Below are 120,990 nucleotides of genomic sequence, written 5' to 3'. Positions count from 1 at the left end.
TACTTCAATTATACATTAGATGATGTTCATAGGCTTAGTGGGGTTTATATCTCCAATAGGTAATTAAAAATCCTGTGATCTTAGGACGATATTTGAGAATTTGTTATCCTGGAATGCATAAGCCCAAGTGGCCCTAGCATTTTAATAGCAAGAGGCTGTATTAGTTTCCAAGGAACCCACTTAGTGACCCAATAGATTTCACAGGGTATTAATTTCCACTAAGTTTGAGGTCTGAGGACCTGACATAACTTAGTTTCTATTTAATACTTCACAAGATGCAATAGGGTATTAATTTCCACTAAATTTGTGGTCCGAGGACCTGACATAACTTAGTTTCTGTTTAATACTTCAATAGATGTCATAGGGCATTAATTTCCACTAAGTTTGTGGTCCGAGGACCTGACATAACTTAGTTTCTGTTTAATACTTCAATAGATGTCATTAGGTGTGGAAATACAAGATGCATGATCAGCATAAATTAAAGGAAAAACCCAAACTCGACTACTTTTATTAATAATAATACCTCTTGAGATTATTTACATTCTAAGGATGGAGTACAACTTTTTCATCTAGGTATTCCAGATAATAGACTCCTATTTCGGCTACTTAAGTAATCTGATAAGGCCTTTTCCAATTAAGCCCTAATTTTCCCCAAGCTGGATTCTTGGTGGTTCCCAGAACTTTCCTCAGCACCAGATCTCCTACGGCTAACGGTTTTAGCTTCACATTAATATCATAGCCTTGCTTAAATTTATGCTGGTAGTAAACTAATTGGACCATTGCATTCTCCCTTCGCTCTTCGATCAAATCTAAACTTTTTTCCAACATCCCATCATTACTGTCCGAGGAAAATGTACTAGTCTTTAACGTTGGGAATCCAGTTTCCAGAGGGATAACGGCCTCGGCTCCATAGGTCATGGAAAAAGGAGTCTCTCATGTTGATCGTCGAGGCGTTGTTCGATAGGTCCAAAAAACATGTGGCAATTCTTCCACCTATTTTCCTTTTGCATCATCTAGCCTCTTCTTAAGTCCACTGACTATTACTTTATTAACAACTTCAGCTTGCCCATTCCTTTGAGGATAGGCCGGAGTGGAATATCTATTCTTTATACCTAAGTTTGAACAGTATTGCCTGAAGGCCTTACTATCAAATTGAAGGCCGTTATTTGAGACAAGAGTGCGCGGAGTTCCAAATCGCATGACAATATTCTTCCAGATAAACCTCTTAACATCTACGTCTCTGATGTTAGCCAAAGGTTCAGCTTCGACCCATTTAGTGAAATAATCCGTGTTGACCAGCAGATACTTTTTGTTTCCTAAGGCTTTAGGAAAAGGGCCGACAATATCCAGCCTCCATTGAGCAAAAGGCCAAGGGCTGGACAGAGGGTTAAGAATTTCTCCAGGCTGGTGGATGTTTGGAGGGAACCTTTGACACTGGTCACATTTTCTAACAAACTCCTGCGCTTCCTTCTGCATATTTGGCCACCAATATCCTTGAGTAATGGCTTAGTGTGATAGGGACCTTCCCCCTGTATGACTTTCACAAATGCCTTCATGCAGCTCCTCTAGGAGTGACTCTGATATCTTGGGATGTACACAAAGTAGGTACGGCCCAGAGAAGGACCGTTTGTATAACTTTTTGTTATCGGATAACCAAAATCGAGGAGCTTTCCTTCGTATTTTCTCAGCTTCTATTTTCTCTTCGGGCAAGATGTGACTTTCGAGGAATTTCAATATGGGATCCATCTAGCTCGGCGCTAGATTAACTTGATGAACCTGACATACATCCTTTTCTAGTGGGGTGGGGGTATACAAATCTTCGATGATTATCACTCGAGGAAAACTTTGTGTTGAAGAGGTGGCAAGGGTTGTTAGGGAATTGGCATGGGTATTTTCACCTCGGGGGATATGTGACAAGTCGAAAGATTCAAATTTCGTTTGCATACGCCTAACTTGACACAAATATCCTTGCATTCTTGGATCTCGGGCTTCCAGTTCTCTCTTCACTTGGCCGACTACCAATCTTGAATCCGAGAATAATTCTGCTACCTTTCCACCCATTTTCTGGACCATACTCATTCCCATCAAATAAGCTTTGTATTCTGCTTCATTGTTAGTAGCTGAGAATCCCAACCTCAAGGACTTCTCAATGATGATCTCTTTAGGGGAGATCAAAACTAGCCCCAATCCTGCCCCCCGTTGGTTTGCTGCTTCGTCCACATATACTCTCCAGGAGAGATCACCTTGTGTGGAGATCAGACCAACCGATTTTTCATCCATGTCATTTTGCTTCATGTTAGCTTCTTCTGGGCACTCGGCGAACTCAGCTACCAGATCGGTAAGGACTTGGCCTTTCACAGAGGTGCAAAGCATATATTTGATATCGAAAGCACCTAGGATTGTGCCCCACTTAGCAATTCTCCTAATGTAATCTGCACTTCTAAGTATGGATTTGAGAGGTAGCTGAGTTAAAACAACCACAGTATGGGCCTAAAAGTAATGTGGAAGTTTGCGTGTTGCATGGACCACCGCCAAGATGGCCTTTTCCAATGATAAGTATCTCACCTCGGCTTCATGAAGGGACTTACTTACGTAATAAACTAGTCTTTGGACGCCGTTGTCCTCTCGTATTAAGACAAAACTAACTGCATGAGGGGCAATTGCCAGATAAGCAAACAGCACCTCATCCACCTCAGGACTAGACATGATAGGCGGCCTGGACAGGTACTCCTTTAACTGCTGAAACGCCACAGCACACTCCTTGGTCCATTCAAATCCTTTCCACTTATGCAATAGAAGGAAAAAGGGATGACACCTCTCGGCCGACCTGGATATAAATCGGTTCAAAGCAGCAGTCATTCCAGTCAGTTTCTGCACCTCTTTTGGATTCCGAGGTGCTTGTAAATCGTTGATGGCCTTAATCTGATCTGGGTTCACTTCAATTCCTCTATGAGTCACCATGTACCCCAAGAACCTCCCGGAGCCTACACCAAAGGAACACTTTGAAGCATTCAGGCGTAGCTTATGCTTTCTCAGTATTCCAAAGATGTTCGTGAGATCTTCCACATGCTCGGACACCACCTTACTCTTCACTACCATGTCATCAATATAGACTTCAATGTTTCTGCCTAGTTGCGGTTCGAACATTTTAGTCATCATCCGTTGATAGGTAGATCCTGCATTTTTCAAATCAAATGGCATCACTTTATAATGATAGTTTCCAATAGGGGTGACAAAAGCCGTTTTCTCTTGATCGTCCAATGCTAACGGTATTTGGTGATATCCTTGAAAGACATCCAAAAAACTCATCCGGGGATGACCAACGGTTGCATCCACCAACTGGTCTATCTTCGGCATGAGGAAAGGATCCTTGGGACAAGCCTTATTGAGGTCCGTGAAGTCCACGCACACTTGCCATTTTCCTGTCTTCTTCTTTACCACCACCGTATTGGCTAACCATTGTGGGTAAAAAACTTCTTTGATAGCCCTAACTTGCTTGAGCTTGGCCACCTCACTTCTGACAGCTTCAACGTGTTCTTTTGATGGTCGCCGAGGTGGTTGCCTTTTGGGAATAACGGAAGGATTCACGTTGAGTCGATGACAAATGAAATTCGGATCTACACTTGGGGTTTCATATGGGCTCCATGTGAACACATCTACATTTGCTTTGAGGAATTCCAGCAATCGCTCATTCTCTTGCAAAGGCAGTTTAGCCCCAACCTGGAAGAATCTTTCTGGATCATTAGCAACAATTACCCTTTCCAAATCTTCATACTTTACCTCGTCGGCTGGTCCATCTATGGGTAATTTTGGGGGTTTTAATTACTATAATCCATTATCGGCGGTAGCTGAGGTCTCTGTCTCTAGCCGATGTTGTATAGCCGCTACCAGGCATTGCCGAGCTGCAACTTGGCTTCCTACTATCTCCAATACTTAGCCCCCAGATGGGTACTTCACTTTCTGATGTAGAGTAGATGAGACTGCTCTCAGGGTATGAAGCCAAGGTCTGCCCATAATAGCCGTGTATAGAGAGAAAACATCTACAACAATGAAGTCCACCTCCACCACATTCATACCGGTTTGCACAGGTAGTCTGATCTGTCCTTTTGGAACGACCATTCTTCCCTCAAAGCTCACCAGAGGGGAACTGTAGGCTGTTAAGTCCTCAGGTTTCAAACCTAACCCCTTATACAAATCTGGGTACATTATATCAATAGCGCTACCTTGATCAATCATAACCCTTTTTACATCGTACCCACCAATTCTTAGTGTGACCACCAGAACATCATTATGGGGCTGTATGGTTCCAACCTTGTTCTCATCCGAAAAGCCTAAAATCAGGGGGACGTCCACCCTGGCTCTCTTCGATGCTTGGCAATGATCCTCGGCCGGAGGTTGGGACACCGACAGTACCCTAGAAGGACAAGATCCATTCCTCCCTAGGGCGGCAAAAATAACGTTTATCATACCAAGGGGGAGTCTTGAAGAAGTGTCCCCACGAATTTCTGAGCCTGCCTGGCCTACCCTACCACTGGAATGATGCAAGAGTTGCTTCAATTTCCCCTCTCGGACCAACTGCTCCAAATAGCCCCATAAATTCCTGTAATTCTCCGTCGTGTGCCCATGATCCTGATGATAGTGGCAATAAAGGTTCGAGTTGTGTCTCTTAGGCTCTCCTGCCATCTTGTTTGGCCATTTAAAAAAGGGCTCATTCTTTATCTTCTCCAATACCTGCTACACCGGCTCTTGAAACACTGCATTAACCACCTGGGTGTCAGCAGAACTTGATTGTCCAACGAAGTCTTTCCGAGGTCGGTTACTATTGTAACGGTCCGACCTGAAATCCCTCCTCTCCTGAGGGATTACCTTAGCTTTTCCTTTTCCCTGAAGTTGGTCTTCTTCTTCTCTTCTGTACTTATCAATCCTATCCATCAATTGGTGTACACTGGTAACAGGTTTACCAGTTAGAGATTTCCTTAAATCATGCTCGGCTGGAAGGCCAGTCTTGAAAGTACTTATGGCCACATCATCATGCTCTCCCTCTATTTTATTAAACATTTTCCAGTATCTATCTGAATAAGTTTTGAGAGTCTCGCTCTCTTGCATGGACATAGACAGCAAGGATCCCAAAGGCCGAGGAACCCTACTGCAAGTGATAAAGCGAGCGCCAAAAGCCCGGGTAAGCTTTTTGAAGGACTCAATAGAGTTTTGGCCCTTAAACCATTAAACCATCTCATCACCACCGGTCCCAAACTTGATGGAAAGACCTTGCACATCAAGGTCTCATCCCTGGAGTAGATAGCCATCTTTTGGCTAAAATGGCTAACGTGTTCTATTGGGTTTGACCGGCCATCATATAAGGTGAATGTAGGCTGGTGGAATCGCCGAGGAAAAATCGCATCTTCTATATTCCTTGTGAAGGGCGATTTGGAGACATGGCTTAACGTTTTGTTCATGGCGTTGTTCCCCAAGCCTTTGCTAGGCGGGCTTTTGTACCTATGTCGATGGCTGTGCTCCTCTTCATAGGAAAAAGTCTCACTAGGCGAAGTTCTGGATCTCCACCTATAACTAGCTCCATCCATCTCCTCGGATGATGGTTCGGAGCAAGGTGGGGAACGTTCTAGCCTGGCATGGCACAACTCTCTTTTCAACTCGTCAATTTCACGTTGCAGGTTCCTGTCATTTTTTGCATGGGAAACATGACTCTTCCCACGAGAGCGACTTTTGGTGGTATGAGTTGTGCACACACTCCCCTCATGACCTTCTCTTTGTTCGGGACTCCGGTGCGGATTACCACGCTGGGAGCCCCTTGACTCTGCTTGGTGTGGGTTGGCATCTACCTGATGTGGTCCTGTTGCGTAGCGATGCGAACCTGCTTCCTCCATCATGAACGTTGAACCGGATTTCTTTTAAGTTAGATCAAGCTCTTCTCACAGACGACACAAATTATAAGGACTCAATTTATAACGATCCCAAATTCGTATTGGGTTCGAACGCTAAAGGCCTAAACAATAAATTTATAGAGTGTGGATATCAAAGAACTAGATTAACTCCAAAAGAAAAATGATTAAACTTAACATTTATAGATGGATTAACACAAATATAACGATCAATTTCTCCTTGAAACAAGTTAAGTTCTTTATTTCATAAGGTTTTCTTCTAAGTACTACTCGTTTAGAAGTTCCGATCTTCTCTCTCAATGCATTCTTCCATGTTATATAATGCCCTTTTGGTGTCATCTTCACCACACATGTGTAGGTTGGGTTCGGAGGATCCTTTCCTGTCCCATCCAACACCTTCTGGAACCTCCAACCAGCAGCTGTAAGGCTGTTTCTTCACTGTTCAGGCATCACCTCCACATTAATATGACCAGAGAGTTGGTTGAGAGGCAATTAATGCGGAGGTAGCTGTTGTTAAAGATATTTGTTTATCTTTTCTTTGTTACCCTAGGTCCTATGTCCCACCTTTTGTGGCAATACAACTTCGAAGTGTGTTTGTGACAATGCGGCGTTTAGATCATCCTCGGACACATATTGCCGAGATGGATTTTGTCCTCGGACGCATATTGGACCCATCTCATGTGATATCTACTTCTCTTTTCATTTGGTTCCCCTTATAATCTTATATGGGCATTCTCGGATGGTTTAACGTCCCCAGATGGACCACAGGCCCAGTTAATATGGTTTTAATAGTTATTGATTAATCGGCCCCCACAATATTATTAGCAATACATAACTATATTATAAAATAGTTGTATTTTATTTATTTATTTTTGACTTAAGTGTATTTTATTTTATTGAGTCAAGGAGTTAGTCTCCTAAAACATATGATGAGTTCTTTTACAATCACAACTCGAGCATCACAATTTTCACTACAATTCTAACGTGATAGACAATAGTTAGCCACCTCAAAGTTGTGAAAAAAATTGTGGCACAAAACTTGTGTCTATAAATTTTCATTTATTAATCTCTAAGATGAGTTCCTTAAAAAAGTATAAACTAATTAAGATAACTTCAGTCCTTTTGTACCACACATTTAATACAATTTCTTTTTTGGAGAGTTTCAACTTAGTTATGGCGTCTGCTCCTGATGATAGCTCTTTATCATCAGACTAATATACCAACTGATTTTTGGTGTAGGGGGGATTGAACCCCAGATTTCTTATTCAACCATTAGAGAATTTCTAAGATGTACTTCGGTTGAAGGACGAAACAATGAAGACCAGAAATAAATTAACTAACCCAAAATCTGTCAAACAACAAAAGTAATTGACCTAAGCACATCATCCTCATCCATTTAGTATTATTACAATTGGCATCATGAGTTTCACGACCTTGCTTCTATTCGTCTTTTAAGTTTCACCTCCACTTCTTCTAGATGAAACTAGCACTTTCTTTCTGTGATTTACTTAGTAAAAAAATTTCATATATATTAAAAACTATTTTAATAGTAATTGAAATTGAAATATAAAATCGATCATAAAAAAATAAATTAACAAAAGTTAGTTGATGTAATGAAAGTTGATAGGCCAAAAATGTATTGACCCCTTATGATGAATTAACCAATTAATTAGCCAATTTAATTAATTAATTCAATTTGCATGCAATAAGTGTGTTAGCACAAACAAATCTCCAACTAAGTTAAAATGTAGTAGAAAATAAATTGACATGGTGATTTGTTTACGAATGGGGAAAACCTATACGGCAAAAACCCCACCAAGTGATTTTAAGGCTATCACTTCCGAGAATTCACTATTATCACAACAAGCAGTTACAAGTAAAGGAATCTCAGTACCTTATACCAACCTACAATTTAACCCTTACTCCAATATCCAATTGGATTTGTTCTGTAATGGCAATCTCTCATTTCAATGCATAGCTCTCAGTACATGACTAACCAATTTGATGTGCGGATCCCAGTACGCGGCTTACTCACCAACTTGAGAAAGATGTTGGCTGCAAAGTTCTTTAGTTCATCAACACGATGAAGATCACAAAGTTCCTTGGTTACAAAACCCTACGGTGTACAAACACAGCAGCTTCTTCAATAGAAAGATGAACTAGAGCATATGTCTCTGGTTCACAATATGCTTGTGAAAAACTTTTGCATTAAGTTGCATCTGATGTGATGGCCCTTAAAACAATCCTTACATATGTTTAGGGCTGTGAGAAAAGAAAGCCCAAACATCTATTCACGGATTGAAGTGAAATTAGCTCTGAAAAACTGATTTTTATAAACCTCGACAGATAACCTATCTATTGAGAAGCTGTCGAGCATCGGGCTGAAACAGCTTTTTAAACCTTGATAGATACTAGCTGTCGAGTTTTAAAATCCAGTACTTCTTCACTTGATTATTAGACAAACTTGCATCGTTTTAACACTTAAACTTGAAACCTTGTTCCTTAAAGTATTAAACACATCCTAGATTTACCCAATTACAAGTAAAATGCGTTTTGTCAAAGAATTAGCCAATACTATATCGACATATGTTCCTAACAATGATTCACATATGTCCTAACAATTTCCCTCATTGGCAATCCGTGACAAAACCACAACAAACAAATGAACATATGAGAGAAATCATAAATCACTCAACTTATATTTACTTGTTGAATATAATAAAATTTATCCTAACACAAACTCTTGAAGAACTTTGTAAGAAGAGAGTTTATGGCAAGAAGACTTTGACAACCTGTATTTTTAAAATACTTTAAACAAAACTCATCAAGGCATCTTAGTGTGAAATGGAAATAAAAGATTGGATACAATATATAAGAATCATGTGCATAAAAAGAGAAAAGAAACAACACATGTAAAGATAGGTGAAAGAACTATAATAACAACCTCAACATATATATAACATCATAAGTACAAGGTTTGCTATCACAATGTAAGAACAATGTATCTCTAAAAGAAAAGAAAAAAATGCATAAGTCCTCACTACATCCCTCAAAATATAAACACTCCCCCTAACAAAAATCTCCTATGCTAACTCTCCCCTTATGTATATGACTACTCTTATATCAAAACTACTCTCCCTTTTTGTCACGAGTGACAAAGGGTAAGTAAATCAAGTAGACATCTCATCATCATTAGGCAAGCTAGTACCATCGTCCTCATCAGCATCATCATTGTCAGAGCCATCATCACTCTCATCCTCTGAAGCCGATGGAGATGGAGAAGTATAAGCAGTGAAACCACCCATGGCAGCCTGTCGTCGTGCAATACGACCAACACGGGTGTTCATCTAACACAACTCATTATTGAGTGTGTCAAGGCGAGCATCCATGTGCACAAGCTGTGCCATGATGGCCTTAAGAGTCACTTCACCTACAGAAGACTAAAGAGAAGAGGTGGAAGGAGCGGAAGAAGCTGGAGGAGTCGCCGTCTTGGTCTGTGGCCGCTTCAATCGAAGCTGGGCCTCGCTCCGTCGAATGGTAGCAGCGTCTATGACACACATAACGGAAAAGTGTGTAGACTTTAGATAGGAGATAGAAAAATGGTGAAGGATCCGCATGATAGCCGAAGGAAAAATGAGCTTATCACGGGTCGTCATATCCATATAGAAATCTATAAAGGATAGAATGAAGTGAGAAGGGAAGTTAATAGAAATGTCCTCTAAGAGGGATAACAAAAATCGAGTATAAGGCTCTGTGATAGAGTTATAGTGAGACAATGGATGAAGAATGAATGTCATCACCATGTTAAGGAATCTTGGACCTTTTGCAAAGCCCGAGCAAGGGGTGTTTTGACGGTTATCCCAAGATGAAGGTGTCTCATAGAAAAGAGACGAGAGTTCGTCTTTGGACACAGTCCTCAGAAGATCACAACTGGGGTAGTCAGGATGCGCTACCCTCGGTACATGTAGTACCTCGGATATAAGATTCGAAGTAACTACAATGCGCGTTCCTTGAACGCGAGTGATAAACTGAGGTACTGAAGTATCGAATCTATGCATGTTGGAGTTAAACTCTTGTATGATTACAGAGGGACAAGTGTTTGGGATGCCACACAATGACTCCAAACCCCTACCATAGATGATAGTGGGAAGGTCAATATCGGAAAAGTCTAATAAAACGACTTGGCGTTTTGAATGAATGCCTCATTGTGAGAAGTTCTCCAAAAAGTCCTTTCAGGCTTTATCATCACGGAACCGAACAGAAGAAGGAGTAGAATTAACGAGGGAAGAAGAAGAAGCCCCAGAATGAAGAGGGTTTTGGGACGGAGTGGATTTTCGTTTAGGTGCCATAGAGCAACTAACTGTGAGAGAGAGAGAGAGAGAGAGAGAGAGAGAGACGCAGAAAAGCACCAACACAAATCAATATCAAAATAAAGATAAATGAAGGTACGTATGTATGAAAAATGTATGAACATGCGACATGCAAACTTAAAAAACATCATGGGCTCGCCCAATCCAAACCTACTAGCACACACCATTGCAACAAAGTAATCACACATCTAAAATGCATGAAATATTATTATAATGCAGATGTGATGCAATGCATGAACATTTTGGGTCATTTAAACAGAAACCATCCCAAAAATTTCACAAATACTTCATCAATTTTGAAAAACCCAAAAATTTTCAAAAACCCCAAAAGTTAGGTTGGAATGCATGAAATGTATGATAAAAAGATAGGAAGAAGATCATACCAGAGTAAAAAAAAAGATCTCTAGGTCGAAAAGCTTCTGGTATTGAGGTTTAGAGAGAGAGAGAAATGAGTTTGGGAAGGAGAGGAGATAAGATCTGTCGAGAGAGATTGGGGAGAAATGAGAGAAAATCGCGTTGAAGCATATATATAGAAAATCAGAAAGCTCGATGGATCGAGAGGTATCAAGCTTTAAAAATGCGAGAAATAGCTATCAAAGAGCTATCGAGGATCTGTCGAGGGGTGTCCACAGCAAAAGGGCCTCGATGGATTGAGAAGCTATTGAGCATCTATCAAGCATCCAAAACGTTCCTCGATGGATCAAGTAGCTATCGAGAAGCTATCGAGAATGCAATTAAAAGAAGCTGAAAGGTCTCGATAGATAACCTTGCTGTTGAGAGGTGTCCAGCAGCTGTCGAGATTGTTTAAAAATAGTTTTTCAAGAAGAGAAAAATACAGATATGAATGCAATCAAGCATGCTACACAACCAAAGATCTAAACAAAATTTTAAGCTCTCAAAATCATCTCTCAACAAGAAAAATGTCAAGCACATAGATCCAAAACACACACACACACACACACAAAATAAGTCTAACCAATTTTATATTTCAAAAACAAGTTAAGATAGTTTAGTGAGCATATATTAACATATGTATTCCTTGTGATGGACAAATCACATTGTACCTGCACATGTATCAAGAGTAGTAAAGAATCTTGCGTGTTGTGTGTGAAAAATTTCGTAAGATTGCATAAGTGTTTACATGTTATGATGATTTGAGATATGAGAAAATCACTTTAACTCACACACAATCATAACTATTTGATAGAGACTATCACCTTCGAGTTACATCCTATAACTCTCACATCTTCTAGAAGACACGCTTGCAATCATATATAAAACATTTTGATTCTTTTTACTTTTTATTTTTCTTTTAAGTAAACCATGCATGGACATACAAGAGATAGAAAAGAAATACCCAATTATGTTAAGTTTTTGACATTGCACTTTTACTATGCCGAAGCATACAGATGTCCTTTTATGATTGATGGGCAACAGTAGTAAGATGGTTATTTATGTTTTTCTCTTAGGATTTTTTAGTCTTTCTAGTCAAAAAGAGTGATACAAGTGTTAAGTACAAGAGATTACTTAATTTTACTAATCACAAACACCTATCACAAAGCTCACTTGCTTACTTATGCATAGAGATGTTCATCTAAGTTACAAAAGATATAAAATTTAGAAAACTTTGTTTCAATGGTCATCCAAGGTATACAAGTACCAATGTACACAAACACACACTGTTTTTGTATTTTTCTGATTTTTTTTTTTTAATTTTTATCAAAAACAAACATAAAGAAAAATTGAAAAATAAACAAACAAAAACATGTTAAATAAGGCAAAGCATTAAACTAGACTGACTTAAAACATGAAAGCAAAACACACAAGTAATGCAAAACAAAAACAAGAAGGGGGAGAGAGAGAGAGAAAATGACTAAATCACTTGGAGCCTTTTTCCTTCCACATCTTGAAAAAACCTTTTCGTTTTGCAAATACTTGATCCGACGGTGAGGGAGAAGAATTGAAACCGTTCAAGTTCGAAAGGAACATGAGGGTTTTGAGTAGATCTCCAAGAGGAGCAAAGGAGTATGGAAATTGATTCTGGTTTCCCGATGAGATCATATTGTTGCTCTGTTGAGTGGCTAACCACTTGTAGCAATTAGGTCGAGTATGTCTAGCTGCTCCACAGTGATGACAAAGATGCTGCTTCTTCTGTTTAGACTTTTGAGAATTTCCCTTCTTAGCCCCAGGGTTTTTAGTCTCCTTCTTATCCTGCTTAGGGTGTTTTCCTAAGATAGATTTTTCCTTGTCTATGTTCTCACTAGCTAACACATTTTCACATCATTGTTCTCAGATTCAACATTATTAGTAGGAGAAACAAAAACAGTAGTACTAGGAGAAACAATACTAGAAGAAGAGAAATCATACCCTAAACCAGTTCGATCGGAAGCAAATTTCTAAAGACTGAGCATCATCATTCTTTGCACTTGAAGTCATTTCCAACTGAGCTTTGACTTGGAACAATTTTGCCTCAAGCTTCTTGGTCTTCTCAGCCAAGAAATTATTCTCAAATCTCAGTGCTCTAATGGTTTGATTGGCTTCATCAAAATTTGTGGAAATTTTTTCTCGTTCAAGCTCCACTTCATTGAGCTTCTTGGTGGCCAACCTATACAACTTCTCATGTTTTTCCTAGACCTTGTATAATTTTGCATAGGCTGTGTAAATGTCAACTTGTTCATCCATCTTCTCAAATTTAGGCTTCACCAAATCTTCTTCTTCATCCACATCTTCAACAATCCCTTCAGTAGGATTTACAGTGGCAGTGAAGGCATTTAGGATTCCATCATCCTCATTGTCGGAATCGTCTTCAGGCTCGGTGTCGCTCAAGGTAGCAGTAAGTGCCTTGCTCTTTCCAATGGTCTTGAGGTATATAGGGCACTCTTATTTCATGTGTCCGAAGCCTTGACATTCAAAGCATTTTGGTCCTGAGTGAACAGTGTATTGACCACCATCCCTAGCATCATTCTTTGCTTTGTCCTGGTTCTTGAACTAAGACGAGCTAGACTGCTTGCGGTCTTTGTCAAATCCTTCAGCATTGGCATTCTTCATAAACTTTTTGAATTGCCAAGTGATATAGGATTTTATCTTAGAATCTTCATCGTCTGAAGACTCATCAATGTCACTACTCTTGGCCTTTAATGCCATGCTCTTTCCCTTGCTAGATTTCCCTATCCTTGTCAAACCCAACTCATAGGTCTGCAGATTGCCAATCAACTCTGTCAAAGGAATTTTGTCAATATCTTTCGATTCCTCAATGCGGTGATCTTGGCATGAAAACTCTCGGGTAGAGATCTAAGCACCTTTCTAACAATCTTGGGTTCGAGAATGGTTTCCCCAAGATTAAAGGCTGAGTTCACTATGTCATTGAGTTTGGCATAGAACTCATCAAATGACTTATCCTCCTCCATCTTAATCTCTTCAAAGCTCGTGGTAAGCCTCTGAAGTTTTGAATCCTTGATAGCTTTGGTTCCTTCATAGGTTGTCTGGAGGATGGTTTATGCTTCCTTAGCAGTTTCAATAAAGGATATCTTCTTGAACTCCTCATTTGTGATTGCACTAAATAAAGCATTCAATGCCCTGCTATTGAAGTTAGCCGTCTTGATCTTAGCATCATCCCAATCAGTCGGTGCTTCCTTAAGCTTGGTCCAGCCTATCTCCATAGCTTGCCACACTTTTTCATCTAGAGACTACAAGAAAGCTCTTATGCGTACTTTCTAGTATGCATAGTTAGTGTCATCAAATAAAAGAGGTATAATAAGAGACTGTCCTCTATATATGGCAAACAGGGGTTAATGGATCACACAGCACAAATTAAAACCTAATCAGAGTGTGCCTAGTCTGATACCACTTAATAGGCTGAGAATGTATTGACCCATTGTGATGAATTAACCAATTAATTGGCCAAGTTAATTAATTAATTCAATTTGCATGTAATAAGCATGGTAGCACAAACAAATCACCAATTAAGTTAAAATGCAGCGAAAAATAAATTGACACAGTGATTTGTTTACGAATGGGGAAAACCTACAAGGCAAAAACCCCATCGGGTGATTTTAAGGTTATCACTCTCGAGAATTCACTATTATCACAACAAGCGGTTACAAGTAAAAGCATCCTAGTACCTTATACCAACCTACAGTTGAATCTTTACCCCAATACCCAATTGGACTTGTTCTATAGTGACAATTTCTCTTTTCAATGCACGGCTCCCAGTACGTGACTAACTAATTTGATGCACGGATCCTAGTATGCGCCTCGAGAATTCACTATTATCATAACAAGTGGTTACAAGTAAAAGTATCCTAGTACCTTATACCAATTTACAGTTGAATCCTTACCCCAATACCCAATTGGATTTGTTCTGTAGTGACAATTTCTCTTTTCAATGCACGGCTTTCAGTACGTGACTAACTAATTTGATGCACGGATCCCAGTATGCGGCTTACTTACCAACTTGAGAAAGATGTTGGATGCAAAGTTCTTCAGTTCATCAACATGATGAAGATCACAAAGCTCCTTGGTTACAAAACATTATAGTGTACAAACACAGCAGCTTCTTGAATAGAAAGATGAACTAGAGCATATGTCTCCGATTCACAATATGCTTGTGAAAAACTTTTGCATTGAGTTGTATCAGCGATGACGGCCCTTAAAACAATCCTTACATATGTTTAGGGTTGTGAGAAAAGAAAGCCCAAACATCTATTCACGGATTGAAGTGAAATTAGCTCTAAAAAACTGATTTTCATAAACCTCGATAGATAATCTATCTATCGAGAAGCTATCGAGTATCAGGCTAAAACAGCTTTTTAAATCTCGATAGATACTAGCTGTTGAGTTTTAAAATCCAGCACTTCTTCACTTGATTTTTGGACAGACTTGCATGGCTTTAACACTTGAACTTGAAACCTTATTCCTTGAAGCATTAAACACATTCTAGATCTACCCAATTACAAGTAAAGTGTGTTTTGTCAAAGGATTAGCCAATACTATATTGACATATAACAATGATTCACATATGTCCTAACAAAAGCACATCACTTGAGGTCAAATTTTTGGCAATTTTTTCAATGATTGAGTTTTAATTAGAATGATATTTTAATATTATTGAAATATTAACAGCTGAGCTTAATTTTGAGTAAACTATTATAATAATAATTATATTAACGTATTATACACCACACAATGAAAACAGATAATAGGATATACATTTACATTGAGTCGCATCACACTTGATATTAGCCAAAAGGCCAAGAAAGGTGAGTCGCATCACACAAATTGACAAAAACAGTGTGTGAGACTAGGACCCATCTTGTACTATTAAAATAATAAATTATACTCTCTAAAAAAATAATAAATTATGATATCATATGATAGATAATTATAATATACTTTAACATATATAAATAATCTTGTGGGTGACATCACTTCCGGCCCTCACCATGCTGTTGTTGGGAAATTAGAGCATGGAAAATTTGCATTTGAAGGGGTGGTTCATCATAATTCTTATAAAATAATAAGTCATACATAACCATACTATTTAATATATTTATTAATTTGTAACTTTTTTTTTGGGAGTGCTTTATTTATATTAATTTTTTTTTTTTTTTTTGTATAAATGTTAATGACTCTTAAGCATATGACTAATATGTGTTAGTAGTCTGCGGCCACTCTATGGCTCTATCCACACAAACCCAATAATTACCCCCCCCCCCCCTTTTTTTCCCTTTTCTTGAAGTGTACCTGATTGAAGTATGACACAACAGATTCTCTATATAAAAAAAAAAAAAAAATGCTAAACAACAAAGAAATTAGATTATCTCAAAATCAATCAAACTAAGAAGTAAGAACAATGGGAATGGAATTATATATCCACAAGTGGTAATGTATTATGAGTTCATAAATCATGACCTTATCTGCTAAGTTTTTATGTTATCACCAAGGTTGTCAAAATCAGAATCCTACGTAGGATTGTGGTGATAGGCCAAGAATGTATTGACCCATTGTGATAAATTAACCAATTAATTAGCTAAGTTAATTAATTAATTCAATTAACATGTGTGGGGCCCGGCCCAAAAATAATGGGCTAGTCTAAATTCAGGCCCGTCCGAGGAGCGTCCTGTCCGAGGAGAAGTCACAGATAAAGCATTATTCAGGCCCAATTACGATAAAAGAAACCTGTCCGAGGAGTAACTCCTCCTCGGACATTACGAAGTCCGATCAAAGACCACGCCCCTACCATTGCAGTTCATCCTCCCAGCATATAAAAAGAATAAAACCCAAAATATCTTATGGAAAGTTGCCACCACCACATTAAATGTGCCACAACCACCCTCTTGGCCGCAGTAATGAGGAAAAGACCCCTGAACAGTACTACCTTGGCCACTGCAACTCACAAGGGAGTGATAGGGGTGTCTGATGGGACAGGTGCTCAAGTGGAGGCTTAGATGATCAACAAGTGTAAGGTTCAGATAAGAAAGAGAGAGCTATATAATGTAGTAAAACCCCTCAAAGAAGGGGACAGAGAAATGTATTGAGAACTGAAGAAATAAAATCTTCTATTAGATATCCATCCTTGTGTTCTTGTTCCTGCAACAATATTGTCCATGTATCAGACCGAGCAAGCTCACTGAGGCTAAGTTCTTTGACCCATCCTCTACAAAGTATTTATTGTGGGTTGCGTCTTGGGCCAAGGCCTGATCAAAAGGGTTTGGGCCAGGAAAATCGTGCAACTACAATTGGCGCCGTCTGTGGGAAGAACTAAGGCATCAGCTAGTGCAACGGTCGAGCATGGCAGAACTAGGTCCACACCAGGAGGATCCTCACCAAGCTAACTCCCAACAGACACAACCCGCCGAGTCCCAGAGGCAAAATAACCTAACCAACCCAAGCGGCAGGGGGAATCGTGAGGGAAGTGTACATACTATCTGGACGAGCCAGAGTCACACTCAGATAGGTAGTCACGTGTCCCAGAGGCGAAATAGTCACCAGGCCATGCAGCGAGAGATAGACGACCTGAAAAGGAAGTTACGACATGTGCAGCGAAAACGATCTCCCTCTGACTCAGGCGAATCTTCTAATGCGGAGGATGCGAGTTACCGACGGAGGTCAAGGACCCCCCCAAGTGAAACCTTTTCCTACGAAAGGGAACCACGCTCTGTACGGAAGTATGAGAGCCCATCCAGCAAGGGCTCGGGGAACGATGCTATGAAGAAGGCGCTGGACCAGGTTTCACGGTCACCCTTCACGTATAGAATTGAAGGGGCTAAGCTGCCTAGACGCTTCAACCAACCAGTGTTCGCCATTTATAACGGCCGAGCAGACCCGGTAGAGCACGTGAGTCAGTTTAACCAAAAAATGGCAATCTACTCACAAAATGAAGCCCTAATGTGCAAAATCTTCCCATCCAGCTTGGGATCAATGGCGATGAGGTGGTTCAATAGCCTGAAGACAAATTCCATAAGCTCCTATAAGCAGTTCACTCAGGCTTTCTGCTCCCGCTTTATCACAAACACCAGAGTTCCTTGACCCCTCAGTTCGCTGTTGTCCTTGTCCATGCACGAAGGAGAAACCCTAAAAGCCTACTCGGATAGATATTGGGAGGTGTATAATGACTTAGATGACAACCATGATGATGTTGCTATCAGCACGTTCAAAAGCGGTCTCCCCACCGAGCATGGCTTGAGGAAATCCCTCACTGGTAAACCAGTTACCGACGTTCATCAGTTGATGGATAGGATCGACAAGTACAAAAGGGTGGAGGAAGATCAGCTGCAAGGAAGGGGAAAGGAGAAGGCCATCCCCCCCAAAGTAAGTGATTTTAGGTCGGAACGGTATAACCCTAGCCAGCCGAGGAGAGATATTTTTTTGACAGGCTGGACAGAGCAGCCCGCAGACAGTGAACGCCGTATTTAGGGAGCCAGTACAACAGGTGCTGGAGAAAGTAAGGAATGAGCCCTATTTCAGGTGGCCGGGAAAGATGGCTGGGGACCCTTCCAAACGTAACCAGAACCTGTACTGCCACTATCATCAAGACCATGGGCATACCACTGAGGATTGCAGGAATCTGTGGAATCATTTAGATCAGTTGGTCCGAGAAGGGAAGTTGCGTCACCTTCTGCACCCCTCGAGCGGCCACCCCGGTCAAGCAATGCAAGAATCTCAAAAGGATGTGTCCTTAAGACCCCCCACCGGAATGATACATGTCATCCTCGTCGCACCAGGAAGAACTGGGCCACCCATCCCCAGGGTGCTAGCTGTTGATCGACTCCCCTCCGAGGGCAGGCAAAGGGGACCCAAAAGGTCAAAAAAGGGAAGCTCTTTGATACTAGGATTCTCGGACGAGGATAAGAGAGGAACTGTTCAACCCCACGACGATGCCTTGGTGGTTATGTTGAGAATTGGGGGCTTTGATGTAAAAAGGGTGTTAGTAGACTCGGGAAGTGCGGTAGAGATAATGTACCCTGACCTATACAAGGGGCTGAACTTGAAGCCGGAAGATTTGGCAGCTTATGATTCCCCCCTTCTCAGCTTCGAAAGGAAGATTGTTACGCCGAAGGGGCAGATCCGACTACCCATACAGACTGGGTCGGAGGTGGTGGAGGTGAATTTTATCGTGGTCGACGCTTACTCACCCTACACCGCAATAGTTGCCAGGCCATGGATCCACGCTCTAGAAGCCGTAACCTCCACACTTCTCCAAAAAGTAAAATACCCATCCAGAGGACAAGTAGAAGAGATCCGAGGAGATCAGGCCGTGGCCAGGAAGTGTATGGTGGCCGCCATTTTACATCGGCCCCTAGTCGAGTCCTCGGCCTAGGAGAGCTTATAGCAACCAGCCACCTCGGCAAGGCAAGGCGATGGGCTGGCCGAGGAGATAAGATGCGAAAGTTTAGATAAGATCGCTGTCAACAACAACCCTGAGAAGTTCTTTCAGGTCGGCTTTGAGTTGCCTTCTAGAGAAAAAGAGAAACTGGTAAGATTTCTCAGAGAAAATGTCGATGTGTTTGCATGGGACGCCTACGACGCCCCGGGAGTTGATCCTAGCCTTATTTGTCACCACCTGAACGTCAACCCCTCTTCCACACCGAAGAAGCAGCCATCCCGACGCCCTTCAAAGGAACATGCTAGTGCAGTGAGAGACGAAGTGGCAAAACTGAAAAAAGCAGGGGCTATCAAAGAGGTCTTTTACCCCGAATGGTTGGCAAACACGGTGGTGGTAAGGAAGAAGACAGGGAAGTGGAGGGTCTGCGTGGACTTCATGGACCTGAACAAGGCGTGCCCAAAGGACCCATTCCCCCTACCCCGAATTGACCGATTGGTGGACGCAACCGTCGGACACCCTTGAATGAGTTTCCTGGACGCCTTCCAGGGCTATCATTAGATACCCCTTGCGCTAGAAGACCAAGAGAAGACGGCTTTCATGACTCCCATCGGAAATTATCACTATAAGGTGATGCCGTTTGGGCTGAAGAACGCAGGCTCAACTTACCAAAGGATGATGACCCGGATGTTCGAGCCACAACTGGGCAAGATCATTGAGGTATACATAGACGATATGGTTGTGAAGAGTAAGAGGGTGTCCGAGCACGTGAAAGACCTCGAAATAATCTTCGCCATCTTAAGGGAGCACCGGTTGCGGCTGAATGCTTCCAAATGTTCGTTCGGGGTCGGGTCTGGGAAATTTCTAGGGTACATGGTGACCCACAGGGGAATAGAAGTAAGCCCCGACCAAATCAAAGCAATCAACAGCTTACAGGCTCCTCGGAACCCGAAGGAAGTGCAGAAGCTCATTGGTATGATTGCAGCATTAAACCGGTTCATATCGCGATCAGCGGATCGATGCCGAACTTTTTACCTCCTAATAAACAAGTGGAAAGGGTTTGAATGGTCGGAGGATTGTGCTCGGGCTTTCCAGCAGCTAAAGGACTACCTGTCCCGACCACCCATTATGTCCAGCCCTGAGGCAGACGAGGTGCTGTTTGCGTATGTAGCTGTAGCTCCCCATGCTGTAAGCCTGGTACTGATACGGGATGATAATGGGGTGCAGCGACCGGTCTACTATGTGAGCAAATCATTACATGAGGCTGAGGTGCGATACCTACCTTTAGAAAAGGCAATTCTGGCGATAGTGCATGCCACTCGGAAGCTTCCTCATTACTTTCAGGCGCATACGGTCATCGTTCTAACTCAGCTTCCCCTTCGAGCGGTGCTTCGAAGCGTTGACTACACAGGAAGGATCGCCATGTGGAGCGCACTTTTGGGGGCCTTTGATATCAAATATATGCCCAGATCCTCCATCAAAGGACAGGTCCTTGCAGACTTGGTAGCGGAGTTTGCTGAGCCCTCTATAGAAACGATAACCGAGAAGAAAGACATGGATGGAAAATCGGTTAGTGCAATTTCAGCAGGGGGGACCTTGCATTGGAAGGTCTACGTGGATGGCACGGCCAACCAGAGAGGATCTGGAGTTGGGATAGTTTTAATATCGCCAAACGGTGCTGCCATTGAAAAATCACTGAGGCTCGGATTCTCGGCTACGAACAATGAAGCCGAATACGAAGCCTTACTTCAAGGGATGACGATGGTTCAAAGATTGGGCGGAAGAATAATAGAAGCATTCTCGGACTCCAGATTGGTTGTCGGACAAGTGATGGGTGAGCTGGAAGCCAGAGATGCTAGAATGCAAGAGTATCTGGGACAAGTCAAACGGCTACAGACGAGTTTTGAATCCTTCAAACTAACGCACATTTCCAGAAGTATAAACACCCATGCAGACTCGCTGGCCACGTCCTCGGCGCGTAATCTGCCGCGAATGATCCTTGTTGAAGATCTAGTCCAGGCAAGTCCCATCCGCAGAAACCCGGCACAAGTCCATCAGATCAGAAAAAGTCCCAGCTGGATGGACCCCATAAAGGACTTCCTCCAAAACGACATCTTACCGGAGGAAAAACTGGAAGCCGAGAAGATACGCAGGAATGCTCCTCGGTTCTGGCTATCAGAGGACCACAAATTGTATCGGCGCTCTTACTCTGGACCGTACCTACTTTACGTACGTCCAGAAGAATCCGAGTCTCTACTTGAGGAGTTACACGAGGGGATTTGTGGAAGCCACACCGGAGGAAGGTCGCTGGCGCACAGGGCACTCACCCAAGGGTACTGGTGGCCGAACATGCAAAGAGAGGCCCAAGAATACGCTAAGAAGTGCAACCAGTGCCAAAGATTCGTCCCGAATATCCACCAACTTGGAGGGGTTCTCAACCCCCTCTCTAGCCCATGGCCGTTCGCACAATGGGGCCTTGATATTGTCGGACCTTTCCCCAAAGCTGCGGGGAACAAGCGATACATAATAGTCGGAACTGATTACTTCACTAAATGGGTGGAGGCTGAACCCTTGGCCAACATTAGGGACGTGGACGCCCAAAAATTCATCTGGAAGAACATCATCACCCGCTTCGGAACTCCACGTACACTCATTTCCGACAATGGTCTTTAGTTCAACAGTAAGAACTTTAGGGAGTATTGCCGCGAGTTTGGAATCATTAACCGATATTCCACCCCCGCCTACCCTCAGGGAAATGGGCAAGTCGAAGCCGTGAACAAGGTCATAGTGAATGGACTGAAGAAAAGACTGGATGAGGCAAAAGGGAGATGGGTAGAAGAACTCCCGCACGTCTTATGGACCTATCGGACAACGCCGCGACGGTCAACCGGTGAGACCCCCTTTTCGATGACTTATGGGGCTGAGGCCGTGCTCCCAATCGAGAACAACTTTCCCACACTAAGGTCTAAATCATTTACCCCAAACGGTAACGACGAGTTATTGGGAAGGAGTCTAGACCAAGCCGAGGAAAGAAGGGAAAAAGCAATGATTCATATGGCCTATTATCACCAGAAGCTGAGACAGGGGTATGATGCTAACGTTAAACTGCGGCCTCTAGGTCCAGGTGATCTCGTGATGAGGAAGATTCTCGGCAGCGCAAAAAACCCCTCTTGGGGCAAGTTGGGGCCCAATTGGGAGGGACCATACCGTGTCACATCCGTGGCCGGAATAGACGCCTACTGCCTAGAAGATTTGGATGAAAAAACTGTACCTCGACCATGGAATGTAAATAACCTCAGAAGATATTGTTATTAATGAAAATGGCTTTGTCCACGTTTTGTTTCATGACTATCCTCTGCCTACTGGTCTACTTGCAGTTATTCATAAGTTTTAAACAAAACCTAAGTCCTGCATGGCTCCTCGGACCACAGACTTAGAGGAAATTATTACTCATGATAATTTATACAAATTTTAAACAGAACCTAAGTCCTGCATGGCTCCTCGGACCACAGCCTGAAGGGAAATTATTACTTACGGCAGTTATTCATAGTTTTAAACAGAACCTAAATCCTGCATGGATCCTCGGACCACAGACTTAGGGGAAATTATTACTCATGATAATTTATACAAGTTTTAAACAAAACCTAAGTCCTGCATGGCTCCTCGGACCACAGCCTTAGGGGAAATTATTACTTACGGCAGTTATTCATAGTTTTAAATAGAACCTAAGTCCTGCATGGATCCTCGGACCACAGACTTAGGGGAAATTATTACTCATGATAATTTATACAAGTTTTAAACAGAACCTAAGTCTTGCATGGCTCCTCGGACCACAGCCTTAGGGGAAATTATTACTTACAGCAGTTATTCATAGTTTTAAACAGAACCTAAGTCCTGCATGGATCCTCGGACCACAGACTTAGGGGAAATTATTACTCATGATAATTTATACAAGTTTTAAACAGAACCTAAGTCCTGCATGGCTCCTCGGGCCACAGCCTTAGGGGAAATTATTACTTACGGCAGTTATTCATAGTTTTAAACAGAACCTAAGTCCTGCATGGATCCTCGGACCACAGATTTAGGGGAAATTATTACTCATGATAATTTATACAAGTTTTAAACAGAACCTAAGTCCTGCATGGCTCCTTGGACCACAGCCTTAGGGGAAATTATTACTTACAGCAGTTATTCATAGTTTTAAACAGAACTTAAGTCCTGCATGGATCCTCGGACCACAGATTTAGGGGAAATTATTACTCATGATAATTTATACAAGTTTTAAACAGAACCTAAGTCCTGCATGGCTCCTCGGACCACAGCCTTAGGGGAAATTATTACTTACAGCAGTTATTCATAGTTTTAAACAGAACCTAAGTCCTGCATGGATCCTCGGACCACAGATTTAGGGGAAATTATTACTCATGATAATTTATACAAGTTTTAAACAGAACCTAAGTCCTGCACGGCTCCTCGGACCACAGACTTAGGGGAAATTATTACTTATGACAGATTGAGAGATTATTACTTAAGGGAAATCATTTTAAGGCGTGCGCACAGTCTAGCACCATTGCAACCCTCATTCAAATTCGCTGCCCAACAACCCTTTTTGTCGTGAGCGTTTTACATTTATCTATGTCGCTGCAAATATTTATAAAAAAAAAAAGAGAAAGAAGAAAGCGGTACTAGCATACATCCATGGAAAGCAAAGCAAACATTCTATATTAATATTCCGAGGATAACACAAAGAGAGGTCCTTACAAAAGAGCGCAAAAACAGGACGACTCTTATTCAAAAAAGAAAAAAAGGAAATACAAAAATTGAAAGCCTAAGAGCTAAGCCTCAGCAAGAGGATCTTCTTTTTGCTCGGGCTGAAGAGGAGGAACCTCGATGGTAGGGTCCGTGGCGGGATCCTTCGCCTTATCAGGCACAGGGACGGCATCAGGCACCGCCAAATCCTGCTCTGAAGCCACTTGGACGCCATCAGGATTCTCTCGAATCTCCTCAGGATAGAAAATGTTCTCGGGCAGTCTTAGCACCGAATCTGCAGGAACTCCTGCAGCATCAAGGGCATGAGCCCATGAGATGCTGCAGTAGTCCCTGCACACCTCAGGAATCCCCTCGGATAGCCTGGCCTCCGTTTCTTGGGCCCTGAGCTGGCGAGAAGCACTCTTTTCAGCCTCTGTGGCCTCTCGGATCAACTGAGCCTCCTCTTTGACCCGTCGCAGCTCATCCTCGACTTTTTGCATAGCAATCTTGAGATCCAGCACTGCCTGCTTCTCGGTGGCAAGGTTGATCTGGGTCGAGTACAGCTCTTTGCGCTGATCCTCAGCCTGGGTCTCAGCATTTTTCAAACCGGACTCTGCGCTCTTGCGCCGTCTTTCCGACTCCTTGAACTTCTCCGTGAGTTCAAGGTGGTCGTGCTTGAGGGACCCTACAGTTTTCTCCATCTCCGTCCGAGACTGGGTCTCAGCCTCAGCCCGGCTGCGATTATCACGACAAAATTCCTCAGCCACAAATACCTGCTGAGTAATCTGTGAACGAAACAAGGGTGGTTTAAAAATTTAACAGGGTTAAATAAATTAATAAAACAGTAAAAGAATTACTTACCATCGCGAGATCCCTTTTGAGGGATAAGAAGATCTCGGGCTGAGAGAACCGCCTATAGGCCTCCATATCCCGAGGAAGGAGTAGGGGTTGCTCTAAGGCATCAGCCACGTACCCTGCCCGGCCTCGGTTATACTCTTGGACCGACGCATTGTAGGGGATGGCAACCCCATCCAGCTCTAACTTGGGGTTCCACGTACGCGAGGTAGCGCGCACCTCAGCAAGGTTCTCTTCATCCCTGCTTTTCGAGGAGTTACCCCTTCTGCTCCTTGGCGCCCGAGTGGTTTTTTGTTACTTGGTCGGCTGGGCAACCACCTCACCCTCCTCAGGAGTGTCAACCGGCCTTTTCTTCTTCAGGTCCGGATTAACCTTAAGGCCAAGGTCCGAGGTGTCCTGAGGGACCAAAGGAGGAAGGGTTTGGACCTGTGACTGAGTCGGTCCCTTCGATGACTGACCTTTTGATGACTGACCTTTCCCTCGGGAGGCCATCAACTCCCTTAAAGTTTTTCCCTTCCCTGCCATGGGCTCTATCTCTTCGTCCGAGGGATCGTCCGAGCAGATGATAATTGAGGGAACACCAATTGCGGAATGTTGGTCCTGCTCTCCTTCAGGATCAGAAAGCTCAACCAAGGGGGTTTGCTGAACCTCCTCCTCAAAATAAAACTCGTCTATCTCTTCCTCAAGGGAAAGACGAGATGATTCGGCTTCCTCTTTAGCCGGAACAGCAACGCCAGGCTCGTTTGGCGGAGGTAGCTGCTCTGCTAAGTAGGGATCTCTAACGCCGTGTAACACGACTGGTGGTAGATCACGTTGAGCTAGGTACCCGTTCTTAGATACGTCAATCCTAGCCAACCTCGGACTGCCGGCCCTTATGGCGTGACCGATAGCTTGGAAAGAGCGGCTCAGAGGTTGATAGCCCAGAACCAGATGGGCCGCACGCAACTGTCCGTCCTCAGTAACGTAAATCTCCGACCTAAGAAGGTAGTTCAACGCTGGCACGTTCACGAAGTTTATTCGAGGAGCGACGTGAACTTTATCTGCAAACGACCAAGAAAAGTGGGGTTAGTTCATGAAATTTTCCAATTGCAGAGAAAGCGAGAAAAATAACCCCCCAATACTAAATCCTTTCCCAAAAAGGATTAGCCCTAAAGACGCCGCACCTGGGGTTCCTGCCCGAGTTGGACAATGAATACCATCGAACCATTCCCTTGAAGCAATAAGGAAGTCATTCTTCACGGTCTTATTGGATATTGGGAGACAAGAGATCAACCTAACGACCTCGGATCGGGATTTAAGATAATACCCTCCACTCTCGAGGTGGTGACACTCGTACAGATAAGCCACATCGTGCCAAGTAAGGCCTAGGTTCATCCGCTCGTCTAAGACATCTACACAGCCTAGTATCTTGAACATATTTGGGGCGCACTGATGCGGCGTCAACCTATGGTTGGACAGGTATTCCCTTGTAATCCTACGCATGGGAAGTGTCATCCCTCCCTCTATGAAAGCAATCATGGGGATAACAACTTCTCCCTCACCTCTATCTGTCAATACTCCTTCAAGAGGACAGTACTGCAGCCCCATCCCCAGGGGAATGTGGTATTTTGCCTTAAAGGCCTCCATAGCGGCCAGAGTTTTTACTAATTTTTCGAATCTACCCATTTGAGCTGAACTAGAGGAATGAAAGTAAAGACTGAGAAGAAAAGTAGAGTCCGAGGAGGGAATTGAAACGGCGAAATGAACGAAATTTACTGGTACCTTCACAAAACGCTCAATGGGACGCTTGGAAATCTCTCTTGGAGGAAACGTTTCACGAAGAACGGCTACGGTGGCTTAGAGGACACAAATATTCGTAGATCTCTGGGGTTCGATGGAGTTCTCTGGAATCCTCTGAGGTTTATGAAATGCAGATAAAAAGAAAACACTGAACCCCTCTGATGTCTTATATAGCCGGGAGGAGAGAGAAAAGATCGCTCCTGCCTAAAAATACGAGAAAGAACGATGGTCGTCCGATCCACGCCACACCGTTGGATGAAGGGGATACAAAGCCTCTAGAAGTAAATGGCCGCGCCTCGTAAATTGTAGCGCGTCCAAAGTAACTGTCCGCACGCGCGCCCCAAGCTCTCCTTACTTCCATCCTCTCACTAACATCAAAACCCCGCTTTTCTCCTCTGAAGGAGATAAAAACCGAAGTTTTGAGGGGCTATTGTGGGGCCCAGCCCAAAAATAATGGGCTAGTCTAAATTCAGGCCCGTTCGAGGAGCGTCCTGTCCGAGGAGAAGTCACAGATAAAGCATTATTCAGGCCCAAGTACGATAAAAGAAACCTGTCCGAGGAGTAACTCCTCCTCGAACATTACGAAATCCGATCAAAGACCACGCCCCTACCATTGCAATTCATCCTCCCAGCATATAAAAAGAATAAAACCCAAAATATCTTATGGAAAGCTGCCACCACCACATTAAATGTGCCACAACCACCCTCTTGGCCGCATTAATGAGGAAAAGACCCCTGAACAGTACTACCTTGGCCACTGCAACTCACAAGGGAGTGATAGGGGTGTCTGATGGGACAGGTGCTCAAGTGGAGGCTTAGATGATCAACAAGTGTAAGGTTCAGATAAGAAAGAGAGAGCTATATAATGTAGTAAAACCCCTCAAAGAAGGGGACAGAGAAATGTATTGAGAATTGAAGAAATAAAATCTTCTATTAGATATCCATCCTTGTGTTCTTGTTCCTGCAACAATATTGTCCATGTATCAGACCGAGCAAGCTCACTGAGGCTAAGTTCTTTGACCCATCCTCTACAAAGTATTTATTGTGGGTTGCGTCTTGGGCCAAAGCCTGATCAAAAGGGTTTAGGCCAGGAAAATTGTGCAACTACAACATGCAATACTTGTGGTATCACAAACAAATCACCAACTAAGTTTATATGCAACAGAAAATAAAGTTGAGTCGGTAATTTATTTACGAATGGAGAAAACCTCCAAGGCAAAACCCCATCGGGTGATTTTAAGGTTACCACTCCTGAGAATCCACTATTATCACAACAAACAGTTACAAGTAAATGAATCTCAGTATCTTATACCAACCTACAGTTGAACCTTTACCCCAATACCCAATTGGATTTGTTCTGTAGTGACAATCTATCATTTTCAATACACGGCTCTCAGTATTTGACTAACCAATCGATGCACGAATCCAAGTACGTGACTAACCACCAACTTGAAAAGGATGTTGGCTACAAAGTTTTTCAGTTCATCAACACAATGAAGATCATGAAACTCCTTGGTTACAAAACCCTACGGCGTACAAACGCAGTAGCTTCTTCAAGAGAAAGATGAACTAGGACATATGTTTTCGGTAACAATATGCTTGTGAAAAACTTTTGTATTAAGTTGCATCCTCTTGCATCAGTTGTGACAACCTTTAAAATAATCCTTATATATGTTTAGGGTTGTGAGAAAAGAAAGCCTAAACAAATATACATGGATTGGTCGAGCTAGCCATCGAGTTTTAAAATCCAGCACTTCTTTACTTGTTTCTTGGATAGATTTGCATGGCTTTAACACATGGATTTGAACTCTTGTTCTTTGAAGCATTAAACACATTCTAGATCTACCCAATTACAAGTAAAGTGCGTTTTGTCATAGGATTAACCAATTCTAAATGACATATATTCCTAATATTATTCACATATGTCCTAACACGTGGGAAGTAGGTGGGATCGTGAATTGTAGGATCGGATCGTGGATCATAGGACTGGATTGTGGATCATAAGATCCTACATTATTTGAGAAAAAAACAAAAAATACGCATTGGTATTTTAAATAATCACATAAATTATACATTTATTGATATAATTACCATACATCACTACATTCATTTGTAAGCATCATTTAAAGAGGCCAAAATCTCAAAACATGACACTCCGTTAGGATATTTTTTATTTGGATTCAATTGACACTCTCTCTACATAAAAATGGAAAAACTTAGTCTTTTGGGATTTTATTTTTCATTTGGATCCAACTGAGCCTTCTGTCAAGTTAAAGAAGATTACAATAAGTCTAGGTCGTTTGGGATCGTTAGAATCGTAGGATTCTACCGATCTTGAATGATTGCAAAGATCCTTGAAAGACCCGGATTGTTTTGGGTAGGTGGGATCATAAAATCGTAGGATCATAAGATCCAAATCGGGATTTTGACAACCATGGTTATCACCTCCTCCTCTTCTTCTAGTTAAACTAAGTATCACTATGTGCAATATTAATTAATACAAATTTATACATATTACAAATTAAATTTCATGCCTTAAAAAATGTTTCAATTTAAACCATAAATCCATATCACCTATCACTTATGCATGAAACTATTAATGGGTTGAAGTGTACCTATAATATTCATATATAATAGGCACACATGTTAAAATAATAATAAAATGTTGTTTTGTTTGTGGTGTCCAAGTAAACAAGCTATCCCCATGAACTTAGCTTCTCAAGGGGAGGATTAGATTGCTTGGGCCTTCACTAATGATGGTGACTTCTCTCTTCGGACCACCTACAATGCAGCAAAAGGTTTAAATGCTTTGAACTCGACCACTTCCTCTCTCTCTTGGATATGGAAACTCAAAGTTCCTCCAAAGCTCGTTCTATTTATCTGGCTTTGCTCTTATAATAGCATCCTTGTTAAAGAAGTTTTGGGTTCAAGGGGTTTAAGCCTGGATCAGTGCTGTTCCATCTGTAAATCTCACATCGAGTCCATAAGCCACATGCTTAGAGAATGCCCCTACTCTGTCAGATTTTGGAATCAACTCGACCCTCCTTTAGGACTATACAACTCATTCAGCCTCCCCTTATCAGATTGGATGCATGTCAATTGCTCCTTTGTTCTGGTCCCTCGGCACCACGACATTCCATGGTCCACTCTCTTTCTTTTTGGTCTTTGGTCCCTCTGGACTAACAGAAACTGTGTCATTTACCAAGCAAAACATCCAAACCAGCAGCTCCTAAAAGAGTGTGTTGCAAAAACTTTGGAGTACCATTTCCTCACGGCTTCGACCAAAATCCCCAGTGCAAGGCCTCGACTCAATGCCAAATGGGACAAACCCCCACCGGGCTGGCATAAGCTGAATACTGACGCCTCCATCATCAATGGCCAAGCTGGTACTGGTGGCCTTCTCCGAGACTTGAATGGGAATTGGGTCCAAGGATTCTTAAAACCTTTAGGCACTGCAACGGTCCTAATGGCTGAACTATGGGCCTTGCATGAAGGGCTCCGCATGGCAAGACAACTTAATATATATAATCTTATGGTAAATGTGGATTCCTCTGATGTTGTCAAGCTCATAACCTCCTTATCTTCCACTAATAGACTAACTTGGCCATTGGTGACTGAATGTAGGGACATTCTCCAAGCTTCCCATTAGGTCTAGCTCATCCATTGCTATAGAGAGGCCAACCAAGCAGCTGACTTACTTGCCAAAATGGGTAGTTCACAACGAGAGGATTTTGTTTACCATGTTACTTCTCCCTTGACTTTGTTGGATGTTTTATTTTTTGATAGCGCTAGTGGCAGCGCACCTAATGTAACTATTACATCTGAAACTTTTGTATCTTTTGATACCTGCTTCCTTGCGGGTTAGTTTGCAATAGACTCCTTGTTTAACCAAAAAAAAAAAAAAAAACAAGTTGATGGTTTTGAAATATGACTTGAAACACTTTTTGAAATATTTGATAGTAATAATAAAAAGGGTGATTTAAACCCTAAGTATACAATTTTGTAAAAATTTTCTTTGAAACTTTAGAAAATGAGATTTATTTAATTTGAAAAACTAGCTCTAATTAACTATGGGATTTAAGATGGAATTTGCCCTTGCCTCTTTTTTTTTTTTTTCATTATCATAATTTTTTCTTCTTATCCTTCTGTAAGGAAGAGTATTTCCATGTTCACATGCACTTGTGAAATGTCCATACCAAGGTTGTCAAAATTGGAATCTTACGCAGGATCATGAGAGGTAGGTGGGATCGTGGATCGTAGGAGGTAGGTGGAATCATGGATCGTAGGATTGGATTATGGATTGTAAGATCCTACATATTTTCAAATTTAAAGCCAAAAACACATTGATAATGACTTTGTATGTTGAACAATCACGTAAATTGTGAATTTATCCATAAAAAACAAAGATTTGCATCATATGATGTAATTTGCATGTCTTACATCGCTACTTTTATAATAACGAAACAAATATAATTAAGTTTTGACCCAATGTATCTAAAAAGTTCAATAAATGTTTAATTAGCAACCAAATACCAAAATATTTATCAACACATATGGAAATATTTTCCAAGTTTTAAGTTCCAAGTTTAAAAACCAAAATAAGTTATCAAATAGAAACTAGCTAACTAAAATATGAAATCCAAAAGCACGATTCATATTAAGGTGAAGTGAACATTTTTAATTATTTCCATTTTTGGGTTCTTATAACCATTGTCCTAATCATTATCATCTGTAAGGACCAGATTTATAACCCAAGCCCAAGATGTATGGGATCTCGGCCCAATAAGCCCAGTACAATAAAATTTGTAGAGAGTGGGTCAAAGAACTTGACCCTAACGAGTTGGACAACGGCTAATACTAAATTGAATGACAATCAAACACAAATAATATCAATAGACTTTCAGTCTGAGAAGATAACCTAGTATAAATTGATCACAATTGGATATGAAGACAATTTAGATTACAACAGTGTTCTCTCTTTTCATTTCCGATCCTTTTCTCATGGAGGGTCTATCACATTATATAGTTTCATTTGAATCATCTTGATCCTACACTTGTTGATCGATTAAACCCTTACTTGAGTACCTATCCCATTAGACACCCTTTTAGGCTCTCTGTGAGTCGTGATAGCCAAGACAACACTGTTCTGAGGTCTTCTCCACATAAATGTGGTCAGAAAAGTAGCCGCAGCTCATTTAATGTGGTGGTAGCAGTTTTTCCTTAAATATTTTTGGGTTTTCTTCTTTCCCGTATGTTTATGCGGCAAGTCCCTATCATTGGAGCTTTCTGGAGGATCACTCTAATTGCTGGAATAGATATTTGAGCTGCATTCATCATATCCGAGGAGGAGTTCCTCCTCGGACCATTCTCCATTCGTTCCTTCTTTATGAGACTTTGGATTGGAAACCCTAATGACTATTTGGCCCTTCTCGGACCATTCAACGTCCTCGGACTAAGCCCAAGGCCCAACATATGATCCTGGGCCCTTATCCCTACATCATCCATTTCATCATCTATGTAGACATTGTATATTTATATATTAGAGCTACAAAAGATATTAAGATATAATTTCACACTCAACTATTCAAGTTATACCACTTAGCAACAAATTACAGAGCATGATAAAAAAAAAAATCAATCAATCAATATATAAATACAAGCATACTAATAAAATTATATATAAGAAATTTTTTTTAGTAATATTATAACACAAATTAGTATATTGATCAAACAAATTTAACAACATTATAACTTAAAATGTAGTAAAGCCAATATAAATTCTTCATTTAGAAATGATGAAGCATTCCTTCATCATTTTGATTACAAGTGAAGTAGAAATTAGAAAACATTTGCTTAGGTTAATATAATTTTATAAATAAAAAATAAAAAGTCATACCATCAGAACATAGAAAAATAAAAACCCTTAAAACTTCATCAAAACCAAAAATTTATCCCATAAAAAAAAAAAAAAAAAACTAATGTTTTGGTAGGATTGTATAGGATCCTACCGATTCTACCGATCCTACCAAAACATTAGGATACGATCCTACAATCTTATATGATCCTACATACGATCCTAGTGCGATCCTAAACGTTTTGGTGAGGTGAGATCACAAAATTGTGTGATCCTACGATCTAGATTGTGATTTTGACAACCATGGTCCATACTCAAACCTAATGCAATAATTAGCATCAATCACTAATATACACACACACATGTTCTTAAGGTAGTACGTGTAAACAATTGTCCATCATTTTTGTCACTTTAAGCCAAATTTCCAAAGCTAAGTCTTCCTTTTTTGGCTACCTCAATTAATTGAATGTAGCATTCTAGATTCAAAGCAAATGTTTAAGTCAAGACGGTATTTCCTAACTTCGTTGCATTATTTCCATTTTGTTAGGTAATATATGAGTAATGTTACAAATACAAATCATTTTATAATATTTTTACAAACTACTAATGTGACTTTAACATTTTCTAAATAATTATTGATAAACATAAATGTGATGTTAGTGGTAACATTTTCTTCTTCTTTTTGTTAGGCAATTGTAAAGGAAACAAATTAAAGATACAAACATCAGGCAAAGTCTAAATCAAAATTAAATTTTCAAAAGGGAATGAAGACCCCTCTCTTCCCAAAACAACAAAAAACTTGACATCAAAAATCAATGATAAGATGTGGTTATCCCCAATCGTTTCTTGAAATCTTTTCTCATTTCTGTGGAAATAAATTAGGTATGGATGACAAATATATACCCTTTTAACTATGCATGATTGATATGTTTCATCAACCCACTAATACCATAGTGTAGAAATGATTTTCTGTGAATCTGGGGAAACTAAAGAGTCAACCTGATGCTAGTGTACTGGTCCTACTGGATCGAATATGAGTTTCTTCTAGGACAGTGACAACTGACAACAGCCATTACTTTTTTTGGCTCCAAAATGAGTTTCTAGAACGTTTACAAGGCAAAGAATCGACCAACCATTGCTACAATATTTTCTCCAAAATGAGGTTTTAGAAAGTTTGAGGCCCATTTCTATTAATAAGTTCACATAATGTATTTTGTTTTTTTAGATAATTTTAATATATGGCATCCAATCTTGATAATATTTTTTTATTATCATTAGTTAGTTCAATAATGTATTAATTTATCAAAATTTTAATAACAAATAGTATAATAGATGAGTAGAAAATATCTCCCAAAAAAAAAAAAAAAAAAAGGCATACTTGTTTTTTCAAAGTAATTGGTTAATAGTCTTTCAAAGGTAATATATATATATATTTTGAGGGGATTCAAAGTTAATAGTTAAATTAACTAATGTACATGTTGTTTGATCAAGGTTAAGGTTTTTTCTTGAGGTTGTACTTCAATGTTATTTTAAAAATGGACAAAATTTAGCTACAAAATTAGTTGTAACCTTAGACTATAAATTTACTTAATATCTTTTTATTGGAGGTGAATTTTGACAAATCCACCATTAGATTACGTTTTTTTCTTATATCCTCCACGCTTGCAAAATTTCAAGAAAATTAAAGATCAATTGCTACGTTATCAATAATTTTTTTAAATTGCAAGTTTTTGTAATTTAAAATTATGTACAAAATATAAGCTTATAGATCATATAATAAATAATATTTGATTGACACAAAATTTAAGATGTGTATTAAGAGCGTAAAGAACATGCAATTCAACAGTTAGATTTTCAAAATATATTGTAATATTTATTTTATTGAGTAAGTTTGTAACTTTAAGTTATAACCAATTTTGTAACTAAACTTTGTCTTTTAAGAAATTAAAAAAAAAAAAAAAATTTGATTTAGGGTTCTATTCAAATTTTAACAGTTATGACTAACACGTAAATATGATCAAGGTTTTTTTTTTTGGTAAACCTATATGATCAAGTTTGACTCGTAAGTTACCAAATTTGAGGCCCCTGTCACGTCACGTGTCCCTAGAGTTAGCAAATATTAACATTTCTTATAAACTCATAGAATTTTCTTTAATTAAAATTTGGCTAAGCTGGCTAAGCTAGCTAAGCTGAGCCAATTTCACATCTTTGAATCTTGTAGAGCTGAGGGGTCAGGAATGAAAAATGCATGACTATTATTTATTACTTAGGTCCCTCTCTTTGTTTTTTTGTTATGGTCTCTGCCTCTCTGGCCAGTATTTATAATATAATACAAATATGTAAAGGAAAAGATCAACAACCATTTGGAGCATAACCTCACAAGCACCTTGTCACTTTCCTATACTTCTCTCTTATCATTTGGGGCATAAACTGATTCGATCATCTTCATCAAAGTTATGGGGATTGTAAGGACGGAGCAGAGCAGGAAGTTGGAGTTGGAGGAGCTCCGCCGCATGTTGGTGGCGTGTGCCGGCATACAGAGGAGGAAAGACCAAGAAGAGTTTAAAGGGGTTCGAGTGTCATCCAAAGAAAACAAAGATGATATACTAGAGAAGTTGGTATGTGTCACTAGTGGTGTTTCTTATTTAGGCCTTGCTATTGTGAACAAGCTCTTGCTTCGTGGCTACTCAGTTCGGATCATTGTGGAAAATGAAGGTAATTTTTGTTGTCAAACTTAAAGTTGGTTTTCCATTGTCTAATCAGAGTGTATCTTAATATAGTAATACAGACATGTCGTATGATACAACAACAATCAAGTCTTAATTCCAAAATTTCGAACTCAGTTATAAATCTTCACCATGTCTCTTTTGTTTTTGTCATTCCAATATATCATCACAAACTTGCAAATGATGTATAAAAATAAAAAATAGAAATGTTGAATGATGGGTTTAGATTCTTTGGCATGCATAGACCCATCCCAAAAGAATGAGTGTACTATTTGTTTCTTCAAACACTGCTTGGGCTTTTTTTTTGGGCCAAGTTTGATGGCAAGGCAAAGATATTATGGAATCAAATCCAAAGTGGTTTGTTCGTTTAGTTTTTGTTTTTTGTTTTTTTGTTTTCATGTTATCCCGGCAGGCTAAAACAGCATGATCTAATATAAAATTCGATTCTGTCCTTTGAGGAATTATCTGCAGATTTTAGAGTAACATTTAAAAAAATATATATAATATGCTTTTTTTGATGAATTCCTTTTGTTTTTTTGTTTTGTTTTTTTTTTTTTGTTTATTTGATCTTTTTAGTATTGTTCATTTGTTCTTTACTGCATACCATAGAGTCATGGCTCCTGTAGAGTCGAGGCTCAATTTTCTTTTTCTGGATTGCCACTTTGCCAGAGGAATCAAATAATATTAAAAAAATACATATATAGATATATTTTTTTAATAAAGAGAATTTGTTTAGTAAAGCTTACATATTCGATTGGCTAAAAAATGCAGAAGATATAAATATGTTAAGAGAAATGGAAACGTCAGGAGAGATGAGGACAATTAGCAACAATGTATCAGCAGTAATGGCAAAGTTGACTGAGGTTGAAAGCTTAGCAGAAGCATTCCAAGGCTGTCGTGGCGTTTTTCACACCTCTTCCTTTACCGACCCTGCTGGCCTTTCTGGCTATTCAGTGAGCCTAGCTACTCTTATTTATTCTTCAGTTCTCTCTCTCTCTCCTAGTACTTTCTCATTGCATTTAATAGTTGATATGGTCTTGGGTGCACCTAACAATCAAATTAGATTTTTTTTTTTTTTGAAAGAGTTTCAACCTATTGCCCGCTCCTGACTCTTTATCATTAGATTAAAACACCAATGTGTTTTGATCGCTTTTTAGTGTAGCGGGAATTGGATCTTAAATTTTTTATTCAATCGTTAGAGATTTAACCATTAGAATTTGGTAGTCATTATCATTACTTGCACTATTGATCATAAATGAATGTCAATGGTGTCCATTTTCAAGTTCATCGGATAAGAGGAGTAGGTGCATAATGTGCATTGCTTTGACATGATGTTACGCTCAAAATAAAGTAACTCATTATCAGATATATGTATCTTTCAGCCGCGATGTTCTTGTATTAATTACATGGACCTCCACTTAGAGGTGCCAATAATCAAGGGCCTTTTAGCGGCTTACCCTACATTAGCTGAACTGAAAATGATTCTACAACCTGATCATGCTATTTTTCTTAATTAGCATTTATACTGCAACAACAAGAACGGTCGCCCACTCTTGATGTGCTTCATACGTCTATTATCGACATAGAAGATTTCAATGGCTCTGCCCAAAAAATTTGCAGTATGGATGTCTCAATTAGGCCCATAAATTTGTATCAGTGGTAATAACTCACCACGACACCGACCATCTTGAATTTGTGTCTATTTTGGACCCAACGCAACCTCCAAGGGACCACGCAATTATTATTGCTTTATGTCAATTATAATTGCTCACAACCTATACAATATCAAGTTGCATATACAAATATTTTTCTTTATATTTTTACAATTGAAAAAAAAAAGTTGTAGTAAGTTTCAATTAACTCTTGGTAAAATTTTTGATGATTGAATAAGAGATCTAGTTCAGCAAATCCCTATTTTGATCTCCAAAACTAAAATAATGTTAGGTCAAAAAGTAATTTTGCACATGCAAATACATTAGTATTTTATAGTAATTATGTGATTTAGGTAATCTATTGAGTTGTTCTTCACTACCTACTTATGGGTTCTGACATGCTTTTTATATGTAGAAATCCATGGCTGAAATAGAAGTGAAGGCCAATGAGAATGTGATGAATGCATGTGCAAGAACACCGTCAGTAAGGAAATGCGTGCTCACATCCTCACTTGTTGCATGCTTGTGGCGTGACAACGCCCAAAATGATGTCTCCTCTGTTATCAACCATGACTGCTGGAGTGATGAAACACTATGCACTGACAAAAAGGTAATACATTTGGCATGAATGATCAAACCCAATTACGTTTTCTGGGCGATCCAAGCAATAATTGTACCGAAGTATTGCACTAGACATAGCTTAGGACAAAATTTAGATACAATTTCTTAGTTACAGTATTTTAGTTTCCCAATTAAATTCAAACACAAAGCTGAAAATGTACAGAAGTATTGCGCTAGACAACATAATTTTGATTTTCTTAAACATGACAGCTATGGTATGCCTTGGGCAAGCTGAGGGCAGAGAAGGTTGCATGGACAATAGCCAAGGAGAACGGGTTAAAACTGGCCACCTTATGTCCAGGACTCATTACAGGTCCCAATTTTTGTCGAAGAAATCCAACAGCAACAATTGCTTATCTTAAAGGTATTGTTTTCATTCTTCATCCATTGAAAAAACTCATTAATAGATTTATTTACCACACTTCTTTTGTTGGAGCAAAACACACCCTTTTAACTAGGTTGTCGATGTCAAAACAGGAGCTCAAGAGATGTATTCAAATGGAATACTAGCAATTGTTGATGTTGACAGATTGGCTGGGGCACAAGTATGTGTTTTTGAGGAAATGGACAAGAATGCACATGGCAGATACCTTTGCTTTGACAATGTTATTGGGAGGGATGAAGCTGAGAACATAGCAAGGGAAACAGGAATGCCTATAAACAAGATTTGTGGAAATGGGGACATTGAAGCTCGGTTTGAGTTGTCTAATAAGAAGCTTTGTTGTCTTATGTCAAGAACACTCCGGAGTTGTTACAGTGAATGTTAAAGAATTTTATTAGACCGCGTATTATATGCTCCTTTTGAGTTAGATTATACATAATATTGGACGGCATGTTCAATTAGAGAAAATGAAAGTAGAGGAAAGTTTCCGGAGAAAGTTGCTCTCAGTTTATGTTTTGATAAAATTAGTCTTTCCATTTGAGTTTCAATGATCTTAAAATTCAGTTTATATTTAAGCATACCTTTTAGTCTCCTGGTAAACGACTCCACTGCAATAAAAACGAATTACGGACAATCAATTTTGCCAAACAAACTATAGGAAATGACTCATTTTCATTTCAAAACCAATATTTTAAATAAATAAAAGGGTAAACTACATATTTAATCCTTTACCTTTGGATTGAATATCAATTTGGTTCCTAACCTTTTAAATGTGTCAATTGACTCAATTTAGTTCTTAACTTTTTGGTATTATGTCAAAATAATCATTGTCATTAAGTGATGGATAGAAAATGTTGTGGGGCTAATGGCTAAAATAAAATATTTTTTTTATACACTTAAGATGCCACATGTACAAAGACAAAAAAAATATATATATATATATATATAAAAACAAAAAAGAAACAAAACCAACCAGGAAGAGCATAAAGAAGGTTTGAAAAAAAAAAAGATTCAACAAAAATAATACAAATTTCTATATACATATTCAACGCATTCAACAAAAAATATATAATTTCTATACATAGATCATCAAAATGAAAATTTCTACCTTGGTCAACTTAGATGGACATGTCTCCTCTTAGATCATCTTCTCCATCTATCAAATCATCGTCAACGGCCGCCCTCCTCTCCTGCAACCAAATTCATACCCAACCCAACAACCCCTTTGACACTCTCATCGGATATGTAGTTTCATTTAAACATGAGCCATTAGACAAAGGGTTCAAACTTGAGAATAATTTCTCAAAAATAGTTGAACTCAATGTCATGGATGATGGAACTACTTGATGAGGACATTTACTTTTTGTGAGATATGTGAGAAAGGGTTCAAGTGAGATGCGAATCTAAGCAAAATAATTTTAGAGCAGGTGCAGTTTTTTTCCCCCTAAAAATCCCTTCATTTTTTATTTTCTTACTTCAATTTGGAAATTGGAAAGAACTACAGTGGTAGATTGATATAAGTCTTACCAAATTCGATTTGTATTTTTAATTGAACTTTAAGTTTTTTATTTTTTAGGTTATGTGGCAGTATACATGCCATCTTAGGTGATGTGAAAATAATTTTTTATTTTGATCGTTAGTCAGGTTAAAATTTTTCATTAGGGACCAAATTAACATTTGGCCTAAAGGTTAAGGATTGCTCTCCAAGTCCAAATATACTTTTTTTTTCTCATAACAAGAACTTTTATTCTCATCCCATAATGCAGTCCAAACAAAAAATGGAACTTGCCGAAGGGCCTTAACTTTCTAAATATTTGTCCAAGAAAAGGTGAAGGAAAATGAGCCTCTCAACTCATTATAAAATGAACGATTTCAAAATTTTCATTCTCCATCAACTTCCAATCTCATACAATCCTCACTTAAATCCATTTAAGGTGTATTGGATTCCAAGATAAGATGAAAATCCACCACTAAATCCAAGCCCCTGGTTGTTGGGTCATTTCAATTGAGATGATATTTTATGGTAACAAGAACTCTTTTTTCCCTGATTCAGTAATTAAAAGGCCAGGACTCTCATGCATCAGTCCTTTCAATTTATTCCATTAATAACGTAAGCAATCGATTTCTTGGAATACACAAAATAGTTTTGCTCTTTATCCTTCAATGTCAATTCCTAAAGAAATTTGCACTAGAATGGAATATTGAACCATAATATAATGTTGTTGGGTCATTTTCAATTGTGATGATAGATACTCATTTTGAATACTAGAATTAGCCTCTCATTTCATTGCACAAAACCTATTATTCTAAGAGGTAAATACATGTCCAAGAAAAGGTGAAGGAAAATGAGCCTCTCAACTCATTATAAAATGAATGATGTCAAAATTTTCATTCTCCATCAACTTCCATCTCATACAATCCCCACTTAAATCCATTTAAGGTGTATTGGATTCCAAGATATGATGAAAATCCACCACTGGTTGTTGGGTCATTTCAATTGAGATGATCTTTTCTTGTAATAACAACTCTTTTTTCCCTAGTTCAGTAATTAAAAGGTCAAGACTCTTATGCATCAGTTCTTTCAATTTATTCCATTAATAACATAAGCAATCGATTTCTTGGAAGACACAAAATAGTTTAGCTCTTTATCCTTCAATGTCAATTCCTAAAGAAATTTGCACTAGAATGGAATATTGAACCATAATATAATGTTGTTGGGTCATTTTCAATTGTGATGATAGATACCCATTTTGAATACTAGAATTAGCCTCTCATTTCATTGCACAAAACCTATTCTTCTAAGAGGTAATATACACTCAACATACCTATTCTTCTAAGAGGTAATATTCCATTATATTATGGAATATTGAACCATAATATAATGTTGTTGGGTCATTTTCAATTGTGATGATAGATACCCATTTTGAATACTAGAATTAGCCTCTCATTTCATTGCACAAAACCTATTCTTCTAAGAGGTAATATACACGCTTTCAAAAAAAAAAAAAAAAAAAAAAAGAGGTAATATACACTCAACATCTACGAACACAGGTACCATACATAAGTATTAAAAAAAGAAATAAGAGAGAACATTCTAGGGAGCATCTCAAATTAAACCTCTTAAAATTTCGTTAGTTACAAATTAATCCTTATAAATGAAAGGATGGTCTCAAACTAAACTTTTCAATCTATTTCAATACAAGCTTTTAACTTTTAGATTAGTTCCAAATGTTTGTATTGAAACCCATTTAAAAATTCAAATTTTAATTTGTAACCAAGGAAACCCATTGGATTAATTTGAAACCCCATTAATTATAAAGAGTAAAATTCAATTTTCCCTCAAAATGTTAGGGAAAAGTTTGTTCTTTCAATCAAATCCCAGCAAACAATTTAAGCATGAATCATAAGAATAGAGACAATCAAATACAGCTTAGGAAATTATTGCAGGAAACAAAACCATGTCCAAACACAGATCTAGGTTAAACAGTTTAATTAACAAACCCAAAAAAAAAAAGCATAAAAGCAGAAAGGGTGGGGGCTCAGAATGTTGCTGTCTCTGCTCAAGGAAGAGCTTATTGAATAAGCTCATCTCATACAAGAGGTGTCAGAACTCATGCAATCATCATCTTTGCCCATTTCATATCCATACACAAATTGAAACTCTCTCACAAAACAAAAACACGCACAGAGACGCACAAAACAAAAACACAGAAGGAGAGAGAGGCAACCTACGGCTGAAGTAGGGTTTAGATATGCGTTTCTGAGAAGGAGAGGTTGTAGTATTTATAGAATTTTTGTTTATGGGCTTTTTCAATCGAAGCTAATTGAACCCTAATGAGCCCATATCTAAGTGGACTGATATTACCTTATTTTGAAAGACTATTTAATTGAGAAAGCCCAATTAGCCCCCAAAAGACAAGTGCAGGGAGGGTTTCTTTTGTCATGTACAATCTATAGGCCCAATGCACCTATAATTTCAAAAAATAAAACAAAATTAGCTGATTTACATATATTAATCTTACATTTGTTCTTCTAAAAAAAAAAAAACTTACATTTGTAAATATAAAAAAATTAAAATAACGTCCATCTAGATTTAAGAAAATGTTAATGAGGTTTTAATTTATAATATAGCAAATATCCCTAATGACATTGCAAATTAAATCGAAATACATCTCTTTCAAATTAAATTCTCATCTGAAGACTAAAATAACCTCAAAATAATATATTTATTAATCAAATTGGTTATATAATAAGAAAATTTTTATGAAATTAAAAAAATAATAACTGTAAGGAGGTAAGTGCTATTTTAAAAATATGTGAGAATTTTTGACATTTCCCGAAACTTCAAAAAATTTTACCATAAAGTAGTTGGTTCTAAGTGTGTAGATTAGCGTTTTAAATATTGAGTGAATGAATAAAGTACAATGTAGTGTACTGTCAAGTTTTGTCGCAAAGATTTAGACAATAATACAAGTGCTTATACTATGAAAATGGAGACAATAATTGAATTAAAAGACTTTAGTACAAATTAAGTAATGTTAGTGTTAGGTACACACTATTTTTCTGAATTTATTTTACTATTAACATGATCTATTGTGATCTATTGTGATGTGAGAATATTTCTAATACTTGGGTTCACCACTAACATCTTTTTCAATATATATCAATTATAACAGATCATGTTAACAGTTGTGAAAAAATGTTGTGTACCTAAAATTATTGTAATACAAATAATTTTTTTTTCAATGAATAAGTATCTATTATGAGAAGAAAGATGAGAGGAAGGCCCCAATCCGTTTCCTCCAGGACAAAAACCTTAGAAAGAAGAGAGAAGATGAATAGGGACCCATATCTAATCTACTACCAAAAAAAAAAAAAAAAATAGCCCACTTAGCAAGACTGGGCAAAAAAATTTAAATGTAAGCTCTCATTAAATAATATCCCAACACAAAGAATGAACTAGCTAGAGGAAGAGGCAGAGGGGCTTTGCACTGCATCAATCAGTGATATGGAATATCCTTCAAAAATTGCAAAGTTTAGTTTGTGTTCCTTAGCCAAAGTGACTATTAGTTGAGTTGCTTGGGCTTCTTCAAGTAGAGGCTCAGGTAGTCAAGTGAAGAGAGGATTTTTGAAGTAGTAAAGTGTAGACATTATGTCAGGTGTGTCATTTCTACAAATCACAACTGCTAAGGCTCTATTGGGTCTTATAGCAACATCAAATTTCAAATTGTACCAACCAACTTGTGGTGGAACCTAAACTGGTGATTTTGTGAAGTGGAAAGCTTCCCAAGTGATGGTATAAATTTTCTGAATATCAGCTGCTTACCATTTTTGGATTGGTAGAGGCTTCTTGAAAAATAGTTTGATTTATCGTCCACAATATCCTGTCGAAAACTAATGCTGCAAACAAAGGGAAGTTAGTTCCATCTTTTTTTCAAAAATTAAGGGATTTTTTTATATACATCATTAGCTTTACCAATCCACTTGTATAGAATCTATAGATGGGTCATGGGTCCCAATTTATTAAGATCTAAGCCAAGGCCAACTTGAAAGTGACCATTGAAAGTTGAAACAGTGTGAATCGCTATCCTTAAAATTGATTTTGCCGACAATTGTCTGGTACAGTACAAGAGAGTTGGGTGCCTGGTCTCTAAAAGATTCGACAACCACTATTGACAACTAATAAGTAAGACAATAATGCTAAATACAATAAATTTACTCTCTTTTTTCCCAAAATGTATTAAGGGAGAGGCTGGACAGGGGTATCTCTAGCATGTCCTGGAGATTAGCTTTTCCAAAGGCAACCATTCAACATTTGGGTGCCATAAATTTTGATCACTGCCCTATCCTTTTGGACACTCAGCCAGCTGATCATTACCTTCCTAGGCCATTCAGATTTGAGGCTGCTTGGACAAGGGATACAAAGTGCTTCGGAATTATTGATGAAGCTTGGAAAGAAGAGGTGGAAGGCTCAGATCTCTTAAAATTATGCACGAAACAACTAAACACTCAAATGGCATAAAGAAGTGGAACAAAGAAGTGTTTGGTCACTGCCTAAGGAGAATAGACGTGCTACTAACCAAAATCCAAGAGATACAAAAGGAGGATTGCACGGAAGAGAATTGTAGAAAGGAAGCACATCTCCAAGCTGAACTAAACGAGTGGCTCCTAAGAAATGAAATTCTTTGGAAACAAAAATCTAGAGAAGTTTGGCTCAAGGAGGGGGACATGAACTCAAATTTTTTCCATCTATCTACCATCATAAGGAGAAGAAGAAACTCAATAGATGCAATAAAGAATGATTCTGGGGAATGGATCACAGACAGAAGGGAGATTCAAAAGCACTTTGTGGAAAAATTCAAGACCTTATTTAACGAAGAGGAAGTGGACTTTCCAAAAAATCTAGATAATCTAATCACCCCATGCATCACTGAAGAAGAAAATACGGAGTTATGTAGAATTCCAACTCAGTCTGAGATCAAGAAGGAGCTATTCCAGATGCAATCTCTAAAAGCCCCAGGACTTGACGGCTTTCCTGTTCTATTCTACAAAAAATATTGGGCAATTGTGGGGGAGTCCGTTACAAGAGCTGTCACATCTTTCTTTTAAGCAGGGAGAATGCCATATGAGGTAAATAACTCTTTTATTGTTCTCATTCTTAAATCACAAAGCCCTACGTCATTTAATCACTATAGACCTATTAGTTTATGTAATGTTGTGTATAAAATCATTATTAAATTGCTAGTGTCTAGATTGAGGAATATTTTGCACAAGCTTATCTCCCCCACACAAGTAGCATTTATTCTAGGAAGATGGATTGCCAAAAACCAGGTTATTGTCCATGAAATGCTACATAGTTTTAAGACAAGGAAAGTAAAATTTGGGTTAATGGCTATCAAAATTGACCTTCAAAAGGCTTATGACAGAGTGAATTGGAACTTCCTCCAAGCAGTACTCAAGAACTTCGGGTTTGATGGAAAATTTATGAGTTGGATACTTGAATGTGTATCAACAGTGTCCTTTGAGTTACTAATAAATGGGGGAAAGACAGGGCAATTTAGACCTAAAAGAGGGTTAAGGACCCTTTATCCCCTTACCTTTTCATATTATGCCAAGAAGTCCTTTCAAGAATTTTGGAGAAAGATATTATGGAGAAGAATATTAGTGGGGTTAAGGCTAGTATTGGCAGCACTCCCATCACACATGTAATGTACGCGGATGATATTATTTTATTCTCAAAAGCATGCAGAAGGGAAGCTAATGCCATTAATGAATGCTTGGAAAAATATTGTAGGTGGTCTGGACAAATGCTTAACAGAGCAAAATTAGGGATTATTTTCTCCAAGCTCACCCACCAGCAGACTTGCAGGGGCATAAAGCATATTCTATAGATGAAAAGTCTTAAAACAGACTCTGTTTACTTGGGGGCTCCTTTATTCCTTACTAAGGCTCCAGCAAAGGACTTTAAGTTCTTACAAGAGAGATTGAAAGCCAAACTGAATGGGTGGAGAAGTAAGACTTTATCATGGGCCGGAAGATCCACCCTAATTAAAACGGTGGCCCAAGCGTTACCTACATACACAATGTCTACCTTTGACATCCCCACTAAGGTGTGTGACAAGTTAGATGCTTTGACTAGGAAATTTTGGTGGAATCCAAAAAATCCAAACGGAAGGTATTTGGCTTGGGTGGCTTGGGAAAAACTTTGTCTACCTAAAGGAAGTGGAGGGTTGGGATTCAAAAAGAGCAAAGATTTTAATAAAGCTCTTTTGGCTAAGCTTGCTTGGATGATTACTTCAAATAGGGACAGTTTGTATATGAACCTTCTGAGAAGCAAATACAAGGTAAGGAAGAATTGGATCTAAAGTGAACCTTCTAAAAATGCTTCCCCAACTTGGAAAGCTATTGAGAAAACCAAACCCCTTATTGCTAAGGGTGCTTGTTACCTTGTTGGAAATGGTACTTCAATTAGTATATGGGAGGACCCATGGATTCCATGGCTAGATGGGTTTAAACCAACTCCAAAGGATGACTCAATTCTACGAAACTCTTTGATGGTATCAGACTTGATATCTACTGAGGACCATTGCTGGAATCTACCTCTGCTTAATGAGCTATTTAATTCTGAGTCAGTTGAAGCCATCAAAAAAACTCATATTCCTTTGAGGAGCAAAGCTGATAAACTTATCTGGGTCCCGGACAGCAAAGGGGCATTTTCTGTGAAATCTGTTTATAAGGCCAACCAAGACCCTCCTTGTGGAAGCTCCACAATTCAGTGGCAAAAGATATGGAAAATCAAAGCTCATGATAGAATCAAAATGCTTCTATGGAGAATTGGGTCCAATGTTCTACCAACCAAAAACAACTTGGCATTAAGAATAGGGACATCTGATCCAAACTGTGTGCTTTGTGGCAGTGAACCTGAAACAACAACTCATTTTTTCTTTCATTGCCAAGTAGCAAGGGCCATCTGGTTTGGATGTAGTTGGGGCATAAGAACTGACAAAATGAGTGTTGCATCAAACGAGGACATCCTCAAAATAGTCTTGAATTTGGATGAGCTGAGTACTCTTCAAATGGCAGTCACCATGGAGGCTATCTGGCACCTCAGGAATCAGGTTTGGCATAATGGCAGTGAGGTGAACATTATCTCTACCATATGCAATGCAGAAAATAGAGTAAAGGAATATCTTATGGCTTTGGACCATGAGCATGACAAAGATAGAAGTGAGGAACTAACTTCATGGATGCCCCCTCCAAGAAACTATATAAAACTAAATGTGGATGCTGCTATCTCACAGGCTTTCACCTCCTTAGCTGTGGTAGCAAGAAATGAGTCTGGCGAGGTGTTAAAGGTATTGACTAAAATTCATGATTTATGCTCTCCTACTCAAGCTGAAGCAGCTGCAATTCAGTGGGCTCTAAATTTGGCTATCGATGAAAATTGGAGCAACATCGTTGTGGAGGGAGACTCAAAAATATGTTTAGATGCCCTGTCCAAAGATGAAGAACCATCCGATTGGTCCATTTCCTCCATCACTTGGGATACTGCTATTTTAAGTGTATTTTTTGATAATTGTAAGTTCTGCTGGGTTAAGAGATCTTTGAACTCAGCAGCTCATTCAACTGCTAAATATGCTGTTGCTCTTAAGGCAGGCTTCTTGTGTAATAACTATGATTTGCCTCCCCCTATCTTGAAAGCTTGTAGGCAAGATTGGGGTACCTTTTGTATTTCTTCTTAGTTTAATGAATTGGCTGGTTATCAAAAAAAAAAATACTCTCTTTTTTTCCCACAATATCTATAAAAGTAATTATGATTAGTACAATATCATTTTTACATGAGAATATATGATACTATTAACATTATTTTTATTATACACTAATCACAACTTTGTCACCTCAACAATTATAAAAAGAGTTGTGAATTTTGTTATGTACATAAATTTATTGTAAATAATAAGAGTACAATCCTAATATAAAGTCAACTGTGACATAAAGGAAGAACTAGAGAACAAGAATAAGGGATAAGATAGAAGAGAGAAAATGGAAATACAACCCATAATTTCAAATAATATGTTAAGATTAGAAAAGATAACAATAAGAAAGAGAGTGGGAAAATGCAAAGAATTAATGTGATTCGATCTTATCAATTTACACTCACGGTAAAAAAACCCCAAGTGACTATGTATTTATTATTAAGCTCTACATGTCACATTAAAATTATTAAATCCATTGAAAGGTACATATAGCCGTCTAACTATAATCGAGCCTTGAACTAAGTCCCTAGGGTTGCAATGGTAAGATTATGTGTATTAGTAGGATTAGAATTCGTATTACTATGAACTTGGTCCAAGATAATACAATCATCATTGACTAGAATAATATAATGGGCTTGGTTTTTTATATCTCTAACGTTCACCCTTAAACTTTTAGGTGAAAGAATTGAAGATAACTTGAGTTTGAAATAAAAATGTGGTAGAGATTGGAGCGCAAATGACAAACTGGAATGAAGGCTAGATGCCAAACAGGTGCATAATGATTAAAGTGACATTTGTAATGGTAGTGCAACTCATACTTGTTGAGGTTACTGATTGGAGGCAATTTGAAAAACTTGGTTGAGAGTGGAAAAGACACATGATAAAAAATAAATTAAAAAAAAAAAAAGCTAATAACACCAATCAATGGCATGGTCGGAGGAACTCGATCGACTAAGGGTGGTAGTGACATGTGATGAAAAAGAAAGTCGAATGTTGGGCAAAGATGGAAGATGCACATGCCGATTGAGTATAGTTGAAAATTGAAATAACCAAGGTTGCCTAGATTGAATGAGAATAAGGTTCAATATCTACTGAATTATATCTAAGTTTTGTTCCATACAATAAATCTTGATTAGAATAATATAATGGACTTGAAACTTCTCTAATGTGGAAAGTAACAAGAGTGGTGGCAAAAAGAGTGTACACAAGTAGTAAATTGGTAACAATAAGTCTTGGGTCATTTTCTTTTCCGCACAAATACTAGAAAAATATATAGTGATTGCTAATGATACATAATAAAAATGATGTCAATAATGCATTTTAATAAAAGTGATGTTTCTCTTGAAAACAACAAATTTTGTCCACAATTGTAAAAAATGTTGTGTACTAATGGATCTTCCCTAAAGGACCACTAAATTGATGATCTTCAATAGGTTAATTCCTCAGAGATTCACTAGTGCTGTAGTTTGGAAGACAATAAGGAACTTCAACTTGCCCTTTTTTTTCTTTTCAGATTATCGACATAAATAAGATGTTCATGAATATAATGCTTCATTTGTAGGTCACACCTGTACCATCAAAATGCATGAATAAGTGAACACCCGAAACAGCATTTGTAACCAAAAAAAAGAAAAAATAACTTTGCTTGGTCGGCTCTTAACAATGCCAGAATGAAAATCTTTCTGGTCCTAGGAATTGAAGAACTTTGGTTGGTCGGTGTATAAACCAAAATACACCTTACTTTTCCATCCCTTGTTTGTTTCCTCTTATTTTCTAGGGCATGGCAGCTTTACTTTGGTCTATAGTTTGAATGCCTTGAATCCAATTTGCTTTAGGTAGGAAAGGAAACAGAAAAGAGAGTATAAAATTACCATGTTAAAAAGCTGTAATAGTTTATGGGCCTGATTTGCTATAGCCGAAAGATGAAACAGATAAGATATATTGCTTACAATTTATACAATATGTCAAAGTCCTTATTAAGCTGTATTAGTTAGTTTTAGTATTAATTCCTGACAGGCCCTGGTGGAGACCCCATGACCACATTGTCCTAGTCAATTTCTGTATTTCCTATTAGTTTAGACGAAGATGAATGTGGCTGCACGTGCATGACTCATAAAAAGTTAAAAAAAAAAAAATCAAACTGCAGGAAGAAGTGGAAAAAGAGCTAGGTAGAAGAGGAACAGTTCCCTATATTCCCTGTCATCGGTACTCATCAAACCAATTCGCATCTCATAGCTCTCTCTCTCTCGGAGAATCACACACAGACGTACACACATATACTATGCATAGAGTTTTTATATTCTGACTCCTCCAGAGTATCTTATAAGAAAATGTTTTGCTTTTAGTTTTAGTATTAAGAAAGGTTTAGAAGTAACAGTAACTAAAATAGATTAATAAAAGGCAGAGAGAGAGAGAGAGACAGAGAGAGAGAGAGACAGAGACAGACAGATTCTGATTGCAGAAATGCTAGATAAACAAGAGTTTAAACCATCTAGGTACTCCAGATCAGATCGCAGTTGTGTTTGTTTTCTCACACAGCTGAGACTCAAGAGTTTTACCTCCAAAATCAACATTGAAGTTGAATCATTTGGCAAATACCAATATCTTCAAGACGCAGTGAGCAGCTACATTGGATTCTCAACAGTACCTTCTTGTGCCAAGGTTAGTATTTTCTTCGTTACATATTCATAAGAATCATAACCCACATTCTTTTTTTATATGAATACACATTCACATTTACACGCAACTTCGTTTCTGCTTCGAATATTTGTCTACAATGGTCAGGTAGTTCATGTGCTTTTTTTGGATGAATATACAGTATATACAATATCCATTTTCATGCTAGAACTGTTTGTATTGTCTAAAAGTAAGTTCTATACTAGATCTTACCACCACCATTGTCCATTGATGCATTAGCCAGTGCTTTAAAGTGTTCACTTTCAGCTCCTTCAAAGTGAAATATTCTCAATATTTCCTTTAGTAAAGACTAAAATTGTCACAATCATTTCAACATACTCAGAATCCTGCAATTACTGAGCTGGGTTCTGCCTCTTTTTCAGTTCATTTTCTTAATGATACTCATCGAGTCATCATGTATGCACTGCAAGTGAAATTTCAATTGGAAACCTTTGATTTGGATTCACGTTAAGTTAATTAAATGCATGCTAGGTGATTCTAGGTATAGTCACAATATTGGAATACAAAGTCACCAATTAAGATCAACCAAAATTTTCACAAACTCAAGACTATCCTTAGATGAAGAATATCTAAATGTATGGTTGAAATAATAGAATTAAGAAAATGGTTCATTTAGGAAAATGTTCATGCCAGCGTAGTAAGGTTCACTGGAGCAGAATAGTTTGTTGACATAAGCACCACATCATTCCAACTGTGGAGCCACATAAATGAAATTTATATAGTTGACAAATATAGATAATAGAGAATATCAACTAGCACGCTAAGTAATAATGATAACAGTAATATAAAACAAGAAGCTAGCACATGGAGGGGTGGGTTTGTTGTACAGTATATACTGTTTACCAACTCTAACTTTGCTTTGAACTATATTTTCTATTTTTTATTTCACAAGGAAAATTTTAAGTTGATAGTTTGCAAATTAAATCCACAACAGATACGCGTTGAGATATTTTTGAATGTGACCGACCTGAACTGATTAATTTGTTGAAGATTTATAATTAATCTTAAAATTTTTAAATCACAAAATGGAAAATAGTATTGGGTTTGGCATAAGCATCATCGTACCTGACAAATGCTTTAAATTAATAATTTTGTTTCCTACTATGCATGGCAAGTACAATTGAATTTTCAATAAATACTAGTCAAACTTGCTCTTGGAAACAAAAAAATTATTTTATCAACAATGTTGTTTGTGATTAAAAAATACAATTACTTGTTGTTTGTCCTATTGCATGTATTAATTAACTTTCTTTTGTGGGTCCTCTACTGCATGGTTCATTGTTTTCTTTTAGATCGCTCTTTCATCACATTCACGGGCTATGTTGTTGGGCTAATCTTTGGCACTGTACAACCACCATCACTTCCTGTCTGAAACTTTTAACCATAAGGCCCAATGGCCTTGCAGTTAATCTATCCAATTTACGAAAATAGGTGTTCTATTACTTATATGATTTTTAGTTGGAAATAACAGCCGTATTCTGGACTCGAAAATTATAGGCTGAGGGTATTTCAACACTGACTATAGTCTCGTAAAAGTGACTTTGATTTTGACAATACATTTTCATGATGTTTTTTAATTTTTTTTCCCTGAACCAGAGCTCATGATGTTTCAAAAAATAGGAAATTGATTAGTATCCTGCCTTTTTCTTTGTCATACTACACGGGTGTCCTTTAATTTCACTCTCACAATCACAACAAAAAGAGATATATATATATATATATATATATATACTTATATTTCAGGAGGAATAAAATGTTCACTCACAAAAAATTAAGTTACAGGAAAAGCTGAGATAAGAACAACCTTGAATTCATATAAAATTATATTTCATACTAAGAAAGAGCATTAAATATAATATTTGATAATTAACTTGCTATTAATGAACATTGAACACTAGTAAATCATAATAATGAAACAGTATGAGATAATAATTGTAGTAACAAGTGTAATTAATTCACTTCATTGTCTTATTTATGTCCTGAAAACTATTTTTGCGTGGGGCCGGGAAAGGTGGGGTAGGGGTGGATAAGATTTTCCAAGAACCAGTTTGAATATTGACAATGAAGGAGACAACTAGGGCCAGACTGTAAAGAGTTGGGGTTAGTAATTATCTTCCATAAAAAGCTGATGTTATTCTTTGACAATGGAATGCTGAAGATGAAGAGCCTGTACATAAGGACAGGCCAATTATTGTTGCAAAGCTAAATTAGGCATGAGACATGAAATGATCATTCTATTTACAAAAATATAATGAGGGAAAAAGTTTTTCATGAATTAGGCCTCTGCATTATGTGTCTCGTCTCAGTCACATTCCATTATCAATCTCACCTTTTTTATTCAAGGAAAAATATGTTATCCCCCTTGTGACAGCATCACATACATCTTCTGCATCAATCTATTTTACCATTGTGCATTTGTGCACCACTCCAACTTGTTACACAAATAATTACATTAACTTTTTCCACAAACTTATATTGAATTGGCAAACAATGATGGTGAATGAAAGTATAATGAAAATGATAGGTCTATATTCCTACCCATCACAATTCATCAAGTTTCCTGAAAAGATTGTCCAAACATAATGTTACTACTAATATCTTTTTATTAAAATTAACCACAAGATTTCACCACATTTATTAAAAAGAAATTCCCACCCCCCATCACAAACACAGTTGTTGGGTTTGAAGTTTGAACCCAATCACTTCCATGAGTTATTGGCAACCATCATTAGAGTTAGAGCTGACAGCTATAGCTTTTTTCATTCACTGGTTTACACAACTTCACAAGGGCATTCATCTCATCACAACATTCTTATTGGTTGTTTTATCTGCCAAAAACTGCTATGTTTAGGTAATATCCCAAAAATTGAAGCAAAAGATGCATTTCCGCGCGTCTTTAATAGAGAGTGTGAATACTTTGTGCCCTTGTCCTTGGTTTCAAGGGTCAATCACTCTATCCCAGACCAAAAATTAAGGTAATTTTATAACACTCAGCTACAAGTACCCAAACAAGGTACTTTGTGCCCCAAACAAAGCCAAAGAGACCAAAGTCCCAGTCGTGTTAAGCACTCTCCCCCAAAGGCGCGTGGCTATATCTCTCTCTCTCACACACAATAATTACACTAACTCTTCTACGTTTTACTTTTACCCTTTTAGAAATTTACTCGGATAAAAATGCATGAAGAAACATTTCAACGCCCCAATACGTATGTATGACAAACAAAGCCTACAAGGAAATCTTTATAGTGCTAAGATACAGAGAGAATGAAAGAAATGTTAAAGAGGGGAAGGGGAAAAAGTGTTTGAAATCTCTCTCTCTTTCATCAATATCTTTTGCAGGGTTGAACTTGATCAAATCAGAGAAATCAAATGGAGGAGAACCCACCTCGAGTTTCACGTAAAAATGGGACCCACTTAGAGGCTTCAAGAGTTGAACCAACCAGTAGTAGGAAGAGCCGGTACAGCGTCGTTGAAGATGGTGCAGGAGGAGATCAGATCGAGTGCTCTGGCAAGCACTGCAAAGCATGCACTGCTGGATTGATAGCTGACTGTGTAGCCCTCTGTTGTTGTCCATGTGCGGTGGTGAACTTTCTTGCTCTTGCATTTGTGAAAGTTCCGTGGATGGTTGGGAGGAGATTGTGGCTGGGGTTCAAGAAAAAGAAGAAGGGTCAGAGTCAAAGCAGGCTGGAAACGAAGAGGAAATGCAGCAAGAGGAGTGAAAGTAGTGGATGTGTGGTGGTGGAGAGAGATATTGGGAATGTGAGAAGGAAGAGAGTTGAGGAAGATATATTGCCTGATATTGCATCTGGGTTTTGTGAAGAAGAGGGAATGGAAAGCGGTAGTGCAAGGTTTGAAGCTGAGAGAGTTTGGCTAGAGTTGTATCAGGTTGGTCATTTGGGTTTTGGGAGGGTTTCCTTCACTGGAATTCAATCTCTGGGTAAGGGAAATTAGGGAAGAAAAAGTTAGCAAACACAATTGTTTTTACTATTTAGTAGTCTTTGATTTTTTTTTTTTTTTTTTTCTTTTATAAGTAATTACTAGTCTTGAAGTATTAACTATTAACCCTTATGCTGTGGGGTATAGATATATAGGTCTCACTGAGGTTGGCTTAGTTTAATTTGCTGAGCAAAATGAGGTGCTTTTCTATGATTCTGCAAGGATTTAGCTTATAAAATTTACAAGCCATTTTTCTTTTGAAGATAGGTCTCTTTGTGAATTATATTGCGATTTATTTTTTCTTATTTTAAGATTTATTTTCAATTTGTTATAAACATTCAAGTTCTAGTTTGGTAGGTAGTTAATTGGTTCTTTCAAATATGAAAACCCAGATATTCCTACTATTTTCCTCCTTGATTTACCAAATTTGGAGTATAATAATGCTGATAATCATTTAGCAGAAAATAAAACCTTTCTCGGTATAAATTAACTTTCGAGCTATATGTCATATAGGTATTTAGCTTATTAGGTAGTATCCACGAAGACAAGTTTATGAGTTCAACCACAACTTGTTTACTCATTTCATATATTGTGTGTGTGTGTTTTTTTTCACACGTTTAAAGAGGCAAGATATCTGCACTATCCAAAAAAGGAAAGATTACAAATGCAAAGAGACAATACATCATAGCCAAATATGAATAATTGAAGTTACAGGAGGCAGCATGCCGCCAAGGGAGTAGATGAACTTGTTTTAAGCCTCTATTTATTTTCTTTTTCTTTCTTTTGTGGGGGCCTGGTGGTCTAGTTTTTCAGGATCCTATTCCATTTGTTTGTGAGTCTATTTCAGGATAGGGATTTGATGGTTAACAAATTTAAATATGAATATAGTGCCACACATTAGTTCCTTAATTATCTAAAGGGGCAAAATTTGAATAACATGATGATACTACCACGTACATTTTCAATTTCATAAAATTAAATTTGAAGAATGAAATGACCCTCTACCTTAAGACCAATAGAGATAATTTTTTTTTTCTCAAAAAAAAAAAAATATATATATATATATATTTATATTTTTGGGAGAAGCTTTTTCTCAAAAAATGGGGAGTTAATTTAGTTTATGGAATATAGGTTGAGAAGAAATGCTATTCCCCACCCCCCCCCCCCCCCCAAAAAAAAAAAAAAAGAGAAGGAAAACCCTAGTTAGTTGTTTAAAATTAAATCATGACAAATTGCAAGTTATTTCTCCTCATTTAATAAAGAAGGGCTCCTTTTGATATACAGATAATTATACGTTTGAGATGAATTTATAATAATATAAAAAGAAGACCACCAAGCCTTGTGGCCCAAGTGGTACCCGGTTTACCATGAAACCGCTAACTTGGGGGTTCGAGTCTCCCCAATAACCAATTACCTAGCAAATATATATATATATATATATATATATATATAAAGAAGAATGTTATCTCATTGTCTACCATCTCGGGAAAATATAATTTTTATAAAAGATGAATTTCTTAAATTAATGGCCCGTTTGGTAGAGCATTTTAATAATATGTTTTCAGTTTTTAAACAACATTACATGTATTTCCACACATTTTTTTACCCACACATATTTCTAAAAAATACAAATAACATTACTCAAACTACTCTACCAAACAGGCCCTAAATCCATTTGTTACCGCTAAGAGTATTGTAACTCAAGAACCATTTTGTTTTCAAGCAAACACAAGGAAAATAATAATAATAATAATAATAATAATAATAATAATAATAATAATGACAAATAAAAAAAATAAAAACCCTTAAGCCTTAGGCTTTTTCAACTTTTACATGTGGATCCAACCTTTTCAGTCCAAAAAAAAAAAAAAACTTTTACATGTGGATCCATAATGACAAATACTACTACTAGCAACGGGCTAGCAGTACAATTGCAACATAAAGGTGTGTGGAACTTATTAAAACCGACCTGAACTTTACTCTAAAAACCGGCCCATACTTGTAAAAAGCCTGCCTATACTATTAAACAGCCATGAGCCCAAAAGGCAGCCCCTCCTATGACCCATGCCATAATGTGGAAAATGCCAAAGATGTCTTCATGTTTCCTAAATTCTATTGTCAAAAAATAAATTTTAAAAATCCTTCCACGCTTGTTACAATTTTTTTCATAAAACTTATTTCATTAATATAAATATACATGAAATTACAATTAAATTTATCACATAAAATCAAACTACTTTTTAGCAATTCAAAATGTATAACAAAACAATATCATAACAATAACAAAAAGTCTCCAACACAAAAAGTCTTAATATTTGCAAAAAGTGTACAAAATTGTATACTTTGATTAGTCTATAATGTAACTCTTAATTGCTAGTACAACGTAAGCTAATAATAAAAGCTTCCATTTACCTTATCTCTCCAAATAGTAGTGCTTCCTTTGAAATCATGGCTACAACACAATTGCATAAGCCATATATATCCAATTGTAAGACGCTTCCATAAGATTTCACATTGAAGTAGCCTCTTACTAAAAAAGATTTCCACAATATGCTCAACAATTTCTAAATTAATAAAGCATGCACAAGCTGCAAACTCATCCGATCTCCTACTACATGGCATAAACAATGTTTGATCCTATCATTAACAACATCCAGCAATATTAAACCATCTAAGTTAAGGACATATAAGCCTCTCTATCCAAATATTACCAAAAACTCCAAGCAAGGTATCCACCAGATTGGCCCCACAAGGGTGCCAGTTTTAATTTATGAAATCAAGAGTATTATGTAAAAGTAATGCTCATGAAGAAAGGGAAAAACATTTTTTTTATAGGTAAGAAAGAAATCAGAGCACATAGCCAATCATAAAGTCGAGCACAATTTAAACTCTTGGCAAAGCATAAGAGAATTATTCAAATTTTGGCCCAATAGAAAGTAAATGATAAAATTTTATACAACAAGTAAATTTTGCAGGCCAAGAGGTGCATAGTTATGACTCATCTGGATCCCCTGTTTCTGCAGGCCCTGGCCTAGTGGGTAGGGTACCACTATGGTTACGCCCAGGTAGAAGACACCAACTCAAGTTGCCCCCTACCCATTTTTTGTTCATCAAAACAATAAGAAGTGCAATAATGTCATAAGACACATAGGGTGCCCTTTCACAGCTTCAGCAGTTAATAAAGGAATATCCTATCATTAACAACATCCTGCAATATTAAACCATCTAAGTTAAGGACATATAAGCCTGTCTATCTAAATACTACCAAAAACTTCAAGCAAGGTATCCACCAGATTGGCCCCACAAGGGTGCTAGTTTTAATTTATGAAATCAAGAGTATTATATGAAAGTATTGCTTATGAAGAAAGGGAAAAACTTTTTTTTTTTTGGGTAAGAAAGAAATCAGAGCACATAGCCCAATCATAAAGTCGAGCACAATTTAAATTTTTGGCAAAGCTTAAGAGACAGTTATTCAGATTTTGGCCCAATAGAAGGTAAAGGATAAAATTTTATACCACTAGTAGATTATGCAGACCAAGAGGTGCAGTAATGTCATAAGACACACCAGGGTGCCCTTTCACAGCTTCATTTGTTAATGAAGGAATATCCTGTAAGTGACACAAGTAAAAGGCATTTAAAAGAATTCTAGTCATTAACTCAGTAAAGCATATCTATAATCAAGGCCCTAGAGGAAAGTAAGCTGAGGTGCCAAATTTTGAAATGACCATCTAGAAATGAAATTTTATCCGATGATAACTAACATTACCAGTGAAGAATATTGTTGAAAGAGAGAAGACAGTTAATTTGTTATGCCAATCTTCAGAACTTGATTTCCAGTTCTAAATTTAAAGGTTGTTCTCGGATGGAGTCACATTTCTCCCAAGTTTGAAAGACATGTTCCCATTTCGACGGTGGATACAGGTTCAAGGCCAATTCATCGTTTACAAAGGCATGGCCAATTGAAGATGAACCCAAAGTGTAATTGGTATCCATTAGAAGCCACGGATGGCAAAGAAATCTGCCTAGTGTAATCGTATCCCACGGGATAGCCGGGTGGCAGCAAACTTAAATCACAGCCTTCAAACCCATTAATGCGGTTGTTTCCATTGAAAGCCTTGAATCTTCATCTACATTGTTAAAAGCCCATTGATCCCACACATGTGGCAGAATAGGAGCCATGGGGATGAGAGGAATATCGGGTCTTGGAGGACAACAGATGCATTCTACATGGAACCTCAAGCAATTTGTGTAATCGGATCTTGAGTTTTTTGAACCTGTAACCTCAAGCTCAATATGATTCTGTTCACATGGATTTGATATATTCAATTGCCCATAAATTAACCACAGATGATCAGTATCACTTGTTACATGAGCCCTACAAATAATTTGTTTTTCACAATTATTAATGGAAATGCCAATTGAAAAATCGTCACTGAAATAGGCGAACCACGAATGATACGGAAAAGCAACACAGACATCCAAATTTGAAAATTTGGGACCGACCCAGAATGATACGGAATTTCCAACGCTCTGGTGGTTAAATTTGCACCACTTTGGAATCTCATTTCCTGGCAGTAGAAGATAAGGTAAATAGAAGTCAAATTGAGATTTAAATTCAAAACCAGAGCTCTGAATTTGAGATTCAGATTTGGAGTCATCAAGGACAATATCACTCTCAATTTCAGATTCAGATCCAGAGCTCCCAATTTCTGATTCAAATTCGGGGAGACTATTGCTTGTTGCAGCTTCAGGTAAAATCCCTAGAATTTCTCCAAACTGCTTGAATTTAGCAAATACAAGAAATTGAAGTTAAAAGAAAATATCATAGTAATATAATGTATTCGGGAAAGGTAACTAAAAACTTAAATTTAGAGAGAGAGAGAGAGAGAGACCTGCTTCCATAAATTGATTGATGATTGTGGATCCAGATAATTGCAATTCTCTGCATTGACTGTTTCTATAGATTGCGGAAGCCTTGGAATATCCCGAAGCCGTTCGCAGTTTTTTATGTCAAGATGTGCTAATCTAGTAAATTTGATAATACTTTCTGGGATGGTAACAATACTAGTTCCAGCTAGATTTATAGATCTCAATACGGGGAAGCAATAGGGTTGCATCCAAAAATCTAATTCAGTTATATTTCCATGACTAAGATCTAGACTTGTCAAGCTTAGAAACCCAGGTCTTGTAAAGGCCATTCCCAATTTGGAAGTAAGAGTATCTTTTTCCTCAAGCAGTTGCAATTTGTTGTTGCGAATTGGAAACTCCTTAAGGTAATGGCAAAAACTTAACGTACGAAGCCCAGAGAGATACCCCAGTGATGAAGGCAATTCTCTAAAATCATTAAAAAACAAAACTAATTCTTTTAAACGTTTCATTTCTGGGTGTATATCAGGGAACTTCTTAAGACTCATGCACAAGCTAAGATAAAAATACTCAAGAGATTTCAACACCAGCTTACTTGGAAGAATTTCAAGTTTTCGACAAACCAAAATTTTCCATAATTTAAGCTTATCAAGAAATCCAATGGACTCATGAACTTCAATTAAATTTATACACCCTAAAATTTCCAATGTCTCTAAGTTTGGGGCACACAAGTCGGGTACTTTAGTAATCGAATCACACCTACTCAGTCTGATACTTTTCAAATTTTTGTACTGGAACTCCTATAGAAAAAAAAAAAAACAAAAAAATTTCTTCAGCAAATTTAAAAATAACAATTAAAGAAATTAAAATTCATAAATACTAGTAATAGTTATACCTGCTTGAATACATTCTCCACTATAAAGCTAGACATTTTGAGTGCAACAAGTTGTTGAGGAGGAAGACATTTGGAGGATAAGGAAAGAGGAGATACATTCCATTCAAGAAACCTTAACTTATGCGGTAGATAATCAAGTTCTTTATCAATGTGTACATCACCTATCAGATATTTGAGATTTTTCATCCTTTTGAAAACTTTAGATTTCAATGACACCTTTATTGGTTCAGGTGAGTGCAACATAATACCTCGAATTTTATTTGATCCCTGCTTAAGGCAAAGAATTAGTTGCACTTCATAATTAGATTCAACAAAAGTATAATGATTTTGAAACTTTAAACAAAACATATATAGTAAAAATTATATTTTGTTCAATATTGAAAAGAGATAAATCTCATGAATAAAAAAACATTTGGAAAAAAAAGGTGAAGCAAAGAATGCATACCATATTTCCGGTTAGCAATTCATGAGCATCATTATAACACCATATTCTGCTACGGTTTTCAAGTTCTTTTGATTCTTGTTGTACAATTTCTCTACCCAATTTTTGTAGCAAGTCATGCATAAGCAAAATACCAATTGAATCAACAGTTATGAGACACTTATCGATAAGCTTTCCAATACCATAAATTGGATATAGATTGCAACTATCTAATATATTTACAACATCATCCTTGTGGAATCCTTTGAAGAAGCACGCAATATCGAGAAAAATATCCTTTTCGTTTTTTCCCAATCCATCATAACTTATTCTAAGTATCTTTTCAATGTCTTCATGTGGAATGTTTTTATACTTTTCTATTGCACTTTTCCATTCTGGTATACTTTTTCCACACAAATCAGAACCCATTATTTTTAAAGCTAATGGGAGGCCATTGGCATAACATATAATTTGCTTTGCAAGATTTGAATAATCATCTTTGGGTTTACTTGTTTGGAAGGCATGTAGACTAAAAAGTTCAAGAGCTTGACGTTGATTCAATTCTTCAACCTTGTAAATTTGATGATCTCTTCCAAGAGTAGCTAGCACTTGTTTGTCACTTGTTGTTATAATGACTCTACTTCCTGAAGAAAACCAATTACATTCTCCAAGCAAATTTTCTATTTCTTTTGATGTATCCACATCATCTAGAATTAAAAGAACTTTTTTACAATGAAGTCTTTCCTTTATCAAACTAGTTCCTTCAGATACACTGTTCACCTTCAAATATCTATCTCGTAAGATCTTAGAGAGAAGTGTCTCTTGTAGTTGGATTATGCCACCATTTATATTAGACATTTCTCTAACATTCTCTAGAAAACAGCTTCCTTCAAAAAGATCAGCAATTTTATTATAAACAGCTCTTGAAATTGTAGTCTTACCTATTCCTCCAAGACCATGAATTCCTATCATGCGAACATCATCTGAATCCATATCTAAAAGCAATTTTATGGCCTCCACTTGAAAATCTATTCCAATTGGATATTTAGCAACAAATAAATGCACGCGATTTGATTTCATACTTGATATTTCTTTAATAACTCTTTGGATAAATTCAAATTCGAATTCATTGCAGCTGCAAAGCATTAAGCATAAGAAACATATAATGAGTTGGACTAATTGTAAATATAAATATGAAGATGCCAAGAGCCTTGTAACTCAATTGACATATCTTTGTGTTTCCAACAAAAACATTCATTCTTGGAATCCCCCACTCCCAACTATTGAATAATTAAATATATGAAGATGAACCAAATTCAATATGTTAATTAAATATGATTGGTTTTGTGCATTACAATTAACATATTGTTAATTAAATTAATTGGCTTTGTAATTCAAAGGATTGAGAGCTATGATTAATTTTAGCACATTCCCTTTTTTATAAATACAAAATTAGATTTAGGCTTTTAGTAAATCAGAATTTGGTGAGGAAACAAAGTTATTGAAAACTCATTTCCTAACGAAAACAAAATGAGATTAAGAAATTTAAGAAAGATTTTCTTAACATCAAATGGGAGAAAAATTTAATTGATAATTAACATTACCCAACTTTAAATTCTTCTACTTTTCTACCATTTATTATGATTATAAAACCATTTAGCACAAGATTCGTATAGGTTATAAGTTTATAACGGATAAAAGATTACAAATATTTATCATAATTAATAATATTATTTGATTGAAATTATTTTATTTCTATCATTGAACCGTTGTGGCTTAACCACCTTAGTAGGTAGAATATAATAATATATGATCAAAGAAGAAAACTTTCATAATTTGATATTTAGTGGTCACGTAAAAACCATATGAAGTTTATAAATTATAACTCATAAAAAGTAAAAACACACCAAAGTAGTCATTAATTAAATACATACCCAATTACCAAATAAATAAATAAATACATACCCATCACGGTAAAGAAATCCAGATAAATTAGCTGCTTTAGTCAATGTTGCCCTCCACCTTTGAACCTTCTCCACATCATCTTTTAATTTTTCTTCATGTTTAGCAAGGTCTATCCCAAACTTTCCCTTTATTTTACGTATCTCTGATGGATTCACTTTATAAAAAATTGGTAACACCAACTGGCCATTATTCTTACACTCAAAAATCTTGACAAGTTCATTCATGCACCAAGTAGAAGACGCATAGTTTTCAGAAAATACGATGATAGAAATCATCGACAGTTCAATGGCTTTGAGAAGTTCCACTGAAATTTCTTCTCCTCTTTGAAGGTGATTATCCATGAAGGTGTTAAAACCCTTGTCACACAAAGCCTTATATAAATGGCCAGTAAAACCATAACGGGTATCTTCACCTCGAAAACTCAAAAAAACATCATAGCTCCATCGGTGAGTGGAAGACGAATAAGAAGAAAAAGAAGAAGAGGCTCTTTCATTGGTCACGATAGCCATCGGGATGATTTGTTAACTGACGATTAACAAAAAAAAAAAAAAAGAAAGAAAAAAAAAATGCCGAAGGTAAGAAAGATCAAAGATGTGATGAAATAGGAATTATAAGACACGAATGACATGAAATTTGTGTGGAGATTGACGAATTTTGCGTTTGATTGGGAAATTGATTAAGTCCTTACTCAATAAATACTGGGTGTGACTTTTTCTTGATTTCAAGACATATGAAAAACTTTTAGAATCATTTTACATTTTTTTTTCAGAGAACAGTGAAAATGTATATATAACAATATGTGATCTGATTTCAAGAATAAATGTCACAAATTGTCAAATTTATGTCAATCATACCAAGATGGAACTCACAACAATTACACACAAGCAAACAAACATGAAATGCAAAAAATTAAACCATTCAATTTCTCAAGTGGGAGGCTAATGGGTTTCTATTTTTGATATGATCTTGAATTATTTTATTATAAGTTGGTTGCCAAATGAAAGAAAATAAACAAAAAATTAAGGACTGATTTTATTACTTGAATTTTTAGGATGACGTGGCTTTTTTGCTTACTAAGTATTTATTTATTATTATTTTTAATTGTAACTTGATAAAGACGTGGATATCTATATGCATTGACAACCCAAAGTATAAAGAGAATATTAAGTTCCCACCCAAACTTAAAAGAATTAATAATATCTTGTAAAAAAAAAAAGAAGAATTAATAATAATAATAATAATAAGTTGCACTCAAATGGGCATCTTTTTTTATTCTCTTTGCCTCTGAAGGAATCTATATATATATATTAAAAACCAAGTTAAGAGAAAATCAAATTAGAATCTAAATTGAATTTCAATTGGAGTCCAATTAGGCATCATGTGTTCTATTTAATTTTTAATTTTTGTGCCAAGTGAATTATTGAGTATAAAAATTGAAAAGTCTAAATTCAATTCGATTCTAAATTGTATTTCAATTAGAGTCAAATTTTGCATTATGTGTCCATCTTTTTTAATTTTTGTGGCAAGTAAATTATTAAGTTCAAAAATTGAATTTTATTAATCGAATAGTAAATAACAACCGATTTGAACGAAATTTGATATGCATGTTAAGAACATAAGACACATAAAATTCAACGGTTAAATTTTCAAAATTCACACCCGAAAAAGAAATATATGAGAAGTTTGAAGAGTTTCTCTCCAAATTAGTTTGGAAAGAAACTTTGTTTTAAGAAAAATGTAATTGTTAGTGCACAAACCTAACACAATTTATTTTTGAAGTCATGATTTCAGTTCAAAAACTGAAATGTGTGTATGTTGTGTGTAATAGTTTCCAAGATGCAATGAAAATATCTATGAAGAGGTTCAAATCAATTTAGGTTGAAAGGAGCTTCTCAGGGACTAAACTTTTGGCAATTGACAAAACCCAAAAGATTATCAAAAAATATGCTGGTCTGTGTAGTCTCAATTTGCCAGATTTCATTGCCACTACCTTCCCTAATGCATGACCATTTTGATACAAACAATTCAATGTCAACTATTGGTGCAATGGACACTCCATAAATATAAGGGTTTGTGGGGGTTTGGAGGGTAAGGGCTGGTGTTCAAGTCTCCAGGAAGAGTTTTATACACATATATATTTAAACTAGGCTAGTGTAAATTTTCTATCTTGTATAAAAAAAACTATTGTCAAGGTAATCTATTTAATGTTAATTAGATCTTCTATGTAATCCTAATTGATAGAAGCAGAAAGTTGGGTTTTTAAGATGGAAAAGATTTTTAAATTCCTTGGATGCACGGATTCTTAAAAGGTGAATTATGCTACGTACATGTTTGAAGGTGACGAATGCGATGACGGGTTCTTGTTCTTGTCACCTAGATGAAAAACCAAAATTTATTACTAACAACTCTTCCTAATATAAAAATTTATACATCAATCACAACCTAACTCTCAAATTCAAGAAAATCCTTACTTCCCATCACACAAGGTTCCCTAAGGCACATGATACATTCATTAAACACATTATATACCCAAACCATAGAGAAAACCAGGGCATAAAATTTATCTATGATTCAAACATACCAAATAATAAGAAAATTAAATTATAGCTCAAAACATTCACCCTAACTTTAGAATTAAATCTACAAAGTCAGGGATATCATATGCTGTTCACTGCTCATTTTAGTAGCATATGCCTCATTTGTAAAATACAAATGGGTTGTCCATACACATCCAAACATCATGAAACTTTATAGAACCACTCTCCTGGATGTCTAGTATATACCATATCAATTTCAGAGTCAAAGCATAAAACCATGATTAATTAAAAATTATACAATACCACATGCTCAAATCTGTTCTGACAGAATTTCATGTAACTTAGAAATTAAACCATTATTTTTATATAAATCTAAATGCTATGAGACCACTTCCATTACAACCATGTGTGTCTTAGAATTCATAAAAACTACTCCTAGCATCTAATTCACAAAATATGATTTAATCCAAAATTTTCTTCTTGTAAATACCAAATTTGTCATAGTGACAGCTTTAACATTTTTTTTTTTACAAAATCCTCAACTAATAGCAATTGGCCTTCACTTCATGTGGGTATTTTTATACCTATACTATACATGTTAGAATACATGAATAGGCATCTAAAAGACCATGATATCTTCAATCTTTCAAATAGCTAACACAAAACCACAAAATTCAACTTTTAACAATCAGATTAGAGAACAAAGAAATGAAACTAAAACAAACCATTACACCATTAAAATATCCATAATAGAAAATAAACATATATACTTACCCACAATTAAAGCTAAAACTTTAGTAAGAGTTTAATTTCTTCTTAGACAGAGATATATGGTTTTGGTGAGAGAGGGAGGGCTATTGGTGAGATGGTGCTGCCGTGCAAGAATAAGGGAAGAAGAAAGAAATAAGAACAAAGAAAAATGAATAGAGAAAGAAGAGCATGAGATGAACTCTCTGGTGTAGCCAAGACAAGATAAGGGAGAAAGACTGTGGGGGCACGTGTCTTACTAAGGAAAGAAAAGGTTATGACCCACCTTTTCAACTTTTAGTATTTATACTTTTCACCCTCCCATATTTCTATATTCTAGAATGGCCCAAATATTAAAACAACTATGCACATATATTCTTACCTTAATAAAACTTCTTTCTACAACATTAAAAGAGCATATATCTTCTATAATATCACAATATCAAAGTTTTATGCACTTAAAGTAATTAAGATAATAACAAGCATATAAATCCATAAAATTAATTATGCAATTAGATTGGGGTGTTACATGATCTCCCACATCAAATTCAATGTCTCGTTGTTTCTTATTAGCATGGCTTTTCTGCCTACTCTACGTAGCCTTTAGTCGTTCTCGAATCAGCGAATTTTATCAACTGTAATCTGCACAATCTCGGGTCCCATCAACCTCCTTTCTACAACATTAAAAGAGCATATATCTTCTATAATATCACAACATCAAAGCTTTATGCACTTAAAGTAATTAAGATAATAACAAGCATATAAACCCATAAAATTAATTATGCAATTAGATTAGGGTGTTACAGAAGAAGCAAATGGATTCAAAATAGTATGGTGATAAAGAATTACTCTGACATGTTACTATCCTTTAGAGGAGATTAAACTTATCTCTTAACTCATGTCACTTGGCTGCCAGCAAAGGTGGGGGTGGAGAAATTATTAGGTCCACCAGGAGGACTGTTGAAGTAGTCCTCTCTAACCTCTCAACCAATAAAATGCTATTATTTATGCAAATGTGACATCATCTGGTAATTTTTATTTTTTATTCCTTGTGCTTATTAAGAAATTCACACATACATTTGCATAGATGACATCATCTCATTGGTTAGGGAGGACCACATCAGCAGTCCTCCAATGTAAATAATAAATTCTCGTGGGGATGGGCTGTGGGAATATAATGAGTTTTTTTTTTTAATTTTTTTTAATTTTAAGTAATTGAAATAATAGAAGGTATAAATTTAGTATTTAATTAAATGGAGAGATATGTTATATGTTTTTATTTGTAGAGTATAGAGTGATGAAAGATTGAGACAAACAATTTGGACTCCACAAAAATGTTCTTTAAAAACATTTATCAATAGGACAAAAACAAAAGTAAAAACAAGTGACACGGTGACGGGAAAATACACCTGTATTTTTCCTCACACTCACAGCTGGTGGGATCCACACAGCTGTGAGTGCGAGAAAATATACACCCGGAACAGGTATACTTCCTCGTACGGTGTCGGTGACACCCCGCCAGTTCTTCTAGGTTCTTCTACGAAACTACACGAGCGGAGGGACTGACACCTCATTTTAAAGTAGCTTTCGTGGTGTGTCGCTACGCGGTTTACTTTAGCAATCTTAGAGTTAGTTACACAAAATTACGCCGCAGTACACAACGCGCAACCGTATCCCTCCCTCTCAGCCTCACAAATCTACACAAAGCCAAAAACAGAGAGACACAGACTGCAAATTCTGATTAATTTCGAGAGCGAGTTGGAGATGGAGATAGAGATAGAGGGTGGTTCCGTGACTCGGATATTGATGGGAGTGAGCGAGTCGACAATCAAAGGGCACCCACACGCTTCAATAAGCAGCAGAGGAGCTTTTGATTGGACAATCCAGAAGATCGTTCGCCACAACACCTCTGCTTTCAAGCTTCTCTTCCTTCATGTCCAAGTCCCCGATGAAGATGGTAACTTTACCAATTCAAACCCACCCTTTTAACCCTTTTGGTGTTTTTTGGAGTTTTCTATTTCAATTTAAGGGAATTAGCTTTTGAATGTCAAAAATTTGGTTTTGATATATACTGTTTTCATTGAATTAAGAACAACTTTACCTGTTTAGTTTTTCTAATATTTCAAGATAGAGGTTCAAATGTTGTAAATTGTGACTTTTTTTATGTGGGGTTTTCCATTTTTTGTTACCAAGTACATGATCATGCATAGGCTGTCTTCGAAAAAGGTAGGCGTAGGTCATGTTTGTTATTTTCAGTTCAATGTCTGCGTTACATGATAGGATGCTCAAACCAAAAACAAATTAGGTGGTGTTGAATTGGTTTCAATGGACTATCATAGGGATGATCGTTGTGGGTTAGGCCACATGTATCCTTTTCTGTCATTCTGTTCATCTAAAATCATAACCTATGTTGCCTCCCCATTTAACATATCCACCTTCATTGCATCTGTCCCTATTTTTTTTTTAGGACTTCCTCTAACTCTCTTCACTTAGTCAATTTGAGCTAAATCACTCTTAAAATTAACCGGCTTCGGTTTCACATGAGGCATGATTAAGCCTTTGAACAAATGACTTAATTCATTATCTTATCTTTCTTATTGTTCTCACTTATCTATCTTGAAAATTTTATTTTAGCTACACGTTTTTAAGAACATATTAATAGGCATAATAGCATAACTTACCTTATAGATATTCTATGGTCATGAAATAGTCCTGATGCACCTATTTGCTTCATTCACCCTGCATTAATTCTATGAGCCACACTCTCCTCATTCCCCCTTTCTTATGAATGTTTTTGTTCCAAAATACCAAAAGTATTAACATGATTCTGAAGTATCCTTTGAAACTTCCAACTGGGAGTTAACTCTGGCTTTAAGATTCATTGAATAACATCATATCATCCAAAATAAAGCATACACCAAAGGATGCCATCCTTAATCAATCTAGTAAGCTGTCCATAACCAATGCAAAGAAATAAGGACTTAATGTTCATTCTTAATAAAAACATATTGTTACAGGAAACTCACTTGTGATACTCCCAATATAAGCCAGTGATAGCTCCATTATATATATATCTACAATCACATTAATTTACTGTGGAGGAACTCCTTTCTTTTCCAGGATTCTTTGTATCTTGTCATATTCTTTATCCAAGTCAATAAAAATCAAATGATTTTTTTTTTGGGGAAAAAAAGGGTCCATAAAAATCAAATAAAGATCTTTACCCATTTCTCTTTATTTCTCCATTTAATGCCTAAGTAAGGAAAAAAAAAATCCTATTGTCTTTGTGTAAAACAAATTTGATGAAGAGTAAAATTAACTTCATGCACGGTATGTAAGGCTACTTATTTTATCCCATATGCTGATATGAATTTGCAATTGTGTTCTGTATATGTGAAGAAAATCACTCGCTAATGACAGTGTGCCATAACTTTCTCCTGCTAGGTTTTGATGACATGGATAGTATTTATGCGTCACCTGAAGATTTTAAAAACTTGATGAACAGGGATCGGGCAAAAGGGCTTCACCTGCTTGAGTATTTTGTTACTAGATGTCATGAAATTGGGGTACGAATGTACATTTGTTTTGAATTTCTCTCTCTCACAAAGGGAAACTTGAAGGAATTGCAGTTATGAGTGTGTTCATGTTAGTGTTCTATATTTATATTAGATCAAGTAATATCTAACCACAATGTAGGTTTCTTGTGAGGCATGGATCAAGAGAGGTGATGCCAAAGAAGTAATCTGCCATGAGGTGAAGAGAGTCCAACCCGATCTTCTGGTTGTGGGAAGTCGGGGTCTTGGCCCTTTTCAGAGGTATGATTTTGGTGCTTTTGTTTATGGACATATCTGGCTTCCACAGCGATTGATATTCTTATAGGCAGACATGTCTACTAACACAAGGAATATAAAACTCAAGTTCTCTTTTCCCATTACTTTAAACATAAATCTATAATCCATGCTTTAATAATTCTTAGATTTGCTTGTTGAGATATTGTGCTATACCTTGACATACTAAAGAACATTTCAAAAACTAAGACCATTCCTTTCATGTGCTCCTCTGCAGGGTTTTTGTAGGAACTGTAAGTGAATTCTGTGTGAAGCATGCTGAATGCCCTGTCATCACAATCAAACGCAGTGCAGATGAAGCTCCTCAGGACCCTGTTGATGACTGATTGTCCCTGAAATGTGCTTTCATTGTTTCATTCTGTTAATAGGCTTCTAACAGCTGGATAATTAACTATGGTAAACACTTGCGAGAACTGCACATTGTGGAGATTTTGCATACATGGAGAAACTTTGTTTTTTCTATATGGTCTTCGCTTGGTTTGTTTTTTCTATATGGTCTTCCCCTTCATTTGCAGACTCCTTTTTGGAGCTCTCTTAAATCTTAACCTTGATCTCGGTAATTTCAGCTTGTATGGATTATTTGATATGTTCTTTTTGATGTGGATAGATTATTATTTTAAATTGCACCTTCCTTTTGGTATAAGGTGAAAAGGTAGTGGATTTATGTAGGCCTTCCAGATGTCAATTGAGTGTCGTATTTTATATAAGTTGGATTGTGTCAACAATTCGGAATGATCAGGTGTGTTACCTAAATTTGTCCCAAAAAAATAAGTTATGTTGCCTAATGAACCGGATCAGATTCTTAGTTGTCTTAACAAACCAGTTATCAGCGACCAGAACTAGTTATAATTTGGCATTAAGGGGCCCGGACAACTAAAAGGACACTGCATCATTGACGTAAGATATCCAAAGATGCTTTCTATCATTGACTTCCAAAAAAAATCTGAAAGATGCATTTCTGTTTTCTTTTCTATTTTCGTAGGTGAAAACATGCATTTCAAGATCAAGTATTACTTCTAAAGGTGCTTATAGTTGAACCCTTAGTACTTAAAAAAAAAAAAAAAAAACATTTCCTCTAGTTTCCGTATGGCTCTGATGAAAGCCTAAACTGATACGTTATAAGAAATTAGCCACTTGAGCCCCTACAAAATCCCCAAACTCAGCCATAACGCACCATTCAGGAGTAGCAATAATTGGAAAAAACAAAAAGACTTGATACTAACTGGAAGGAGACTGAATTCAATCTTTGGACAAAACAAGTAGCCCAGCTTTACAAATTTTACGTTCTCCTAATTAGGCCAATTCTCTAAATCCGCAAAGGCTCGAATATACATGGATTGGCACTTGGAACAAATATATAATCACCACTGTGCTAGTAAGAAAGATTGTTGGAATAGCTTGTGGCCATAATTTTTAACTTGGAAATTTTCAGATTTGAATAAGCTCAAGATCACGTATTTTTTAAATCTTGAAACCATGTAGCCAACTGTTACCGTTAATTCTGATGATCAATTACAAACTAAGATAGAAAAAGATGGACTAAAAGGTGATAATCTCTATACTGATGAGCATATGCAACTAGTTTACTTAAATGCTAATAAGACCAACCCAACTATATCAAGTTAATACCTACTCACAGAAACAACAGTGAGAGAATTAACTCTTTACATCCTCTGCAAGCATCCGCAAAAGAAAGTAACATAATACATTTCTAAACCTAGACATGGATCATAGCTATGTGCTGTAAAACTGTGTGTGTGGAACCAAATTGCTCAGTTTCTCATATTCTCTGATCTAAGATGAGGAAGATCCTGGCTCAGTGCTCAACTTCTCCAATAGGCCTTTTATTTCACTCTCCAATTTGCCTTTCGTATCGGGCGACACCTTACCACCTGAGTTTTCCAGCATTGAGTTCATCATCTCAAGTTTCTGCTTCAGGTAGTCAAGTTGTAATGGCTGTGAATCAGAAGACTTCTCTTGCGTCTTGCCTTGGACACTGGGTACAGAAACAGCGTTTGGTGGTGGGATCTCTCTTATTTCACGAGTCTTCGATCCAGGTTTTGGATATAGGAGTCGGAAAGTGACGTAGGCAGATTTAAAAGGGTTACTTTGTAGTGACTGATTTAAGGCTGCTTCTGCATCAGAGCTCCTAATAAAGGCAATCCGAGCACAGAAACTGTTGTAGAACATATCCGTTTCCGCTTCATTTAGCGCGCCAAACTTACTGTAAATTTTGAGAAGATCAGCTTTAGTGGGCAAGCAGGATCCTGGTCCAAATGTCGCAAAAAGCGCTGCTACAGCAGAAGCTTCCCCCTCATTCTCCTTAACACTGGTCTTCATTTTGGATTTTCCAGCAGCTTGCTTTGACTTAGGCTTTTTAAGCTTTGCATCTGGTATTTCAGCAGATTTCTTTGGTTTAGCCTGATTTGACTCCGGTTCCTTGTTCTTATTGATCTTCCTCCGCTTGGATTCATGTCCAGGTGATTTGTGGTCAGTATGATTTTGGTCTTTACCCAATGACCCAGGCCCAGTGTCTATATTCTTTCTCTTTCTACCAGTTTGACGCTTGTTGTACGCTTTGTAATTTGATCCATCACGATAGACTGAACTTCTGAGTATGGACATAAAGTTGCCCATCATTTCAAGGGATTTGTTTTCCATTGTGGGATTAAGAGCAGCACAGCGAACTTGAGTGAGAACTTGATTAGTGGGTGCCTTAACTTTCATCGGATCAATGACTGGGATCAAATCTTGTTTTGGTGTTTGAGGACTTGAGATATTAGAAGGCTCATGCCCCAGCCCAAGTTCTGGGGAGATTTTCTTCTGCAATTTGTCACGACTACGCTTCAGAATTGGAGGGGACCCAGCAAGGTGGCCAGCAGCAGTGGTAATCTGCTCCCCTAATTCAGCTTCATTAGAAACTTTACAGGACTCTGCTTCTATGTCTTTCTTCTTTTGCACCCCAATTAGACTTGTGAAGGGAGGGGACAAGTACTTGCTCTTCTTCCTTTCCCTTGACAAAGAGCCCTTCTCAATTTTTCCTTTGGCCTCACCAACACCATCATTTTCAATGCTGACATCTACATTCTTCTTGCTCCTTCTAGACGAAGGGCTCTTCTTCGTTTCTTCCTTGCCACCAATGCCATCATTTTTTACACTAGAAACTTTGCTATTAGTACTTAATGGAGACCCCAACATCCTTGCCTTTCTCTTAGTCCTTGTTACAGAAGTTGCCTCATTGCCTAGATGAGCATCAGTTTCATCAATGCCTTTCCTTTTCTTCCTCGCAGATGATGTTGCCAATTTGCCTGTGGTTGTCTCTTCTTCAGCCACATCTCCATCCTTGCCTTTTGCTGTAACATCGTTGTTCCCTTCCATAATTTCAGCAATACTTTTTTGCTTCCTTCTTTGATGTAGTCTATCATCTGAATTCCCTAGGCACTTCTGCAACGTGGTTGGACCAGTTTGGCCAAATTTAGGACTTATTGGTGAAGAAAGCCACTCTTCAGCAAATGGCCCTTGGATTGGGACTTCCACTGTATTACTTATGCCTGCTGCCCCATAATTCAAATCGTCTTCAAGGCCGGGAATTGGTTGTAGCTCATGAAACAAAGGCAAGGGATAACCCCCCTTTGCACGATAAAAAGCTGCCAGCCGGCTCTTTAACACCCAAAGCCCAAGTGTGCTGGGAAAGGAAATATTCTGCGCAATTTGTTTCACTTCACCAAGAAGATCCACTGGCTCAGTCATAATGTTTGAAAGCTTCCCAATTCCACCTTCTGGCACATTGACTCCATCCTTGATTCCAGCATTCACTGCCAATGGTCTATCAAGTCCATCTCCGTTCTCTTTTGTTACACAAGAACAAGTCATCTCTAGCTCTAAAAGCCTACTAATCTCATCCACAGCCTTATGCACAGCATAAACAAAGGTCTTTGAGTTACTCTGCCGTGACATCTCTTCAAAATTCTCCTCAAAAGGCTTCAACTGAGAGGGTTGGCACCAAGCAAACGTGCCATCTCCAAAGTATGCCACAAGCAACCGGTCTTTCACCTTCAACTTCGCTGCATAATCTGAAGCATCTGAAGGATCATATACCTGGCCTGGCCACCAAGGGTGACTCCTAATCTTACCCCACACAAAATCACCCACAGAAAACTCATGCCCTTCATCAACCACACCCTCCTCTTCTTCCATCTCATTGTTCACAAACATATCCTCAATTGGAACCTCAACAATCCCAATTTCCCCATCTGGGTCTTGCCCATTTTCGCTCAAACCACCACCATTATCCTCAACCACAAATTCCTCTCCCAAATGCCCCCTCTCTTCCACACCTTTATTCGACACTCCCCCGCCTATATCTACAACACGCGACACCCCATCAACACCACTGGCCATTTCCTCAACGCCTAAAGTTTCCAACTTTTTGAAACTCTCACTCTCACCACCATCTTGAACCTCAACTACCTTCACACTTTCTCTCATTTTCAACAAAGAAGTTACTCCCTTCATCTCACAATCCTCGAGCCCATCTTTCTCCCCTCCACCCAAAACATCAAAATCTCGGCCTCCCAAACCCTCCTCTACCGAAATATCGGTCCCAACTACCTGATTCTTAACTCCCTCAACAAACCCACCTCCCAAATCACCATCCAAACCCTCCTTTCCATTTACAGAAACCCTATTCCCATTTTCTTGTGCCCCCTCTGAACCTGCCCCAGAACCGGCCGAACCATCAATACCCAATTCAAAGTCTTTCTCTTTATGGACTTGAGGTTTAGCTGGTTCAGCTATTAGGGTTTTAGACTTGGTCTCAACCGTTCCCATTTCCGGGAAAATATTTTTCTCGGGAAAACCAAACTCCACCAACTGAAAAAATCAAAAACGAAAATGGAAAAATCAAACAAAACCCACACGTAAATCAGAACATTATTTGGGGTTTTGGGTTTTTTCTTTGACGAAAAAGTTGAACTTTAATATTTCCAGGAAAATAGATTTCTTGGGAAAACCAAACTCCACCAACTTGAAAAAAACAAAAGGCAAAATGAAAAACAATCAAAACCCACTTGTAAATCAGAACATTCTATAATGGGATTTTGGGTCTCTTGAACAAAAAGCTGAACACTAACATTTGATTTTAAAAAAACCCCACCTTAAACAAAAAAAAGATAGTATTTTTATACAAAAGCAAAAAAAACATAAGTAGAGAAAAGAAAGATATATACCAGGGCTAGGGTTTTGCAAAGCTTTAACCTTTGGAAGCGATTCTCAAGGCCATTTTTTTTTCCAGAGGATAGTGGAATGGAATCCAATTCTAGAGAGAGAAAGGAATATAAAATGGTTTTACAGAGAGAGAGAGAAAGAGAGAGGAATATCTCGGGCCTGGGAAATGAAAATATCGTGGTAAAAAGAGAGGCTGGTTTCATTTTCAAGCGGTGGTGACTCGGCGCTTTTTTCTTTTTTGGCTGTCGCTATCGAACGGTCTACTTCCACGCTTAGGTTTTTTAGCGTGTGTTTAGGTTTATTTATTTATGTGATTCTAAAAAAAAAAAAGGTTTATTTATTTTTATAATTTTTCTGCAAAATTTTTTTTTAATGGAAGAGAGTTGATTTATTTTGTACTTAAAAACAGGTTTATTTATTTAATTTTTTGAAGTTTATTTAGGAAACTTTACATATAGAGTTTTTTTTTTAAGAATTTTATTTTAAGATTTGATAAAATTGAATTCGAATTCCACTTATCCATTTTAAACTCAACGATAAACATGAATATGGGTGAAAACAATTTGAACCCTTGAAAAAAGGGGTCAGCTCGAATGATGATTGGTTAAAACAACGAGTTGGGTCAGTTATCTATGGTTTAAATGGGTCAATTATTATTATCAATCTTATTTTTTAAGAGAGGTGTTACCTTTATAATATTTTCTGTTTAGTTGTTATTGACTCTAATTTGAACATACTACTGAAATTACTTTTCTATCCAACAATAACAATTCTTAACAATCTACCATATAAGATTTGTTGTAAAAATATTGTAAACATAATATTTCTCATTTTTTAATCTCTTTTCTCATATGGCTTTGGATTTGTTATTAATGTATAAAACTTTTGTACAATTTTTTAGGTGCAATACATTAAATACAAACATGTGAGTGTATTTTATTTGAGAGAAATATTATATTCAATAATACTTTCATAACAAATTTTAAATGATAGATTGTTACAAACAATGAATTTATAAAGCGTGGGTGAAAGAATTAGTTCTACTCTAAAAGATGGACTATAAAGTTGTTGAATTAAGTTTGTTAAACACAAGTAAAGTACGAAATTCTCTCCTCGGCACATCTTGAGAAACTTATTTTATAATATCTTAATGATGAACATAGTTACAAGAACCCACAATGTTATTGCCTCGATTTTATGATTTTTTCCCGATCCCCCTTTTAGGTCACCTTCCCGTACTATATATTACAATCTTGGTGTTATCCCTACCATACACATGTAGGTTGGATTCTAGGAGCTCCTTCTTGTCCCATCCAACACTTCCCAGAGCCATCAAATAGTAGCTATAAGGCTGCTTGGTCACTGTTCAGGTATCACCTCCACATTAATGCAGCCAGAGAGTTAGTTGGGAGGCATTTAATGTGGAGGTAGCAGTTTTTTGAAGATATTTGTTGCCCCCCTTTTCTTACCCCTTGTCCAACGTCCAACTCCTAGTTGTGATGTAACTTTGAAAAAAGTTTAGGCTGATATAGCACTCTTACTAACCTCGGATCCTTGTTCCCGAGATGGCTTTTCTCCTCAGACGTTCATTGGACTTATCTCATACTATCTTTATTTTTCTCTTTATACCATTCTCATTATAACCTCATTTGGTCATTCTTGGATTAGCTAATGTCCTCAGATTGGGCCATAGGCCCAATTCGTACAGCCTTAATAGTACCTCCTAACTAACTGACCCCTACATCAACCAATAACAACTAACCACCTATAATTTGTTGTGTAAAATGTTAAGAACATAACACTTCTTTTTATTTAATTGTCATTCAAGAATATTGTAGTATGTTTATGCTTTATAGGTGAATGTACTTTAATATATGTGATTGAGAAACCCAAAGTACTTAATGTAAGCTATTGCATCTAAATTACATCTTGTTAATTTTTTTTGTTTCACAATTTTAGACTCATATCTTTCTAGGCTTGATTCTCACTTTTGTTGTTTCTTCTCTTCACTTCTCTCAATGTTTTTCTTTCTTTTAGAGTTGGAAGGGTTAAAATCTTTCTAACAAAGTTATAACACCACTTAATATCTTTTTATTAGATGTGAATTTTGATAAATTCACTGTTTAATTACATTTTCTTCTTATATATTTTATTATTGCAAAATTTCCAAAAAAATCAAAAACCAATAATTATGTTATTGACAAATGTTTAAATTTAAAGTTTTTTTTTTCTAATATAAGATTATACCTAAAAAATAAGTTTATGGATTTGAATAGTAAATAACAACTATTTGGCACAAAATTTGACATGTGTTTTAAGAACATACAATCCAAGTACCAGTGGCAGAGCTACAAACATGGGTGGGGCGCCATGGTCCCCCCAAAATTTTGAAATTTCCTTAGTTAGTATATGTGTGTATGTGTGTGTATATATATTTATTTATTTTAACATTTTGAAATTTTAATCTATGAAAATAGGAGTTGGCTCTCCCATATATTTGAGTTAGTCAAATGATGCTCTTAAAAAAAAATTGATCTAATAGTTATAGAGATAATACTTTACTTTTCTCAATTTCATTTTTTTATTGTAAAATGTGCTCTTATATGTGTTAAATTTTTTTTTTTTTTTTTTTTTTTTTTATAAAGTTTAGCTCAAAACATGTTTAAATGTATCTTTTCAACACATTATGTAGCAATTAAAAAAGTCATTCAATCATTAAAAAAATATTGTGACTAAAATTACACATGAAATGTTTATTTAATTGCTACGTAATGGGTTAGAGCAAGATAACTCCAAATATGTTTAGAACCAAACTTGTTCCTCCAAGTTTTGAATCATTCATGTTTTGAAAATTATTATTAGTTCAATTGAAATATTTTTTACTCATTTTGGTATACAATTGATAATATGTATTAAAAATGAAATTCTTTAGAATTTCACTATGAAAAAGGAAAAGGATAAATTTCAATTTATGAGAGATCATCATGAAACATAATTTTGATACAAAATGCTAAGCTCTTTTTTTTTTTTTTTTCTTTTCTTTTCTTTTCTTTTTGGGGTGTGTGTACATATATAACTTATCAAATAAAAATGTGTGTGTGTGTGTGTGTGTAGACACACACTAGCCTCATCACAAGCGCGTGCAATGAAGCTCTTTTTTTTGGTCAAGTTTATGTGAGATTAGGAATTAAGGAAACCGGAAATTCATAAATAAATAAATAAATAAAAGAAACTGGTAAGTCTTGATAAAGTTTATAAAAAAAAAAATAGAACGTGGTCTTGAGGGAAATATCAAAGTGGATTGAGATTTTTATTTTTATTTTTTATAATTTTAACTTTTGGATAAGTTTGTTTTGAATACAAGGATTAGTAAGAGATTGTTCTATTTTGTAGGCATTTTATATGAAGTTGGAGATATATTTTTACCATGTTATCCTCAAGTTTTGTCCCTATTAAACGTAGGGTCTAGGAGTATTTCAAACCACATGAAAATCCAATCCAAAAAGAGGAATCCTCTTATAGTTAGTATATGTGTGTGTGTGTGTGTGTGTGTGTGTGTGTGTGTGTGTGTGTTGGGGGGGGGGGGGGGGGGGAGGTTGTCTTGACTAATATATTAGTGTCGTAACTTGGCCTTCCATACAAAAATTTCTGACTATGCCCTTAAATCTAATAGTTATATTTTTAAAATATGTAATCATGTTAATTTTTTTAGTAAGTATTGTAGGCATGTTTAGAGCCAAATTTTGTCCAAATCATTCCGTCAAGATTGGGTTGGTGCAGGGGCGAAGCTTAAGCATGGCCCCCCCAAAATTTTAAAAAATTATTTTATATTATGTATAAGTATTAAAACTTTAAATATTTAGCTACAAAAATAGAAGTTGGCCCCCCCAAATGTTTGAGTTAGTCCAATAATGTTCTTAAAAATCAATAGAATTTGTCAATTGGTCTAGTAGTTATAGAGACAAGGTGGTTTTTGTTTTCTCTAATTTGTTTTTTGTACATGTTTAATATCAAACTAGACAGCTTTTGTATACTCATTGGAGTTTAAAAGATGATAAGTTCTCCTAAAAAATTATCTTGCGAATATATATATTTGAAAGTTGTTAATTTTATATACAATATATTTATAAATTATGACCTACTCTATATCAAAATATTAATATTTATATTCGTGTATGTATGTTTACGCATGTGTAGGATGGTTTATCTTGACTCAAAACTAATATATTAATACCAAAATTTGGCCCCCCCAAACAAAAAATCCTAGCTCCACCCCTGGGTTGGTGATCTCTATCTGTATATAAAATTTGACTTTAAACCAATTTGGAGCTATCTTTTCTAATCTATTATGTGACGATTTATAAGATTATCAATATATATTATTTAAGCAAATCAAATAACTTATTAAAAAAGCTTTGGGATTAAAAATTACACATAAATAATATATTTAATTGCCACCCAATGAGTGGAAAGACAATAACTTCAAAACGATTTGGACCCTATTTTTTTTACAACCATTCACTATGATTGCCACCTAGCAAACTTTAATCTACATTTGCATTGAATCTTTGAGCTCGATTATAATTTTTTAATTAAAAAAATCTATTATTTGTGCGTTTATTTCTTCTTTTAAATCAAGCTAAGGTTTTTTTTTTTTTTTTTTTTTTTTTTTTTTTTTTTTTTTTTTTTTTAAAGAGAGTTTTAACGTATGACATCCACTCATAATAATAACTCTTTAACAATAGCAAGAAACTTTAATTACTCATTTAATTTTTTTTTTTAATATTGAGTTTTTGTTAGCCATCTACATTACATAAAAAATGGTTAACAAGTAAAAATTATCACGTGAATTTTATTTATACAAAAAATTTTATTAGTTATGATATAAATATATATATATATATATATATCTATATATTTTTGCAATTTATGTAGCGTTGATTATTTCTTATGAGACATTATTGTTTTATTAAAATTATTTTAAAACTTCTTTAACAGAAATTTGCTAACGAATAAAACCTTAATTAACACATATTACCCACAATTCCAGCCATATAAACGATGAGCAACATTAAAGGAAAGCAATTTGACCACCGCACACTCTTGGTGAGATGGTCACTTCTTCGGTATAAGTATTTGTAGGGTCTAGAAGGCAAGGGCTGGAGTTCAAGTCTTTTAGAGGGAGTTTCACACACATATACACTTAGATTAAGCTAGAGTAGAATTTCTATCTTGTAAAAAAAAGGAGGGGTGTGAGGGGATTGGTTTGGATCCAAGTCATGGGTGTCCTTGACTCCATGGGGCTCCAATCTGAGTTCCATTTCCCACAAAAGTATTTCATAGAAAAATGATACCCTCCCTCTCTCTCAATTTTACACCTTAATTTCTAAAGTGAAGAAGTATACAAGGACATAAAACACACCGTATAGAAATGTTGTTGTTTTCATACATGAATTAGATTGGATAAGGCATATTCAACTATTTTCTTACATGTAAAAAAAGAGATTGCACTTTTCTTAGATTTTGTTCATTGTCCAATTCAATGAACACTACTAAAGCACACATAAAACTACCAATCTAGAAATGCAGCTCATTACACAAACCTCACCTATTCAACATCCTCCTCTGTTGCAATAAAAGATACAAAACAAGTGCAACTAAAAACAACTAAAACAAGTAACAACAAGCATTACCCTTCAAAATAGGGACAACCAAGTCATGAAATTCACTCATGAAATCCCTCCCAACTCAACTAATCGCAAATTGCTACCTTTTTTTTAAGTCTTATCCAATTCAATGAACACTACCATAACACATGCATACATACATAAAAAGTGTAAAACCTCCACAACACAAGTCTATAAAATGCACTTTCATTTCACAAGCTCCTCTCTGTCTCTCACATTCTCTGTGGCATTACAACAAACACAAGGAGTGCAACAACAAAAAAACCACTAAATTTGCAAAAATCATTCATGAACAACCATCACATTTCACTGTACCACCAAAACCCAACTACAAACTAAACCCAAAAACACAAATTAACCATTAGAAACCCAAAAATCAAATCAAATTACACAATAGCAATCTTAGCCCCAGCTTCCTCAAGTTGCTTCTTGGCCTCTTCAGCCTCATCTTTAGAAACCCCTTCCTTAAACTTCTTAAGCAACCCTTCAATCAACTCCTTAGCCTCCTTCAAAGCCAAGCTCGTCAACGCCCTCACCGCATTAATCACCGAAATCCTCGAACTGCTGGGGACATCCTCGATAACCATGTCGAACTCAATCTTCTCTTCGACAACGGTGGGTCCCACGTCAACTCCAGTGACGGTGGCAGCTATTGGGGCAAAGGAGGCGGGGGAGATGTTGAGCTTTTTTTGGAGGTAGTCGACCAAGCTCTTGGCTTCTTCGAGAGTGAGGGAGGAGATTTGGGCACCGTGCTTTTTGATCTTTTATGGGGCGGACACAGCGAAGATGGGACGGAAGTGGGTGAGACAGTGGGTGGGTTTAGCGGATGGGAAGTGGAGGAAAGTGGGTTTTGGTGTGGGTGAAGGATAAGAGGGGGAACGGAGTGTGAGGGAGATTGTGGGAATTTTCTTTCCAAATAACCTTAGATATCAAACAATTTTGTTAGTTGTCACATTTCAAAATAATGTGGGAAACTAGCATCTCGAGTGTCTAAAACTCGAGTTTTTGAATCTCGATTTGTAAGCGGTGGCATCTAAGGTGGAAAAATATCCACGTGGAACTCGAGTTTCATAGTTTTATTTTTTCCTACGCCTTCCTCGCATTCTTCTTCTTCGCGTTCTTATTCCTCGCGTTATTTTTTTTACTTCTTCTTCTTCTTTCTTCGACGTTGCAAATCTGAAGACCAGATCGTCCAATTGCCCACCTAGCGTTCAATCGTCTAATCAACTAGATCAACTCACCCAGCGTTCAATCGTCCAATCGGCCATATCGTCTCTTCGTTCTTCCTCTGTTCTTCGGAGCTCCAGATTGTGCCTCTTTAGATCTGTTCTTCCTCTATTCTTCTTCAGATCTGATGTTCTTCAAGTACAAAAATCGAGTCTTAGAGACTCGGTTTTGCTTTTTGGAACTTAAATCTCTAAGACTCAAGATCTATGTGGCATCTACCAACTCACCAAGTGGGAATCGAGTCTTTGACCCTCGAGTTTTAGATTGAAATCAAGTTTATAAAACTTGAGATGCTAGTTTGCAAAATTATTTCAAATGCATCTTAACTTATGATATTCTTTCTCCTCACTATGCTAGTTTGCAAATTACCTCGATATTGTGGAGAGAGTGTTTATGGCCATATGTGAATATTGAAAATTGAAGTGAAGTGTGTGTGTGAAAGAGAGAGAGAGAGAGAGAGAGAGAGGAGGGGGTGGGGGGGGGGGGAGATTGGCAATTCACACCAATCCCCATACTATATAGTTAATTGGCAACGTTTCAAAACTATATGCTAAACTAGGCTCTGGAGTTTAAAAGACTCGATTTATCCCTAAGAACTCGAGCCTCAAAGGCTCGATTTTTGTATTTTGATTTGGTTTTTATCCACGTAGAATCCACTTGAAAATTGACCCTTAGAGTCTCAATTTCTTAAAAGCAAAATCGAGCCTCTAAGGCTCGATTTGCAAATTGTGGTGGATATTAATCAATGTGGTTTCTTTGGGTCCTTATTTCCTCATAAATCTCATTCAGATCTTAGCTCTCTTTGTTGTGGGTCTCTTGAGCAAATAGTGAAGAAAACCTTTCTTCACTCTTGTACTCTTCCTCTCCCACTCTCTCTCTTACTCTCATACAATCCTAACACTCACAGCTCATAAATCCACATGTCAAGTAAGGGTATCTGCACTTTAGAACTTCTACCAATAGTGTATAGTTGTTAGTGTATATATTTGCAAGGTTTTTATATGTATATATTTGCTACGTTTTTATAAAAGTAAAAATTATTTAAGATATATTTGTATTGTTAGGTTTTTCTCATAGGTATGTAATGGATCATGACTCTTTTTTTTTTTTTAAGTAAAAATTATTTAAGATATATTTGTGTTTTTAGGTTTTTATCATGGGTATGTAATGGATCATGACAAAAAGGTATTTTCAAAATTTTTTTTTCCATCTCTTGACTTAGAGATTGATTGGGATTCACCTCCTATCCATGACAAGGAGATTCTAGATGATCTTATGTCTCAATCTTTTATAGTCTATAAAAACATTTCAGTGTTCAAGAGTCTCTAGAGCTAAAAGGGTGAAATTGGCAATTGAGTTCCTTGAATACATTGAGGATTTTTTTTTTTTTTTTTTATGAGAATGAATGTATTGAGGATTTTGATACCTAGAAATCAATAATAAGCTGGGCTATTATATCTTGGCAGCTATAATAGTCCCATAAAAAAAAGATTGAAATTTAACAAGTTCACCACACCAGAAACTTTCATTGAATCTATATGAATTGAAATTATTTTGATTCTAATGGAGAGAAGCCAAGAAGGAAACTTGTTTTTTCTCAAACGGAAGAAAGTGCTAAAGATTTTCTCAGATTATATATGAAAGCTCTTTGTAATAGACAACGGAGATCCTCTGCCTGCGGTATTTAATATTTATTTGTTCATTTTGCATCAATTGGGTGCTTGTTGCATACAGTGTTTGTTAATTAATAAAAAGTTCACTCATAGCACTATTTTTATTAGAATTTCTTATTACATATTGCATTTTGTTTATCAGGATTAAGACAAGTGCATCTACAAAGTGAATTTTGAAAGCGAAGAGAAAACCCAAGTTCTGATCAAACTTGGGTTTGGATACTTTGGAATTAGAATCGCACCAAACCGGCTTTAACTCAAAATAGATCCTTGGCTTAAAAGATAAGATAAGATAGTTAGCGACGTTCAATGTGTAACCTGCATTTATTACATGGGTTTCATATATCTACATGAATAGAAATCTTCTACTCTTAATTGTAAGTTTTGGTTTTGGGAAAGAACTAGTTTAAGCAATCCAAGAATGCGATTTTTTTTATTCAAAAGAATGGTAGATGTTGGGCTGTTATTGGAGGTGTGATGGATTTTATGTAATTTTAAACTTCATCGCAGTTAATACCATCTCTTTTCAGATGTAATAATAAAATCGAGCTAGGCGTATATTAACTTTAGCAACGAAATCATTTTTAGTCCTTTTGTTCATTATTGATGAAACGATATCATTTCAAAATTAAACATTAAATTCATGTTTTTTTTTTTTTTTGCTAAACAATGCGATTAGTGTTTCTTTAAAACAAATAATGGCAAAAGGAACACTATATACCAAATCAAATTTAACTCTTACAAGCTATTACTGAAATGAAATGCATATCACAGAACAATGCATAGAAATTTCACAGAAGATCCATCCAACTCAAATTGCATCAACAATGCATATCACAAAACAATGCATTTAAAATTTGATAGAAATTTGAAATGTGTTCCCTTTTTTTTGACAAAATACAAGATAGAAATTTGATTTGCCTAATATACTATTCAATGATTTAAGCATATATCATCAAATCAACCCACGAACAAAAATGCGTAAAAATAAAAAATCAAACCCACAAAACAAAAAAAGCATTTAACAAAATGGATTACCTGGTGTTTCACAAGCTTCTATAGATTGTGGGTTTCAGTGATACAGAGGTAGCGAGTTTCAGTGAGGTAGGGTGGTTGGAGTGTTTGGGTGAGTCTATGGATTTAGAGGGAAGAACTGAGGATGAGTTTGTAGATGAGGAATTTGGAGGAGGACGAGGAATTGAGAGTTAGAGGAATAACGAGAGTGAGGAATTGAGGGTGTCTCTGTTGACGAGTAAGAGTGGAGAGAGTGAGTGTGACTGAATGATAGCGTGAGAGAAAGAGAGGGGAATTTGCTTTATGAAATCGAGCCTCTAAGGGTTGATTTCCAAGTGGATTCCATGTGGATAAACCACATCATTCTCTAAACACGAAAATCGAGGCTCTAAGGGTCGATATGGAACTCGAGCCTCTAAGAGTCGAGTTCCAGGTGGATTCCACGAGGAAAAAAACCAAATCAGAACTAAGGGGTAAATCAAGTCTTTTAAACTCGATATGCTAGTTTAGTATATAGTTTTGAAATGTTGCCAACTAACTATATAGTTTGGGGATTGGTGTTAATTGCCAATTTTGGCCCCGGGGGGGGGGGGGGGGGGGGGAGGTTGTCTTGAGTCTTGACTAATATATTGGTGTTATAACTTGGCCTTAAAAATAAAAATTCTGGCTATGCACTTAAATCTAATGGTTATATTTTTAAAACATGTAATCATGTTAATTTTTTTAGTGGGTGTTGTAGGCATATTTAGAGCCAAATTTTGTCTAAATCCTTCCATCATGACTGGGTTGGTGATCTTTATCTACACATAAAGTTTGGCTTTAAACCAGTTTGGAGTTATTTTTTTCTAATCTATTATGTGACGATTTATAAGATTATCAATGTATATTATTTAAATAAATCAAATAACTCATTAAAAAAGCATTGTGATTTAAACTATACATAAATAATATTTAATTGCCACATGGTGAGTGGGAAGACAATACCTTCAAAACGATTTGGACCCTAACTTTTTTCCAACCATTCACTGTGATTGTCACCTAGCAACCGTTAATCTACATTTGCATTAAATCTTTGAGCTCAATTATAATTTTTTAATTAAAAAAAAATCTATTATTTGTGTGTTTATTTCTTCTTCCTCTTCTTATTAAATCAAGCTAAGTTATAGAAGATAAACAGTAGCAAGAAACTTTAATTACTCATTTAATTTTTTTTTAATATTGAGTTTTTGTTAGTCATCTACATTACATAAAAATGGCTAAAAAGTAAAAATTATCATGTGAATTTTATTTATACAAAAATATATTTTAGATATGAATTTTTTTTTTGGGCAATTTATGTAGTGTTGATCATTATTGTTTTATTAAAATTATTTTAAAACTTCTTTAATAGAGTATGAGAGTACAATGTTTCAAAACAAGATTACTTTTTAACAATATTATCAGAAATTTGCTAACGGATGAAACCTCAATTAACACATAACCCACAATTCTAGCCATATAAACAATGAGCAACATTAGAAGAAAGCTATCAAAATGAAGATAATAAGCTCAAGTAAGGGCAGATTGGCTTGATAGAAGAAGATAGAGGTAGCAAGGGTAACTGCAGAACAGAGATGAAGCTAAACGATAGTGAGAAGAAAAACGACAGTGATTGTAGCTTAAAGCACCAAAACGACCTGTAGTTAGTGTTAGTTACTGTTTAGTCACTGTTATTAGTTAGCATGTGTAAATGTTAGTTATAGAACCTGTACAGCACGTGTCAAAGTTAGTTAGTTTGTTTCTTTGATAGTTTTCTTCTTCTCTGTACATATATATACAAACTCTGTATCTTAATTTCTTATTAATGAGAATTAGTTTTTCATCACAAGTTTCTAATATGGTATTAGAGCAAGCTTTCTAGAATTCTCTCTAAGTTTCTAGACATTTTCCCAAATTCCAATCTAGGGTTTGGTTTTCTCTTCGAATTTTCTCTTAAATTTTCTTTTCCTTTCAACTTGTCAAAGCTTTTTCTTGTCATCAATGGCTTCCACTACTTCTTCATATGTTCCCACAATAGAGAGTGCTCCTCCATCTACTCAGGATTCTCCAATGGATGATCCCCTATTTTTGCACCATGGAGAGAGTCCAAGCATTGCACTTGTGACTCAACCTTTGACAAGGAGTGAGAATTACTCAGCTTGGGCACGAGCAGTGAGGAAAGCTCTGCTCACCAAAAACAAGCTAGGTTTCATGATGGCACACTCACTTTATCATCTCCATTGGTGTCCATTCCTTCAGCTGTTCAAGCTTGGATCAGGTGTGATAATATGGTGGGAACTTGGTTGACAAACTTAGTTTCTCCTAGGCTTCAAGCTAGTATCATCTATGAAGACACTGCCTTGGGAATCTAGAATGATTTGAAAGATCATCTTGCTCAAAAGAATGGTCCTAAGATTTACAACCTTCAAAAGGAAATTACAGAACTCCATCAAGGTGAGACTTCCATTACTAATTTCTTCACTCAATTAAAGGTTCTTTGGGATCAATTGCAAAACAATAGTCCTTTTCCTTCTTGTACTTGTGGCAAATGCACATGCAATGTGAATAAGAGACTTAATGATTTGCAATCTAGAGAATCTGTTATGAAGTTTTTGATGGGGATAAATGACTATTTCTTACAAGTAAGGACACAAATCTTGCTTATGGACCCTTTTCCCTCTCTCAATAAAGTGTATTCCTTGATGATTCAAGAAGAAACACACAGATCTGTTACTCATTGTTCCAATCCAAAGGTTGAATCAACTGCCTTGGTTGCCAAATCACAGAATTTCAATGTCAATTCCGAGGTCAATTATGTTGAAAACAATGGGAATAAAGGAAAAGATAAGCCAATTTGCACCCATTGTGGTAAGCCTGGTCACACCATTGATAAGTGCTATAAGTTACATGGATTCTCCCCTGGTTACAAGTTCAAGGGCAAAACTCCAATGGAACATCAAGTGGCTTTCTCAAAACCCCAATCACAGCCCCAAGATTTGTCTTTTCTGACTTCTTTAGGTCCTGTGACACCTGTTTTTCACTCCAGAGCTATATCAACAGTTTCTTGTTCTCATTGGCACTCCTAGTTCTCCATTAGATCCATCTATTCAAGGGAAAGACACACTCACTAATGCCATGGCTAATGTGGTATCATCTAATGCTCCTACTATGACAAGTATGGATTTCAAACACTCAGTTTTTTTCTGCACAAGTAGTTAATAGAAGGGCATAAGATTCCAATACTTGGGTCATTGACACTAGTGTTGCTGACCATATAGTTTGTTCTGTCTACCTTTTGACCACTATTACCGCTATTACTTAGTCCATGGTTCAACTGCCTAATGGAGAAACAGTTTCAGTAACACACATTAGGACTGTTATTTTCTCTGTCAGTTCCTTTACTAAATTTCAACTAAGTTGTCTTGTACTTTTGTTTACTTTTTGCTTCATACAGGATCTTACCTCTTGGAGAACAATTGGAGTGGGACATGCAATTGATGGACTGTACTTGCTACAATGTGGCACTTCTCATCAACCTTCTTATACTATACTTTCAGACTTCCTTGTGCACCACAAATTAGGTGATGTTTTCAGGCTCCCTTTCTTCTCTCTGGCATGCAAGACTTGGCCATCCATCAGATGTTAAACTTCAAGCTTTAGGTCAAGTTTTTCCTTTTTCGCAAAAATCTTGTAATGATCTTTGTAAGGTCTGTCCTCTAGCCAAACAAAAACGTTTGCTTTTTCCTTTCAATAATAAACCGAGTTCCTATGCTTTTGATTTGATTCACTTAGATGTTTGGGGTCCTTATGCTACTCCTACTTTGGATGGTTTTAAGTATTTTCTAACTGTGGTTGATGATGCAACCCAGCAACTTGGGTGTACTTAATGAAATCCAAATCTAGAGTTAGATCTCTCATCTCTTCTTTTTATTCCATGGTTCTTACACAATTTGGCTGCAAAATTAAATCTGTTAGAACTGATAATGCTATGGAATTTAACATGCCATATTTCTATATTGTTGTGTTTATACTCCACAACAAAATTCTGTTGTGGAGAGAAAACATCAACATTTGTTGTCCATAGCTAGAGCTCTCCATTTTTAGTCTAACATTCCCATTCAGTTTTGGGGTGATTGCATTCTAACAGCTGCCTATTTGATTAACAAATTACCATCATATTTACTAAATAATAAAACACCTTATGAGCTTATTTTTAAACAACCTCCTTCTTATGATCATTTGAGGGTTTTTGGTTGTGAATGTTATGCATCTACTGTTGCTCACACTAGGACTAAGTTTTCTCCCAGAGCAAAGAGATGTGTTTTTCTTGGTTACCCTTTTAATGTGAAGGGTTATAAGGTGTTTGATCTCCATTCTCATTCTGTCTTCATCTCCAGGGATGTTGTATTTCATGAATTTGTGTTTCCTTATAAATATGATTCTTGTTCTTCTTTGCCTTCTTAGTCAATTCCTTTACCTTGTTCTCCTTTTGTTTCTTCTGATTCTTTTGATCCTATTCTTCCTTCATCCACTTTACTTGCTGTTCCTCTTTCATTTGATCAAGTTAGTGATTCTATTCTTCAAGTTCACATTGATCTTGATGATGAATTCTTACAAGATGTTCATGTTGAACCACCTGAGCCTTTGGTTGATCCTATTCTTCTTAGAAGATCTGCTAGGATTCATAAACAACCTTCCTACCTCCAAGCCTATCACTGAAATCAAGTATCCTCATTTCCCAATGCTGATGTTCTCCAGATAGGTACTTCCCATCCTTTATCTTCTCATCTTTCTTATCACTCTCTTTCTCTTTCTTATAAGCATTTTTGTTGTTCCATCTCTTCTATTGTTGAGCCCTTATACTATTATCAAGTTGTTTCTAATCCTAAATGGCAAGAGGCCATGGCTACTGAAATAGCAGCTCTAGAGGCCAATCACACTTGGACTTTGACACCTTTGCCTGCCAATAAGAAGCCTATTGGTTGTAAGTGGGTTTATAAAATCAAGTACAAGTCTAATGGTTCCATTGAAAAGTATAAGTTTAGGTTAGTTGTCAAATGTTCCACATAGAAGGAAGGGGTTGATTATAATGAAACTTTCTCACCTGTTGCCAAAATGATTTCTATTTAATGCCTCTTGGCTGTGGTTGCTATGAAGGGTTGGTATCTTGGGCAACTTGATGTCAATAATACTTTTCTACATGGGGGTTTGTCTGAGGAGGTTTATATGTCTCTTCCACCAGGGTTTCATAGCCAGGGAGAGATGGTTTGTAAGTTGAACAAGTCTCTTTATGGGCTTAAGCAGGCTTCTGTGAGAGACTGCACCCCGAGCCCCTTTTTATAGGATGTTGGGCCAAACCCATATGAATGGGTGGAGTCGTGTTATTGTCTCTCAAAATGGAGATTCAACTGATTATATTTTCCCTTTAGATTAAGGGTTTTACAATGGAATCGCCACTTATTTAATTATTGGAATAAATAAGAAAACTAAAATTGAAAAATTCCTCATTTTATTAATTTTCAATTGAATTCACATTGATCATAGAAAAATTACATGGCTTTAGTCCTAAATACAATCTAAGATAAAAGTACATGACTTTGTTTCCTAGTTACAATCTAAAAATCGAAAATTACATGGATAAGCATTTGATCTACTAACCCTTGATCTAAATTCGTGGGAAGGTGTTAGTTACCCATCTTACCTGGCGAAACCGGTCTTCTAAACTATAGTGGCCAACATTCATATCACATCATCCAATATGTTATCAAGCAATTTACATGTTGAATTTAAAGTATGTGCATGCGATAAACCCTAATTCTATTTATTAAGGATTTCAGTTGGATTGAAAAATAAATTATAGTGAATGTGTGTGGATGGTAATATCCTAGATTTAAGGATTTGAAAAAATTATTAAACAAACATGTTTTTCATATTTTTGATGTGGATTTAAGATTAAAATTAGTGTTATGCATGAACCTGTGATGAACAACCAAGAACATGTGAAGAACATATAAGAACATTAAACATTCAAACATATTCAAGGGAATTTAAATGATTACTATCATGTTTTATCTTGAACTCTCATTATGGCAACACAAAAAAACAATTAGGAAAAAGGATTACACCTTCATACAAGATCCATATGGTGGAGGAAGAGACTCTTGAGGGAGGCCTTTTGGGCGGAGGAAAAGAAGAGTTAGGAGATGAAGAGTGAGTCTCATTCAATACCTTGAGTTTTAAGAAGACCAAGATATGACAAGACTACTTAATTTCCTAGAACTCAAGAGAGGAGAAGAGATGGAGGTTTTGTGTCCTAGAATGAAGGAGAAATGGGGTTTATATAGTAGTGGTAGAGGAAATATGAATGGAATGCCATTTAATGAGGTTTGACAAAGAATCATGAATCTAGACCTCATTTTAGCCTTGGGGGAAATCTAGTGCATTAAATGGAAAGATTGATAGGAGTGAGGAGCAAGCTAAAATTCGGTTTTCCTGTAGCTGCTGTAACAGACTGTAGAGCTAACTTCGAATAATCATATCTAACTTAATTCTGATCGCAATTGTCTTGTTCTTGTGCTCAAATTGAAGCCCTGGATGTCTAGTTTCTGGGAAAATTAATTTCATTTACAGATTCAAAATATTCTGAGAGATATCGATGAAATGGTGAGCAGAGATCATTTGTTAGAAAATGGTTTTAGCACAATTAACATTAATAGGTCCCAAATTAGCTTCCAATTAACACTAATAGGCTCCAATCACTCCCATTTCAGACCTAATTAGTTCCAAATTTACTCTAATTAAAAGATAATTACACAAATTACTCATTGAATGATTAATGTTTAACTATCTAGTTAATTAGGTGTGTGCAACCCTACCATAAAATGTATTTCTAACCAATCAAATTATGACACAACATCGACCTCAAATTGATTATACTTATAACCAATTGAAATCAATTGTTCATAATCACATATAGTCGGACTCAATTTGTGATAGTGCATCTCAGCCATTAAAACTTGATTTGATGATAACTTTCAATCTAGTGGTCCGATTAGGACTTATGACCAATCAATTTATCGTTACAACATCAAGATCATTTTGGTGAAATGAGATTAAGGATCTAATGACCAGAATCAAGATGCATATTTCCAAGATGAAATTACCCTTTTACCCTCTATGTGAGGTTAAATGCGGGTTGCAAAATAGGGTGTCAACAGCTTCTAGGCAATGGTTTGCCAAATTTTCTACCACCTTGGTTCAGTTGGGCTTTAAGTAGTCCAAAGCAGACTATTCCCTCTTTACTAGACAAAAAGGTCATTATTTAATGGTTTTATTGATCTATGTGGATGATGTTTTGATAGCATGTAATGACAAAGGGGAGGTGGATTAGTTCAAGGTATTGCTGGATTAGAAGTTTAAATTGAAGGATTTAGGTAATTTGAGGTATTTCCTTGGTTTGGAGATTGCAACATGGTTTTAAAAATCGGACCGGACCGACCGGTTCAACCAGGAATCGGCCTCCAATCCAGTCCGGTTATGATAAAAAACTAAAAATACCTTAAAAACCGGTAAATAGTAAAAATCGGCCGGTTCAACCTGAGAGCCGGAAAAACCGGAGGTCGAACCGGTTTTGTAAAATTGCTGAAAGAGATCTGCAATGAAGCTTTTTTTGTAGTAAAAATCTTCTTTTTTCTCAAATCTGTTGATGGTGAGGACAGATTGTTGCAATAAAGTCTTTTTTCTTAAGATTGGCTATGCTTGAGAGAGAGAAAATGACTGAATATTCATGCTTGGGGTTGAAATTAGCTTTTTGGAGTGGTATCTACAGATCTTCAGTGAAAGAGAGAAATGAGAGGAACTGATGATGGTATTGCAGAGATAAATAATGGATCTAACTTCCTGAGACAGAGAGGAAGATAAGGATTTTGTGGAGGCAAAAGACTGGAAAAATAAAGAGTCTTTGATGGTAAGTAAAGTGGGGAGTGCCGGAGTGGAGTGCTAGATTCACGAGATGTATTAAAAAAAAGAAAAAAAAAAAAAACAAAACATGTGGCTAAGAGTGGCGGAGTGGGAAATTGGATTGTTAAAGAATAAAGAGTCATAACTCATAAGCCAGTGACTTGTCTAGTCATCTGACTTTAGGGTTTTTTTTTTTTTTTGGTTAAATAAATAGTTAAAGTTATACTATTATATTTATATAAACTAAAAGATGAAACTTAAATATTAATAGTTTTGTCAACCATTACTGACAAGAAAAGAAAGGTGGTATGGAGAAACAAACACTTTTTCTAATTTTTATATTTTCTTAATATAAGTTATTAAAATTCAAATTTTAAACAAAAATTATTTTAATATTTTAATTAAATTATTTATGATGTCACCGGTTCGACCATTGGTTGTGTAAGGTTGAATTTATTCAACCATCTAATTGGCTTTATTCCGTGCCAAATTTGCTTGTAATTCAGCATTTAGTAACCCTGTATTTAGGTGGGATTATTGTAAGGGTAGTGAGTGAGATAGAGTGAAGATTGCTCAAGAGTGTGCAAGAAAACAGAGTGTCGCAGCTAGGACTCGCGGGTGGACTCGCGACTTCAACCCGCCAGAAACTGCACACGTGCCAAGCATGCTGGAAGATGAACAGTCATGCTAGCTGGAGCACTACAGGACAAAACAGGACAACTGGCCATACGGTTAACTCGTGACTGGAACTCGCGACTTGGTCAAGCCGCGAGGTCAAGCCGCGAGCCACCCCTGTTTTGGAAAAACCTGACGTTTCACATTCCACTTCACTCCAGTATAAATACCCTTTTAACCCACGATTGAAAGAGAGCTTCCAGAGAGAATTTTGAGAGAGAAACCCTAAAGAAAAACCAGATTGTTTCACCCACAATCTCTACCTTAAAGTCTCATCAAATTCCCTCACTCTCTTCCTCTCCATTGTAAAATCCTTGAGAGGCATTATACCAAACCTGGTTCTCACCATTATCATCTCTGTGAGACAGTCGTTTGGAGTTCTGGGAAGCAGTTAGGAAGGAGCCAATCTTCATTGGTTGATGTTACGGTGTAGTAGCGGAATCCGGAAAGCTAGAAAAGAAAAAGGTTCGGCGCAACCTCGTTGGAGCAAGAAGCTTGGAGGGCTTAGGTGCATTGGGTAGATTAGGCTTGGAGGGTCTATTGCTGTCCTTGTATCCCAACTGTATTTTCTTGTGGATTGATTACCGCTTGGAGGGCGGCGGAGAGGTTTTTCGCCGAGGTCTTCGGTTTCCTCTTCGATAACATATCTGGTGTTATCTCTGTGTTTGCATCTTCCTTCCTCTCTATCTCTGCCTTTACATTATCTGCTGTGGTTTATTTTGTTATGGTTTAGATAGTTGTTTAACCAATTCCATATTATAGCATATGTTAAGTTTCCGCACACTAGTTGTTTGACATATTGCTTGTGTTGGTTAAGTTGGTTTTTGGGGGTCTAAACGTTCAAAAGTGTTTTTGTACACGTTTTTGAACTTTCAATTGGTATCAGAGCGGGTACACTTGTTGTGGTTTAAATACCTAAGTGTGATCCTTGACCCCTTGTGTTTATTTGCCATGGATTGTGCTTTGTATGACTCTTTGCATGATTTGGTTGGTGATGAATGTAACATGCCACGTGTTTGTGAAAATGCCTCTATGAGTGTTAATCCTCATAAGTGTGATGACATGTTATTTGAATCTATGGGTGTTGTTGACAAACTCTTCAAGAAAAATGCTAAGAAGTTTCAAAAGAATTTGAGCAAGTTATTTTGTGAAAATGATGATTTGATTGCTAAGCTCAATGAATCCAACAAATTGGTTGAGAAATATAAAAAACTTGCTGAAATTTCTCTTGAAAAGCTGAAAGAGTTTGAATGTTTGAATATGGACTTGGATGCTAAACTGGTTTTGTCTAATAAATTTGTTGATGATCTTAAATGTGAAAATGAATCTCTTAAGATGCATGCCAAGTGTTTGATTGCTGAACCTATTGTTAAAAAGGATGATAATGTTTGTTGCAATCATGTTATGGTACCCGATTTTGTGCCTAGTGTGTGTTCTACCTTAAAGGACAAATCGGTGTACATTCCTCCACATAAAAGAAATAAAAAGGTGGAGAGAAAGGCTGTTAAGTCAAAGCCTTCGTTTAGGTCTCAACCTAAGGCTTTGGATGGATCTAAGTTTGTTCCAACTTGCCACCATTGTGGTGTGATTGGTCATATAAGACCTCAATGTCATAAATTGAAGAGGGAACAAAACCATGTTGCTAGATCCATTCCTAAAAAGCCTAGTGGACCTAAACACATTATTTGTCACCATTGTGGTGCCTTTGGTCATCTAAGACCTCATTGCTCTAAGTTTCAAGCTCTTAAGAGAATCAAAAGAAAAGAGAAACTTGAGCTTTTTGGAAGTTGTGCTAAAAAGAGTAAACTGGATTTGAGTAAGAATAGCATGTTGTTAAAGAAAATGTTTAATGCTCTTAACTCTTTGACTATGTGCATCTCCGGTTCTCATTCTTCCAACCCTCGTCTCGCTTCTCTTGAGACACTCATTCCAAACAATCGTTCCGTTTGGATGAGGAAGGGTTCCTATGGTTGAGCTTTTGCTCTTTTGGTCCTTGATCTAATTCTTTCGATCTTTGTAGGACCCTTCATGCATTAAATGTCATATCTTCATGCATTTTGTGCATCTTGCATTTATTTGTATGCATTATTTTGTTTTTGATCTTACTTTTATGTTTCAGTTTTGTGTGAGTAAAAAATCCAAAACCACATAAAAAGTGAAAAATTCAAAAAGTTTGATCGTATATGTTTGAGCACATATCACATGTGAGTTTGGCCTAGTACCTTTGTACAAATGGCTTTGTGCATTTACGAGCTTAGCTTGTTATTTTTGCACTTATATCTTTGTGGGAAAAATCTTGACATCTTTGTGTGATTGTTGTAAATCGATCTTCAAGCTTGTCATGAATGATTAGTCAATAGTCATATTGGTTTTGATACTTGCGTAGACTTGTGCTTATATCTCTTCCCACTCTTTTATTTTTATTGCTTAAAGAGCTCAATAAATGTAAATCTCAAAATGAAAAGAGATAATGAGCTGCAAAAGCCATCGCAAATACTAGTATTCGACTAGGAAAAAGGGAAAGCGACTTAAATGAAATTGTATGATGCCCAAAAAGTCAAAGGCTTGTTCATCAAATTGAAATATCAAAAATTTCAGGCATCAATCTCAAAAATGAGATGTATTGCTCAAAATGAGTTGTATTGATTCAAAATGATCAAATGATATGAATTGTAAGAAGCCAAATAAAAAGCTTCAATCTTATGTAATCATTTTCTTGTGGGAGGTCATATATGTTCACTTCTATAATTGAGATATACCACTTGACTTAGTACTAGTTGTGTATGACTTGATTGAATTGATCATTGAAGCTTCATTCTAGACTAAGGACTATTCCACATTTGATACACACACATAACACACTTGCCTTATGTTCAATGAATGTCTTATTCATTTGTTAGATTGTACTTGTCTAAATGTGATGTGTGTGTGCTCAATCATATATGGTTCAACCCAAAAAGTTTTTTGATCATTTTATATGTTTTTGGAAGTGATTTTTATCACTCTTTGAGTTTATGTTTAGTGCTTACTTTGTTTTTCAATGTTTAAACATGTTCTGGTTTGAAAAACAAGTGTCAGATTTTTTGGCCACTCATTTTGGCTACTTGCGTGAGCTGCCAGCAAGCTGCCAGTTTTGGCTGGTCGGTTTGGCGGCTTGTAAGCCACGAGTCTAAGCCGCGAGTTCAGACAGAGAGGTTTCGCGGCTCACTCGCGACTTGGCTCGCGACTCGCCAGTCGCGAGTCGCCCAGAATCAGCTTTTTAAAGAGCTTTTTCGTGGGAAACTTGTTTTAAACCTCTCTCATCCTCTCTAAAACCCCTCTTTCAATATTTTTACATCAAAACCCAACCAATTTGAATGGTTTTTCAATCCATTAACATCTCTAAGGTAATTATAAACTCTTTTCATTGATTTTGATCCTTAGATTATGTTTTGGAGAGTTTTGTGCTCTTGGTTGAGATTTTCATCATAGGGGTTGGGAAAACTTATTTTTTGTCTATTTTCTTCATGGGATTGGTTTCTTTTGTTGATATGCATTGGATGTTGGCCCCTTGTGGCAGTAAGAACATGTATTAAGGGTGGTTTTCATGATGTTCATGCATTGTTTCACATTTTTGTTTATAGTGTGCATGCTAGGTGTTTGATAAAATGCCTCTTAGTCATTTTCTCGCTTGTTTGGACTCCGATGAGTACCAAAATTTGGGATTTCTCATGTTTCCTCATTAGGAACATGTTTGGTTCATTGGTTGTGTATTTTAACACACTTTGCCCCACATGTGCATTTTTCATGCATTGATCATGCATTGCACTTAGCCACCTCTTGCACACACCTTTGCTACCCTTGTCATGCATTGGTCTTGACCTTGCTGTTTCATCCTAGCATGTCATGCTTACCTTATGCTTTGTAGCATGTTACTTTGTCTTAGGTTTGAGCTTCATTTTCTCATTCATCTTGCACCCCTCATGCATCATTAGCATTGTTCATACCTTCATCTCTTGCCCTCGTTTCTTCTTGACCCTTTGTCTATTCCTGACAAAAAGGGGGAGAGTATACTCTAGAGAATGTTTCGGAGTATTTTGTCTTTTCTATATGACTCTTGTGCACATCCTTAGGGGGAGAAATTCTATTTCTCATGCACATTTGTAGGGGGAGAGATATTCCATAGGGGAGATGCATATACCAAGGGGGAGAAGACATTGTGTTAACTAGAAAACCTTGTTCTGTTTGTTTTCTTGTTGGTTTTATGGTGCTTTGTGTTATGCTTTGGTGTTCTCATTGCATCATGTTTGTGCTTTGGACATGCACATATCCCTATGTTATTATACTTCATTGAATGCATGTTCAGATGATCATTTGCTTTGCTATGTGATCATTGTAGTCATTTCTATACTTGTCATTTATTATTTGCTTTACCTTGAGGGTCTAATGTGGTTTGTGCAAGTGTTTCAGGGTACAAGTACAAATATGTTCCAAGTGCATCACAGCTTCTCATCACTTTGAAGGGGAGAAACTTTAATCACTTTGAAGGGGAGAAACTTTATGCACTTTTAGTTTATATTGTTTAAGTTTTTATTCAATATAATGTGTTTGTACCCATGTGCTTTTGTAAGCTTTTAGGGTTTATGTTTTATGCATAGTTTGTAGGCTTTATGGTATGTACCTTGCTTAAGTGCAGCCTTTATGCTATGTTGAAATCAGTACCTTAATCTAAATGTTCTACATTTTGGTTTATGTACTGTCACTCTTGTGCCCTTGTAGGATTGTTCCTAGATGCATATGCCTTGTGTGCTATGCATTGGTTGAGTGTTGAGCATACAAGTGTCTTGCCTTGTGCTTGTTAACTTGTATGTCCTTGTGTTCATTCCAAGTGTGAATGAGCACTGTGATCACTACCTTGTGGTGTTCACTTGGTTGATCAAGCCATGGTTTGTTTATTAACTCCATCTTATGCTTGATCTCATATTGCCTGTTTCATATGCATTTATAATTTTCTGCTTACAATAATCATGGTGTATTGTTGTGTTTCAGGAGTTTATGTTCATATGATTCAAGTGCTTCACAGCTTCTAGAGTTAGGTGTGAGTGAGTTTTGTTCAACTGTTCCCAACTCACATGTTAAGTCTAGAGTCTGTTTTAGGGTTTTGTCACGGAATAGCCAAAGGGGGAGATTGTAAGGTTGAATTTATTCAACCATCTAATTGGCTTTATTCCGTGCCAAATTTGCTTGTAATTCAGCATTTAGTAACCCTGTATTTAGGTGGGATTATTGTAAGGGTAGTGAGTGAGATAGAGTGAAGATTGCTCAAGAGTGTGCAAGAAAACAGAGTGTCGCGGCTAGGACTCGCGGGTGGACTCGCGGCTTCAACCCGCCAGAAACTGCACACGTGCCAAGCATGCTGGAAGATGAACAGTCATGCTAGCTGGAGCACTACAGGACAAAACAGGACAACTGGCCATACGGTTAACTCGCGACTGGAACTCGCGACTTGGTCAAGCCGCGAGGTCAAGCCGCGAGCCACCCCTGTTTTGGAAAAACCTGACGTTTCACATTCCACTTCACTCCAGTATAAATACCCTTTTAACCCACGATTGAAAGAGAGCTTCCAGAGAGAATTTTGAGAGAGAAACCCTAAAGAAAAACCAGATTGTTTCACCCACAATCTCTACCTTAGAGTCTCATCAAATTCTCTCACTCTCTTCCTCTCCATTGTAAAATCCTTGAGAGGCATTATACCAAACCTGGTTCTCACCATTATCATCTCTGTGAGACAGTCGTTTGGAGTTCTGGGAAGCAGTTAGGAAGGAGCCAATCTTCATTGGTTGATGCTACGGTGTAGTAGCGGAATCCGGAAAGCTAGAAAAGAAAAAGGTTCGGCGCAACCTCGTTGGAGCAAGAAACTTGGAGGGCTTAAGTGCATTGGGTAGATTAGGCTTGGAGGGTCTATTGCTGTCCTTGTATCCCAACTGTATTTTCTTGTGGATTGATTACCGCTTGGAGGGCGGCGGAGAGGTTTTTCGCCGAGGTCTTCGGTTTCCTCTTCGATAACATATCTGGTGTTATCTCTGTGTTTGCATCTTCCTTCCTCTCTATCTCTGCCTTTACATTATCTGCTGTGGTTTATTTTGTTATGGCTTAGATAGTTGTTTAACCAATTCCATATTATAGCATATGTTAAGTTTCCGCACACTAGTTGTTTGACATATTGCTTGTGTTGGTTAAGTTGGTTTTTGGGGGTCTAAACGTTCAAAAGTGTTTTTGTACACGTTTTTGAACTTTCAGGTTGGACTCCGGTCCGACCATAAAACCGGTAATTAGATATTTTTTCGGTTCTTTCACCGTACCGGTTTTTAAAACCATGGATTGCAAGGTCAAATAAAGGTATATCACTTTGTCAAAGGAAGTACACTTTAGAAGTGTTGAATGATGCTGGTTTGTTAAGATGTAAACCAGCTAAGACACCAATGGAGCAAAATGTGAAGTTAAGTAAGTATGAAGGGGAAGAGTTCAAAGATCCAAGGGCTTACAGAAGGCTTATTGGGAAGGTGTTGTACTTGACTATCACTAGGCCAAACATCACTTATGATGTCCATAGGTTGAGTCAATACATGGCCAAGCCAAGGAAGCCACGTCTAGATGCAGTGCATAGAGTTCTACAGTATTTGAAGAATGAACTAGGGAAGGGTATCTTGTTTTCAGCTAGGACAGAGTTGCATGTAAAGGGTTTCACAGATTCTGATTGGGCTGCTTGTCCTGACACTAGAAGGTCTGTCACAAGTTATAGCATTTTCATTGGGGATTCCTTGGTCTCATGGAAATCAAAGAAACAATCTACAGTGTCCAAGTCCTTAGCAGAAGCAAAGTATAGGGCAATGGCAATGGCTACCTGTGAGATAGTGTGGATATAGTATTTCCTTAAAGATATTGGTGTTGAACATAAAAGGGAAGCCTTGCTATTTTGTGATAGTGAGGCAGCCTTGCGCATTGGATCAAATCCAATGTTTCATGAAAGGGCCAAGCATATTGAGATAGATTGTCATGTAGTTAGAGACAAAGTGTTAAAGAAGGTCAAGCATATTGAGATAGATTGTCATGTAGTTAGAGACAAAGTGTTAGAGAAGTTCATTAAATTGAATCATGTTAGAACTCATTGTCAGCTTGCAGATTTGTTAACTAAAGCATTGAATTTTAATCAGTTTTCAAGTCTTATTTGCAAAATGGGAATGATTAATATACATTCAACAATTACCCTTGAGGGGGAGTATCAAAATGAAGATAATAAGCTCAAGCAAGGGCAGACTAGCTTGACAGAAGAAGATAGCGGTAGCAAGGGTAACTACAGAATAGAGATGAAGCTAAACGATAGTGACTGTAGCTTAAAACACCAAAAAGACCTGTAGTTAATGTTAGTTACTGTTTAGTTACTATTATTAGTGAAAGCTCGAAAATGTGTTAAAACACAAGAGCTGTTTAGACCCCCAAATTAAAGATTACAGCTCGATTGATTTTACTCTAACTTATATAAAGTGCAAAAAAGAGTAAATGCGAGAGTACAAACAAACAAACTACTATAACCCATAATCATTATAACACAACAGTAAAATGATAGGTAAAAGAGTATGGAAGAAGAATGCAAATACAAGATAACACGCCGATGTGTTATTGAAGAGGAAACCGTAGTACTTGGTGTAAAACCTCTTCGCTGCCCTCCAAGCAGTAATTGATCCATTAGACAATCAGTTAGGATACACGAATAGCAAAAGACCCTCCAAACCTAGTCTGCCCAATGCAACTAAGCCCTCCAAGCTCCTACTCCAACAAGGCTTCTCAGAACCGTGTCTTGTCTAGAACCGTGTCTTGTCTAGCTCTCTGGATCCCGTAATATGCCCGATTGCATTCACCAAAGCCTAGCTTCTTCCAATGCTTCCCAGCAGCACCAAAACCTCATTTGACACTCTGAAAGGGTGTGGTAAGTGTTTGGGCTATCAACCTCTCAATAGTATGGAAATGGAGAGGTAGGAGTTGAGGAAAATCTACAAGTAAGTATGTATAGAATTGTGGGTATAACAATCTCTAACTCTCAATGTTTGTGGCTAAGGTTTTCTCTCAAAAGCACTCCTCAACATATGTGGGTAATGGGGGTATATATAGTGTGGGTGAGGATAGAGTGTATCAGAAATGACAATCTGGCAAAACAGAATGTTTTGCGGGTGTCTTGTGAGAATGCCTTACTTGCGAGACACTCGCAAAAACCAGCTGTCTCCATCCTGTCTTGACTCTTCGCATTCCAGTCATGTGCAGGGTAGATGCATCACTTCGCGAGAAGCTTACTCACGAGCTACCCGCGAAAACAGCTTTAGTCTTCAATTAGCCTTAAGTCTACACACTCTCCCTCTCTCTCTTACACACAACCCTTACAAATAAAACCCACATGAAATACAAGGAACATAAGATTGAACATAATTACAATTAAATTTAGCATGGAATTAAAGCCAACAAAAACATAATTATAAATAACAACTTTACAATTAGTTAGCACGTGTAAATGTTAGTTATAGAACCTGTACAACAAATGTTAAAGTTAGTTTGTTTCTTTGATAGTTTTCTTCTTCTCTGTACATATATATACAAATTCTGTATCTTGATTTCTAATTAATGAGAATTAGTTTTTCATCACAAGTTTCTGATAAAAGCAACTTGCTATTTTTGTTACATCTTTTATCTCTTTGATGAAAGGGTTGGTTCGGATCCAAGTCACGGGTGACCATGACTCCATGAGGCTCCAATCTGAGTTCCATTTCCCACAAAAGTATTTCCTAGAAAAATGATACCCTCTCTCTCTCTCACACACCGTATAGAAATGCTGCTGTTTTCATTTATGAATTAGATTGGAAAAGGCATATTCAACTATTTTCTTCCATGTAAAAAAGAGATTGCACTTTTTTAGATTTTCTTCATTGTCCAATTCAATGAACACTACTAAAGCACACATAAAAAAACTACCAATCTAGAAATGCAGCTCATTCCACAAACCTCACCTGTTCAACATCCTCCTCTGTTGCAATAAAACAAACATAACAAGTGCAACTAAGAACAACTAAAACAAGTAACAACAAACATTACCCTTCAAAATAGGGACAACCAAGTCACGAAATTCACTCATGAAATCCCTCCCAACTCAACTAATCGCAAATTGCTATCTTTTTTAAGTCTTATCCAATTCAATGAACACTACCATAAAAAAGTGTAAAACCACAACACAAGTCTATAAAATGCACTATCATTGCACAAGCTCCTCTTTGTCTATCACATTCTTTGCGGCATTACAACAAACACAGGGAGTGCAACCAAAAAAGAAAAAAAAAAAACCACTAAACTTGCGAAATTCATTCATGAACATCAATCACATTTCACTGTACCACCAAAACCCAACTACAAACTAAACCCAAAAACACAAATTAACCATTAGAAACCCCAAAATCAAAATCAAATTCAAATTACACAATAGCAATCTTAGCTCCAGCTTCCTCGAGCTGCTTCTTGGCCTCTTCAGCCTCATCTTTAGAAACCCCTTCCTTAAACTTCTTAGGCAACCCTTCAATCAACTCCTTAGCCTCCTTCAAAGCCAAGCTCGTCAACGCCCTCACCGCCTTAATCACCGAAATCCTCGAACTGCTGGGGACATCCTCGATAACCACGTCGAACTCGGTCTTCTCTTCGACAACGGCTGGTCCCGCGTCAGCTCCAGCGACTGCGGCTCCGGCGACGGCTACTGGGGCGAAGGAGGCGGCGGAGACGCCGAGCTTTTCTTGGAGGTAGTCGACCAAGGTCTTGGCTTCTTCGAGAGTGAGGGAGGAGATTTGGGCGCCGAGCTCTTCGATCTTTTCTGGGGCGGACACGGCGGAGATGGGACGGAAGTGGGTGAGACGACGGTGGGTGGGTTTAGCGGTGGGGAAGTGGAGGAAAGTGGGTTTTGGAGCGGGTGAAGGATAAGAGGGGGAACGGAGTGTGAGGGAGATTGTGGAGAGAGTGTTTGTGGCCATTTGTGAATACTGGAAATTGAAGTGAAGAGAGAGAGAGAGAGAGAGAGAGAGAGAGAGAGAGTTTTGAAGAAGAGAGAAGATAGGATAAGGTAATGGATCAATGGAGTGATATAAAAAATATGGTCGTGAGAGTAATCAGTGATGAAGAAGAGTTTTTGGGTTTGGGTTTGGTAATAATTTTTCTGGTTGACGAGATTGCCCTTGGAGGGAAAAAATATATTAGAGGAAAAAAGATAGGGGCATTCCGAGAATCGAACTCGGGACCTCTCGCACCCAAAGCGAGAATCATACCACTAGACCAAATGCCCTGGTGTTGGTATATGCTGCTGTAAAGTAATTCCAATACTTATTAATCTGTTAGTTAATTTGTGATTTGTTTGACAAATAAAAAGGTTAAAAACGAGCGTTGTGTGGCTGCTGGGATTCGAGCCCAGGTCTCCACGGCCACAACGTGGAATTCTTACCACTAAACTACAGCCACAAGTTTGTCTTTCTCGTTCATTTCTGTAATATTCAAATGTGTGAAATTGTTTTCTTTTAAATTACTGTTATTTTAAATAAAAAGGATTTTTTTTTTCCTTGAGAAACAAACACAAACGAATGAAAAGAAATGAGGAGAAAATTTAATCTTAAAGGAAAAGAAATGGGGAGAAAAGTTAATTTTTTATGGACTTGACTTGGATCTATTGTACTGGATTCATTGAGATGATGACATATGACCAAAAGTAAACATTTGTTATTATTTCAATAGATTTAATACAACTTGACATTGAACCCAGGTTTACCCAATTATGAAAATAGTTTTATGATATTCACGTGTGTGACTACTATATGTTAAGAGGAATGTTGTGTATATAACTGTAAAATAAGATTGTTTTTTTGTTATTAATAGGGGAAGAACTAAAGATGCTTTCTCTTTTGAATTGACTAGTTTTTTAGCACATGGAACTGGTTAACCTTCCGGGGTTTTTATTTTTTATTATAATTTTTTTTTAAAGCCATTTAAAATGGCACCCTACCATTAATTGTATTTGTATCCCAAGTTAATTACTGCACCGGTGCTTAATTGTATTTTAAAAGTTTTTTATTATTATATAAAATAAATAAATAAATAAAAATTCAGCAAGTATTCTGTAAGCAAACATGAATCGTGCAACCCTCTTGCAAGTTTACAGATAACCAAAGCCGATTGAAGTCCTATCCTATTAGTGTAGTGGAATAGCAAAGAAAGTACCTAACTTCCAAGATTTATAGGAAAAAATCCAGACTCTCATCAAATTCAGGAGCTCATTACAAACGCAACACTCAAATTCATCCAACATTTTAATTTTATAATAACTTTCAACTTAATAATCACTTAGAAAAGAAATAAAATACATCAAGCAATATCCAAGATCAAATTTAAGAACTAGAAAAGTAATGCATGATTGCTGTCAATTGGAATCATTTTACAAGATAGATATTTTGTGAATAGTTACATAAAAAAGGAATTTGTCAATACTCAGTTCCATATGTGTCACATTCATTACTATGTTAAGCAGGATGCTTTTGCTTGATGAAACTGTAATTAGTCACACTGTTTCTTTCCCTTGACCACTAAAAAGTGCAAACAACTGGTCATTAATGGTTTTTTTGGATTAAGGGGGAGGGAGGGGGAGTAGAGGGACCAATCCAAACAGGTCCTAAGAGGGTATAAATATCATTGAAATGAGAGTTCTCATCAACAAGTTTTCTATGAATATATAGATTCTGTATTGAATAATATCGTGGAACTATTCTTTAGATCAGATAAAAGTCATCTCCTATGATTAAGATTTAAGAATCAAAAATCTCCTATCCCTATCAACGCTACAACATGATTACACAAATTCATATGAGCAACACCAATAGCCTTCAGCTACTACCACCCCCACTGCCAAAACAGTTTCTTACCACCTTCTGCGCCTCCTCCCATACCAGTACGCAAATGCAGCTATTGAAGCAGCCACAATGACACCAGCAGTTGCATGCAAAGCATATATTGGTCTCTCCAGAACAAGACCAAAACCATTTACTTCAACAGGTGGTGATGGCAGTGGCTTCTGACTAACTGTCAATGCAAAGCCCAAACCCTGCCTTTCCAACTCACCCAGGTCTTCAATTGCTGGCTTGAGCCTGGTGGTCTTGGCTATAGCCTCATACTCTTCTTTGGTTCCACCTTCCAGGAAAGATCCAACAAGGTAACCCTTGCTTACCCAATATGCGCCAATTGTATTTCCTGAGAAATCCCCATAGTGGACTACTTCCCCTACATTGTCCCCATAAAACTGCCAAGACATTGTGAAGACTCTGGAGTAAAAAAATGGTAAGTAGTCAAATTCACCCGTTTTTTCTGGTTCCATTATTGCAGCAACAGCATGTCTTGCAGACCTTCGAGCTGAGTCCACGTGTTCAAGTCTACGGGATTCACCAAATAGTTTAACTGGAAATGCTGCAACATCACCTATTGCATAGATTGAGCTATTACTTGACTGCAACTTTCCATTTACTTTGATCCCACCCTTCTCCAAAGTTAGTTGGCCTTCAAACAAGCCTGTGTTTGGGCGGATTCCTATACCAACAACAACCATGTCTGCAGGTAGCAGACTTCCATCTCTAAGATTGACAGCAGTGACCTGTAAAGGAGTTGATCAGGTCACTTTGGAGATCAAACTGATGCACCGCTAATATCAATATGCTTGTAGGATAATAATACTTCTTATCTTAAAGGAAAATCTTTATTGGTATTATTTTTTAAGAAATGACCATAGACATCCTATTATAGCAACTTGAAGCCAGTTTACTTAATTTGGGTAATTATAAAAATTCGTTAACAGTATTAATCCTTGCACATTCCTAACATGGGGACTTCTTGTCCATATTGCTGTACTACCAATGACCCCAAAAGAAATCCTTTTATAGCAGCATAAGATTTACCTTCCCATCAGAGTCGATATCAAATGATGACAAGACAGTTCCTTTAATGAAAGTTACTCCTTTAGACTTATAATAATCTTCATAATAACTTGCAATCTTGGGAGTAAATAAACGAGCCACTGCACATAAGAAAAGAAACGACAAAAAAATAGAACAGAAAATCTCTTAAATGGTCATCTTAATTTTTTTTTTTTTTAAAGGTATGACAAAAAATGAATAAAATTATATTTGACAACATTTTTAGATATCCCATGGACGGATTCATTCAATATATATATATAAAGACATCAGAACAGACACACTTACTGCAATGTGCTTCTGGGAAAACCATGGTTACATTTATTTTATTTATCACCAAAGATGCAGCACACTCCATTCCAATGTAGCCACCACCAATGACAATAGCATTCCCACCAGGACAGGATTGCATTGCATCAAAAATTCTATTTGCATCAGCCAAATCTCGTAGATAGCACACATTTTCAGCATCTGATCCTGTCACTCCAAATTCTTCAAGCTTCAAAGCCTATATTCAACTCAGACTAATCAATGAAAGGGAGAAAGCCACTACCATTTTTATTTTAATAAACTTCAGGACTTCTGAAAATTTGATATGCCAAACACTTTTACACACATTCTTACTATTTTGATAAAATTATAAACAATTCCTTTGACATAATGTCTTATTTATAACAAAAGGACCAAAATTGTGAAAAATTAACCCCCCCCAAAAAACTGTGTCAGTGTTTGTTTAGGTCTAGTACATCTCATAATTCCAATTTCATATTTGTCCTAGAGAAGTGATATTGATGTCACAACTGTTACCAAGTACAAAGGAAAACAATGTCATTATCAAATCTGTCACTTTCCCAAGCAAAAATATTCCCCTTTTTATATGTAAACTTCTTTTAAGCATTATCAATATTATTAAGAACAAGTGAGTACTAAAAGCAAGAGAAGTATTAGAATAGTTCCAATACCCGAGCACCTGTAGCAACAAGAAGAATCTTGTAACTTATAGTCTCCCCAGTTGTTGTTAATAGTGTCTTACGCCTTACATCAGCAGACTTGACACGCGTTCCAAGAACTAACTCAATTCCTATGGAAAGAGCCAAATTCCAAATAAATGCTAAATATTGTGCAGAAACATACACCAAAAGTAACAAATATCCACAGAAAGATCATGCTACTTGGTACATTTCTCATTAGCATCTGTGATTAAAAAGAGCATAGGATGAGAAAATGATTACCATGTTCCTTATACCACTTTGGAGTTAACCTTTCCTCATTGTCACCAACACATGTATGAAATGATGGAAGCCGTGCACGAGCTGCATGTTTAAACTTAATTCAGTAACCAATTCAGATTTTTAGCAGGAAGGACAAAAGAAAAAGGGGGAAATCAAGCAAGAAATAATCAACATTTGCCTATCAATTGAGAACATTAGGAAATAAATTAATTCCCACCCCAGCCAAAGTGCTACCCCAGAACTCCAGATTCCTCACCCTTGAGGTATTCATAGCGATGTCCAGATACCAACAGAGCAAAATTTTGATGGGTTCAACCAATTCTTAAGGTTGATTTAACTATTATAGATTAAAATTAATTTTAAAAAATTGACTAAGAATTACAGAAGAAATTCAAAAATTTATGTGCAAAAAATTTAGCTGCAAGATTCTGCACCTAATAAGGCAAAAGAAGCCAAAATTTAACATAAAATAGATAAGATTCTTTGCCATCCATGTGCATATATGAAAGTTCCAAACATCATGCAGTCATACCCTAAGCAGGGAAACAAGGATAATTCACAAAAAATATTATTGAAGCCTTTTTCAAGAATGTATGTGTGCAATCACAAAAAGTAATTTTTTAGAGATTATGGATGCTTCTGGTTTTTCTTAGATTTGTGGTTTGTGCTACGCAGAAATTTGTCTTTGCCCAACAGAATGATTCAATTCCATGGTTAACTATGGTGAAATTGAGGGTAAAAATGAAAAATCACAGGCCACGGGCACAAGGATATCTGAACCTTGACAGAACACCCAATCAAACTAGTTAACATGAAGGTACTGAAAGCATTTCAGATATACATGACTGACCGACTAAAATTTATGAGGAGACCTTGATGCAGGAAGTGCAAATAAATATTTAGTAAAGTTTAGTTTTATTTAATTTTGGAAGTCAATTGTATTTTATTTTAAGTCTTAGCAGTTAACTAGGTTATTTTATTAATTTCCTATACTCAATGGTATTTTTGTAATTCAATAATTAGGCTTTCCCAAGTCAACTAGCATTAAGTCATAGCATATATAAGCACAGATTGAACTCCTATGGAGACAATTTGATTGATTTTCTAGAAATTTTATTAACAAATGACAAAGTTCCAAAAACATTATTTATTAACAAATGCAGATTTCATCTTCGCTAGTAAGAATCATCAAATATTAGCGATAGAAAATACTAAAGAAAACAGTGAGTTCACAAAGTGTTATAATGAGAACGCATACCTTCAGGAAGTAAAAAGCCTTTGCTTAATGCAGGTCTCTCATAAGGTGCAACCTAAAAGAAATGTGGCAGAAAATTACACTTAAAATGACAACATTTTTCTTAACAAATGTAACTCATATCCAATAAACAACTCAAACAAAATACAAGACATGAGGAATTCAATATCTTGTATTTTACAACTATCATCTACTGCAATGAATGAGGCTTATAAGTTTCTGTGTATTGCTCTGTCCCTAGCAACACCAAAACACATAATATCCTTTCCAATGCATAAGGCATAACTACAGTTCTCACAATCTCTCCATCCAACTCACATTGCACTCTCAATACTACATATATACAGTTCTCACAAATACCAATACACATAATATCTATCAAATTTATATGGCATAACTACAGTTCTCACAAATACCATTACACATGATATCCAGTCCAATCAAAGGACCTGTTGAAAATTGCTGGTACTGTTAAAATGCACCAATAGATAGTAATATCTCTTCTTCTACATTATATAGTAGAGTACCCCAAAATTCAATTGATCATTAAAAATTTAGATAAATCAGTACCATCAGTCTTGCCACAAGCACTTTTCACTAAATTATTGCTTGTACAAAGCTATAAATTTATCACTTTTACCAAATTATGAATTAAACCAAAACAAAAAGGCCTTCTAGAATGGAAAAGGAGAATGACAGTTTACTAATGAGATTCAGATTATCCATGCAGACCCATATCATGAAAGCTGTCAGCTACATAATATTTGAAAATGACATCCCTTTTGTGTTTTTGAGTGAATTATACTGTGCATTCTCATTAAGTAACTTGCAATTCAATCGAAATATTAGCACTATTGCTTGAAGAAACAAATAAAGCAGCAATTTATGGTTAAATTTGAAATATACGTGCCCTGGATGTATTAAAGCAATATTGGATTTGGAAGTTCACAATTCCAAATACCCAATCAGCTAATAGCATTTAGCAAATAGAACATGATAAAATAATACGAGACTGTTGCTCTTCAAATTACTCAACAATATGATAAAAAGAATCAACAAACGCCCCCTCTAAAACTCATAATAAAAATTTATTCTTTAATCACATTTATATTTCACACAAAGCCATATAAACAAACTATATTATAAACCAAATATTGGAACACAATAAGAACACACACAACTAAATTAAAATAATGATTACCCATTAAATGTAATGAGCCCAAACATTGACTATAGGTGTAATTCTTGTAATCACAAAGTTAGCCTCATAATCAGGAATAGTCAAGTTAGTTAATTACTTAGTTAGTTGTAAGATTGCAAGAGGTGGAGCCAAGTTGGTAATTTGGCTAATAAGATTTACAAGAAACCTGTACAAATACTTGTCATCCATAGCACTTTAGCATTGAAGAAATAAGACAGCAAATTTCTCACTTTCTTTCTCAAATTTCCCTTTCTACTCTTCTTCTTGAAGGGTGACTATTCAATTCTCATCCTTTTTTCTTAGAAACTAAAGGGTTCATCACATTAAAGACATGAACCTAATTAAACTTTCAAAGACATGAAATAAACAAGAGAGAGAGAGAGAGAGAGAGAGAGAGAGAGAGAGAGAAATAGCTTACTGCTTCTTCAGAGATTATGCAGAGTTCACCTTGAGAGACTCCCCTCTTTGTGAATTCAAGAGCTGCATACCCAGCTGCCACTCCTCCTCCAAGAATCACATACGCAAACGCCCTTCCCATTTCTTTCTCTCTTTGAAACTCACTGTGTATCTTCTTGCTTATTGTTTTGTATTTGAGGGTGTTGAATTTTTATTTTTGGGTAGCGCTTGCTTTGAAGGCACACAAACATGAAACATATGTACACACGCCCCAGAAAACAAAAAACCAATATTTAATCCAAAATTTCTATGATGTTGACAATATCTAATTTGCCATACTGCCCTTTGAACTTCTGTGCTTCCAGATGTATGGTGTATTAAAATGCTGACCAATCAAAGTGGGGACACGTTTTGAAACAGTAATGGATTATCAGGTTTCGATTTGGAAATTCCATTTTTGTGGACTTGGGGTTGGGTCAGGTTTTGTTTTGTTATGGTTGTGCTTTTGTGAGTGAGGCTCAGAAGGGTGATTATGTGGATGTGGGACCAGTTGAAGGTGGATCTAGCCAGTCATATGGTGACACGTTTGGATGTAGTGATGGGATAATGGATGGTGGATTTTGTTGGGAATTGGGAGGATGATGATGTGATTGAACATATGAGGATCAAATTGAAGTTGGAGGTGATGAATAAAGTGGGAGATTTGATTAAAGGATTTTGTTAACGTGTGTTCTAAGCCACACAATAATTAATTATTTTTAAAATTTTTTTTTTGGGAATTGAAAAAGTATTGACAATTTTTTCAATTTTCAAGAAAATATTTTAAAAAATAGATGGCTTAATATGTGTTTTTAGGATACACATTAACCGAACTCTTGATTAAAACCTACAGCAATATATTTATACATGCGTGGAAGAAATTCTAAATTCACATCATTTTCACAACAAATTATAATTTATAAATGATAAATTTTTATCAGTTATAATTTGAATCCTCTACTAAAACTACTTTTTAGCCTACTAATAACCCGTTAATAATAACTTGCCACTTATGAAATTGTTATAAAAATATTATGAAAATATCATAAATATAGCATTTCTAAATATACATTTAAGGCCTAGTATAACTGAATTGTGGATGAGGCTTCCTTTACCGGAGAAAAAAAATGTGGATGAGGCTTCACACCTCTACCACACACCCATTCTTGTTGAGCTTATCCACGCTCCAATTCTTGCCTTCTTGGGGAAAAAGAAAACAAACAAACAAAAATACTAGAAAGCTTTCATATATTGGACCATATAAGTTGGGCCCATCCAAACCCAAATGGTGCTAATGTGGGCAGTCCATTAAGGGAGAACTTCTTTAGATTACATAGAATCATAGATTATAGAACTTATAAAGTATTTTTTATGTAGGCATGAGATGAGAGTCTCTAGCGTAACCTCCCTAGCTGCCAGCCATCCTAAAAGCTTGAAACCGTAACCTCCTCTCCTTAAGAATGGTTCTAGGGTTCCATCCAAGAAAAGGCCATGAGATTTGGTTTATTTAATTAGCTATTTTGACATTGGTTTACAATTTTTTTTTCTACATAAGAGTCATTGACTTAATATACGTATGAATGAAAGAAAGAAATTAGATGCTGGCCAAAGAAATAGAGATTATTCTTTCTAAATGCAACACAGGGTAAAATATAAAACAAAAGGCAAAGGTTTTACTAATTCTTTTGTATTTAAGAGTCTTCACGCTCTTTCACATCATGTTCATACTCTTTTATATCATGTGTAGAATATAGATATATGACTTAAAAGTATGGATATTGTGTGAAACATTTTACATCCAAGAGTGTGGAATAGTAACTAACCACTAATTACAACTAGTAATTGACATGGCTTGCAGCTTCCGGTTTTCCTAAGCTTGTTAGGACAAATAACACTATTTACACCAAACTCAATAAAATACAGATTTTTAGGTAAATTTGGGTCCCACAACACTATTTACACCTTTAAAAATTATTTTACTACAGTGTTTTCAGTAATAAGTTTTCAATTTTTAGCAAATAAGCGGTATCCAAATAGATGCTTAATATATAGGATTCTATCATCTAGCACTGCTTTGCATTACTGATCATTGTTGCCAATACATAGAATCAATTACCATATAACATAAACCTATTGTTATAGCTGCCAACAGAAAGTAGTGACATGCTGAAAATTGAATAAAAATGCTAATAAAGATAAGATTGTATAGGTGTTTATTGTTTTTTGTATGTACTGCGAAATACGATCCGGATTGAAATTTGGCATAAATTGTATTTTATGAATACGAGACAGGAGCACAAATCAAACGGAACGTTTTATTGTCTTTCGTACATGGTTGGAAATGTTTTGTTGTATAACTATGGGGGATAAGGCCCATGTGATAAAAACATTCCCCATATACAATTTTTCAATTTTCTCTAATTTTAAAGCAAAAGTGACACAAATAATATATGTTTTTTTTAATCTAATGATCTTAAAAAATCCATATAAATCACATAATATTTGACTAAAAATTAAAGAGAATAAGAGATTTTGAATGGCGGATTAATACCGAATACCCCATAAAATAACGTGTTATATTTTGTTTTTTAATGATCTTGTTTTGTTGGAAGTGATTTTTTATTTTATTTTATTTTATTTATTTCATTATGCGGAAATCTTTTTATTGGAGCTTTAGCCAAAGCTGTTGTGACTTGTGAGTGAGTGCTTTCCACAATCTCACATCTCCAATTGATTTTCTGTATGTCTTTATTTGTGATCTCTAATTTTGGGTATTATGTTTTATTTAATTCATATTTAAATGGGTTGAAATTTAATTAATTTGATAATTTTTTTCAAATCTTAAAATTTAATTGGTTACTTTTGAAATTATACAATTTAGTTTCTTACTATTTGAAATATTAGAGTTTGTTACTTTTGAAACTATAGTGTCTAATGTCTTTAAATTATAATGTCTTCCAAATACTTTTTTTATTCGTATCCTCCTCATACTATATATATGGTTTTAAAAACTGAATTGTTGAATAAACTAGAAAGAGAATGGGTTCAAGGTCTTGAAGTCAGACCAAAGGTTAAATTAGGATGAAGTAATAACCAATTAAATAATTAATTAGTATGAAAGTAAAAAAAATAAATATGAAAATTGATCAATATTGTCTAATTTTTTTTTACATTTTATTATTGAGATTAGATAAATATTTTCCTATCATTTCAATTATTTGAGCAAACTTATAGATGTGTACAATGCTCAAAAACCCCAATATATTGATGTGATTAAAGAAAATTCTTAGGGCAATCTAGGCATAAATAAAATTTGTTAATCGGAGATTTATTAGAGGAAAAAAAAAAAAAAAGACTCTCTCTCTCTCTAAAAATCTGACGGTGGGAAATTAATGGAGGACGCGATTTGGTGACATCTAGTCATAAATTTGTAATTACATTAATTAGTTTATGGACTAACCACTTTTAGAAACATATCAATTAGGCCAAAATGCAAACCTCTAAGTTTCATCACTTTTCATTTCAGTCCTTTAAGGGTGAGTTTGGTTTAACTTTTTGTAAAAGTGCATAATAAAAAAGTTGAGTTTTCAAAAAGAGCATAATGAAAAAGTGCATTTTCAAAAAGTTGAGTGTTTGGTAAAAACTGTTAGAGCATTTTCAGCAGTGGAGCTAAAAAACTATAATGCTATTTTAGCTCCACCAATATACCAAAAAAGGCTTGCAACAGTGGAGGCAAACCTATAAATTTTACCTAATTTGCTACAGTGCACATCTATCTATAGATGTGCACTATAGCGCAGACTAAAAAAAAAAAAAAATTTTATTCCAATTCTCAAGCTCTCATCTCTCAAGTTCTCATCTCCCAGCCCAGCCCAGCCCACGCCGTCGCCGTCCCAACGTAGCCCACGCCGTCGCCGTCCCAGCCCAGCCCACGTCGTCGCCGTCCCAGCCCAGCCCACGCCGTCGTCGTCCCAGCCTATGCCATCACCGTCCCATGCCATCCCAGCCCACGCCGTCTGTCAAGCTCTCATCTCTCTTATCTCCCAGCCCACACTGTCGCCGTCCTAGCCCACGCCGTCACCGTCCTATGCCATCCCAACCCACGCCGTCGTCGCCCAGCCCACACCGTCCCAGCCGATCCACTTCAGGTCAGTGCTCTCTCTTCTTTTGTAGTGAATTTTTTCATCTTGGTGTTTGTTGTTTTGGCTTAATTTTTCTGGGTTTAGTGTTATTTTGTGGTGAAAAATGGTGTTGTTGCTATGTTGTTTTGGGCAAATGGTGTTATTTTTTTGCTGTTTTTGTTGGGTATAACATCTGAATGGAGGAATGTATTGGGAATTTTCTGTTTGCAGGAATTTGTTGTGTGGTTTTTGTGGTCTCTGTAATTTGTGCAGAGAAGTTTACAAGTTTTGTTGTCTCTGTAATTTGTTGTGTTGCACAAAACCACAGAGTTACGTTTGGGAATTTTCTGTGTGCAGAGAAGTTTACATTTATTGTGTTGATATAAATGTCTCTGTAAACGTAAGTTTGTTTTGTAATTTGTCTCTGTAATTTGTAATATAAATGTCTATAAATGTCTCTGTAATTTGTCTATAAATGTAATATAAATGTCTCTGTAATATAAATGTAAGTTTGTTGTGTAATTTGTCTCTGTAAATGTCTATAAATGTCTCTATAATTTGTTGTGTTGATATAAATGTTAGTTTGGGAATTTTCTGTGTGCAGAGAAGTTTATATATATATATTTTCTAATTTTATGGAGTCACGTAGGGACACAGAGTTACGTAGAGACCTAACATTTATCACGGGTATCATAAACAGGGATATAGAAATTGACTCACAATTTTTGGGAACGTCTCAAAATACTCCTGTGTCAGTTTCTGATTCTCTACCTCCACCTCCACCACAAGTTGAAAATGCCTCTTCTACAAAAGGAAAACGGAGCTCTAACTTTAGTATAGAGGAAGATAAACTCTTAGCGGCAGCATGACTCAATACTAGTGTTGATCCATAAACAGTAATGAACAATTACAAAATACCTTTCATCAAAAAGTTTGGGAATATTTCATGTAGTACAATACATCCGGTACCATACGTACTGTTATCTCATTGCTAAGTCGTTGGGGAACGATTAGTAAAAAGACAAATAAGTTTGCTGGGTGTATGGCTCAAGTTAACGCACTTCATCAAAGTGGTATAACCGAAGAAGATAAGGTATAAATTATATTGCAATAGTGTTAACATGTCCATTCACCAATAGTTTGAAGATATTAATCATGTTATATTTGTTTTAATTTTTTTTAGATTACCAATGTGAAGGCTTTGTATTTAGAGAAGCACAAGAAACCTTTTCTTCTTGACCATTGTTGGCTCATGTTAAAGGACCAACCAAAGTTTATTGATCCTAACAATGCTAGATCGAGATCATCTGTGCCTCCAACTTCGGAGTCAATATCTATTAGTGAAGGGGATTGTGGGTCCGGACTTTGTGACACTTCCAATTTTGAGAGACTTATTGGTAAGAAGGCCAAAAAGGCCATCCGAAAGAACAAAGCCACCGGAAAAGATGTAGGAGAATATTTGAACAAGAAATTGAAATTGATTGAGGATGTAACTCGGTTGGAAGAGGAAAAAATGTCTTTTGAGAGGGAAAAACTTGCGATTGAAAAGGAAAGTAGGGAAGAAAAACTTAAGATTGAGAAGGAAAGAATGATGATTGAGAAGAAAAAATTTGAGCGGGAAGAAAGGTTAGAGGAAGAGAGAATCATGATGATAGATACAAGTGGCTTAACCGGAACACAAAAAGCTTTTTATGAACAACTCCAAGAGGAAATCATGGCAAGACGAAGTTCACGTAATTAATGGGTTTAATTGTATTTTGGATGTAGCTTAGACTTTTATGTATTTTGTAGTGGCTTATGTTACTTGATGAATTATCTTAAACTAGATGTATGTATTTGTGTTGTGACTTGAAGTACAATCTAACAAAGACTTTGAAGTGCAATCTTTTTTATCTTTTGTTAAGTTCCATTTGGTCTTGTGATAGGCATTGATATAATTTTTTGATCAAATGAAACTATTATTTGATCCACTATGAGTGCCTATTATATATCTTGCTATTACAACCACTATGAGTGTCTTTCATCCAATTATTTCTATTCATTGAACATTCCTAGTATCATATGCTTGGTTTTGAGATGACAGGTCTTAGAATAAATCTATGAACAATGAGCATTCATAGTATTTTCAAGTTGTTTTTTTTAGATGTATGTGTTTGTGTTATGACTTGTGCGTGAATTGGTTATATTCATTTTGTTGTGGCTTATGTCACTTGATTTTAATCTTGCATCTATAGTAATAATTGATTTCCAATTGTCTTAAAGGTTGCATCCATGAATCACTATTTGTTTCGCAAGTCCCTTTTTGATGACTCAGATGAAGATGAGATAATCGAAGAACTTGTTATGGAAACATCACAACCTAAATGTCGTTGTCGTTCTATCCAACGTAATCATTTGGTAGGCCATGAGAGGCTTTTTCTTAATTATTTTGCTCCCACACCAATATATCCACCCGCTTTATTTCGTAGGAGATTTCGGATGAAGCGTTCTCTTTTTCTCCGTATTCAATCTCAGGTAGAAGCTCATGACTCTTACTTTGTCCAAAAAAAAAAATAGTGCCAACAAACTTGGTTTATCTTCATTACAAAAGATAACTGCTGCACTTAGAATGCTTGCGTATGGAGTATCGGGTGATTTAATAGATGAATATGTGCGGATTGGAGAAACTACTGTATTAGAAAGTATGAAAAAATTTATTACTGCGGTAATTGATGTTTTCTCTGAAGAATACTTGAGAAAGCCAAACAATGAAGACATTGCTAGATTGTTAGCTCACGGCGAATGTCGAGGTATGCCAGGTATGTTAGGTTCAATTGATTGCATACATTGGAAGTGGAAAAATTGTCCATCTGTATGGAAATGTCAATATTGTGGTCATATTCGTGAGCCTATTATTATTTTGGAGGCAGTAGCATCATATGGTATTTGGATATGGCATGCATTTTTTGGGTTACCTGAGTCAAATAATGACATTAATGTGTTAAAGCGATCTCATGTATTTAATGAACTTGTTGAAGGACGTGCTCCTACAATACATTACTCAATTAATGGTCATGACTACACTATAGGATATTACCTTACTGATGGCATATATCCAAAGGGGGCAACATTTATGAAAACAATTCCAGCTCCACAGGGACAGAAGTATAAAGTATTTGCAGCAGCCCAAGAGACGTATAGGAAGGATGTTGAGCGTGCATTTGGAGTGCTTCAAGCACGTTTCACAATTGTCCGTAGACCTGCACGATTTTTTTATCTTGAAACACTCAAAAAGATCATGAAAGCATGCATAATTCTCCATAACATAATTGTTGAAGATAAGCGGAAAGATGAGCGAGATGATAATGAAGTGGTAGACTTGGATTTTTGTCATACATTGAGAGGCACAGACGCATTAGAGACCGAGAAATTTATTTTCAACTCCAGTCGGACATTATTGAACATTTATGGCAATTGCAAGGCGAGTCGTAGGAACTTTCTTTTTTGTATGTTGAGAAGCATGAGTCATAGAAACTTGTGCGAGTGTGTGAGTTTTATTGTAATTTGGTTTGAGTTATGTATGTGAGCAAATCTATGGACTACATTGTTCTTGCTATAATATGTGTTCTATTTTATATGTTTTCTTATAAAGTTCCTCAATTTTATAGTTCATATTGTTCCAAAGTTGCTTCCGGACAATTGAGACGATAATAGGCTATCATGATAATTGAGAAATTGTTTTAGTAAAAAAAAAAAATGTATGAGTATAATTTGGGGTTAAAAAAATCATTTGTTAACACTAGAAATTATTTGCTATCATGTGGTGGCGGCGGTAAAAGAGTCGTCAGTGGCGGCGGTTGAAGGTAGTTGTGATTGTTGTTTATTGTATAGGATATATTATTTTATTATAGTGGATATATTATTTTATTGTAATTGATATATTATTTTATTGTGATGTTTATATTATTTTGTTGTGTTAAAAGTTAAAATAGATCCATTACTGCAGCATGTATGTAGGTAAAATGGATAAAATAACTTTTGGTGGAGCTAAAAAGCTAAATTTTTAGCTCCACTGCTGTAGATGCTCTTAAAAAGTGCTTTTTGAAAAAGCTGAGTGTTTGGGTAACACTTATAAAAGTGGCAGTTTAAGGGATAAATTATAAAAAAGAACAATGTATATATAAGGGAGTTTATTTCATATATATATATTTTTTTTGATGAGTTTGGTTCATACTTAAATCAACTACTTCATCATACTTAAATTAATTTTTCTCTTTCTAAAAAAATTATTTTTTTCTTATCAATATTAGCTAATAATAACCTACCACTTAAGATTTATTGTAAAAGTATTGTGAAAATATTGTGATAAAAATTGATACTGATTTTAATTTTAACGTGCTATTAAAATTATTTTTTTCTTTTTCTAAAAAAATTATTTTTTCCTCACTAATATTAGCTAATAATAACCTACCACTTAAAATTTATTGTGAAAATATTGTGATAAAAATTGATACTGATTTTAATTTGAACGTACTATTAAAATTATTTTTTTCTCACCAATATTAGCTAATAATAACCTACCTGTAGGGGGGCGGTTTTGGGGCTCAGGCCCAACAGGCGGGTGGTTCTGGCCCAAAAGTCCCTCAACAATGAATTTGTAGAGAGTAGGTTACAGAACTAGGTCTTTGACAGGGGAAACGTAATTGTGACCAAGCCATGCAACCAGTTGGACGTAAAGATATTCCTTCAAACTTTTGGAGGAACGGTTCCTGGGGCTGTTTCTTCTACTTCTACCTCCTTTCTCCTTTTCTATCTTTTTCTTCTTTCTGCTTGCGATCCCCTTTCCATGGGGATCTTCTTCTCTTATATAGCATCCTTCTTAAGATCATGACCCTACACTTGTCAACCATCTGACCCTCCACTTGAGTGCCTGTCTCATAGGTCATCCTTCCTCTTTTCTGTGAGTTGCACTGGCCAAGATGATTCTGCGTTCCTGTCCCTTCCACATTAATGCGGCTGGAAAAGTAGTTCCTTGGCATTTAATGCGGCAGTTGTGGTTGCCCCCCTTCCTGAACGTCACGCACTATTCCTTCGTATTGGGTGACCTTTCGCTAGGTATGGAGTGCGAATTTGACACTTACTTGGCGAGTCCGAGGAGGTACTCCTCCTCGGACGCCCCTAAGCAGGCCCGACCCATCATGGTTAGGATGGGATATCCTACGCCCATGCCTTTTCTTCTTATCGTGGCTGGGCTTGGTACATGAACTACGGCCCAACATCAGCTGACAGATTTTACCCCCCCACAGACAGATTTTACCCCCCACACTACCACTTAAAATTTATTGTGAAAATATTATGATACCATTTTTTTCCCTTTTTTTTCCCTCTTTTTTTATCCTCCACACACGTACCGCATTTCTTTTTCTTTTTTCCTTTTTTTTCTCCTCCACACACGTACCTTTACACTTTTCTTTTTTTACTTCTTTCCTCTTTTGTAACCTACCACTTCCTCCAAACTCCACAATGTTCCAGCTCTCCTTCTTCCTTTTTCTTTTTTTATTTTTATTTTTTTATTTTTTTTAGCACTCCCTTTCTCCCTTTACTGAAAATATACCCTTACTCTTTTCTTTTCTTTTTTTTTCCTTCTTTCCTCTTTTTTTTTTTTCCTTTACTCTTTTCTGCTCTTTGTTTTTCCTAAAATGTTCCACAGACTCACAAAGCTCTCCTTTAGTCCTTTTTTTTTTTTTTTTTTTTTTTTTTTTTTTTTTTTTTTTTTTCCCTTAGCTGATTTGGGAATTTGTTATAGATTTTTTTGTGTTTGGATTTGGAAATTTGTTATTGAGAGGGTAGAGCAGAGAGATGAGATGAGAGGAATGAGGGACGATGTGAGAACTGATGATTTAATCAAGGGTAATTTGGTAATTGTCGGAAGAGCCCAACAGATAGCTTCAGAACACGCATGGAATTTTTGTTTATGGACCTCCAGAGCTCCATAATTGGCTTGCGCGTTTTATGCCTTGGCCCAAAACGCAACTTTTACCCAAAAGTTGCGTTTATGCTGAACCAAACGTGCGTTTATGTCTAGCTTTCTTCAAAACGTGCGTTTCAACCCCTAAAAGCTTAAACAAACAGGCACTAGGGTCCGTTTGGATATAACTTATTTTTGCTGAAACTTAAAACTGAAAACACTGTAGTAAAATAATTTTTTAATGTGTGAAAATTTACTGTTTACCCTGTTTTTACTATTCATAAGCCTAAAATAACTGTTCATGGACAATAAACAGTAATAGAGGCGCGTCCAAGGAAAAAAAAAAAAAATGAAACACAGACTTTGAAAACGCAGTAAAATACTGTATCCAAACCCTTCCTAAGTTTCAATCTTTTTCAATTTGATCTTCCGTTAACAATTTGTCAATTGCTACCGCTAAGTCGCTAACTTACCCAAATTTATTTAATATGTAATATTTAATATTTACTTATTTCTTAATTTTTTAAAATATTAATTAAAAAAAAAAAAAAAACGTCACTCCCCACTTTTGAAGAACACAAGATTGAAACCCCACCCACCAAAATATTAGGAAAGAAAGAGAGCTAGCAGCAGCAGAGGAAGGCAATATAGACACTAGACACAAATGGAATCTTTGCTATAAAAAAAAAAATGTGAAAGAAAGATTAGAATTAGATGGGTCGCCAAGCCTTCATCAAGCTAATTGGCTTGATCTCTAGAGCTTCTTCTTCTTCCTCATGGACTCAAACTCGGCAATATGTCGCCACAGCTGCGCATCCTCCGCCAGTAGTTTTCATGGACAAGAACACTCACGTCATTTGCCAAGGCATCAAAGGAAAGAATGACACCTTTCACACAGTGGCGGAGCCAGAAATTTACCTTTGGGGGGGCCATCTATAAAATTTTTTGAGTATATGAAATCTAAAATAGTAATGTATAATAATTCATAACTCAATATGTGCTATAAACGACAATTAAATACATGTTAATTTTTTTTGAAGTGCTAAATACATGTTAATATAGTAGTATATACTTTATATTTTAATCAAACTAAACAAGTACATTTATAAATTATAATGCCATACGGTATATAATATATTGATTATTATAATAACAAATAATGTATTATAAGAAATATAAAAAATAAAGCAGATGAAAAGTAAAGTAAAGAAATCAAAAGAAAGCAAATGAAAAGTAAAGTAATACATATAGGAGCACTATACATGGGTGAGAGGCTTACGGAGGTTTCAAACTTGTCTTTTACTCTTTCTTGTTTAGTTTAGTCACACTGAACTTTTACTTTTATATTGTAAACACAAAATTGTAGTAGCATTAATATCACTTTTTCATTTACCAATAACTACTCATCACATCAGCCATTTGTAATATT

General features: G+C 36.4%; 8 protein-coding genes, 3 non-coding genes and 1 pseudogene across 18 annotated transcripts; 4 read left to right on the top strand and 8 right to left on the bottom strand.

The window, feature by feature from the left end:
- Positions 1-34,641: 34,641 nt before the first annotated feature.
- Positions 34,642-38,205, top strand: LOC126714867 (cinnamoyl-CoA reductase-like SNL6). 2 transcript variants are annotated; one of them, XM_050415262.1, is made up of 5 exons: positions 34,642-35,043; positions 35,826-36,037; positions 37,122-37,316; positions 37,538-37,691; positions 37,805-38,205. In XM_050415262.1, the coding sequence occupies exons 1-5, from the start codon at positions 34,785-34,787 to the stop codon at positions 38,092-38,094; spliced, it is 1,110 nt and encodes a 369-aa protein (XP_050271219.1). In that variant the 5' UTR covers positions 34,642-34,784; the 3' UTR covers positions 38,095-38,205. The 2 variants fall into 2 exon arrangements, with proteins under 2 accessions (XP_050271219.1, XP_050271220.1); XM_050415263.1 differs by having other exon boundaries at positions 34,645-35,043; positions 35,826-36,007.
- A 3,040-nt stretch (positions 38,206-41,245) lies between these two features.
- Positions 41,246-41,342, bottom strand: LOC126716226 (small nucleolar RNA snoR1). The gene has a single exon (XR_007652042.1). It is a non-coding gene; the product is annotated as a small nucleolar RNA snoR1 (small nucleolar RNA).
- A 7,852-nt stretch (positions 41,343-49,194) lies between these two features.
- LOC126714866 (uncharacterized) lies at positions 49,195-53,861 on the top strand. Its single transcript, XM_050415261.1, has 2 exons — positions 49,195-49,627; positions 53,003-53,861. The coding sequence occupies exon 2, from the start codon at positions 53,033-53,035 to the stop codon at positions 53,612-53,614; it is 582 nt and encodes a 193-aa protein (XP_050271218.1). The 5' UTR covers positions 49,195-49,627; positions 53,003-53,032; the 3' UTR covers positions 53,615-53,861.
- A 2,018-nt stretch (positions 53,862-55,879) lies between these two features.
- LOC126714865 (disease resistance protein RUN1-like) lies at positions 55,880-65,271 on the bottom strand. Of its 7 annotated transcripts, XR_007651692.1 has the most exons (9): positions 65,058-65,271; positions 64,074-64,119; positions 61,747-62,271; positions 59,806-60,916; positions 59,361-59,627; positions 58,492-59,265; positions 57,366-58,375; positions 57,115-57,207; positions 55,880-56,807 (listed from the first exon to the last, which is right to left on the bottom strand). XR_007651692.1 is itself a non-coding variant. In XM_050415259.1 (7 exons), the coding sequence occupies exons 3-7, from the start codon at positions 62,253-62,255 to the stop codon at positions 57,665-57,667; spliced, it is 3,372 nt and encodes a 1,123-aa protein (XP_050271216.1). In that variant the 5' UTR covers positions 62,256-62,271; positions 64,074-64,119; positions 65,058-65,271; the 3' UTR covers positions 55,880-57,664. The 7 variants fall into 7 exon arrangements, 2 of the variants coding, with proteins under 2 accessions (XP_050271216.1, XP_050271217.1); XR_007651690.1 differs by having other exon boundaries at positions 57,115-58,375; XR_007651693.1 differs by having other exon boundaries at positions 55,880-56,207; positions 57,115-58,375.
- A 1,193-nt stretch (positions 65,272-66,464) lies between these two features.
- Positions 66,465-69,521, top strand: LOC126714864 (universal stress protein A-like protein). The gene is made up of 4 exons (XM_050415258.1): positions 66,465-66,987; positions 68,475-68,596; positions 68,727-68,845; positions 69,096-69,521. The coding sequence occupies exons 1-4, from the start codon at positions 66,795-66,797 to the stop codon at positions 69,202-69,204; spliced, it is 543 nt and encodes a 180-aa protein (XP_050271215.1). The 5' UTR covers positions 66,465-66,794; the 3' UTR covers positions 69,205-69,521.
- Positions 69,522-70,415: 894 nt separating this feature from the next.
- On the bottom strand, positions 70,416-74,302 carry LOC126714863 (PWWP domain-containing protein 6). Its single transcript, XM_050415256.1, has 2 exons — positions 74,107-74,302; positions 70,416-73,750 (listed from the first exon to the last, which is right to left on the bottom strand). Exon 2 carries the CDS (start codon positions 73,706-73,708, stop codon positions 70,673-70,675), a length of 3,036 nt encoding a protein of 1,011 aa, XP_050271213.1. The 5' UTR covers positions 73,709-73,750; positions 74,107-74,302; the 3' UTR covers positions 70,416-70,672.
- Positions 74,303-79,961: 5,659 nt separating this feature from the next.
- LOC126702770 (50S ribosomal protein L12-1, chloroplastic-like) lies at positions 79,962-81,419 on the bottom strand (annotated as a pseudogene).
- Positions 81,420-101,618: 20,199 nt separating this feature from the next.
- LOC126714862 (50S ribosomal protein L12, chloroplastic) lies at positions 101,619-102,531 on the bottom strand. Its single transcript, XM_050415255.1, has one exon. It carries the CDS (start codon positions 102,395-102,397, stop codon positions 101,852-101,854), a length of 546 nt encoding a protein of 181 aa, XP_050271212.1. The 5' UTR covers positions 102,398-102,531; the 3' UTR covers positions 101,619-101,851.
- A 102-nt stretch (positions 102,532-102,633) lies between these two features.
- Positions 102,634-102,705, bottom strand: TRNAP-UGG (transfer RNA proline (anticodon UGG)). Its single transcript has one exon. It is a non-coding gene; the product is annotated as a tRNA-Pro (tRNA).
- Positions 102,706-102,806: 101 nt separating this feature from the next.
- Positions 102,807-102,878, bottom strand: TRNAH-GUG (transfer RNA histidin (anticodon GUG)). Its single transcript has one exon. It is a non-coding gene; the product is annotated as a tRNA-His (tRNA).
- Positions 102,879-104,075: 1,197 nt separating this feature from the next.
- LOC126714861 (monodehydroascorbate reductase 4, peroxisomal) lies at positions 104,076-109,748 on the bottom strand. The gene is made up of 7 exons (XM_050415254.1): positions 109,477-109,748; positions 107,861-107,912; positions 106,603-106,683; positions 106,333-106,451; positions 105,659-105,878; positions 105,353-105,471; positions 104,076-105,051 (listed from the first exon to the last, which is right to left on the bottom strand). Exons 1-7 carry the CDS (start codon positions 109,594-109,596, stop codon positions 104,326-104,328), a joined length of 1,437 nt encoding a protein of 478 aa, XP_050271211.1. The 5' UTR covers positions 109,597-109,748; the 3' UTR covers positions 104,076-104,325.
- A 4,908-nt stretch (positions 109,749-114,656) lies between these two features.
- Positions 114,657-117,296, top strand: LOC126702767 (uncharacterized). The gene is made up of 5 exons (XM_050401595.1): positions 114,657-114,707; positions 114,798-115,331; positions 115,877-116,011; positions 116,205-117,099; positions 117,262-117,296. Exons 1-5 carry the CDS (start codon positions 114,657-114,659, stop codon positions 117,294-117,296), a joined length of 1,650 nt encoding a protein of 549 aa, XP_050257552.1.
- The last annotated feature ends 3,694 nt before the right edge of the window (positions 117,297-120,990 follow it).

The sequence above is a fragment of the Quercus robur genome, chromosome 2 (genome assembly GCF_932294415.1).
Source record: "Quercus robur chromosome 2, dhQueRobu3.1, whole genome shotgun sequence".
Classification (NCBI taxonomy): Eukaryota; Viridiplantae; Streptophyta; class Magnoliopsida; order Fagales; family Fagaceae; genus Quercus; species Quercus robur.
This window is presented reverse-complemented; position numbering and strand designations above follow the sequence as displayed.

Excerpts from the sequence above, each read along its gene's own strand:
- LOC126714867 (XM_050415262.1), top strand. The coding sequence starts at position 34,785 with ATGGGGATTGTAAGGACGGAGCAGAGCAGGAAGTTGGAGTTGGAGGAG. Across the intron at positions 35,044-35,825 it reads GATCATTGTGGAAAATGAAG|AAGATATAAATATGTTAAGA; the intron begins GTAATTTTTGTT and ends TAAAAAATGCAG. Across the intron at positions 37,692-37,804 it reads AACAATTGCTTATCTTAAAG|GAGCTCAAGAGATGTATTCA; the intron begins GTATTGTTTTCA and ends ATGTCAAAACAG.
- LOC126714866 (XM_050415261.1), top strand. The coding sequence starts at position 53,033 with ATGGAGGAGAACCCACCTCGAGTTTCACGTAAAAATGGGACCCACTTA.
- LOC126714865 (XM_050415259.1), bottom strand. The coding sequence starts at position 62,255 with ATGGCTATCGTGACCAATGAAAGAGCCTCTTCTTCTTTTTCTTCTTAT. Across the intron at positions 59,266-59,360 it reads TGGAGAATGTATTCAAGCAG|GAGTTCCAGTACAAAAATTT; the intron begins GTATAACTATTA and ends TTTTTTCTATAG. Across the intron at positions 58,376-58,491 it reads CAATCAATTTATGGAAGCAG|TTTGGAGAAATTCTAGGGAT; the intron begins GTCTCTCTCTCT and ends AAATTCAAGCAG.
- LOC126714864 (XM_050415258.1), top strand. The coding sequence starts at position 66,795 with ATGGAGATAGAGATAGAGGGTGGTTCCGTGACTCGGATATTGATGGGA. Across the intron at positions 66,988-68,474 it reads CCAAGTCCCCGATGAAGATG|GTTTTGATGACATGGATAGT; the intron begins GTAACTTTACCA and ends TTCTCCTGCTAG. Across the intron at positions 68,597-68,726 it reads CTAGATGTCATGAAATTGGG|GTTTCTTGTGAGGCATGGAT; the intron begins GTACGAATGTAC and ends ACCACAATGTAG.
- LOC126714863 (XM_050415256.1), bottom strand. The coding sequence starts at position 73,708 with ATGGGAACGGTTGAGACCAAGTCTAAAACCCTAATAGCTGAACCAGCT.
- LOC126714862 (XM_050415255.1), bottom strand. The coding sequence starts at position 102,397 with ATGGCCACAAACACTCTCTCCACAATCTCCCTCACACTCCGTTCCCCC.
- LOC126714861 (XM_050415254.1), bottom strand. The coding sequence starts at position 109,596 with ATGGGAAGGGCGTTTGCGTATGTGATTCTTGGAGGAGGAGTGGCAGCT. Across the intron at positions 106,684-107,860 it reads AGGCTTTTTACTTCCTGAAG|CTCGTGCACGGCTTCCATCA; the intron begins GTATGCGTTCTC and ends TTAAACATGCAG. Across the intron at positions 105,879-106,332 it reads TTGTTGCTACAGGTGCTCGG|GCTTTGAAGCTTGAAGAATT; the intron begins GTATTGGAACTA and ends AGTTGAATATAG.
- LOC126702767 (XM_050401595.1), top strand. The coding sequence starts at position 114,657 with ATGGCTCAAGTTAACGCACTTCATCAAAGTGGTATAACCGAAGAAGAT. Across the intron at positions 114,708-114,797 it reads GTATAACCGAAGAAGATAAG|ATTACCAATGTGAAGGCTTT; the intron begins GTATAAATTATA and ends AATTTTTTTTAG. Across the intron at positions 115,332-115,876 it reads AACTCCAAGAGGAAATCATG|GTTGCATCCATGAATCACTA; the intron begins GCAAGACGAAGT and ends ATTGTCTTAAAG.